Genomic DNA, 143,689 nt, shown 5'->3' on the forward strand with positions numbered 1-143,689 from the left:
TTAACATTTTAACATATACAGACATTACTCCATTTCTACTCAAGCAAACTGAGAGGTTTTGAACAGAACAACTTTGTCAACAACATGTATCTTTAATCTATGTAGTAAATACATTTCTGCTGCTGCTGCTGCTGTAAGCCAAAAGTAAAATAAAATTTGCATTGAATAATATTTTGGATGAGTTTAAGAATATTGTTTGCCAAAATCACACAATGTAACTACACTTGTCTTTTACATGTTGCAGTAATTGAATCTTTTGAGGCAACTGGTTTGCATAAATTTAAGTAACTACAACCTATTTTTCTGTTCCACATACTTGGCTAGCAATGTTCCAGTTAGCTTCCCAGTCTGAACTTCTGGACAATGTCTTGATTCAGTCAAATCTTCTATCCTGTATCTCCTGTACTCTGATATTCTACAGAATTCATTCTGTGAAAGCTTTGCTTGCTGGTCTTCATGCTATGAATGCAGCATCTGGTTTCTCTTACTTTAACCGCCCAACTTGCACCTGATTGGCATGTTAGCCTTTCAGTTCCCTCCCAGTGAGGCGATGCTTCACAAAGCAAACTGTTTGTCAAACTGTTGATCTCCCTCAGAAGATGAGAAGGTGACTGAGTTTTAGACACTAGTAGCAGCTTATACAGCTTTTTACTAGATGGCAGCCCTACAAGTATATATCTTTAAATTATGAATAAATACGTACAATTTCATAATTATTCGATCCAGCGGTTATAGAAGTTTGGTAGTAATGCAATTCAGGGATTGTGGTTCCTTAATGTCAGTGTTTCTGCTACTGGAGTGAGACAGTAAGAAGACAAGGAATAGGGTTAAACGAGGATTTAGAAATAAAATAGTTGATAGTTGTATTTACTGGGTTATGACTAGTTATCAGGACAAAATGAGACCTGAAAAACTGTACGTCCTTATGACCAAGGAGAGAACCAGTCATCTGCTCCAACAATTTATTACCTTTAGGAACCATGTCTGGACACCAGGAGCAGGAACATCACAACATCCTTATATCAGTGATTTCAAACTATTATAATTTTTGATACCATGCAGTAGACGGCAAAGCTGTGCTTGAATGTAAAAGTAAATTCTTCTTCACCGACAGAAAAGTGTAATGTGTTTATTATGAGTAGGATTAACTGAGCTGAAGGAAAACAAAGAAAAAGGAGAAATTAATATTCATTGATACAGAATCAGCAAATATGAACTTATGAAACTATTGAAACCTTCTAGAATCTTATGTTGTGTACGATATTTAAGAAAATAATAGTGAAACAGCACTCATGAATTTCTTTGACTGTTATCTCTAAAATACGTTACTTTTTATGTTGAACACCAGACGTCTCACCTCTTTCCCAGTTTTTCACTTAGTTCCACGACTGCAGTGGATTTTATAGTCAGTGTTTAAAGCAGCACTGACTCTGAACCGATGGAGGAAATTTACGTCAACATGGAGCCTGTTGGACAAACTGCATCTAATCACACAGGTCAGAATAAAGTTAAAGATAAATCTAGTATGTATTTAATTACATTTTGTTCAGGTTTCTGCCTCTGTGTGGCTTTGGGAATCCTGAATGTTTTACTTTTGGCTGAACTCATCGCCATCAGTGAGTCTTGTTCTAGTCATCTTAAAGATGAGTACATTTTATGTTTCTGTAATAGAAATGTCATCGGCTCTTCTGAAATCAAACTGACCAAATAACAAGGGTTTGAAAAGCATAAAGCTCGGTGACTCAAAGTGTTTCAGAGAATCATTACACTGTGTTACATGAGTTTTATTCATTTTCAGCAACGGATGCATTTGCAGCCATTTATGTTAGAATCCCTTTAATATCTCCTCTTTTTCACACTATTCACCCAACAATGTATTGTTCAGTGTTACCTCAGTTTAAATTCTACAACCATAACCAAAATTATGAAACTATTTTGTAAGTCTTATCTTTGATTTCTTTTTCCAGCTCATGACATCACAGCAGATTAGTAACTTTCTGACTGAGCAGAACAGCGACAGCAAGTTTCCCTCCACGAACGCAAACTTCACTGAAAAAACTCCAGGAGACGAAGAGACGTTAAGGTTTGTCAAAACTTTGAAAACATTTGTATCTCATTAAAATGTCTAAAACTTTTCCCCTCTGAATTATAGAATATAACTAATAACTTTCCTTTTGTGGCTAAATGAATATAATGTAAATGAACAACTTTCATTTTAATTTATTAAGTACTGTATCATGTGTGTGCTCTAAAATCAGCAATGTAAAAGAAGCAAAACTTTGTTGTTTTTTTTCTTACAGAACGAACAAACATCAGTTGTTCCTGTTAATTCAGGGGCTGCAGAAGAAGAAGAAAGGAGCAGATACAGTAGAGATTAATGATTAGGATTTGTGTTCAGTGTGATATTATTTATGTATATTTTCCTGGTATTTGCGGAATATTTTCCTTTTAATTTTAAACATTACAGTCGGTGGATGGTGCCTGTAAAAACCCTTTGTCCAGGAGCAGAACTCAATACATTATAATAGTTTAAAACAATTAAAGAAATAAAATAATTATATATTATGACAATTAAGTATAAGTAATCATATAAATAATTATAAACGTATTAATAAATTGAATTAAAAATCATTTTTATATATTTTCCAACTCCATTGAAATTTGTCCCTAGTTTTTGTCGACACCGTCAGAAATGAAAAGAATGTAAAAAAAATCAGGCATTATTGGGGGCACCAGAACTTCTGAGGACCCCATGACCACTTCCTGTTTCTTCCTTTGCTAAGAGGGCTAGTTAGCTCCGGTTAGCTTATGCTATTCTTTAGTTTTTTCTACTTTTTATTCCCAAGTTTTTTGTCACAACCATGATGTGTCAACACCATAACTGACAATTTACAAAACTTTGATGAAATTTTGTGAAATAAAAGCTTAATTTTGGTAAAATGTAAAGATTTCATGGTCCTTCAGAATAAGATCATATAAATTGAGATAGTTTGACATTCCGTCAACTCCGTCAGAGTTTCTGTGACTCTTTCAGTGAAATTGTTGTCAAATCTCACTTAAATGTGCAATTAATTCATTTTAATGTATTTTACATAAATAGCATTACATCACATGTACCAAGTTTTTCATTTTACTCACTAGTTTGTCACCTACAGTTCTGTGTCAACTCCGACAGACGTACTTTTTGTTGTTTTTTTGTTTTAAATAATATTTATTTTGTTTCTTGAGAAGCATTTGTCAGTAAAATGAGTAAAATATCACTAATAGGGTCATTAAAAATTATTTTATATTTATTTTTGTCAGATGGTGATGACAACGTTGTAGGTCAGGTCGATTAAAAATGTAATTTTTTTTTAATGTTGCAACTGGGAGCCTGCACCTTAGCATCTTTACATTTCCAAAACATCATTTGTCATTTTTGCATACTTAAGGTTGAGAAATGAAAAAAAGGGAAAATTAAAACCCATTTTGTCCCTATTCTCAAGAATCACTGACATGAAACCTAAAGATAAAATGGCACTCTGTGTTTTTCTTTCTTGTTAAAACTCTGACATGTTAAACAAAAGTTGGAGGATGGTTGTGTTGAGGATCGGTTCAGCACGAGGGGTTCTGATTGTGTCTTAATGCGACTTTTACTACGAGACTTTATGGAACTCCAGTGGTGTCCAGTAATAAAGAAACAAAAAAAAAGAAGGCAGCAAATGTACATGTTGGTTCCACAGGGACCAACATGTTCTGCTCAGGTTCTGTTCAGGTTCTGTTCAGGTTCTGCTCAGGTTCTGCTCAGGTTCTGTTCAGGTTCTGCTCAGGTTCTGTTCAGGTTCTGCTCAGGTTCTGTTCAGGTTCTGCTCAGGTTCTGTTCAGGTTCTGTTCAGGTTCTGCTCAGGTTCTGCTCAGGTTCTGTTCAGGTTTTGCTCAGGTTCTGTTCAGGTTCTGCTCAGGTTCTGTTCAGGTTCTGTTCAGGTTCTGCTCAGGTTCTGCTCCGGTTCGGTCCAGACTTGCTGCTCTTATGAAACTGTCTAAACGCCTGAAGCTTCCTGGTTATGTAACAAGAATCTGCTGAAACCTGCAGATGTTATGAAGCAGAACCTCCAGGAACATTCCTCACCGGGCCCGGTGTGGGCCCAGACCGGGACTGGACCGGGCCCGGACCGGGTTCTGATGAATCGTATTCAGGTCAGGCAGTGAAACCAGCAGAGGAAGCTGGAGTGTGTTGTTGTTTGGTTACCATGGTGATGAATACATTTAAATTGCTGCACTGTTAAGTACAATGGAAATGACTTTTTTGTAAATTGTCTCAAGATTACCTATTGTAAATTAGTGTTAAATAAATCAACTGAATTGTATTAAGAAAGGTCACAATTTGCCCAACGGACTGGACCGTCGGTATGGACATACCATAGCCTGGTGTCTGAGCAGGTAAAGGTCACGATAATAAGAAGCTGTTGTCAGAAACCGTGATGTTAAGTTTGACTTACGAGGCAATTTTCTAAGAAACTAGTCATAATATCCTGTTCAACATGATTCTCAGTACATTATTATTAAAGTTTTTATTAATGTTTCAGAGCATGTCCACAACCTTTCCCAACCCACCCGCCCCAACACTCCCTCATGAAATAAAATACACAAACAAAATAAAACCACGCAAGAAAAAAAAAAAAAAAAAAAAAAAAAAAACAGGTCAGTGCATTATAAATCAATAAAAGTTTCACAAAAGATTAAATATCCTCGGTGTTAGCAGAAACAACCACAGTAAACAGAAGTAGTCACTCGCTAGTATTTTCCAAACCAATAGGCCAGTAGTACCCTAACTTGTCCCCATGTCACAGGAGAGGAAACAGTTCCAGGATTTTTTGAAGTTCTCCATGTCATCATTTAGTTTGGCCAACATTTGTTCATATGACACTATTTCCAACATTAATTCCAACCAGTCCTTAATATTTGGAGCAATTGGAGATTTCCATAATCTGAGGATTATTCTGGCAGCCGTGACCGTCCCCACCTGCATTACAGTATTTTGGTGTTTTGACATATTAGGCATCACTGTTTGATCCCCCAACAAGCAGAGTCTTGGTGACATAGGTATTCTGACATATGTAGTTGATTCTGGGTTTCTTCTTGTTCCAGAGGAAGTCCTTCACATAAGCCTCATACTGTTTATAAACCTGGGAGGGGATGTCAACTGGCACCATCATGGACACATAATTGAATAAAGGGGCTATCACCATTTTTATTACATTCACCTTTCCCCATAAAGAAAGTCTCAATTTTGTCCATTTATCCAGATTAGTTTTTATCTTCTGAAGAAGCGGTTCCATATTCCAAAGCATTATTTCCTCTAAATTTGGGTGGAGTCGTATACCTAGATATTTCATACCTGAAGGGACCCACCTAAAGTTAAATGGTGTAATATCATTTGAATTACATGTTTGGGATATGGGCATACACTCCGATTTGCTCCAATTAATCTTATATCCTGAAAGTTTTGAATATGATTCAACACCCTGTAATAGGGCTGGAATAGAGACGATTGGATCTGCTATAATAGCTAAGATGTCATCCGCATACATAAGCACCTTGTGCTCTTTCCCTCCTGCATGAGTTCCTTTAATTCCTGGGTTGACTCTTATCGCCGTTGCTAATGGTTCCACAACCAGCGTGAAAAGCAACGGGGATAAGGCACATCCCTGCCTTGTCCCTCTGGAAAGATGAAAAAATTTAGATAGCTGACCATTTGTCATAATTACTGCTTTTGGCTTAGAATATAATATTTCAACCCATTTGCAGAACCTAGACCCGAAACCGAATTTCAGAAGTGTTGTTTTAAGAAACCCCCATTCCACACGGTCAAAGGCTTTCTCAGCATCTAAAGAGAACGCAGCAACAGGGATTGGATTAGAGCGATTCAAATGTATTAGATGAGAAAGCCTTCTCATATTATCGGTTGAAGACCTGTTCTTGATAAAGCCTACTTGGTCTTCATTTATAATATGTGGAAGTACTTTTTCTAATCGCGATGCTAATGTTCGTGTTAATATTTTGCAGTCTACTCCTATGAGACTAATAGGTCTGAAATTAGATGGATCTGACACATCTCTGTCTTTTTTTGGAATAAGTGATATCAGAGCCTCATTGAAAGTATCAGGTAAAAAGCCTGAATCGAAGGCTTCTCTGTATACCTCATGTAGTACTGGGGTTATGGTGTCAATATATTTTCTATAATATTCAACCGGAAAGCCATCCAGGCCTGGCGATTTCCCAGGTTTCATAGACAGGATCGTACCTTTAATTTCTTCCAAAGTGATAGGAGAATCTAGTTGTTCTCTTTGTTCATTGGTAATAGTAGGCAATTTCATTGATGAGAAAAAAGCATTAATTTCTTCTGTGTTAGGTTTATCAGTAGATGTGTAAAGGTTCTTATAAAACTCTTCAAAGATCCTATTTATATCTTTGGTTGCGGTGAATGTCTTACCATCCTTCTTAATTAGTGGGATGTTGTTGGAGTTATCCTGTTGTTTAAGTTGTCTCGCTAATAACCGGCCACTTTTTTCTCCACCTTCATAATATTTAATTTTAAGTCTAAATAAGGCATATTCAGCTTTTTTATTATACAGTTCATGTAACTGATACTTAAGATTGCAAAGTGTTTGATATAGATGATTTGAGTAACTCCGCGCTATTTTCTTCTCTAACAAACGTATTTCTTTTTCCAACATTTTTTCTTTCCCATCGTTTTCTTTTTTAACTTTTGCTGCATACGCAATGAATTTTCCCCGTATGTATGCCTTTGACGCTTCCCATACAGAGGCCATATTATCTGTGGAGCCAATATTTACTTGGAAAAAAAAATTAAGATCCTCTAAAATAGAATTACTAAATGCCTCATTCTGGAGTAGCGTAGTATTAAGTCTCCAACGTCCTTTTCTTTCTTTTTCAACATTGAAGTCTATATGCATCTCAACTATACCATGATCACTTATAATAATTGGTCCTATTTGACAGCCCATTACTGACTCCACTAATTTATTAGATATTAAGAAGAAGTCAATTCTAGAATATATCTTATGACTGTGAGAGTAAAAAGTATATTCTCTCTCACGTGGATTTACCAATCTCCATATATCAACTAGATTCCAGTCTTGAGCTAGCATTTGGATTGCAGCCCTGTCCTTAGGTGAAAGTTTTCCCCTTACCAAACTTTTGTCAATAAATCCATCCATCACCTGGTTGAAATCGCCTCCCATAACAATATGTCCCTCAGTGTTTCCTAATATACTATTAATTTCATGAAAAAAGTCGGGTTCTTCCTGATTTGGTGCGTAAATGTTACAGAGGACAATCCTAATTCCATTCAGCAGGGCTTCCACACATATGAAGCGCCCTTCCTTATCATTATGTTGTTTAAGCATAACAAAACTTATATTCTTATTAACAAGGATCATTACACCATTTCGCTTACTAGAATATGAGCTGTGGTAAACTTCACCCACCCAACCTCTTTTAAACTTAGCAACTTCTTCATCCCCACTTGTATGTGATTCTTGAATGAATGCAATATCAGCGGCTTTGGATTTTAGATAACTCAAAACTTTTTGTCTTTTAATTGGATGCCCACATCCATTAACATTCCACGATATTATGTTGATATATCCCTTAGGCATCTTTTATTCTTTGGTATACTTTGCATGGTTTGAACTGCCACTTATCGAGGTATATACACATCAAAATAGTAACTGATACTGACAACATTCGTAAACTTAAACAAACTGACCTGATATAGAAAAAAGAAAATAAATACAACATAGAACTCAGTAAAGCAGCAAGGAACATGCTGCCGTTTTTAGTCCTTTCCTTAACCCCTCTATCAAACTTGGTCCGTGGGACGCGTTGAAAATCGTCCTTTGGCAACACAACCATCCGAACTCCGACGCATAACCGACCTAAACTTTACATAATGTTTTTGATAAATATACACCTCAAACAATAACACCTGTTTTTCACTTAGCTTGTTGCAGGAACCTTTCAGCCTCTGCATTGTCCCGGAATGTCTTCCGTTCTCCCTTCCAGGTGAAGAAGAGCGTTGCTGGGAACAGCAGCCGGTGTTTCACCTCCATTTCCCGAAGGCGTTTCTTTACAGTGTTGAAAGCTCTCCGTTTCTCCACCAGCTCCTTCGATAGGTCTTCAAAGAAAGATAATTTGCAGCCTTCCCACTCCATCCCACGCTTTTCTTTGGCCATCCGCAGCAGCTTGTCCCGAGCCGATGATCGTAGAAACCGAACCAGGATGGTTCGGGGTGGTTTATTGGCCTCTGGTTTGGGCGCCAGTGAGCGATGGGCCCGCTCCACTTCGAACTCGCTGCCCGTGAGGCCGAACCCCTGAGCAATGATCCTTCCCACATACTCGGGCAGATTTCCTCTCTCTTCCTTGTCTTCTTTCAGTCCCACCATTCTTACATTGTTCCTCCGACTCCGGTTTTCCAAGTCCTCAACTCGCTCCCAGAGAGTCATCAGTTTCTTGTCACATATCTCCACACATTTCTCCATCTGAGCGTTGGTGTCTTCTATGTCGGACACTCGCTGTTCAACTTCGCCCAGCCTGATTAGAATATTTTCCACGGAATCTTTGAGCTCTTTGGTTGTTTCTTTAATCGAGACTACGTCTGCCGCCACAACATGTAGTGTTGTGCTCATTTTCCGTATTTCTTCCATGAGGTTGGACTCCAAATGTTTCTCTTCGGCGCAGCTCGGGTTTGTCAGCAGGTTAGCCGGAGAGCTTTCAGGTGTGGGGCTGGTCCTCGCTGCTAGCTTACTTCTCGTTGCCGCACCTTTGAAAAAATTAGCTTGACATTCCGTCGGTGAGCTATTAAAAATCTGGCCTCTTGTGAAGATTATAGAATTTGGCGTGTCGAACGTATTTCTATCCTGTGAGCTGAGAGGTGTATATTCATAGTAGATGAGAGTAAAATTCGTCAGTTTTCAGGAGCTCCGCTAGCGTGCTGCCATCTTCCTCGGCGGTCCCACGTGACTCTCCTGATTCTCAGTACATAAAGTCTAAAAACAAGCATAAGAATCAGCATAAGGTCATGAGCAGTGGTGGAGAAAGTACTCAAATAATGTACTTAAGTAAAAGTCAAAGTACCACATTAACATTTTACTTAAGTAAAAGTAAAAAAGTACTGGCTTTTAAAAATACTTAAGTATTAAAAGTAAAAGTACTTGCTGAATGGATTACCTAATCACTAATATCATTAAGTGAACCGATTGTATTTAATTTAAATACATTAGAAATGTGCCATTTTAATGAACAATGCCACAGATAAAACATGTTTTTATTGAATTTACTCAGCAACATAGTTTAGACTCAGATATGTGATTCTATGCATCATAATTTCAGGGATGGAAACATCTGGTCTCCTGTCCTAACATAACATTAACTTCACTTTTTTTGCCACTAGTGGCTTTTATTTTGAAAGAAATTCAACAGAAACAGGAGTTTTTACCACAAATAAAAACATTTCACTGAGTTTTTACCAGAAATAATTAGAAATAAAAACCTCTGGCTGTTCAAACTGCTGTCTGCTTCACATTCACTGACATTATCTCGGGTTTTCTTGAGGTTATTATCAGTTTTACTCAATTTATTCAATAAACAACCATAAACTCTGTAGGATGATAAATGGTTTCAGGATTTATTGCAGTTAATAATGTTGTTTTTGAGTTTTAACCAGATATTACTCGAGTTGAAAGTATTTGGTAAAAAGTAACTGAATAATTTAATATTTAAAAATTACATCAACAAATGTACCAAAATTTAAAGTTAAGTGGAAATTTTGGTATTTTAAGGACCGAAATCATAATTTATATAAGTAACAGAAAATAACAAAATCAGGTGAAATAAAATGTTTCCAAATTAATTTGTTTCAATAGAAAACTGATTAAACTTTAGCAGAAACTGCAGGTGTGTGTCTGAGTCTGGTGAAGTTTGTTTGTTTTTCTTTAATAATCAGAATATAAATTATTGATCTAATTTTATTTTACTGTTATTAATTGATTAAATCAGTGTTTTCAACGTGTTGGCCACCAGGTGGCGGCAGAGGGCCTCAGAAAGTTGGATAGAAAACAAAAAATAACAAATTTCATTCAATACATTTTTAAATCATGCACTTTAATTTTGTTTTTAATGAAAGTAATATATTTTGAAATTATTACTATAAAATACACGTTAACGTACTAAATCTGTAAAGTTCCTTTACATATTTATAGATTATAAAAGTTTGTGAACCCTTAGATTGGCAGATTGATTATGAAGAATTTCCTCTCTCTGGTGTTTTTTGGTCCTTTCAGGATCCCGTACTTTGAGACGAGCGCAGCCACCGGAGCGGAGGTGGACAAGACGGTGATCACGCTGCTGGACCTGGTGATGAAGAGGATGGAGCAGTGCGTGGACAAGCCGCCGGCCGACCCCGCCAACGAGAACGGCGCCGCCAAGCTGGGCGAGGGAACGCCCGACCCGAAAAGATGCGCATGTTGGACCCGGAGACGCTGCTCCGTCCTCCGTCCTCCTCACGTCCCCTCCGTCTCTTACTTTCCTCCCTGTCTGTCCTCAGCATGTTACTTTCATCTTTCAGTCATTCCTGTTTGCAGCTCTGACAGTTAACACCCTGCAGCTCCCTCTAGTGGAAACCCGAGGCATCGCAGCCTCCGCCTGTCAGCCTTGAGGAGCAAATTGAACCAGTAGGGGGCGCCGTCATCGCTGTCAGACGCATAATGTGCCTCGGCGAAAACCTGCAGCCTGGGAATTAAACTCTGCACGCTCCTGCTTCACCGTTTGTCAGAACCAGAAATCCAACCTCAGTTCACGGCTTGACCGCAGGAAAAGGTCCAACTTTGGGTCAAATCTGGACTAAAACGAGTTTAATGCCAGGCTGTGAGAATTAAGCTTTTTATCCTGGACCACACTGAGGATTAGTGGGACCACTGTGTTTTAATTATATTCCTTTGTTTCTCTCCGCTCTGTTCCGGACCGGTACCAACCACACATTAGAGAAGCTTTGTTTTAGACATTTACTGAACATGTGCCAAATGTGTTTTGTGTTAACGGGCTTTACTGGGAGTCTGACACAAACATGGAGCGGCTCCAGCAGCGTTTCTCTACATGAAGCTGTTTGTGATGTCTTTTTGTGACCACTTTGTTTTATTTTTTATTAATCAAAGCTTTTTTAGCTAATTTATGGAAGTATTTCAGCTTCAGCCAAAACAAAGTGCCCAGGAAAAACAAAATATTCAGTTTAATTTAAAAATAAATGAAAATAGAAACACAGTTTGACCTGAAATTGTAGGAAAAATGATACAAGGTCAGCTAACCATCACTAAATGTTGAATTGCAAATAGAAAGTGGTCCAGATTAGCTTAGCAGTTAGCTTATGTAGCTGCTAGAATGATGTTAATGTAACAACTACAGCTCAAGATTTTAAGACATTTTAAGTCATATTTCTTGCTTTACTTCTTGCTTTGTGAATATGTTTTTCATACTCGCTAACTTCACTAACATGATAAAAAATTAAGCTAACCTAGCTTAGCCTACAATGTTTTGCTTGTGAAAACGGAAAATAAATTACAGTGGCTCTCAAATCTGTGTTTACAGTAATCATGTTTCTACAGTTAATAGAGATATTTTTCAGCAGTTCATCAAAAACAAGAAAACTTTAATTTTCACAGGCTGTCCACACTTTTAAGATCCAATGCAACTAAACCATCTCTTTGTTTTGATATGTTGTAATAAATATTTTGTTGTATTATTGTGGACATCCACCACAAATGGTCGTCCAAAATTAAACCTCTGTTAACATTTATTTACTTTTTTAAACAGTGGATACAAAAGACTCATTAGCTAATGTAGCATTGATGCTAGCCAGTTAGCTTTCATAACTGCTAGCAGAATGCTAACATATCAACAGTAGCTACTTTTAATTTTGACTAAAAAATAAAGTTTTTAGGTTTTGCTTTATTTTCATTTGGTTTACTTCTGATCAGAACGCACTAGCATGCTAAAGAAAGGCTAACTTAGCATAGCCACCTAGCATTTTTTAGCATGACATAAAATTGACTAGTATTGGCATTGTTTTGTCATCTGTACACTTTATAGCTACAGTCAATTTCCAGCACAAAGGAACCTGAAGTTTAAAGCGAATGAACCTCAGTTAGCATCATTATACCTAATGTAGCTTCAGTGCTACACAGTTAGCTTCAAACATATTGTAATGTATCAACATCAGCTCAAGGTTTTGCATATTTATTTTAAGCAATTCTATGTATATTTTATTATCTTTATCTGCCTCACTAACTTATTTTATTCATAGTCATGCTAGTTTAGCAGAGCCAGCTTTTTTTTTTTTACGCAAACATCAGAACTTGGAGTAAATTAATTAAACCTACATTGTTGATTCGTCATATGGTGTAAAAAATTAAATGTTTTAACTATGGATGTCCATCTCAGCTGATAAAATAATAAATGCTCAGTTAGGCTGCCGTTCCGTTTCGTCTCTTTACCATTTTTTGTTTTTTTTATGCCAGACTTTCTCCAGTACAAACTGTCCTGTAGACGCCGGGTGGTTTGGTATCGACGGATTTTTGTGACAGTTATTTCCTAAATTTATAGAAAATACTTCAAAAAAAGTTTGTAGTTTAGTTAAATGGCTTTGCTACAAAATATTGATGCATTTTTAGCTGATGGTTGAATGAATTTCCAGAGGGACAACTGACCCAGATACATTTAATTAACACTAAATTTTATTTGAATTGCAAACAATAATAATTCTACAGTATTTATTTACTAACGTAGCATTGTTGCTAAGCCGGTAGCCTTCATATCTGCTAGCACAATGCTGACTGGAGTGACTCAAAGTTTTCCCATTTTTCTGTCTCAATGAAATAAATCAGTTTTGGTGCCTAATTTGCCTCATTTGCATCAGAAAAGTTTTCATAACTTCGATCTATCTGCAATTTATATGTTATAAATTTTCCCTGTGGATGATTAAGTTGCTCTGTGTTGATTTTCACCCAACAAGCATTAAACTTTTTTTTTGTTTAAATTACTGACATGTTCTTCTTATAAATTAATTCATATCATTATTTTACCACCACTGTGCTTCATTGTTGGCTTCATTACTACACTTACTAAAAAATATTAGTTTGTTTTATTGTTTTTGGGAGCAATTAGTTTTATTTAGGTGTGACTCGAAGTTTGCTAAAAAAAACACTAACTTGTTGCTGCAGCAGCAATTCTATGGAATACCTCACATGCCAAGATTGGCTCAAATGATCTGTGTTGGAGAATTGAACAATAATCTGCATATTAATAATAAAAATACAGAATAATTTCAGTAAATCAGAAAAACACCAAATGAGCTCCAGACTAACTCTGTTAGCATCTTTTAATGTTTCAGAAAGGAGGAAAAGACGTGGAGATTTAATTCCTTTTAAATCTCCATAAATAATTATATATGTTGCATGACCAGTTGTGGAACCAATGCCTTGTAATCATGAAAATATTTGATACGGTTAGTTTTCTGCATCGCTGCTCTTTGTTTATATTTTTTAACGCTACCTTTAGCTTAACTCTTTATATTTGATTTTGTTTCTGGTTGTTTTCAACACATCTGCCATCTTGAAACCTGAACATTACTTTGCGTTCATGTTGTGCCTGTTGAACCTTCCTGTTTGTGAGGTTTTGTCGGCTGCTGAATGTCTGAATAACAAACCAGAAAGTCCTGAAGTTGGTTTTATTTTTGGAAACGCGTCTGTGTGAGTTTCTCTGATGCCTGCAGTTTGAACTCGTTTGTTTTATCGCTGTGCGTGTCGATGCCTGTATGTTGAGCATGTTGGACACAATGAGAACAACATGAGATGCTTTGTGTTTCTGGTGCCAGAGCTGAAATAAATCGGTTGGTTTTATCCGCACAACTGTTTTGGTTTGTTTTTTTATTTTGTTTTTTACAGATTAGTTTTAAAGTAAATAGTAAAAACAGTTTTTGTGCTTCATTTTATAAAGGAGATAAAGTTGGACTAAAGTCTGTCAGAATCCTCTGAGACCCGTTTCTACATTTAGTTTCTGCAGCGTTGAACTCAAAGGGAAGATTTTTCGTTTCATGTTCTGAGGTAAAATGGATGAGGGTCCAAAGCACAGAAACACTGAACACACCAGTCTCTTCCTGCATAGAACACACAGGCCTGGTTCTGGTCCAGATTCTGATCAACTGATCGTAACACAGCTGGATCAATTGAAGGCTGTTCCCTGATGACTCTGACTTCTGTTCCAGCATCAGACTGATGGCTGCAGTCGGGTCGACATCCTGATCTTTGTCCTCATCAGAATCTCTCTCAGATTCTCATCACACTGTAATCTTACAGCTTCAGGAGCCAGAATCCACCGTTCATCCATCACATCGTCTCTGTTTGGTTCTCCTTCTTCCACCGACTCTGATAACGGTAAAAGTTATTAGAACCAGTGACATTCAGCTCTGGAAGAAATGCAGAGACCTCTACACTGAACCCCTTTGAAAACCTCCTGGCTATTCCACCAAATATTTATTTATGAACTCTGAGTGTTGTTGTTTATAAGTCAACTTGTTTTCTTTGAATTATTTGAGGTCTGAAATCACTGCACCTTTTTCTGTATTTATTACTATTTCTCAGGTTTTGCAAATTAATACTCAGTGTTTGCTTGGAATATCGGAGACATGTCAGTAGTTCATAGAATAAAAGAACAGTGTTCATTTTATTCAAATATATGCTCATAAAATAGTAAAATCAGAGAATCTAATCATTTTAAATTGTCTCTTTAATTTTTTCCAGAGTTGTATTTGTATCATACTTTGTCATTTTTTCACCACCAGAGGGAGACAAACCTCCACTAATGAAGAGATCAGTTGGTTCCAAGTTAAAAAAAAAAGTTTTTCAATTGGAGATGAACAGAACCTGGATCAGCAAAATACCAGCGGATCAAGATTTCTGAGAAGTGTTTATCTCTTCAGATGTCAGCAGAATAACTTTCCTCTGACTCCCAGTCAGTCTGACCAGTCAGACCAGTCTGGGCTCATTTCTCCTCATAACACTTTCAGTTTAAACTAATTTGTTCAGATGTAGCACAGTCTGGATCAACTGTGGTTCTGTTAGGTCTCGGTCTGTTGTTCAGATATTCTTAATCAACACTTTGGATAATTTGAACAAACTGTAAGTTTGCTTTATTTCCTACTTAAACTTTGTCTTCAGGAACTTTCCTGCTCGTTTGGAGAAAATGTCCCTTTATGATTTCGGCTCAAAAATTTATATCTCTGCTATTTGAAGGATTGTAAGATTACCGATGAACAGCTGATATTCTTTAGTTTCTTCTCTGAACAAAAGTCACGACTGTAACTACATTTCTATAAATCCTGGTCAACTTGGTTTTTATTTCCTGGAGTCAAACTTTGGTCTCCACCATTAAAATCAGAAAAAAACAGTTTCATGTTTCTTCCTTTCAAAATAAAATGATGTTATTGTTAAAATATGTTTAATTCAGTCAGATTGTTATGTAGCTAATCTTTGATAGGGCAGATAATCCACTTGTAGAGATCAATAATTAACTAAAATCCTTCCTGTTGTTCAGGTTGAACCAGTGAATGTAAATGTTGCTCCATGTCTCCATCTAGTGGACTGATAGTAGAAGTGCAGCAGCTGATGGCAGCTTCCTCTGCCTCTCTGCTGTCTGACTGCATTCACCTGACACTGAATGCAGTTAGAAAAATGCAGTTTTTATTCATGTCCTAATGAATGAAACCTAAGAACTGATTCTGGTTCTGATCATTTTTGGACATCACTGACATCTTAGGATCATGGAAAAATGCTTCATCGGCATTTAATAATCATTCATCATGCAGGTTATTTTTTCACCACCAGAGGAATAAAAATCAGATGAAGAGTCCAGTTGGTTCACAGTTAAAACAGATTTTGGTTCCAGAACAGCTGAACAGAACCTGTATCACCAGAATAACAGGAACATTATTTGTGTACAAACTGGGAGTTAAAATAAAGGTTCATGTGTTGAGACAACAGTGGAAGTCTAAGTCAATATTACTAGTCTGACCAGTCTGACCAGTTGCAAAAGGACACCAGGAGCTCTGTCCTCTGGGCTCATTTCTCTCATAACACTTTCAGTTTAAACTACCTGTTCAGGTGTGGCACCAGTCTGGTTCTGTTGGGTCTCAGTCTGTTACTCAGATGTTCTTCTTCAACTCTTTGGATCATTTGACTAAACTGTAAGTTTCATTTGTTTCCTAGTTTAATTTCGTCTTCAGAAACTTTCCTGTTTGTTTCTGCTTCCTGATGTTGGGAGAAAATGTTCACTTCTGATTTCAGCTCAAAGTTTAATCTGTTAATGACAGATTATCTACAGGATTATTAAATTAATGATGAACTGGAATTAAACAACATTATGAACAGATGATGGTTGTTTTCTTATGTGAAAAAACAAAACACAGCTTAATTTTTTTCTTTTCCTAAGAAAACTCTGGTTTCCATCTTCTTTTTAGTTCTTCTTTTCAAAATTAAAAATGGTTAAAGATTTTTTTGAAGTGAGATTAATAAATAGATAATCTTTTATGGAGCAGATAATTCACTTTAATACGTTTAATAAATGTGAAATAAAGTTCTTAATAAGTCACTTAGGTGAATGTAAATGTTGCTCCATGTCTCCATCTAGTGGACTGATAGTAGAAGTGCAGGCTGAACCAGTGAATGTAAATGTTGCTCCATGTCTCCATCTAGTGGACTGATAGTAGAAGTGCAGCAGCTGATGGCAGCTTCCTCTGCCTCTCTGCTGTCTGACTGCATTCACCTGACACTGATATGAAGCAGAGAAGAAGAGCCAATCAGAGGAGGAGCAGCTGATCTTTTTCCAGCTCTAATGATGTAAAGGATGATCAGAGTTGATGTGCAGATGAATGATGTGTGTTTCCTCTGCAGGTGAAGCTAGAAAGTGTGTGTGAGCTGATGTGAATTCAGCAGCATGGATCAGTGTGAGGACAGAGAGGAGGGAGTCCCTCCCTCTAAAACCACTCTGTGTGGGGAAGATGAGAGCCAGAGCAAAGGTCAGAGGTGAGGTCACCATCTCTAACTGTCCACAGCCCTTTTCACACAGCGTTCACTATATCAGGCCCAAACAGACGTGGTGATGAAGCTGCTGCTGCTCCTCTTTGCTGCTTCATCCAGACTGAACAGATTCAGTTTTAATCATCATGTTTCTGTCAGGATCCATCAGAGACTCAGACCAGAACCAGAACCCAGCTGTGTGTCCTTTAAGAGCGACAGGTCAAAGGATGAGATCATTGACTTTAAATCTCCTGGATCTCCACCATCAGAGAGGTGAGCTGTTTCTAACTGCTGTAACTGATCTGTTCATATCAATCACATTTTATTTGTATAGCACATTTCAATATCAAGGCATTTCAAAGTTATTTACATCATAACAAACAAAAACACAGAGTCATGCAACATAGAATCAACAATCAAAACATCACATTAAATCAAGTGTCATCATTAAATTAGTAACTGATTACGTTCCATAAGAAACTCTAACCAGGTGGGTTTTAAGTCGAGGTTTAAGGGAGCCCAGTGTTTCAGCTGTTTTACAGTTTTCTTGAAGTTTGTTCCAGATTTGTGGTGCATAGAAGCTGAATGCTGCTTCTCCTCGTTTGAACTTGAGGGGTCTAGATGGTTGGTATGACACCACCAGGGGTCTCATGCAGAAAAGACTGCACAGTTTTCAAACTAAAACTTGAGTACAGAAAAATTTAGAAACGTGTGGCGCACAAAAAAAATCAGATGCAGAAAGCCGCACGTGGCGGCACACCTGTCCTTTATAAATCCTAATTTGCGGGAAATAGAGCAGCTGCTGGTCCACCTGTCGCTACCCATAAATACATCTTAATGTAAATTAGTATAAATACCCGGAAGTCTGCCACGATGTGAAGCAGTAACCATGGCAACGTCCTTGTTTGAAGCAGTGTAAGTATTTATAATTATAATAATTATATATTTTATTTAAAAGGTGCTTTGAGGGGGTGTGCTGTGGTGGCTCAGGGGTTAAGCACAACCCACATATGGAGGCCTCAGTCCTCGACGCGGCTGTCGCAGATTCGATTCACGGCCTGGTGAGCCCTCCCACATGTCCCCCCTCGCCATCCACCTTCCTGCCAACTATGAATCATGTGTATAAGTTGTATCAAATAAAGGCCACTAGAACCAATAAAACCTTTAAAAAAAAGGTGTTTTGAGGGCACATAATGTTACCTCACAAGAATAAAAATACATTTTAAAGAAGAAAAAGAATCCAAATTAAAAATATAAAAAATAAAGAGCAAATGCCTGTCTGAACTGCAAAGCGTTCAGCCGGGATTTAAAGACAGAGTCAGAGGGTCCATCGAGTGGCAATGTGGACTTTTATTCTAAATAGTAGAATCATGTGAAAAAGTTGTAAATTTACAGAATAAAGATGCTTTATGTCCATAAGGCGCATTCACAAAGCAGGCGGCTCGACTGAAGGATGGCTGCAGCTGGACCAGTACCAGTACCGCACAGCTCCTTCTTTAGGTTTTGCTCAGAGATCCAGGATGATCGGATTGATAAGAGATCATATTGATCTGCTGGGAAATGTTGATAATGGTTTATTAGTGTTTAGATTAATCCAGACTCCCTCTGAATCCTTCCATTGATGATGTTCTCCATCAGAGCCAAAGGCTTCTCAGGTAGTGACTCACCTTGATGCAGCTACTGATATACGTGTGATTGCAGACACACCTTGATCACCTTAAAAATAATCAAACCTGTTGATTATTTTTAATCAGCAGGTTTGAGTTAATCTGCTGATCCAACCCCGTTTTCTTCTTTCAGTGGGAATAAAATTACCCCATAGATGCATTTCATGCGCTTCGGCTCACAGACCAATGAGTTACATCTTTTTGAGACAAAAACAGAGGAAAACTACTATTTACATACTAGAGAGGTTTTCACATACTTTTATTTTTATTTTCTTTATTTTGTTTTGTTTTGTTTTATTTTATTTATATTGTGTGCGTGTTAGCTTATTGTCTGAAGATAAATGTGATTCAGTTTAATCGTTTAAACAATAAAATATTCAAATCATGAAAAACATCAGTTTCATGATTCTTGGTCTAATAACAGAATGTAGTCAGATTTCAGTGTATTTAGGTAAATTTTGACACTTTGTGGTTTGATATTGTCCACAGAAAGAGTTTCTGTGGCTGCTGCACATTTTTACGCCAGCCAAAAAGTGTGTGTATATTTATGCAAACCTTGACGCAAAGTTAATTTTTATACATGCCGACTTGTGTGTAAGATATGGAACTGCACATTTTTTGTGCACACTGCATGAGGCCTCAGGTGACATCATAATATAGAGCTGTGTATCATCTGCATAGTTATGGTAGCTGATCTTATTTCCTGTTATAACCTGAGACAGTGGGAGCATATAGATGTTGAATAAAGAGATCCTAGGATCATGTGGATCTGGTTGAGCTTCAGTGTCTCTAACTGACCATCTGGTTCTGAATGAAGCTCCATCAGATCCTCCTTGGATGGTCAGAGTGGAAGCGACTCCTGGTTCTTCTCCATGTCAGAGATCAACACTAACATCACCAAACTTCTCTCAGTCATTTAAACCAACATGTTTGTCTCAGAATCAGATGTTTCTGCTCTTTAAACAAGGCTGGAATTTATTCAGGAGGATCAATGATCAGGAACATGTTGGAGGGTTGGACCGGTTCTGATGGAAATCGTTTATTTAATTTTTATTTTTCCTTTATTCAACAAGGTGAACCCCGTTGAGATATAGATCTCATTTTCAAGAGGTACCCGGGCAGAAGTCTGCAACACACAGCAACGTGGTTACAGAAAAAAAAACTAATACATATGCACAAATGTAAAACGGTAGAAAACAATTTAAAACAGTGACACTGTTCAGTAACATCTAGTTGTCTATTTTTAAGAATCACTTGAAATAAGTCCAGAGAAACCAGTTCTGACATCTTGAGTTCAGACTGGAGCTGATTCCAGGCTGTAGGAGCATCACACTGAAAGCTTTCTTGTAGAATATCAATTAAAAATGTGATTTACTGAGTCAAATGTCTTTGATAAATCAATAAACAGAGCAACACAATGTTTTTTGTTATCAAGAGCCTGAATAAGATCATTAATAACATTTAAAGTGGCAGTAACAGTACTGTTTTTTTCCTAAAACCTGACTGTACATTTTGTAAAACACAATTTGAATCTAAAAAAATCTTCATCTGATCTGAAACTAATCTTTGAAACTTTTTTGCTGTAATACATAGTTTAGAAAATGGTCTGTAATTGTTTAGCTGTGACGATTCTCCACTCTTGAGGCAAAACAAATGCTGATTTCCAGACACTAGGGAATTTATTAGAGATTAGACTTAGAGGTAACACTTTATTTGAAGGGGTGTGCATAAGACTGACATGACACTGTCATAAACATGACATCTATCATGACCATTAAGTCTTTATGACAGTTGTCATGAAGTGTCATTCGGTAAATAATGACACTTTTAATGCAAGGTTGCTCTAAAAGTTGCAGTAAAAGTCCATTAAAAATGCCAAATTTATCTGGCCCTGTCGATTTTTTGGTGTCTATGTTTTTCAATTCTCTGAGAACCTCAGCTGTACAAATAGGGGAAATTAAAAGTGGTGAAGTTACAATCATTATTCAGAAACTGATCATCAGTATTTACATTTGGGCCGAATGAATTTAAATAATCAAATAAAGAGCCTACAGAAATAAAATGCTTGTTAAAATAATTTTAAATTGATAATTTATCAGACACCATTTTACTTTTATTCTAAACAAAATCTGGAAAGTCAGTCAGTGGCGCCTGGTCAGCAGCTGATTTCACTGTTTTCCTAAATTTCTTTGGATCATTTAAATTTTTTGGCATCTCGGCAAGGAAATAGTCTGACTTTGCTTTCCTAATTGATAAGGTACATTTATTCTACAATTTCCTGAAACAGAGCCAGCTCTCCTCAGTTTTGTTTTTTTCTTGCCCAAGTTGCATCTCTTTGTTTTAAGCAAAGCCCCAATAGCTGAGGAAAACCATGGATTATTTCATCCCTTTATCCTAATTTTACATACAGTAGCATGTTTATTTATTAGTCTTAAAAACTCTTCATGGAAATACTTCCAGGCAAGGTCAATGTCATCAAAAAAGAGACCCTATTCCAGTTAAAATGTAACAAGTCATGATCAAAAGCATTTAGGTGTTTTTTGAATCATTTAGGTGTTTTAAATCTCTTTTGGTCAGGATATGTGGCTTCAGTTTTGGTAACTTGAAATTTCTAACTGTATACAGCACAATGTCACTAAGGTCGTTTGCAAAAACTCCTATCCCTGTATATTTATGTGGCGCGTTTGTTATAATTACATCAAGGACTGATGATTTTAGAGGACGATTGTTATTAAGTTGGGTGAGGTAATTCATTAACTGGGTGATATTTAAACAAAATTACAGAGTTTTTAAATTAAGGATGAAACCTAAAACATTTAGTTGATGATCTGTCTGGTTCTGCTGGGTCTCAGCTCTTGATTTTACAATAAGGCAGACCAAAAATCTTTTAAAGCAAAACTCCACAGAAAGTTTTTAATGAGTTTTTTTTATTACCAGGATTCATCAGAGTTTTACACAAGAAGAATCAGAACCCAGTTGTGTGTCCTTTAAAAGCGACAGGTCAATGGATTATTTCATTGACTTTAAATCTGGAGCTCCATCATTAGAGAGGTGAGATGTTTCTATTTGCTCCAACTGTTGAAACTGAACCAGTAAGAACTCAGATGTTCCCAGTTATATTTACAGATGTTTGATCCATTATCTAAAACAGCTGCTCTGTTTTAATGAAAACACCTTCATATCTTCATTTCTGGGTGATGATGATGATGATGTTCTGCTGCTTCCTGGCTCCATGTCAAACTAACAGTGGGACACATTTCCACCACCCACTGGGAAATACCTGGTAAACCAGTCTGGTCCATCAGGCCTTGGTTTCTATGTGCATGGTGAGATCAGTTCAGCAGGAAGAAAAGCTTCATGATGTGGTTGGTGAGATCTGCTGGAACTCAACCAGACTGAGCTGATGTGGACCATCAGAGGTTCTGCTGGTTCTTAGTGGGATCAGCAGGAACATTCAATCTTTACAGCTACTTGGATCACATGGTTCACTGCTCACATCCAGATATCACTTCATGGACTTTTACCTTCTGATTGTCTCTGTGAGGACAGATATAATGTGAGCTCACTGGCTTCCAGGATCTACAGGATCCATTTTAAATCCTCTATAACATCCAGGAGAGGATCCCACATGGACACACCCACATATCTCAGAGCTCCTCCATGTCCACATCACCTCAGATCCAATCATCAGAACCTGATGGATGTCCTGCACTGTCCTGAAGACCTGTGTGGACAGAGTCTTCACTTCCACTGTCCCCAAGCTCTGGGACTCTGTCTCCACCAGCATCAGATCTGCTGACAGTGTGGACAGTTTGAAGTCCAAATTCAGCACCAACTTTTTAAAATGTCTACTGGTGATTCTGGTGTTACTGGTCTTCATCCTTGTAGTTCATCTTCTTCTAACTTCTTTGTATTGTGTTCATGTGATGCTCTGTTTTTCTGCTTTTAATGTGAAACTGTTGGAAATTTCCTCTGTGAATCCTGCTGGATAAATATTTCCCGACTTCCTGATTGTTCCTGGTTCCTCCACAGAGTGGACCAGCAGAGCTCAGAGGTTCCCAGTGGTCTGTCTGCCCAGCAGCATCAAACACAGCTGGACTCCATATTTATGGTCTGTAGATAAAGAACAACTACTTTTCCATGGTTCTGTTCACAGTCGTCTCCATGCTGCACTTTGTAGACCAGAGCACTGTCAGTCTGTCCAACATCCATCTGGTGTTTGGCTCCATGATTTCAGTCTGATGTTTCCTTCATCTATTATTCTGTTCCAGCTGCTGGAGGAAAACATCGTCACTTTTGTGAAGAACGAGCTGAAGAAGATCCAGAAGGTTCTGAGTCCAGATTACCCAGAATGCTCTGAAAGTCAGAGAGAGGATGATGAGGTGTTGGAAGGTGATGAAGAGCAGAGGAGGAGCAGCAGAGAGGCAGTAATGAAGATCACACTGAACTTCCTGAGGAGGATGAAGCAGGAGGAGCTGGCTGACCGTCTGCAGAGCAGTAAGAGGATTTCTACAAAGATTTAACCTGATGGATAAATGACACATTTACTGATTTCTGAAGAAATGGAATCACATTTATGTTAATCTTCTTCAGAAGATATTTTGTTTTTCATTCCTCTTTTTACTTTTTGTGTTATTTTAGAACATCTTGCTGCAGTTTGTCAACAACTTAAATCTGGTCTGAAGAAGAAGTTCCAGTCTGTGTTTGAGGGGATTGCTAAAGCAGGAAGTCCAACCCTTCTGAACCAGATCTACACAGAGCTCTACATCACAGAGGGAGGGACTGGAGAGGTCAATGATGAACATGAGGTCAGACAGATTGAAACAGCATCCAGGAAACCACACAGACCAGAAACAACAATCAGACAAGAAGACATCTTTAAAGTCCCACCTGGAAGAGATCAACCAATCAGAACAGTGATAACAAAGGGAGTGGCTGGCATTGGGAAAACAGTCTTAACACAGAAGTTCACTCTGGACTGGGCTGAAGACAAAGCCCACCAGAACATCCACTTCATATTTCCATTCACCTTCAGAGAGCTGAATGTGCTGAGAGAGAAAAAGTTCAGCTTGGTGGAACTTGTTCATCACTTCTTTACTGAAACCAAAGAAATCAGCAGCTTTGAACACTTCCAGGTTCTGTTCATCTTTGATGGCCTGGATGAGAGCAGACTTCCACTGGACTTCCACAACAAGGAGATCCTGACTGATGCTACAGAGTCCAGCTCATTGGATGTTCTGCTGACAAACCTCATCAGGGGGAAACTGCTTCCCTCTGCTCTACTCTGGATAACCACACGACCTGCAGCAGCCAATCAGATCCCTCCTCAGTGTGTTGGCATGGTGACAGAGGTCAGAGGGTTCACTGACCCAGGGAAGGAGGAGTACTTCAGGAAGAGATTCAGAGATGAACAGCAGGCCAGCAGGATCATATCCCACATGAAGACATCACGAAGCCTCCACATCATGTGCCACATCCAAGTCTTCTGCTGGATCACTGCTACAGTTCTGGAGGATGTGTTGGAGACCAGAGAGGGAGGAGAGCTGCCCAGAACCCTGACTGAGATGTACATCCACTTCCTGGTGGTTCAGACCAAATTCAAGAAAGTTAAGTATGATGGAGGAGCTGAAACAGATCCTCACTGGAGTCCAGAGAGCAGGAAGATGATCGAGTCTCTGGGAAAACTGGCTTTTGATCAGCTGCAGAAAGGAAACCTCATCTTCTATGAATCAGACCTGACAGAGTGTGGCATCGATATCACAGCAGCCTCAGTGTACTCAGGAGTGTTCACACAGATGTTTAGAGAGGAGAGAGGGCTGTACCAGGACAAGGTGTTCTGCTTTGTCCATCTGAGTGTTCAAGAGTTTCTGGCTGCTCTTCATGTTCATATGACTTTCATCAACTATGGTATCAACCTGATGGAAGAAACACAAACATCTAAAAAGTCTTCATTATTTAAACCTAAACCAAAGTCTCTCCATCAGAGTGCTGTTGACCAGGCCTTACAGAGTCCAAATGGACACCTGGACTTGTTCCTCCGTTTCCTCCTGGGACTCTCACTGCAGACCAATCAGAGACTCCTACAAGGTCTGCTGACACAGACAGGAAGTAGCTCACAGACCAATCAGGAAACAGTTCAGTATATCAAAGAGAAGATCAGTGAGAATGTGTCTGCAGAGAAAAGCATCAATCTGTTCCACTGTCTGAATGAACTGAATGATCGCTCTCTAGTGGAGGAGATCCAACAGTCTCTGAGTTCAGAAAGTCTCTCCAAAGATAAACTGTCTCCTGCTCAGTGGTCAGCTCTGGGTTTCATCTTGGTGTCATCAGGAAAAGATCTGGATGTGTTTGACCTGAAGAAATACTCTGCTTCAGAGGAGGCTCTTCTGAGGCTGCTGCCAGTGGTTAAAGCCTCCAACAAAGCTCTGTAAGGTCACACATCATTACTGCTGTTATTTTTTTTGATTCAGTGAAAACTGCTAATGATGTGTTAAGTATTGATTTATATTATTTTATTTCATTTATTGATGCTTCGTCTTCTCAATGTCACCTACTGGTAGAAGACAAGTAGGAAAGTTACAGACTTCCTTCAGCAACTGGCCATGATGTTACATTTTCAAGGAGCAAAACTCCAACAAAACTTGGGTCATTGTGGTATTTAATAGTTTTGTTGCCAGCCTCTTTGTTGTTTTTAGATAAGGTCTTAAAGATGGCGGCCCAACTATAGACTGAACATTTTCACAGCACAACTGGTACAGTGTTGTTGTAAAATAAGACACATATAGATGTTTAAAATAAGACAGATCCTTCAATCTTTCCAAAAAGAAGATTGTTGATTGTAAGTAAAACATTCATTTTGATGAACTTTTTAACACATTTTCCTCCCTGTCTCCTCAGACTGAGTGGCTGTAACCTCTCAGAGAGAAGCTGTGAAGCTCTGTCCTCAGTTCTCAGCTCCCAGTCCTCCAGTCTCAGAGAACTGGACCTGAGTAACAACAACCTGCAGGATTCAGGAGTGAAGCTTCTCTCTGCTGGACTGAAGAGTCCAAACTGCAACCTGGAAACTCTCAGGTAAAATGTTCTCAGTCCTGGAGAAAACAGATGTCTGTCCGCTACGTTGTATCAGATATGAGGCAAATGTTATTTCAATAGTATAATAATAATAATAATTAATTAATAATAGATGTCTTACTGTGAGGTGGGTAACCTTGCGAAGTCTTGACACATAAACATGTTTGGTTTGCCTTTATTGCAGCCTGAATGAACCAAGAACAGAGATATTTAGAAGGTGCTGGTCAGGTTTCCATTGATAGTTTTATTCTGGAGACTTGACATATTGCTGCATCCTGGTGGACACAAGGAGAATCATTACAGATCATTTGTAGATTATTCCTCCCAGCAGTTGTTAGACTTCCTATTCCATTCTACATGTGATTGATGTTGATTTGTGTTACCTGCAGCTCTCAGGTATGGAGGAACCTGCTGTAGGAGCAGAGAAGGTCTGATAGAGGAGGAAGAGGAGAAACGTCTTTAGTCAGTCTGATGGGAAATGTTTAGTTGAAGCTAAATATGTAGTTTTACGATTAAATATTTAGTTTGTAGCCATTTGATTTATAAATAAAGGAATAACATGGTGAATATATAACTTGATATTCTGAATATCCTTTTGTCTCTTATGACATTTAAAGTTATTTCTGTTAATTCTGACTGTGTAACTTTGCAAAGAACAGCCTAATACGATATAGCAGCATTTTTCCCGTGGTGCTGAATGAACCTGGGAAACCAACCCATCTACTGGAACCACAATGACCTGGTAGTCAGAGCAGCAGGGGGCCAAATATAGCTCCATGTGGAACCAAGAGGTTGGAGAAAGAAAATCTGTTCAAACTGTTTCCTATCAGAGTTCAGTTTGTCTCTCTGTCTTCACAAACCAGGAGCATCATGGGCTGGGCGGGGCTTCCACTGATTGGTCTACTGAGAAATTACAAGAAGCTGACTGGCTGATGGACAGGAAGTTAAAAATATAAAGATAAATGACATCATAAAGTAGATATTATTGGCATTGAAGAGGTATGGCTGAGAGCAAATGTAGATTTTAGAATAATAAGAAATGTTTCAGGAAGGACAGGAAGGTATGAACATGAAAACATCTAGAAATGATCGTCTACATTCAGAGAAACAAGTAAAGGAACTGATCTGAAATGTATATAATATTAAATCAAAGGCTTCTTCAAATTCACTGTTATTCAAACCGCAAGAGATCTTTAAAGCAAACAGCCAAAACTATCTACAATAAACCTTTGAATGAATTGAATTTAAATTTAAATATAACAATAGAAAGAAAAATTAATTATTTTACATTAACGAGAGATAAATATAAAAGTTGTATTAGAATCAGTGTGAGCCCCACAGCAGCCTGAATCTGACTACCAACTGCTGCCTGGTTTGTTTCGTCTCTCACTCTTTTATTTAGCCAAGACTCCAGAACCACTTTGTGTCCAGACTTGGGTTTAATAAAACATGATCTGGTCTGGACTGTGTGATGACATAAGGACTGTAACATATTGGGTTCTCATCCTATTCCAAAGAAATGTTTAAAAACATATTTGTAGGACCATTCAATGTTAAGATATCTATGAGTGTAATTTTGCTTGTGGTGGCTTCAGAAAGTTTGTTTTCTATGTGTTTGGTAAAGCCTTTTTCAGTGGCACCTTTAGTGTCAGGTTGGTGTTTTCAGAAGCTCATACATTAAAAGCCACGGTAAATTTCCCTTTGCTCAATTTTCACATGTGCTAATGTTTGGTTTGATGTCCAGAAGCATTTTTTCCTCCTCCATTAGTTTTGCCATAATTATCTTTTCTCAAACAAAATTGAGTTTAGATTGTGGGAGTTTTAGGACAATCTGACTATTGAGCAATTAGATTGTTGTACAAAGTACAACAATCGAAGTAAAACATTCATTTTGATGAACTTTTTAACACATTTTCCTCCCTGTCTCCTCAGACTGAGTATCTGTAACCTCTCAGAGAGAAGCTGTGAAGCTCTGTCCTCAGTTCTCAGCTCCCAGTCCTCCAGTCTCAGAGAACTGGACCTGAGTAACAACAACCTGCAGGATTCAGGAGTGAAGCTTCTCTCTGCTGGACTGGAGAGTCCAAACTGCAACCTGGAGACTCTCAGGTAAAATGTTCTCAATGCTGGTGAATCCAGATTTCTGTCCACTAGCTGCTATCAGAGATACATTATACTACCAAAGGTACAGAGCCTTGCTAAAGTATTCAACGTTCTTGAACTTTTCAACCTTTTGCCGCTTTTCAGTCTGTGTAGCTATACGTCATTCACAACAAACATCTAACACGGTAACTATGTTTTAAGTATTTAACTAACAAATGGCTTATACCGCGATAATTACGTGAAATTAAATTTTGTAATTTAAAAATAATTGTTTATTGCTCCCTGGCATCTCACTTTGATCTCAGAGTCTGACATTTTTCCTATATCAAAAATGTTTTACTTCTTATTTAATGGAAATATTTATGTTGATTAGACTTTGCCCAAAATAATAACCTTTTTCAACCTTTATAGCTCCACTATTGAAAATAAGGCTCTAACATTCACAAATGACAGAAATAAAATCCAGTCCAACATCTGGTTTGAGGTGATTCCTCTGGAACCTGTTGGAGGAAAAATATCCCAACTTCAGAAGATGAGCTTTAACCTAACAGAGCTCTGTGGTTCCTCCTATCAGTATGAGTCAGGGTGAGGAGGCGCCATGTTTGGAAAAGAAGTGGAAGCTGCAAGATCTTCAGAACAAATGGGTCATGATGCTGGGCTACTGATTATCCCTATGTCTGGACACAGGATCAATATAACCAGTTTTAAAGCTAAAATGAACGGTTATATGCCAGACATGGAAAACTGGGATGCACTCCATGCCATGATGTTCAGAATTTAGGTCTCATGGCATCCAATTATTTTTGGTTTTTATCTTTTCTTGAATGTCTGATTCTTCCATTTACCTTCAACTTGTTGCTGATCCGTTCTACATGTGAAAAAATTAGATTTTTATTACACAGGGTACAAAATTAGAGTGTTATTACTATTTCATCTTATTGACAGGTTAATTTATTGACTTTTTTCCTCTCCTATAAATATCTAGTTCAGACCTTGGGCTCTACCTCCATGTTCTCATCATGTGATGAATTGTGTGTCTGCAGCTTATCAGGCTGTTTGGTCTCAGAGGAAGGCTGTGCTTCTCTGGCCTCAGCTCTGACCTTTAACCCCTCCCATCTGAAAGAGTTGGACCTGAGCTACAATCATCCAGGAGACTCAGGAGTGAAGCTGCTGTCGGCTGGACTGAAGGATCCAGACTGGAGACTGGAAGCTCTCAGGTATGGAGGAACCTGCTGCAGGAGCAGAGAAGGTCTGATAGAGGAGGAAGAGGAGAAACGTCTTTAGTCAGTCTGATGGGAAATGTTTAGTTTGAAGATAAATATTTAGTTTGATAATTAAATATTTAGACGCCTCATCTGGAGGCAGAGATCATTACCCAGTTTTCTGGAATATTCTCCTGACTAAGAACGGCTCACAAGGAAAATTAAAGAGTGGGATGGATTTAATAGAGTTTAATAGGGAATCTGACTAAATGAATAAAAGTGAAGTTCAGTTAGATTTCCATGATGATCTACTGATGACAGAAAGGACTTTAAAACAATATTTGATGGAGCTCCAGACCAATCAGCCCCAAGGAGCAAAGATGAGAAGAAAAGTAACTCCATGTTGGTCAGATGGATGTTTAAAAGCTCTGAGAGAAATAAAGATTTTCAACAAAACTCCCAACTTTCAGGATTTAATAAAATATAAAATAAATGTAGTAGTTTGTTCTCCACCAGGGGGCGACATCTGGAAAATGATCAAATGAATGAGAGGAATCAGGAGAGAATTGAAATTCCTTGTTTTCCAGAGGAAATGGAGAATTGCAGTGAATGATGAGGAAAAAGTAGAATTGTTCTCTGTTGACTGTGGTAGAAATTAAAAACAATAATAAGACCTTTTAGAGTTCAGCTCCAAGAAAAGACTGATGTGTTTAGGTTTTCAGTAGTTGGGAAAGCTTTTGGGATTGTTCAATAAAGTTTGGGAAAAATTCCCAACATCTTGGAAAAAGGCAGAGACCCTTCATGTTGGAAAACCAGGGAAATATCCATCTGACCAATCAGATTCCAGATCCACAGCTCTGACGTCACATTCAGGAAAAATAATGGAGTCGTAATAAGAGAAAGATATCACTTTATTTGTAAAGTAGAGGGATGATATCAGCCCATCAGATGGTTTAGAAGAGGGAGAGGAAGCATCATGGACTGCAGAGGTCCTTCACCTGATCCTGGTTGTTGGGACAAGAACTTTGTTCCTGAACTTAAGGGATTTTAATCAGCTCAGACACTAAATACAGTTTGTATTGCAGCACTGAACTCCTGGACACACTGTTGTAAGACTCTCTCCAAAAGGTGTCCGATGCTCCGGTATTCCGAGCCTGTAGCTTCCATAAAGCAATTGTGTCTTTTTTCCAATGGTAAACATTTTAGAAAGGTAGTATCTGTTCGCTCCAAAACGTGGCGTAATCTTGCACACAGATAATTTATTGTGTCTTCAGACATCAGAAAGTTCTGGAGTCACTGTGAATCGGTGAAACCTGGAACTATAACGTCCCACCAGTGTGAGCTTCGGTTAATGGCCCAAACCGTCGGTTCCCGGAGGCGACGAAAACTGATCTAAAAACACAGGAAAACGAAGAAAAAGTTTAAACGACGTTTTTAAACACCGTAGAATGTTTTAGTCACTTAATCATTCATGTATAACTGATATATATATATATATCAGTGACATGGGGTCAGGGTAGGCAACCTCTCGCTAACTGCATGGCTGCCATTATGACAGCATGTTCGTCCTGTCTGTACGCCGGCAATAAAATGGTTAAAAAACGTTTAATATATAGACTGATTCTCCATAATTTCGCTTATGTATATAATGTAGTGTTTTTTGTCACTAACTGTGTGTGTATCGTGTTTTGTGTGCGGAGGAGCGATAAGAAACGGCAGAGAACAGACTGGAGGTGAGGCAAGCAGTTCTCTTGCCTCACCGCTGGGGGCGCTCATGATCCCAGATATTGTGACTGCACAACTGCAGAGTAAGACACGGTGAGCTAGCCATGGAGCTAGCCACACAGTAAATAAATACAGCGATATATTTGTTTTCTTTTCTCCTCCAACGTCAACATGAAAGACTACATTTATACACTTGAACAGTTTTCTAAAGTGGATTTTCAACTGAAGCAGGAGATAATAACTAAAGTTAGACCAACACCGGAGCTGAAGGTTTTACTTCAGGACAGTTTGATTCTCAGACGGAGTAGAAAAGACATGGAGGATAAACTTGGCTTTGGATGAACGGATATTTTTATACAGAATTAGCGGTGCATGGATTTCATTGATACGTAAAGGTAAGACAGCAATACGGGGTTTTTGTTTAGTTTTTAATTAAATGTGCGTTTTGTGGGCTACAGTTAATGTTTAAATAATTCAGTAAAGTAGAAGCGGTAGCTAATCTACCAGAGCAATTATTTATTAACATTAAGCCCAAAACGTACTACAACAACAAACTAAATGTTCTGTGTGCAAAATTCTTGAATGTTTTTTGGTGTTAAATCCTAAAACATGAAGTGGCATTGTTGTCAGTTGCTATGGCAACGAGTCTGCGTAGCTTGGCGACTACAGATCACTTTGCTGTGGATCATAGCACCAAATTAATTCCTACATTTATAAGTTTCACTGAGTTAACGCGGCTATGGATGAATGTAAAAGATTAGTCTTTTTGCCCCCCAGCGTTGTACGCATGCGCGAAATTTCCGTAGGTCCAACAAGATGGATGGTGTCCAGGGGCGGATCTAGCGGGTGGCAGGGGTGGCAGTTGTCACCCCAAACCAGAGCCTCGCCACCCCTGTTGCCACCCCAGCTAGCGACATGAATTCAATAAATAGTTATGGCAAATCGGACATTAAGCGCATGAAACTCTTTTTTCCCGACAACATTGAATGCAACACAATGTAACCTGACACCTACTGCTGAGTGGCGGGAAGCGCGAGAGAAGGACAGAGCGCGAGGCAGCAGCATTGATGGATGTATATGTTACTGGACATTATGTGATTTACCGTAAGTCACACATGATGCGCCATTTCTGTCCATTGAGTCAGAAATATCGGTGGTCAGGAAAATACTACAATCACGCAAAGAATCAGAACAACGGACGCGATGTTTAGCAGTTAATTCAACCATAGATAATGGTAATAAGGGCTTCAGATTTCACAGGTGAGGAAAACTTTTAATTTAAAGAAAACATTGAACAAGTGAGCAGTGGGTCAGTTATGCTAGGCTAACATTGATAACCTTAACATGCTGCGCAGTTCGGAGTGTTTTGGTTCCGTTGGCACTAAAACAGGTCAACCCGCCACCACGTCATCAGCAGAGCAGCTGTTTATTAAATCAGCTGATCAACCGCCGCTGCGCTCAGGCGAAAACTTATTAATAATCCAAATATAGACATCAAGCCTGACGGCATAATGTAACAGACTGGATGTTCTATTTGACTGTTTCTGCTACTTTTTGTGAGGGAAATGTTTGTTTTTTTGGTGCTGATTCCCCTGATCGGTAATCTCTGCTCTATGTGCTCATTGAGCTGTTGTCTGTCGGTCGCCATGGCAACGGGTCCGCGTAAAGCGACACAGAGCGAGAAAAGGCAGAATAAAAGTTGTTGGAGCTATTTTTACTTTATTTCTTTATCCATTTGAATTTTGTTACAAAAAATAGAAATTTAAGAATAAAGTATTATTTACAGAGTTTGTTTGTAGGTTGATAATTGTTGATTTTATTTATTAATTTCTTATTTATTGTCTAAATTCATACAGGAAGTAATGTGGGTCAGTCCACATAGATCAGTGCAGGGGCCTGGAGAAGGACCAGCAGGCATTTGGGTTTGGGGCCGATGGTTTTTAAGAGTGGTAGCATGAGAACAAATGAAGATTTGATATCTGTAATTGTTTTGGTGAAAGAGGAAAATAAATCACCAATAACAATCGATAGGTTTGGACATTGAACCTCGTTTTGCCGTGTCTAGAATCTTGACCCCAGTGCCTCAGTAGTGGCTTGGTGGACCTTTTACTGGATGTTTGGCTTTGCAAACAGTCAGAAGTGGTTCTGTTTGGTTCTTCACCTGTTTATCAGCTTTATTGTACCTTTATTGTGGCGCCACTGCAGAAGCTGCAATTCCTAAAACAAGCGACAAAAACTGAGCGAATCCCCTGAGTTCTAAAAACATGGTGATATTTATAACAGTCAAACTACGGCTCCTACAGCATATTTAAAATAAACCGATTGACCAATATAAGTAGATATTCACCCTTTCTTGTATCTTGACAGAACTAACAGAAACTGAACTGTTTATAGATTTTTATCATGGAGAATTGATCAAACATCAGTTTTCTAATCTTTATTTTAAGTCGTATTTAATAGATATATCCAATAACAAATGATGGAGCTGCTAATATTTTGTGACAGATTTCTCCTTGTCCTGTATAAAATGGTTTTCTGGACACAATGCATGTCAATTGATATGCGTATCAATAATGAATATCAATTATCAGGAGAATGAAAGACGTGAAAATAATTAACTACAGTAAGAAATTGAATTTAAGCCTCGTTGCTACATGGAGCTCATTTTGAAACAATGCAAGTTAAAAACTATATTTCATATTTAATACGAAATATTAAAACAATACATATACAAGACTTTTATTTTGAAGTCTTTTATATTCTTCAAAATAAAAGACTTCCTCTATTCAAATAAATCACTTAAATATATTTCACTTCACCTTTGTAATTATATACAATCATGTTCAGATCAATTAATAATAATCATCATATAAATGATGCTGAACATATAATTGTAAATCAGTCACTTATCATGAAAATAAACTGAACACAACATGAATTTTAATGCTGATATTAAATCAGGTTGAGCTTCCAGAAATGTTTCCTTAGTTTCCTGATGTCCTTTCAGGCTTCAGTGAGTTTCTTCAGGTTGTTACTGAGGGATTTCCTTTCTCCTCTCTGTTGGAGCTTTTCCTGTGTTTGGAGAAATGAGTTGTGCTGAAGCAGCACCAACTGTCCTTCCTACATCCACTGCAGTTTGCAGGCCAGATGTTGGACTGTTTCTGTCTCAGTGGAGGACAATGTGTGTCTGAGGGACATGTAATGTCCATGTTTGCTGCTGAAAGAGACTGATGGTCTGACCCCCCTCCTCCTTTCAGGGTGGAGCCTGCTGGAGGCCGATTCTTGACACCAGGTCTGAGGAAGTGTAAGTGTGTTTTTCATCTGATTCATGACAACAAAGCAGCTCACATTCAACCATCTTCAAACTGTCACATCACTCATTCATCATCAAAGATCAATAAATGATCAATAACTGCAGCTGGATTGTGTTTGTTCTCTCCATCAGATTCCTGTCAACTCACCATCGACACAAACACAGTGAGCAGAAAACTCAAACTGTCTGAAGACAACAGGAAGGTGACATTAGTGAAGGAGCTTCAGTCATATCCTGATCATCCAGACAGATTTGATGTTTATCAGCTGCTGTGTAGAACTGGTCTGACTGGTCGCTGTTACTGGGAGGTCGAGTGGAGAGGAGATGTTTATATATCAGTGAGTTACAGAAGAATCAGGAGGAAAGGAAACAGTACAGACTGTAGGTTTGGATATAATGATCATTCCTGGAGTCTGAGATGCTCTGATGTTGGTTACTCTGTCTGTCACAATAACATAGTAACTCGTCTCTCCTCCTCCGTCTCTAACAGAGTATCAGTGTATGTGGACTGTCCTGCTGGCATTCTGTCCTTCTACAGAGTCTCCTCTGACTCACTGATCCACCTCCACACCTTCAACACCACATTCACTGAACCTCTGATTCCTGGATTTACAGTCTGGTTTGGTTCTTCAGTGTTTCTTTGCTGATTTGAGTCTAAATATTTTCCTCCTGTCAGAGACTCTCTCACTGTTGAACAGATGGTTCATCTCTACAATCTATTTCTTGGTGAAACTTTTCTGATTGAGTCCTTGGAAACTTTTTCTTCTTCCAGTCCTTTAAAGATGGAAGCTGGGATTATTCCAGGATGATTCCAGGATGATTCCAGGATCCTCATGTTTTCCTGTTTGTTTCCAGTCAAAGCTTCACACTGAATATCAAGATGTTGTTTCTCTTATTTTTTCCTCTCATTCATCAGATTTCATTGAAATGTTGATCAGTTTTTCTCAATCACTGAACATTTTCTGTTTCTGTCGGCTCCTATTTTTATAAACTCGTCAGATTTGAATATTAAATCTTTTTTGTTTATTTGCTGCAGTTTTTCTTCATGTGTTTTAGAGAAATAAAAACATTTTTCTTCTTCTGCATTTGGTTCATTTGCTGCTCATTCTGTTCTTTTCATGTTCAAATTTAAATATTTCTGTTAAAAATATTTTTCATCAACTCTGCCTTTCAGAAAGTCCTAGTTAAAGTAAAACATTCCCATCCCATGAAGGTGAGAGGTCAATGCTATGAAGCATAAAGTGATTATCTATCTATCTATCTATCTATCTATCTATCTATCGTCTCGACCCAGGAGGAACATGAAGGTTTAGAAGTTCATTGAAATCTTTTCCATTTTGAAAGAAGCAACATTTGGGGAACTTATGAATTACATTATTATTGGTTATGCTTAAAAAAACTAACCTTAAAATGAGTTATTCCATGGCTGCACAGTGGTGCAGTTGGTAGAGCTGTTGCCTTGCAGCAAGAAGGTTCGATTCCCGGCCCCGGTCTTTCTGCATGGAGTCTCCATGTTCTCCCTGTGCATGGTGGGTTTTCTCCAGGTACTCCGGTTTCCTCCCACAGTCCAGAAACATGACTGTCAGGTTAATTGGCCTCTCTAAATATACATATATGATTTAGAATTTTTTTAAATCAATTGGATATTTATTCTTAATTTAACAAGTTAAACAAGTTTATCTTGTATTTTTGGCCCTGGAAACCCAACAGGACATAGTCTGTCTTGATTTGTTGGCAAAATGTCTGCAAAATTTGAAGAAACTTTTTCTTTTCTTGTTAAAAATAAAAAATCATACGTGTTTCTGAGCCTCTGTTATCTCAGTTGGTAGCGTGTTTGGCGTTGATGCAGAGACTGTTGTGGTTCAATTCCAGGTCTGTCAATAATATGAAGATTCAGCCTTAATTTGTTTTGTTAACTATTTTCATAATTTTCAGTCAAAATTAAGGCTTTATGTTCATAAAAACCATAATTTCTGCTTAAATAAGTTCTTTTTTTTAAATTGATCTACATTTACTCTATGATTGAACCGATTTGAGATTTCGGCCAATATTCATGTTTCTGGTTTTTGCATCATGACAGAGAAAATCAATATCTTATTATCTTGTTCACCTGATCAAACAAACACCAGATGACCGACCCGCTAAACTCTGTCTGGATAAATAATTAATAATTAAATAAACTTTGATAAAAACTAAATCATATTGGCCCAGTTCCACTTATTGATCTTGATGGATTTGGATCCATCATAAAACAGATTTTTTGTTTTTCTCACAGTTTATGAAAGATCAGGCCAAACTCCATTAGTCAAAGATTTAACGTTTATTTTGTACCGAAGTTTGAAAAATAAATACCCAGCATGAGAGAAAACTAAATGTGGCGTTCAGATTTAAAACCTAATGTTTGTGCTCGTTTAAAATGAGAAACTTTGGAAACACGGCAGAAATCAACCTGCTCATGGAGTTAAAGGTCATATTTCTGATTTCCTGTTGTTGCAAACGATGAACGGCTTCCTCGCCCCGTTAAACGTTCAAACAACGTCTTTACACAAACGGCAGAGTTACATTAAAACAGCAGCAAACCCTATAAATATGCAAAAAATTGAACTTTTAAGATGTCCCAGAAAGACTTCAAAACATATAAATAATCTTTGCTGTGATTGAGATGAAAAAAGCCACAATCAAAGATCCCACAGACACTTTCACGACCCGTTGAAGCATCTTAAACACAAATACTGCAGATAAACGTTTTCCTGTACAGAAAATAAAAACCGAGGCGTCTCAGATGAAGGACAGTTTCTTCTTAAAGCTTATTCTACATTTTCTATAAGGAGAAATTAAGTTTTCCTCTAGATCACAACTCCTATAAACATTTTGAGAGAAAAGAGCAGCTGAGTGCAAAATGAAGCGGTTGTAGTTCCTGGTGGCCACCAGCAGAGGGAGCCGAGGGAATTTAACTTCTTAAAATCATGAAAAGAGGAAGAGAGAGTCCTGATCTGAACCTCTTTGTGTTTTCATGTCAGGCAGGAACAACCTGAAAACAAAGTTTGCTACAACCTAGCACCAGATTTCATTTCAATGACAGTTTATAGTGAAGAACTTTCCTGGAAACATGAGATTATTTCCAAGCAGCTAAAAGTGTTTTCTGTTTCTGCTGCTGCAGATCTTCTGGTTTCCTGTCAAATGATCCCATTTCTCCACAGGCAGGTGGCGCTGGAGGGTTAAACGTTAGTCACACTGGTTGGTTGTTCACTTAGCGGCTTCTTCTCTTCATCATCGTCGTCTTCGTCTCCGCTGAGGTCCAACCTCAGGTTGTCCAGAGTCTGACGGATCGTCAGGTTGTCTTTACGTCTGTTAGAAACAGAAAACTTTCTTTAATCCTTCATTTCTAAACTATGTGAAGTTCATTTTCCTCCAGAAAGAAATTTTATTTCAGCCCAAAGTGAAAACATGGAATCTCTCAATCCTCTGTTAGCATTAGCTAAAGGTCATGGAAGGTTAATTGAAAACATTATGGAAGAACCAGGAAGTCGTCTGCAGCCAGAACAGTAGAAGAGCTGATGGGTTTGGACCATCATGATGTTGGAATAATAATAGTGCCGACTGAATACCAACATGAATCAGCAGCGATTTTGGAGGGTAAACTGTCATAATTGCCAGAAAAATACAAAAAATTGTTTTTATACATCTTAAATAAAATTAAACTTATAAAAAATGTTTAATACATCATGCACATGAAACATTAAACAGTCCACAAACTTTTCCCTTCTCTGGTGGGGGGCCGTAGTCAGTTTGTAACAGAAAAAGTGTTACACGTTCATCACTTGTGATTAAAGATCACAGAAATATTACTTTTGGAGAATAAATGTCAGGAAATGCTCATTTACAGCTGTCAGCTTCACATGGCAACAATATGTCCATGTTGTCCACAGATGAAACCAGCATCACCAGTTCAGACTGGTGTCTTCTCCTCTCAGCTCTGAAGCAGGTTGATCTTTTCTTCCTCTGCTCTGATCCTGGACAGCAGACCAGTGGAGGTGGTTAAAGCTCAGTCACACACAGTTTCAGTCCAAATGTCCAACAGGAGACAGACAGTCGTCCCCTGAATGGAGACGTCTCATCGGTTCTCTGGTGTCAAACAAATCAGGATCAACAGAAACTTCAGAGCCTGGAGGTGATGAAGGTTTCCTTCATCTTCCTCATCTTGTTGATCCACTGGAGTCAAAATTCAATAGTTTATCAAGTTTTAGAGGATCTTAAACCAAAAATACCAGAAAAAAACTCCCAACCGTTCCTGAAATATGGAAGACACTGGAGTGTTTTACAGAGTATCATTTAAAGCCGTCAAAACCTTCTTATAGTAGCTGTCCAGCTTTCTGTATGTTGCTGATATTTTGAATTTTTAACGACAAGCACTGTAGCTAATATTAGCTGGTATCCTGCCGGTGGACGCAAATACAGTAAAGTAATAGTCTAATCACAATATATACACAATAATATGTCCATCTTACTTGTGAAATGTCGTTTGTGGAGCCCTCGCATCAATAGTCCGTCGATTCGAACAACAATGTCCCTCAGTGCTGAGGGATCTTCTGCTGTTTTGATTGAGCAAAGTAGGAGGGACGACCCATCCAAGATGGCCGCCGTAATTCCTTCGCCGGAGCAGCCAATGCGGGGTAAAAAAAACATTTGTCCAAGAAGCAGAAGTGTTAACATTTATTGGAGGACCAAACCAAAAATAGAAAAATTTTTTGACAAATAAACATTTTTTAATATACATCTCAATAAATAAATGCACTTTAAAGGCAATTAAGAACTTTACCTAATGTTTTATAAATTTAATTGACCATCTATAATGTCCATATTCATTTTTCCACCTTAGTTCCAACAAATTATAGATTTTAGCCTGCAGTCAGCACGTCGATGCAAAACTTTGACCAAGCGTCACATATGTGCTTCTGAGTAAGTGTAACAATACAAAAATCGTGGTAGCTGCTTGTATTTTCTCTTAAAAAGTTCTATAAGCGCAACCGAGTAGCAAACTGCGTTTAGCTAGCTGCATTAACCAACTCCTGCCCTCGACAGTTAGCAAGCTGTTGTTTTACGTCTTGTGCTTAAACATGCAACAGAGACACGAACTTTTAACTCTTAATAACATGTTTTAAAAATGGATGGCATCATCAAAAAACGATAAATGCAGCTTACCTTACTTTTATGGCTCCAGCTCACTTCGCATTTAGAAAAAATGCCCCGCCGAATTTGAACGCCGTTGGGACGGATCCAGGTCTTGGTAAAATGGTATTCATCCGCGACTTTGCTTTCAACGTCCTTAATCTGGTCAGGTGGTGTTCCTCTTCTTCATTTAATATACAATTTAACTGGGATGGAGAACTTTATAAAGTCTCACATCATATTTAGTCCCTTATCAGATAAAGAGTGGCACTATTTGGATCTCGCATTAATATTGCCAGTGGTGATCAGTTTTTATAAGATCCGGTTACCATTTTAAAACTCAGCTTGTCAAGTTATGTTCACACATTTAAATGTATGTTTCACTGAACTGACCCGTTTAATAAACCGTACTGGTCAGTAGTAAACCAAGGGCAATACACATGAAGAGAGCACAGTTAGCTTTCAGCATTTAGCACTTAGTGACACCGCGCTGTCTCAGAACTGTATAAAACAACCCTTTAAAGTGAATACATAAGAAATAAGCAAACAAGGCTGAATGTATCAGCCACACTATTCAGTCTCTTGAATTAGTAAAGCAGTCAGTTAGCTTTACAAACGTTGCAGGCCTGAAGGGACTCAGTTAGCATTCGTCCTCGGAATAGCAGCTCCAAAGATGGCGGCTCCCAGAACAACTACAAGGAATGGGTTACTCACCCCACCATGGATTACAGTTTTAAACGAACGGTAATAAAACGGCTCCAACTCCAGTCCAACAGTCCTTTCCGGTTCACGAGCGTGGTCCGGTTCTGTGGCTCCAAAAAACGTCCAGGGAAAAGTTCGTAGCTCCAACTGGTTAGTTAAAAAATAAAAGTCCACAGCAGCAAAGATCCAACCTCGTCCATGAACGGCTGCTGACCAACTGCCAGTACGTAGCAGCGGCACGTGCACCTCCAGTCCCGTTCTCACCCATCACAGCCAATCAAATTGCTTAAACTTGATTTTGCCCTTGACTGACCAGTGAGGTGGTAGAGACAAGTAAAAACGATGCATTTACTGGCCGTAGTAAATAACAGTTACTGACGAAACGCTGCATTTACTGCGTGTTTTAAACCAACTGAAAATACTTGTGCGGACTATAATGTTAAGGACTTTTACAGCGGGAAAAACCTCCAATATGTGAGTGTAAAACATTAACCGGGTTAAATAACAGGCGATTATTACTGTTTAAATGCATTGTATTTAAGAACATGTCTAAGGTGTGTAGGAGAAAAGAGCCATATAACCCGAGGCGTTACACTTGCCTTTTCATGGCTGATAGGAAAATCCGTCATAGTGGCGACTGGAACCGGGTTCTGGACCCAGTCTGGACTGGGATCAGGATCTGACCAAACACTGAGCTGAAGTAGGGAAACAGTCCTAGATTTTATGAGAGAATTAAATCTGGTAGATATCTGGAGACATTTAGAACCAGCTGAAATAATCTACTCATGACAATCAAGAACATATTTGACTATTTATTGATTCCAATCGAATTTCTCTCAAATGTAACTGATTGTTGCTATGGTAACGTGCTACTGTCAGATCACGCTCCCTGTAGTTTCATGTATTCTAACAACAGCAAAAGCCGAGATCATCCCACTTCCCAAGCTGGAGATTTAGTTTAATAGTAATAAATAAATAAAGTTTCCTTTAAAGTTAATCACACTAAGTAACATTTAGACCCAACAGTCAAACTTTAATCAAATCAATCAGGTTGTCTGTTGTTTTGTCTCCAGCAAACTTTGCTTTAATTCTACTTTCTTTTTTCTATCTAATCATAAAAACAAAGTCAGGCAGAAAGAGAGTCATGAAACAGGAACAGCAGGTTTCCTGAGAGAAGAGGAAGTTTCCAGCTCATAGATTCATAGAAATAGTTGAAATTATTCCTTATTTCAAAGCATAAAAGTTTTAAAGAATGAAGTCTAAACATTCTGAGTAATTGAATAAGACCTAAAGTGAAATATTTAAATTAATATTGGTTTTGTAAGGACACTCAGTGGGACCCGGAAATTCAACCACACACAGGAGGAAGCAGTGAAAAAACAAGTTTAGTTAATATTCAGACTCTGGTTCAGGAAGAGTTTGTCAAACACAGCACTGAGGAGAGAGGCGAGAAGGCTGGTGATGCTCAGATAACGGAGGGTATCTTTGAAATGTTCATCTCAACTGGCCTGCAGAGCAGCAGACGGGTGGAGCAGAGGAGCTGAGGGTCTGACAACAGGGAGATGCAGGAAACCAGAGGAACAGTGGGAGCAATGAAGATCTGCACCAGGAGATCCAAAACGCAACATCCAGGGACTTTGTAGATAATCTGGCAACGAGGCAGAGACTGAGACGAGTTTAAGGTGGAACAGGTGAGCAATCAGGGTGGCAGGTGAGCTGGATGAGAGCTGAACACAGCATGGACAAGAATCAGAGCAGGTTTACTTAGAAGAAAACTGACTTTGAGGGAAAACCTACAAGTAAAACAAGTAACTGTAACTTTGGCATCAAATCATTAGAGTGATGGATTATTCTTGGTTTCTTTCCAGAACACCGTCTGAAACCCAGATGAAGATTTTAATAAGAGTATTTCATAAGTCATGGTTAAAAGACTAAAATCTTTGCACTGCAGCTTTTTTCTCATGAGGACATTGAGGACATTCTAAGGACAGATGTCCCTTTGGAGCCTCTTCTGTTTCTGCTGGACAGAAACACCAAAGATTTACTGACTAAAGATCAATGTTACATATTGATGCACATTCTGCTGCTAGTACCAAGAAAGACACTAAACTGGATTAAACCTGTTCACATTACACTAAACTGGATTAAACCTGTTCACATTACACTAAACTGGATTAAACCTGTTCACCACCTGCTGCTGAATGGAGGAGAAACTGAAACATGACAAGATGATGGAGCGTCTAACTGAACAACTAGACATGAGCAAAGATCATTAAATATGTAGTTTGGACAATAAATCTTAAATTTGAAAATCAAATGTTAATTTAGAAAATATTTTGTTTGCAAAATAAATGTTTATTTTAAAGTTAAATATGAATTAGTAAATGTTTTATACCAATACTTAGTTTGTATGTATTTCCACATTTTTCTCTGTGTGAAATGATAAATAAACTAAAATATAGATGTAATTTATTTATGATAATCACTACAGTCATCATGGTCTAGACTAAGTAAATCCTCATGAAGATTTTATCAACCTGCCTCTGATTTCACTGCAGAGCTTCTACTTCCTGGTTCTGCTGCTCTGAAAGAAAAAAACTACAACCCAGGTGAGCTGTGACATCATCAGTTATGCAACATCCGTCACATTTTCTTTCAGTTGGAATTACACCGTTGAGGTGCGGCTCTGATCAGGTTGTTGGATCTTTATTTGTTGTTCAAAAATAAAGTTCATATTTCCATCTGGCCAGCAGCGTCTCTGCTGACCTTTGACCTGCTGTGGAAGCAGAAAAGATGGACTTAGTTTTTTACTCACTGCTTCAGCATTTTGGTTCTGGTCAATAAATAATGATTCAATGGAATCTGTGCTGCTGTTGTATTGAACTCATTTTAAGAGCTGCTGAGGAACAAATGATGTTTATTAATGTCCTGATAAATCAAACAGTAGAACCGGTTCTGGTTCTGATAACTTCTGACCATCACTGATATATTTGGATAACATTTCGTCTGGGTTTAATAATCAGACATCAGGCAAGTTGTAGTTCCACCAGCAGAGGGAGACAAATCCCCACCAGTTAGGAATTCAGTTGGTTCAAAGTAAAAACAGGTTCTGGTTCCATTAGATCTGAACAGAACCTGGATCGGCAGAATAACAGCAGTAGATTGTTTGTGATTGGACTGAGAGTCATGAGACGGATTTATGTCTTCAGACGTCAACAGATTCCTCTGACCAGTCAAACCAGTTTGAGCTCATTTCTCCTCCAAATACTTTCAGTTTGTTCTGTTCAGGTGAGGCTCCAGTCTGGTTCTGCTGTGGTTCTGTTGGGTCTCAGTCTGTTGTTCAGATGTTCTTCAAATCTTTGGATCGTTTGAACAAACTGTAAGTTTGATTTGTTTCCTATTGAACTTTGTGAACAGAAACTATTCGACTTGATTCTGCTGTTTGGAGAAAATGTTCACTTTTAAATTCAGCTCAAAGTTTCATCTCCCTGCTGTTTGAAAGCTAATATACAGGATTATTAAATATTTGATCAATTGGAAGAAAAAAACATGAACAGATGATGTTTCTTTATTTCTTTCTCTAAACTGATTCATGATTTTATTTCCAGGAATCAAACTCTGCTCTTAACCATTAACTTCAGTCACAACAATTTCCTGCTGATTCATTTCAAAATGAAATGACTTTATTTTTTTAAATGTATTTGATTCAGTCATATTATTAAATACTTAATAGTTAAAGCAGATAATCCATTTGCAGAGATTAATAATTAACTAAAATCCTTCCTGTTGTTCAGGTTGAACCAGTGAATGTAAATGTTGCTCCATGTCTCCATCTAGTGGACTGATAGTAGAAGTGCAGGTTGAACCAGTGAATGTAAATGTTGCTCCATGTCTCCATCTAGTGGACTGATAGTAGAAGTGCAGCAGCTGATGGCAGCTTCCTCTGCCTCTCTGCTGTCTGACTGCATTCACCTGACACTGATATGAAGCAGAGAAGAAGAGCCAATCAGAGGAGGAGCAGCTGATCTTTTTCCAGCTCTAATGATGTAAAGGATGATCAGAGTTGATGTGCAGATGAATGATGTGTGTTTCCTCTGCAGGTGAAGCTAGAAAGTGTGTGTGAGCTGATGTGAATTCAGCAGCATGGATCAGTGTGAGGACAGAGAGGAGGGAGTCCCTCCCTCTAAAACCACTCTGTGTGGGGAAGATGAGAGCCAGAGCAAAGGTCAGAGGTGAGGTCACCATCTCTAACTGTCCACAGCCCTTTTCACACAGCGTTCACTATATCAGGCCCAAACAGACGTGGTGATGAAGCTGCTGCTGCTCCTCTTTGCTGCTTCATCCAGACTGAACAGATTCAGTTTTAATCATCATGTTTCTGTCAGGATCCGAAAGAGACGCAAACCAGAACCAGAACCAGAACCAGAACCCAGCTGTGTGTCCTTTAAGAGCGACATGTCAAAGAGTGGATTCATTGACTTTAAATCTCCTGGATCTCCACCATCAGAGAGGTGAGCTGTTTCTAACTGCTGTAAACTGAACCAGTAAGTTTCAGATGTTCCCAGTTATATTTACAAAGGTTTGATCCATTATAGCCTGTTATGATCTCAATGTTGATCAACAGGTTTGTTGAGCCACTAGAGGATCATGGGAAATGTAGTTGAACTCTTCTGACAGCAGAACCTTTTAATATAGAAACACTGAAAGTTATTTAACTTTACAGTTAAAATCTATCTGATTTTAACTGTAAATATTTATTCCACAAAGATGGAGGACAGAAATAACTTGTGGTTTTCAGACATAAGGTTTTTATTATCATGTTTCTAGAACATAATGAAACTGGAGTGGTGCCTCAGTGATCAATAGATGAATCAATAAAGTCTTAATCAGCCCTTAGGGGCAGCATGAGGCTGTGGGTGTGTCTGCAGGGGGCAGAGAGGATGGAAGGTGGACAGATTGATTCTCAGCTCTGGGGAAAAAGCTGATCTTTATCCATAAAGTGGTTGTTCACCTTCTGGACCTGCAGCGTTTCCAGACGGTACCAACAGTTTGTGTCCTGGGTGGGTGGATCATCAGCAGCAACACAACTGGCCTTCCTCTGCAGTCGGCCAGTAGATATCAGGTCCAGGTTCGGTAACTGATCCCACGATCCACTGGGCCGTTCTCACCACCCGGGCCGAGTCCTTTTGGTCCTGGGTTGTTGTCGTCCCACCCAGTCCTGCTGAGGCAGAGGATGCTCTTCATCACGGCTCTGTAGACGTTCTGGAGCCGCTGAGCAGGAAGTCCAGCCCTTTGCAACTTCCTGAGGAAGAAGAGTCTTTGTTGGGCCTTCCTCGTCAGAACAGAGGTGTTCAGTGACCAGGTCCGGTCCGAGGTGACCTGGATGTCCAGGAATCTGATGTTGTCTCCCTACACACTCCACCACCTCCACCTGGACTGTAACAGGTGGTGCCCTGTCAGATTTTCCTACCGTAGAGCATCGATCTGCGCTTCCCCTCTCGGTGGGACGGATAGAACAGTGTTTTTCAACCACTGTTCCGCGGCACACTGGTGTGCCGTGAGTGATCGTCAGGTGTGCCGTGGAAATTATTCAATTTCACCTACGGTACCGTATTTTCCGGACTATAAGCTGGTACTTTTTTCCTAAGCTTTGAACCATGCGGATTGTAGCCCAATGCAGCTTTTCTGTGGATTTTTCTTCAACCACCAGGGGGCTCTCTAGCAGGAAGTGAATCTTTACAAGTCAAAATTGTAAATCAAAAGAAGAACGCGCTGATTTTCATTTAGAACAACCACATGCTAGCAGTAGTCACGACAAAGAAATGTTTTCATGTCCGAAAAATACGGTAATTGGTTTTAAAAGATTTTTTGAAAATGAATTATCTGCAAATAATGCCATCTTTGAGTGTCTGCTGTAGCAGAGACTAGCGGCGTAATCATGTAATTTTCTTACCACTAGATGGCAGTAGGTAAGGAGCATTTTACATTAAAACAAGAGAATTAGTGATGCATGAATATTACAGGTAGCGGTGAGAGCATCGTATCTAGCAAGACTGTGATGGAAAAGACAGAGAAGCTCAGCAGGAGTTAGAAAGAACATGAGTCCATTTCCCACAACATGTCTGTGTGAAGTGAGCTTCTCTAGTCTGGCTACTATAAAAACTAAAAACAGAGAGAAACTGAGATGTTGAGGAAGAGCTTTGTCTTTCTTCAATTTCTGCCAGGAAATCAGCTGTTTTCATCCAAACATGCTCAGGTTTCACACCAGGTGGGTAAAATATACAGATATTGACATTTTGTACATGCAACTCTTCATATTGTAACAGTGAATATGAAGTGAAATGTTTCCCAAATATTATTGCTTCTTTCAGAATAAGAATTATTTTCTGTATTCCGGCTATAAGATGCTTGTGGATTAGTTTGTAAAACAGTTTGAAGTTTTCTACAACTTCTTTAAATTTAACACCACAGTGTTGTGGTTCTGTTCAGGGGTATTTTTGAAGTGGATATGTTAAGTGCAATTTCAAATAAGAAATGTAAAATGTGATAAAAATAAATTTTTGTTTTTGATTCCTATTCAAGAGACTTTGATAAGAATGACTAAATATGTAATATAGGCGTCTACAGAGTATCTTTGTTTACATTTTTGGTTGGTGGTGTGCCTCGAGATTTTTTCAATTAAAATAATGTACCTTGGCTCAAAAGAGGTTGAAAACACTGGGATAGAAGACCGTCTGTCATGGGTCCTTTAGGGGTCGAGCTTTACTGGATTTATTTTAATTTAAGGGATCAAGGAAGTATTTAGACGGAAAATTAAATTAATTGAAATGGAGACTTTATTGTGAATCGTTGCTGCTTATAAATTGTTGTTACATGAAGAAACACATTTATATTTCATGAGAGAAATATTTAACAAAGTGCCACAACTTAGTTACTGCGACTGAGATCTACAGGATCCCACATGATCCCACCTTTAGGCAGCACCAACACCTGGAGGTGATCATGAATATAAACTAAATCAGAACTTAATGAGTCTTTTAAAGAGCAGAACTGGTTTTATGTTAGTAGGAAAAACCAGAACAAAAACACTTTAAACTACAACAGAGTATTAAAACCATAATAAGATAAAAATAAAATATAATTTTTTGGAAGAAATGTATAATATTACCAGAATAAAGTTGTAATTTTCTGACTTTATTCTCATATTTTATATATTTTTATGTATTTTCTTAGTGTGTCCATAATACTCCATCCTGTTAAACTGCTTTACCTGATTATTTAAATCCTAAAATGTGACACATCTCTCCTTCCTCTGCAGTCTGGGGTTCATCAGAAACTGATGTTTCTCTGATCTGTGGAGTCAAACCAGATTTAAACTCAACAGATTTCCCTCTCTTCCTCCTCTCTGAGTTGTTTCTTTTCCAGTTGGACTTGTTGTTTCTCCTGCAGCAGTGAGAAACTCTTTGTCTCTCTAAGCGCTGCTGGAAACCTGAACAGATCTGCTGGAAGCTGAGAGTGATCAGATCCTCCTCATGATCTCCATGGATCACCTGATCCTGAATCTCTCTGATTGTTGGTCCGTCTGGAAAATATTCCTTCCACATATTCCTGCCTCTCTGACTGAACCGACTCTCAGCAGCAGGACTGGCAGCCCGTCTAAAGGAGGTCTGGACCCCACAGGTTTCAGAACCGCTGCTTTAACTGAGCCCATCTGTTCAGGACCAACACATCACCACTTCATAGGAAATGTTCACTCCTTCATTCACTACATCTGACCTCACTCTGGATGTTTCTGCAGACCTGGAACATGATTCCAGTTCAGGTTTCAGGTTTTAAATGTTGTTAATAAAGTCAGAAGTTCTCCAGAAGGTTCTGGATCAGCCAGCAGACATCAGAAGGTCATGAAGAAGTGAAGGAGAGAACAATTCAAACCCAGATGGTTCCTGCTGGATCAGGTTCCTCTGATCCTCTGAACACATGATGGGATCAACTTTCTGCTGACTGGATCACTGGGAACTGACTGGTACTGGTTTCTCTTTCAGACTCACTGAAATCCAGAAGATGGAAGATTTGGACCTAAAGCAGGACAGAGCAGAACCTGCAGGATCCGTCTGTCCCTCTATGAGGAGTGACCGGTCCAGAAGAGAACCTCCAGACTTCAGTAATGAACCTGGACCCTCAGACAGGAAGTAAGAAACCAGTTTCTCACTGATTCATGTGACTCCACACAGATTTATTTAATATTAACTTGTTTATCTTCAGCAAATAAATAAAAATAAACTTAATTTTTCTGCCAACTTGAAGCTGAGTAGACATGAGGAATGTCAGCCAATCAGAGGAGTTTTAATGAGGCTTCAGTGAGTCAGAGATGGATGGAAATGATCCATGGAAACAGAAACAACCAGAACTTTAGAGAGCAACAATTCAGAGATAAACCCACTGAGAGAGGAAACTTCTTTACTGGGACCAGTCTATATACTGGGAACACTGGGACCAGTCTATATACTGGGAACACTGGGACCAGTCTATATACTGGGAACACTGGGACCAGTCTATATACTGGGAACACTGGGACCAGTTAATATACTGGGAACACTGGGACCAGTCTATATACTGGGAACACTGGGACCAGTCTATATACTGGGAACACTGGGACCAGTCTATATACTGGGAACACTGGGACCAGTCTATATACTGGGAACACTGGGACCAGTCTATATACTGGGAACACTGGGACCAGTTTATATACTGGGAACACTGGGACCAGTCTATATACTGGGAACACTGGGACCATGTGATCCAGGTTGATGATCCAGAACTTTAAACTTTCTGTTTCTCTGCAGCAGTTTGTGTTCTGGAGCCTCAGGCATAAAGCGTCCGCACAAAAAATGTCTGGTCCCATATTTTATGCAAAAGTCGGCATGTATAAAAATTAACTTTGCGTCAAGGTTTGCATAAATATACACATTTTTTCACTGGCGTGATAATGTGCAGCAGCCAACAAACTTTTTCTGTGGACAATATCAAACCACAAAGAGTCAAAACTCACTAAATACTGAAATCTGACGACATTCAGTTATTTAGACCAAGAAGCATCAAACTCGATGGTTTTCATGATTTTAATATTTTATTGCTTAAACGTGAACGATGAAACTGAACTGCATTTATCCTCAGACAATAAGCTAACACACACACACAAAATAAAGAAAATAAAAGTAAAAGGATGTGAAAACCTCACTAGAACGTAAATAATACTTTTCCTCAGTTTCTGTCTCATAAAGATGTAACTCATCTATGGAGTAATTTCATTCTCACTAAAAAAGAAAACAGGTTGGATCAGCAGATTAACTCCAACCTGCTGATTAGAAATGATCAACAGGTTTGATTATTGAAGGTGATCAGGTGAGGAGACAATCACAGGTCCATCAGTAGCTGCATCAAGGTGAGCAGCTACCTCAGGAGCTTTGGCTCTGATGGAGAACAATGGAAGGATTCAGAGGGAGGATTGATCAGAGATCAGATTCATCTGATGGTTTATTAGTGTTTAGATTAATCCAGACTGATCATCCTGGAGCTCTGAGCAGAACTTAAAGAAGGAGCCGAGTGGTACCGGTACCGGTCCAGCTGCAGCCATCCTTCAGTCGAGCCGCTTTGTGAATGAACCTTATGGACATAAAGCATCTTTATTCTGTAAATGTAAACTTATAAACATGATTTTACTATTTAGAATAAACGTCCACTTTCCCACTCAGAGACTCTCTGTCTGTCTTTAAATCCTGGCTGAACGATCTGCTGCTCAAACTTAGATCTCTTTATTTTATTGTTTTAATTTGAAATATTTTATTTAAGATATATTATTTTTATTTTTTGTGAAGTGACCTCATGTGCCCTGAAAGCACATTTTAAATAAAATATATAATTATTACTATTATAAATAATAATACTGCTACAAACAAGGACGTTGCCATGGTTACTGCTGCACATGGTGGCAGACTTCCTGGTATTTAAATGTATTTAATATGTGTTTAAGGAGGCGACATGCCGACCAGCAGCTGCTTTATTTCCTGCAAATTAGGATTTATAAAGCCAGTTTCTAACTGATTAATTTGACTCTGCAGAGACCAACCAGGATTTAAACTTTGATTTCAGCTTATAAACTGATTCATGGAGACCAAAACATTATTTTAAATCATTTTTTTTTCAGTCGTGATCTTTGAGAAAACAGAACAAACTGGAGGAAAAACTAAATGGTTTCCTTCGTGAAACTCTAGTACAACCACATGCTAGCAGCAGGCACGACAGAGAAATGTTTCAAACTCGTATGATGCAGCTTTTAAGTTGAGGGATGTTGATCTGGCACTATAGGAGGGACATGGAGCCGCTGCATTTAAGCTCAGTGTGAATGAAACCATGGTTCGGCTTTGGACACGGAGGGCTGCGTCCTTAATATATGCAGAATATATGTTGTGTCTCAAAGCTCAGTATTTTAAAATGTTCCACATTCAAAATAAACTTTACAGAAAAAATACACAGAAATATTTTAATGAGAAAATATTTCTGTGTATATATTTCTGAGTCTGATCCATCAGAGACTCAGACCAGAACCAGAACCCAGCTGTGTGTCCTTTAAGAGTGACAGGTCAAAGGGTGAACCCATTACCTTTAAATCTCCTGGATCTCCACCATCAGAGAGGTGAGCTGTTTCTAACTGCTGTAAACTGAACCAGTAAGTTTCAGATGTTCCCAGTTATATTTACAGAGTTTTGATCCATTATCTAAACCAGCTGCTCTGTTCTAATGAAAACACCTTCATATCTTCATCTCTGGTGATGATGATGATGTTCTGCTGCTTCCTGGCTCCATGTCAGACTAACAGTGGGACACATTTCCACCACCCACTGGGAAATACCTGGTAAACCAGTCTGGTCCACCAGGACTTGGTTCCTGTGTGCATTGTGAGATCAGTTCAGCAGGAAGGAAAGCTTCATGATGTGGCAGTTGAGATCTGCTGGAACTCAACCAGACTGAGCTAATGTGGACCATCAGAGGTTCTGCTGGTTCTTAGTGGATCAGCAGGAACATTAAATCTTTACTGCTACTTGGATCATCTGGTTCACTGCTCACGTCCAGATATCACTTCATGGACCTTTACCTTCTGATTGTCTCTGTTGACAGATATAATGTGAGCTCACTGGCTTCCAGGATCTACAGGATCCATTTTAAATCCTCTAGAACACGTGTCAAACTCAAGGCCGGCGGGCCACATGTGGCCCGCCACATACTTTTATGTGGCCCCCCAGGCGTTTTATAGGCCCATGATTGGCCCATGAAAATAGGTTTTGAGCATGAATTGTCTACAAACTACATCTCCCACAATGCATTCCGATTGTTACCAGCCAACATTGCGGTTTCTCGCCACTAGAAAGCAGCCGAGTCACCTCAAGCTGCTTATTAATTTTCCCTGTGAATAAAACTGAGACATTGACAAGCCAACATCAAAAAGCAGGGCCGTGCAGAGACCACTAAAGGGGCAAGTGCTAAAAAAAATGCACATCTAATCGGATTTTAGAACAGAATATTAACAAAGCCACACAGCTTTCAGAGTTTAATAAACAACGATAAATTACAAAATTGTGACGTATACAATCAAAGCTGAAGCAGAAACGATACGTTTAATGTTTTCCATCATCTGACAAGTAGCAAGTCTGCTCCACATTATTCACCAAAAACATTTTTTTAAATTCACCAACAACTGTTGAGCTCCACAGTTGGCCGCCTTATCTCACTGCACATTTTCGTCATAGGTCAATGGCAAAAGGTCAAAGGTAACAAGGTGACGGGCTTATTATGTTATACAAAAAAAACATAAAAAAACAAATAATTTTAGTACGTTATGTGTCAGAAGAGGGCTTAGGAAATAATAATACCAAAAAAAAAATGGACCGACAGGGCACTTGCAGCAAGGAGCAAAAGGGACAGGTGCTCAAGCACCCACTCCCCCCCACACTGTCCTGAAGACCTGTGTGGACAGAGCCTTCTCTTCCACTGACCCCAAGCTCTGGGACTCTGTCTCCACCATCATCAGATCTGCTGACAGGGTGGACCGTTTGAAGTCCAAGTTCAGCACCAACTTTTTAAAATGTCTACTGGTTATTCTGGTGTTACTGGTCTTCGTCCTTGTAGTTCATCTTCCTCTTTCTAACTTCTTTGTATTGTGTTCATGTGACGCTCTGTTTTCTGCTTTTAATGTGACACTCTTAGTTATTTTATTAGTAAATATTGCTGGATGAATATTTCCTGTCTTCCTGATTGTTCCTGGTTCCTCCACAGAGTGGACCAGCGGAGCTCAGAAGTTCCCAGTGACCCATCTGCCCAGCAGCATCAAACACAGCTGGACTCCATATTTATGGTCTGTGCATGAACAACAACTACTTTTCCATGGTTCTATTCACAGTCGTCTCCATGCTGCACTTTGTAGACCACAGGACTGTCAGTCTGTCCAACATCCATCTGGTGTTTGGCTCCATGATTTCAGTCTGATATTTCCTTCATCTATTATTCTGTTCCAGCTGCTGGAGGAAAACATAATAACTTTTGTGAAGAATGAGCTGAAGAAAATCCAGAATATTCTTAGTCCAGATTACCCAGAATGCTCAGAGAGTCAGAAAGAGAATGGTGAGGTGTTGAGAGGTGATGATGAAAAGCAGAGAAGAAGCAGCAGAGAGGCACTGATGAAGATCACACTGAACTTTCTGAGGAGGATGAAGCAGGAGGAGCTGGCTGACTGTCTGCAGAGAAGTAAGAGGATTTCTACAAAGATTTGACCTTATGGATAAATGATACATTTACTGATTTCTGAAGAAATGGAATCACATTTATTTAAATAATCTTCAGAAGGTATTTTTGTTTAATCTCTGATTTTACTATTTCTGTTATTTTAGAAAATCTTACTGCAGTTTGTCAACATCATCTTAAATCTGGTCTGAAGAAGAAGTTCCAGTCTGTGTTTGAGGGGATTGCTAAAGCAGGAAGTCCAACCCTTCTGAACCAGATCTACACAGAGCTCTACATCACAGAGGGAAGGACTGGAGAGATCAATGATGAACATGAGGTCAGACAGATTGAAACAGCATCCAGGAAACCACACAGACCAGAAACAACAATCAAACAAGAAGACATCTTTAAAGTCCCACCTGGAAGAGATCAACCAATCAGAACAGTGATGACAAAGGGAGTGGCTGGCATTGGGAAAACAGTCTTAACACAGAAGTTCACTCTGGACTGGGCTGAAGACAAAGCCCACCAGAACATCCACTTCATATTTCCATTCACCTTCAGAGAGCTGAATGTGTTGAGAGGGAAAAAGTTCAGCTTGGTGAAACTTGTTCATCACTTCTTTACTGAAACCAAAGAAATCAGCAGCTTTGAAAACTTCCAGGTTCTGTTCATCTTTGATGGCTTGGATGAGAGTAGACTTCCTCTGGACTTCCACAACAAGGAGATCCTGACTGATGCTACAGAGTCCAGCTCATTGGATGTTCTGCTGACAAACCTCATCAGGGGAAAACTGCTTCCATCTGCTCTCCTCTGGATAACCACAAGACCTGCAGCAGCCAATCAGATCCCTCCTCACTGTGTTGGCATGGTGACAGAGGTCAGAGGATTCAATGACCCCCAGAAGGAGGAGTACTTCAGGAAGAGATTCAGAGATGAGCAGCAAGCCAGCAGGATCATCTCCCACATGAAGATGTCACGAAGCCTCCACATCATGTGCCACATCCCAGTCTTCTGCTGGATCACTGCTACAGTTCTGGAGGATGTGTTGGAGACCAGAGAGGGAGGAGAGCGGCCCAGAACCCTGACTGAGATGTACATCCACTTCCTGGTGGTTCAGACTAAAGTGAAGAAGGTCAAGTATGATGGAGGAGCTGAAACAGATCCACACTGGAGTCCAGAGAGCAGGAAGATGATAAAGTCTCTGGGAAAACTGGCTTTTGATCAGCTGCTGAAAGGAAACCTGATCTTCTATGAATCAGACTTGACAGAGTGTGGCATCAATATCAGAGCAGCCTCAGTGTACTCAGGAGTGTTCACACAGATCTTTAGAGAGGAGAGAGGGCTTTACCAGGACCAGGACAAGGTGTTCTGCTTCATCCATCTGAGTGTTCAGGAGTTTCTGGCTGCTCTTCATGTTCATCTGACCTTCATCAACTATGGGGTCAATATGATGAAAGAAACACAAACATCTAAAAAGTTTTCATTATTTAATAAACCTAAACCAAAGTCTCTCCATCAGACAGCTGTTGACCAGGCCTTACAGAGTCCAAATGGACACCTGGACTTGTTCCTCCGTTTCCTCCTTGGACTTTCACTGCAGACCAATCAGAGACTCCTACAAGGTCTGATGACACAGACAGGAAGTAGCTCACAGACCAATCAGGAAACGGTTCAGTACATCAAGGAGAAGATCAGTGAGAATATGTCTGCAGAGAAAAGCATCAATCTGTTCCACTGTCTGAATGAACTGAATGATCGTTCTCTAGTGGAGGAGATCCAACAGTCTCTGAGTTCAGGAAATCTCTCCACAGATAAACTGTCTCCTGCTCAGTGGTCAGCTCTGGGTTTCATCTTAGTGTCATCAGGAAAAGATCTGGATGTGTTTGACCTGAAAAAATACTCTGCTTCAGAGGAGGCTCTTCTGAGGCTGCTGCCAGTGGTTAAAGCCTCCAACAAAGCTCTGTAAGGACACAGATTGTTACTGCAGGTATTTTTGATAGGTAGAAATCTGCTAATTATGAGGTAAATATTCATGTTTCAGTTTATATATTAGTGCATTGTCTCTTCAAAGTGTCCCACTGGGGGGAATGCCCAAAAAAGAAACAGACTTTCTTCAGCAGCTGATTATAATGTTATATATTCAAGCAGCAAAACTTCTCCACTTTATGTTAAAATTGAAATTGGATTAATATAGTTAATTGTGTAATTTTCTAATTCTCTTTCCAACCTCCTTGTTGCCTGTAGTTTTGTCATTTAAGGCTGGAGGCCCAACTATAGAATGAACCAATTCACAACAAATACAAAGGTTGTGTAAAATAAGATGCTTCCTTCTCTGTCCAATGGAAACATTATTGAATTGAAAGAACATAAATTTTGAGGAATTGTTTAATAACAGATTTTCCTCCCTGTCTCCTCAGACTGAGTGGCTGTAACCTCTCAGAGAGAAGCTGTGAAGCTCTGTCCTCAGTTCTCAGCTCCCAGTCCTCCAGTCTCAGAGAACTGGACCTGAGTAACAACAACCTGCAGGATTCAGGAGTGAAGCTTCTCTCTGCTGGACTGAAGAGTCCAAACTGCATCCTTGAAACACTCAGGTAAAATGTGACCAATCCTGGTGAAACCAGATTTCTGTACTTTACCTGCTTTCACAGATGATGTAATTATTATTTATCATAACAATAATGTCTGACTGTAACATGGTTAACCTGCTAAATCTCAACACATAATAATGGATAATTTTCATTTCCTCCAGACTGAAAGAACTAAAATGAGAGTTATTAAGAAAAGTGGCGGTCAGGCTTCCACTGATAGTGTTACTCTGTTTACTTGACAGAACAAAGGAGATTGTTCCATACCTTTCCAACCAGCAGTTGTCAGACTTTCCCAACCATTGTTATGGAAATTTAGATTTTTATTATCTACAAAAGGAAGTACATTTTTATTAATATTTCAAAGTATTAACAGTTTAAGCTCCAGTTTTTTGTGTGTTTTCCTCTTGTGAAAAAGTCCAATTCAGACCTTTGGCTTTACCTCAACGCAACGGCGTCAGATTCATTTTTGAGGTATTGGGGTCATGGGGTGTTTCGTCACCTGTTACGCACTTTGAATATCAGGCTCTTGTTCAATTTATATGATGTCACCTGTCAATCAATTCGGTGGGTTTGTTACAATTTGTCCTGAAGTAAACAGTGAACATCCCTTACCTGGTGAACAACGTTTTTGAGTCTACCGTGCGCTGCGGTCATAGAGGTTTGGTGGAAAACAATCAGAAATTTTTTTAAAGTTGTTATTGGGGAACATGCAGAAGGCAGCTTTACACAGAGCATTAGATGACGGAGTGGACTTTATTCCATTTTCAAAACTGGAGTCTGGAAAAATGTAAAAGAGAATAAATGCCTGCAGCCGATTTTAGAGCAGCTGAATACAGATCGACGGTAAGAAAACTGTGATTGTATGAAGGTTTTTACATCATTACATCATTGGTGTGAACACACCAGTTGTCCAACCGGGTTCAGCTCTTCAGTTTGCCAAAACACACACACAAGCACGCACACACACACGCTCATGTGCACGCACACACACAGGCACACATGTTTGCGTGGCTATCTTTGTGGGGACTTTCCATTGACTTCCATTCATTTCTACAACTTAAACCTTACCTTTACCCTTTTCCTAACCCCATCCATCACATACCTAACCCTAACCAAAACCCAATTCACACCTTAGCCCTAAATCTGACCCCAGACCCAAAAACAGGGTTTCCACCTGTGGGGACAAGGCTTCAGTCCCCACAAGAAGCAATTGATCCCTACAACGTAGTATGTGTCAGGAAAATAGTTCCCACAAGTTATTAAAAACAAACGTGCACACACACACACACACACACCCAGACCCAGACACACGCACACACAAAGCTCATAAACCGGAGACCCGCCCGAACGCACATGGTAAAAAGCTCTGCAGGATCCGACCGCTCTTAGAACTACGGAAGGATTCAAACTCCACTCTTCATTTTTACCTTATAGAAAAAGCACCAAGCTTCCAAATTCACTAAATTAAACTGACCAGTCAGATTCAGGCTTTGGGATGATATGTGTGGAACAGATGACCAGTCAGACTGCTGACAATATTTTTATATTAAAAACAAAATGAAAAACACCGTTAACTTTAATCTTATTATTTAATCTTATTGTTATTTAGCAGACAAAAATGAATTTCAACAGAAAACAGAGACCTGAAAACCATCAGTAGCATCGATACTTATGGCTCCTGATGGCTGATTGGCATTTGGAGGAGCAAAGAGGAAAAAACAAACAAATTCACAGAATTATTTTTTTATCTGAGCCAGAATGATGTGCTCTGGGCAAAGTGTGGGTGAGCATTTGGTCCGACCCATAAACGGACATGATGGACCCGATCTTTTTTTTTTCATCCCAACATCATTAGAAAGAAAACATTTTCACAGCTCTATAAATGGTGACAAATACAGAAATCTAATTTAATCATTAGGAAGAATTGGTTCAGACCTGGACTGGATCAGAGTCGAGGCCTTTTTTCAGATGTCAGACCGGTTCCTGATCCCAACCCAACCCGAAGCTGCAGCATGTGGTAAATAAACCTTTGGGTGACGGTTATGATCTGGAGCCTCAGATTTGGTTCTCAGTGCTGGAGGTTTTATCTGTACCTCTGTCTGCATAGAAACACAGAGAGATGTCAGTCAGACTGTCAGAGTTGTGTGCAGTGCAGCCTGTTAAATGCCTGGTGGGACCAGCGGACAAGCAGGGCCGTAAAGTGGGGGGCCAATGGCCCCCTGTTCAGGTGCCTATGCCTCAATGTTCTCATCTTCTCATCATGTGACGAATTGTGTGTCTGCAGCTTATCAGGTTGTTTGGTCTCAAAGAAAGGCTGTGCTTCTCTGGCCTCAGCTCTGACCTTTAAACCCTCCCATCTGAAAGAGTTGGACCTGAGCTACAATCATCCAGGAGACTCAGGAGTGAAGCTGCTGTCGGCTGGATTGAAGGATCCAGACTGGAGACTGGAAGTTCTCAGGTATGGAGGAACCTGTTGCAGGAGCAGAGAAGGTCTGATAGAGGAGGAAGAGGAGAAATGTCTTTAGTCAGTCTGATGGGAAACATTTAGTTTGATAATTAAATATTTAGACGCCTCATCTGGAGGCAGAAATCATTACCCAGTTTTCTGACTAAGAACGGCTCACAAGGAAAATTAAAGAGTGGGATGGATTTAACAGAGTTTAATATGGACTCTGATAAAATAAATAAAAGAGAAGTTCAGTTAGATTTCCATGATGATCTACTGATGACAGAAAGGACTTTAAAACAATATTTGATGGAGCTCCAGACCAATCAGCCCCAAGGAGCAAAGATGAGAAGAAAAGTAACTCCATGTTGGTCAGATGGATGTTTAAAAGTTCTGAGAGAGAAAAATAAAGATTTTTAACAAAACTCACAACTTTCAGGATTTAATAAAATATAAAATAAATGTAGTAGTTTGTTCTCCACCAGGGGGCGACATCTGGAAAATGATCAAATGAATGAGAGGAATCAGGAGAGAATTGAAATTCCTTGTTTTCCAGAGGAAATGGAGAATTGCAGTGAATGATGAGGAAAAAGTAGAATTGTTCTCTGTTGACCGTGGTAGAAATTAAAAACAATAATAAGACCTTTTAGAGTTTAGCTCCAAGAAAAGACTTATGTGTTTAGGTTTTCAGTTTAAACGACGTTTTTAAACACCGTAGAATGTTTTAGTCACTTAATCATTCATGTATAACTGATATATATATCAGTGACATGGGGTCAGGGTAGGCAACCTCTCGCTAACTGCACTGGCTGCCATTATGACAGCATGTTCGTCCTGTCTGTACGCCGGCAATAAAATGGTTAAAAAACGTTTAATATATGGACTGATTTTCCATAATTTCGCTTATGTATATAATGTACAGTGTTTTTGTCACTAACTGTGTGTGTATCGTGTTTTGTGTGCGGAGGAGCGATAAGAAACGGCAGAGAACAGACTGGAGGTGAGGCAGGCAGTTCTCTTGCCTCACCGCTGGGGGCGCTCATGATCCCAGATATTGTGACTGCACAACTGCAGAGTAAGACACAGTGAGCTAGCCATGGAGCTAGCCACACAGTAAATAAGTACAGCGATATATTTGTTTTCTTCTCTCTTCCGACGTCAACATGAAAGACTACATTTCTACACTAACAATTTTCTAAAGTGGATTTTCAATTGAAGCAGGAGATAATAACTAAAGAAAGACCAACACCGGAGCTGAAGGTTTTACTTCAGGACAGTTTGATTCTCAAACGGAGTAGAAAAGACATGGAGGATAAACTTGGCTTTGGATGAACAGATATTTTTGTGCAGAATTAGCGGCGCATGGATTTCATTGATACGTAAATGTAAGACAGCAATAAGATGTTTTTGTTTAGTTTTTTAATTAAATGTGCGTTTTGTGGGCTACAGTTAATGTTTAAATAATTCAGTAAAGTAGAAGCGGTAGCTAATCTACCACAGCAATTATTTATTAATAAAACATTAAGCCTAAAACGTACTACAACAACAAACTAAATGTTCTGATCTGTGTGCAAAATTCTTGAATGTTTTTTGGTGTTAAATCCTAAAACATGAAGTGGCATTGTTGTCAGTTGCTATGGCAACGAGTCTGCGTAGCTTGGCGACTACAGATCACTTTGCTGTGGATCATAGCACCAAATTAATTCCTACATTTATAAGTTTCACTGAGTTAACGCGGCTATGGATGAATGTAAAAGATTAGTCTTTTTGCCCCCAGCGTTGTTTTTTGTTGCTGATTCCCCTGATCGGTAATCTCTGCTCTATGTGCTCGTTGAGCTGTTGTCTGTCGGTTGCCATGGCAACGGGTCCGCGTAAAGCGACACACAGAGCGAGAAAAGGCAGAATAAAAGTTGTTGGAGCTATTTTTACTTTATTTCTTTATCCATTTGAATTTTGTTACTTTATTCTTAAATTTCTATTTTTTGTATTATTTACAGAGTTTGTTTGTAGGTTGATAACTGTTGATTTTATTTATTATTTTCTTATTTATTTTCTAAATTCAGACAGGAAGTAATGTGGGTCAGTCCACATAGATCAGTCCAGGGGCCTGGAGAAGGACCAGCAGGCATTTGGGTTTGGGGCCGATGGTTTTTAAGAGTGGTAGCATGAGAACAAATGAAGGTTTGATGTCTGTAATTGTTTTGGTGAAAGAGGAAAATAAATCACCAAGAACAATCAATAAGTTTGGACATTGAACCTTGTTTTGCCCGTGTCTAGAATCTTGACCCCAGTGCCTCAGTAGTGGCTTGGTGGACCTTTTACTGGATGTTTGGCTTTGCAAACAGTCAGAAGTGGTTCTGTTTGGTTCTTCACCTGTTTATCAGCTTTATTGTACCTTTATTGTGGCGCCACTGCAGAAGCTGCAATTCCTAAAACAAGCGACAAAAACTGAGCGAATCCCCTGAGTTCTAAAAACATGGTGGTATTTATAACAGTCGTCAAACTACGGCTCCTACAGCATATTTAAAATAAACCGATTGACCAATATAAGTAGATATTCACCCTTTCTTGTATCTTGACAGAACTAACAGAAACTAAACTGTTTATAGATTTATATCATGGAGAATTGATCAAACATCAGTTTTCTAATCTTTATTTTAAGTCGTATTTAATAGATATATCCAATAACAAATGATGGAGCTACTAATATTTTTGTGACAGATTTCTCCTTGTCCTGTATAAAATGGTTTTCTGGACACAATGCATGTCAATTGATATGCGTATCAATAATGAATATCAATTATCAGGAGAATGAAAGACGTGAAAATAATTAACTACAGTAAGAAATTGTATTTAAGCCTCGGTGCTACATGGAGCTCATTTTGAAACAATGCAAGTTAAAAACAATATTTCATATTTAATACGAAATATTAAAAACAATACATATATAAGACTTTTATTTTGAAGTCTTTTATATTCTTCAAAATAAAAGACTTCCTCTATTCAAATAAATCACTTAAATATATTTCACTTCACCTTTGTAATTATATACAATCATGTTCAGTTCAATTAATAATAATCATCATGTAAATGATGCTGAACATATAATTGTAAATCAGTCACTTATCATGAAAATAAACTGAACACAACATGGATTTTAATGCTGATATTAAATCAGGTTGAGCTTCCAGAAATGTTTCCTTAGTTTCCTGATGTCCTTTCAGGCTTCAGTGAGTTTCTTCAGGTTGTTACTGAGGGATTTCCTTTCTCCTCTCTGTTGGAGCTTTTCCTGTGTTTGGAGAAATGAGTTGTGCTGCAGCAGCACCAACTGTCCTTCCTACATCCACTGCAGTTTGCAGGCCAGATGTTGGACTGTTCCTGTCTCAGTGGAGGACAATGTGTGTCTGAGAGACATGTAATGTCCATGTTTGCTGCTGAAAGAGACTGATGGTCTGACCCCCCTCCTCCTTTCAGGGTGGAGCCTGCTGGAGGCCGATTCTTGACACCAGGTCTGAGGAAGTGTAAGTGTGTTTTTCATCTGATTCATGACAACAAAGCAGCTCACATTCAACCATCTTCAAACTGTCACATCACTCATTCATCATCAAAGATCAATAAATGATCAATAACTGCAGCTGGATTGTGTTTGTTCTCTCCATCAGATTCCTGTCAACTCACCATCGACACAAACACAGTGAGCAGAAAACTCAAACTGTCTGAAGACAACAGGAAGGTGACATGTGAGGAGGAGCTTCAGTCATATCCTGATCATCCAGACAGATTTGATTACTGGTATCAGCTGCTGTGTAGAACTGGTCTGACTGGTCGCTGTTACTGGGAGGTCGAGTGGAGAGGAATAGTTTATATATCAGTGAGTTACAGAAGAATCAGGAGGAAAGGAGACAGTAGAGACTGTTTGTTTGGATATAATGATCATTCCTGGAGTCTGAGATGCTCTGATGATGGTTACTCTGTCTGGCACAATAACATAGAAACTCGTCTCTCCTCCTCCTCCGTCTCTAACAGAGTATCAGTGTATGTGGACTGTCCTGCTGGCATTCTGTCCTTCTACAGAGTCTCCTCTGACTCACTGATCCTCCTCCACACCTTCAACACCACATTCACTGAACCTCTGATTCCTGGATTTACAGTCTGGTGGTTCAGTTCTGGTTCTTCAGTGTTTCTTTGCTGATTTGAGTCTAAATATTTTCCTCCTGTCAGAGAAACTCTCTCACTGTTGAACAGATAGTTCATCTCTACAATCTATTTCTTGGTGAAACTTTTCTGATTGAGTCCTTGGAAACTTTTTCTTCTTCCAGTCCTTTAAAGATGGAAGCTGGGATTATTCCAGGATTATTCCAGGATGATTCCAGGATCCTCATGTTTTCCTGTTTGTTTCCAGTCAAAGCTTCACACTGAATATCAAGATGTTGTTTCTTTTATTTTTTCCTCTCATTCATCAGATTTAATTGAAATGTTGATCAGTTTTTCTCACTGAACATTTTCTGTTTCTGTCGGCTCCTATTTTTATAAACTCGTCAGATTTTAACATTAAATATTTTTGTTTATTTTCTGCAGTTTTTCTTCATGTGTTTTAGAGAAATAAAAACATTTTTCTTCTTCTGCATTTGGTTCATTTGATGCTCATTCTGTTCTTCTGTTCAAATTTAAATATTTGCATTTATAATATTTTTCATCAACTCTGCCTTTCAGAAAGTCCTAGTTAAAGTAAAACATTCCCATCCCATGAAGGTGAAAGATGAAAAAATATAATCTACAACATTGGGTCATTTAAATACAGGTTTGTCTCACCAAATTGAGGTTTGAAGAAATACACCAGGTTGGTGTAGCGCGTTAGCATTAGCTCCTGTTAAGTACCATGTTATTGTAGTGCTTTAGCATTAGTTTAAGATAAATGCCTTAGTGTAGCGTTTTAGTGTTAGCTACTGCTAAATACCATGTTGGTATAGCGCAGTGGTTCCCAAACATTTTCTGTTCCCCCCCTGTCCCTTTCCCTTGGGGGTGGAGGATCAACTTTTTTAGGGACAAAATGAATGGTAGCTGAACACAGACAACAACATTGATAGCCTACAGGCTACTTGTTAAGCTTAAGGTGCTGTATTGATATTAGCTAGCTGGTCATCTTTTAGCTAACTTTACCTTCATCCAACAGCTTCACTCAAGTCAGTCGGTTAGTTTGGGGGAAAAACTGTGAAAAATTGTTTGCGATTTGCTGGTTTGCTGCCATGATTCTAACACACCAGTTTTGCTCTGCACAGCAGCATCAGGTCTTCTTCACAGGTCTAAATCCAGCGCGAGTGTTGTAGCGCTCATGTTGCATTTAAAGGCGGCTTGGAAAAACAGGTTACCACATGTTGACAACGTAACTGCTGATAAAAGTGACAGAGGACACAGATATGGGAAGTGTGGAAGCCCCTACTGTCTCAAATCTACATAGGAATAACAGAGAGTTGGCCATTCTACGGTAAAAACCCAGCGCATACAGTGTTCCTGTTTTTCTTCATCCAGACGGCTTCCTGCACTCCCCTTGTAATGGCACGGTGCCCCCTCTAGGGGGCGCGCCCACAGTTTGGGAACCTCTGGTATAGCGCTTTACAGCTAGCTACTGATAAATACTGAGTTTTTGTGCTAGAGTTAAGTAGTGCTAAATGCAAAGTTGTTGTAGCAGTTTGGCAATAGTTTCTAATAAGTACTATGTTGAAATTGTGCGCTAGTGTTTTCTTGCGCTAAATATCAGGTTAACGTAGGGCTATACAGAAAGCTACTGATAAATACTGAGTTGGTGTAGCACTTTTGCATTAGTTGCTAAGATGTGCTATGTTGGTATTGTGTGCTAGTGTATGCTAGTGCTAAATGCCATGTTGGTATAGCACTTTAGAGCTAGCTTCTGATAAATACTGAGTTGGTATAGCGTTTGGTATTAGTTGCTAATAAAGTACTATGTTGGTATTGTGCGCTAGCGTTAGCTAGCGGTAAATACCAGTTTGTGTTGGGCATTAGCGTTAGCTAGTGATAAATACGGAGTTGGTCTAGCGATTTGGCATTAGTTGCTAATATGTGCTATGTTGGTCTTGTGTGCTAGTGTTCGCTAGTGCTAAATACCATGTTGGTATAGCGCTTTACATCTAGCTACTGCTAAATACTGAGTTGGTAACACTTTTAGATTAGTTCCTTATATGTGCTATATTAGTATTGTGTGCTAGCTTATGCTAGTGGTTTTCTCCCTCCGATTAAACCTGCAGTCACTAAAACGTCATAACTAACTGCAGTACATTTCTTTAAAATGTCTGTAAAACAATAAATAAACTAAAACCATGCTTACCACTGTGTCAGGGTCTCTGATTCAGTACGAAGAGCTGCAGCGTTGTGGCCTCCATGAGGGGCCGGCTGCCAAGGACCAGGTCCCGGATGTGGTGGTCGTCCGTCAGGACTTTGGTCCATCAGGAAGCCTTACACCAGCCTTCTTGGTTGGCCTCAACCAGGCGACTGGTGCTGGGCCACTGGGCCGGGCCCCCGATGGCCCATCAGCCACCTCTTCACACTCTCCACTCCAGGTGTGACGCCGGGATTCTTGGGAGTAGCCCCACAGTCATCCCCAGAACAGAACCAGAACCAGCCTTTTTACCAGGGATCCAGACGGTCTCAAACTGGTTTTTCCCATCTTTGGCTCCATCTTGGTCTGATCTGACAAATTGTGTCCAGGCTGGTTTGAGACTTTATGGATTTAGTCCAAATGACCACAACATAACTGTATGCCTATGTAAGATATTGTATTAGTAATTTCTTTCTGCAGGTCTATTTTGTTATAGAAAAGTTTATAGGGATAAGCTTTTTAGTTATCTAGCTTTGCTAGCAAAGACTGAATCTATCAGTCTAACGACTAACGACTGAATCTAGACCCTGAATCTATCAGGGTCATCAACAACAGCCTAATGTCTGTATGATAAAAATACTGAATCGATAGATAAGAACAGTTTCTCCTCACCTGGCTGTCTCCTCCCGCTCAGTAGTTCTTCAGAGAAAGGCAGACGCAGAGGCCTGTCAGTGTCTGTTGTATTTCATTACCTCTCTGCTTAAACCGCGACTCCGAGCTGAAGCAGAAACGATACTTCAACGTTTTCCATCATCTGACAAGCAGCAAGTCTACTCCACTTTATTCACCAAAAACGTTTTTTTTTTATTCACCAAAAACTGTTCTGTAATCTGGAACGTTCGCTATGTTGAGCTCCAGTTAGCCGCCTCATCTCAATGCGCGAGAGGCAACTGCGTCATGCGTCACGGGAAAAGGTCAAAGGTAACAAGGTGACCAGAGGGCTTATTATGTTGTACAAAAAAAGCTAAGAATTTTAGCACGTTTTTCTGTGTCAGAAGAGGGCTTAGGAAATAATAATACAAAATAAAAAATAAAAAAATTGACCAAAAGGGCAGTTTGGGGCACCGTCACCCCATCTTGCTCCAAAACAAACCAAAATGGTCTAGTTCGTTAGTGCTCCGTTTGTGCAGGTTTGTGCAGTTAAAACTATTGTTTGTGCAGCTTTCCTTTCTGAGATATTAAAAGTTATAATTTTGGCCGATGACGTCACCGTCACCCCATCTAAACTGATCTAAAAAAATGGGAAAACGAAGAAAAATTTTAAACAACGTTTTTAAACACCGTAGAATGTTTTAGTCACTTAATCATTCATGTATAACTGATATATATATCAGTGATGTCACCGTCACCCCATCTTGCTCCAAAACAAACCGAAGTGGGCTACTTCATTTAAATTCTTCAGATTTTCAGCTGTTGTACAATGTGCACCTTCTTTTGTTTTGAACTTCCATAAAGATTTAGAACAAGAAGAAATTTGTCTCATTTCAAGAAATGTTTTAAGATATCAATGTTTTCTCATGAATATAGAATAATTGCATCCTGCCAATAAAAGACATGCAGCCGTGAAACGGGTAAAAATAAAAAAAATCCATAGCTAATATGCTAGTTGCTTGAGCAAAGTTTTTGCAGAGTAAACCGGAAGTGCATCACTGGTTCATCAAAGTTCATCCAAGTAATGTACTTAATATTTAGTAAATATATTTTAAATGCAACAATTTTCGTTTCATCCTGATTGACATAAAATGTGTACGGGCTTCAAGGACTTAAAATTTTTGCGAACTTCGACATAGTTCTCACACAACGTCAACTGGAATTGGCTCCACCCACTGTAGTGAACCCCCTCCCCCACCCTTGATCTTGTTTTGGCGGCACAGCAAGTGTAATTTCAACCTCTCGTTAAAATTATTGTAGCAATCTCAGAGAAATCGTTTTGAATAAATATTTTGGAATTTTTCAAACCCTCCGATTTTGATTTGCAGCCTCTTGCATCATCCTTCAGCCAATTGCATCATCCTGCAGCCAATTGCATCATCCTGCAGCCTCTTGCATCATCCTGCAGCCAATTGCATCATCCTGCAGCCAATTGCATCATCCTGCAGCCAATTGCATCATCCTGCAGCCAATTGCATCATCCTGCAGCCAATTGCATCATCCTGCAGCCTCTTGCATCATCCTGCAGCCAATTGCATCATCCTTCAGCCAATTGCATCATCCTGCAGCCAATTGCATCATCCTGCAGCCTCTTGCATCATCCTGCAGCCAATTGCATCATCCTGCAGCCAATTGCATCATCCTGCAGCCTCTTGCATCATCCTGCAGCCAATTGCATCATCCTTCAGCCAATTGCATCATCCTGCAGCCAATTGCATCATCCTGCAGCCAATTGCATCATCCTGCAGCCAATTGCATCATCCTGCAGCCACTTGCATTGACCTGCACCACCCACTTTTACTCATTTTCTTTTTTTTTGCCAAATTTGTCCGGGGGTTTTCAGTCCAAGTTTAGAGTAAACTACAAAAGGCTGGATTTGCCTCAAAAATGAACTTTTGATGTTACAAAAAAAAATACCAATCTTTGCTTTAATCAACCTATAGAACACTTCTCATCATTTAACATATTTTGTTTGAGATGGACAGTTTGACACAGTTTGCTTTGTGATGCACCGCCTCACTGGGAGGGAACTGAAAGGCTAACGTTGATCATTTCTAAGCTTATCAATTACAAGAGGTGATCTGTCTACTGATGAACATTAGTGAACAGATAGTATGTGAATTTGTGTAACAAACATTGAAAGAAAAGAAATTATATTGATATGCAGTGAAGACCATTTGCTGATTTAAACTATTTAAACATTCCTTGATTTCCATGCTTAACTCATTCCTCTAAAAACATATAAGTTTTGTGTCCCTTCCTCTAGTGAGGGGTACAGTCGTGCTACTGGGACTGCAGCGGCTGACACTGGGGCAGACGGAGCTGCTGAAGCAGCAGGGGGAGAGGTGGCTGCAGGAGCTTGCTCTCCCTGCACCGCTACAGCATTCCGTGTGCTTGGAATTACTTTATTTTCTTCCGTCTCTATAATTAAGTTTTTAGATTCATTTAACCATAATTTAGCACACCTCAGCTCATTCTCCTTTTTAGATTTTTTTTATTCCCATTTTTCTTTCTACACTACTCTCCAAAATTCCCACAATTATTTGCCATTGATCGATTTTTAGCTTTCCATCTATTTTGTATTTCTTTCTCCATTTTTTCATGTGTACAGTGCTACCAGGAAACCTGGACAGCATGTACTTTTCATCCCCATCGGGACCCTCAGCAAGTGAGGAATTACAAGAATGTTTAATTCCCATATTTAAAACACTTGCAATTTCAGCTTGAAAATATTATTTATTTGAATTTATTTAAATTTGGTCCAGGTTCGTTGACTCCTAGGGAGTCCTATGAACTGGAGATCTTTTCAGTGGGCCAGCAATTAAAATACCTTGTTGTGGTATTCCCCGCTTCGACTCTTTCGAGTGGGAGAATCTTGCCTATTGCATCCACAAGAGGTTTGCTGCTTAATTCCACTGTTTTATATGAGGTAAAATACAGAGCGGTATTTAAACCTCCAATCACTCTCACACTACTCTTTCATGCACACACACACACACACACACACACACACACATCAAAGCAGCAGTAGCAAACCAGCAATACCAGCACAGTAATGACTCTACGATTTAGCGCAACATTATCTGTTTTTGCCTTGTCAGAAAACTCAGCACCAGTCATTTTATTTACCCATCAAAAAATCAAAACCACACAGCAATGACAAGCTTCCTATCCGCCTGAGGACTTACCCTTAAGGGGTCTCCCAAAAACAGGAGGCTCCAAGAGCCTTTCCTTTGTTTAGTTGAAACGACGTCAACAGGGACTTCAACCCAAAAGCATTTAGTTGAATCAAGTGCCAATGTCAACTGGGACTCCAACCCTCAATTTAGTAGCATTTAGTTGAATCAAGTGTCAATGTCAACTGGGACTCCAACCCTCAATTTAGTAGCATTTAGTTGAATCAAGTGCCAATGTCAACTGGGACTCCAACCCTCAATTTAGTAGCATTTAGTTGCAACTGGGATTCCAAACCTCAATTCTTAGCATTTTAGTTGCAACTGGGACTCCAACCCTTTATTTATGTCGACTTTATTTTAGTATCATTCGTTTGAAACATTTTAAAATTCACTTACGTTTCTGTAGTTGTCGCACTGTCCGGTTGGATCTCGTCATTCCGCCGTTGGCAGACAAAGTCGGACCTATGTCGCTGGCCCAGCGAAGAATTTACTTCCTGGGTCTTTCTTTCCAGGTCCAAATGACTTCTGGCCATGCATGGATTCAGCGCGTCTTCCTCTGCCTGACAGTGGTCGATGTGAGAGATCCCGGGTTTCGGCACCAAAATGATAGGTATTTTCCTAGAACCTACATAAAAGAACCACAGACAACGTATATGAATTTCATGACAAAGCTTTTGCATGCAAAAGAGAAGACTCTATCAACTGCTCCTCTGAGCCGTTCACAGAGCGTTCTGAAGATCTTTGGGTAGAGCTTGCCTTTTATTTTCAAACTTCAAAGAGGGAGGATAGGCAAGATAGACAGCAGAGGAAAAACAGCAAAGGTCGTAAAACATTTTACCTAAACACAGCAAAGGTCGTAAAACATTTTACCTAAACAACTAGCAACCCAGTTCCAGATGCGATATCTGATTTACGGCCTGAGCCCGGTTGAAATCTCGGTCAAACTGTTTCACCTGAAGATGAACAGGCAGCTGTGACCCCCAGGTCAGTTAATACACACACTAAAGAAGAGAACATTTTAAACTGACTAACATTAGACTGAATATGAACTAAAGTAACAACAAAATGATAATACCAAAAAATCTCTAACAACGACTCCCAGTTTGAACACAAACACTCTGCTGCTGTTATTCTGCTGATCCAGGTTCTGTTCAGCTCCAATGTAACCAGAACCTGTTTAATATGGAACCAACTGGACTCTTCATTAATGGGCTTTTGTCTTTATCTGGTGGTGAAACTATAAAATACATAATGTCTGTTTATTAAACCCAGATTAAGTATTTTGTTCTTAATGATCCAGAAATGTTAGTGAAGGTAAAAAGTGATCAGAACCAGAACCAGTTCTAAGGTTTCATTAATCAGGATATGGATAAAATATAATTTGTTCCTCAGCAGCTCATGAGCTCAGATTACATTTCACCATTATTTATTCACCAGAACCAGAAACAGTGAAAGACTAAGTTAATTTTTTCTGCTGCCAGGTCAAAGGTCAGCAGCTTCAAGAAGCTGATTATCAGCTGGAAACCTGAATCTTGACCTATTTGGTCCCTATAACACTAAATAATTTAGTTTAAACTGATTAATTTCTGGTTTCTTTGTCATCGAAAATAATATAAATCCATAAAAGAAGAATCTACTTCAAATACAAAATAAATTTAAAAAATATGAAAAATCAACCAAAGCCACAAACTAAACATTCGTCCTTGTTTCCTGCTGCAGTAACTGGTGAGAATATAAATAGAAACAGAAAATAATCAGAAACTCAAACTAAACTGTAGTTCTTAACATCACCACATTACTGCAGCTAAAACCACACGTTGTTATAATATAGATTATTAATAAAGCTCCTATATAACCATTGATCATCATGTCAGTGAGGTGAGCAGAGTGAGGACAGTCTCTGGTTAAACCAGGATCAGCTGAGCAGGTTCTGCTGATCCAGGTTGAAACCCTGATTTCATTTCAATCATCAACCTGAATCTAAAGTCAGATCAGCAGCAGAGAGGTGGCAGCTTGTTCCAGACTCATTATTTACACATGATGCAGCTGTTTTCCAGCTGTTCTCCACAGCTGGAGGGAGGGAGGGGGATGTTTGGAGGAGAGAACCTGAACCTCCAGGTTTTACAGCTGGATTCTGACCTCAGCAGCTGGAACAACGACACAGATGAAACCAGAGACTCCTGGAAAATGGATGTTTGGATCTGATCAGGTCTGCAGATTCACTGACTGGGATTTATTCAGAAAATGTCTCAGAGCTGAGAAGAGCTGAGCTTCTTCAGACTGAATGCTGGGAAACCTTCACTCCTCCCATTCAGTGATGTTCAGGTTCTGAACTCTAAAAACTAAAATCAGTTGGAAACATCAGGAATTTGGTCCATTAAAGTGTTAATAATAAAATCAAACCCTTCTGCTGTTAGTTGAGTAAAGTCTGTTTCCACTAAGAACTGTGAGCGTTTCCTCCAGTCTGTGTTCGGCTTTAATCTCCTGCAGGAAACCAAACCTCCACGTCTCGACTGGAGTCGCCGTGGCAACGCCTTTCAAACATCAGGACAGTGGGTTGAGACCGGATGAGAGCCGATGAGTTGTTTTTATTTAGTGGCAGAGCTGCATTCATCCATTCATCATCCCAGTTTTCCTGCCATGCAGATTAATCTCCACTAATCTGATGCTTGGAGACCAAAATGTCACAAACTGGGATTAAGAGAGTTGAGATGTTGAAATCTGTCACATTTAGAAAAGAAGCTTCATGATGCTGTGATTTGTTCATCTGAACAACTTTTTAAAAATATTTACTCTTTATAACAAATCAAACTGATCAGATTTATTATTCTGAAGCAACAACCATCAGTTTAATTTATCAATCATGTTATTGGCAAACTAATATAAAGTAAACTGATGTATGGAAGAACAAACATGCCTCAGTCAAGATAATCACCATATCATATTTATAACCACATTAGCTAACAAAGCTAACATCTTGTGTTCCACATATGTAAAGATTATAACCTTTAGATTAAAATGTGTAGAAAATTATAAACTTATGTCCAGTTTTATTTGCTACAGCAGAGTTTTAGGGCCACACTAAGGAAAAATATAAAATAAAATTACAAAATAAGTCTGTCTGTGTGGTGGAAAATGATCCTAAGTTCCCATCAGCTGATCATGTTATATTGATGTTGTGAACTCTGACCTGAAGAACCTGTTTGGGTTAAACACACACCAGGTTGGAAGTTGTTTTCCTGCAGCTGAAGGGAACCAGACTGTCTCTGCATGTTCTGGATCCTGGATATAAAACCTACATGTTGACTCTGCCTGTTGGAGCTTTTCATCCTGAACTGATTCATTATTGGTCGTCTTACAAGCTCTCTGCATTGGGCACAAGATACAAATAAACCTGATGGAGTGATTTCATCTAACAGAAATGAATGTTTTCCTCAACAGTTTGGTGCCGACCTGGACACTCGGCTCCAGCCTGAAACCTGGATTAGGATTAAAGAGACGAGGGCTGCTGGTCGGCTCCACGGCTCCAGAGCTGAGATCAACAAACTCAATCCACTGATATCTGCTGAGACTCAGTCAGGTCATAAATTAACTTACTAATTATAAAATAGTGAACGATCCTAATGACCTTTTTCCCTGAGGATTGAGATTGACCAGATTAATAGAGATTACAAGAGAACGAAAAATAAGTAGGAAAGTAAGAGAAGAAGAGAAGACAGATCTTTGAAAAAGTGTAAGATTATTTTCTTGAAGATTCCTGCAGGGTGTCTGTCAAAGAAATTGATACTTATAGAGATTTTTTAGTTTTTCTTGGAAACCTGAATAAAAAACATTTACTAGAGTTTTTAATTCAGGGAACCAAACCTTTAGAGAATCTAAAGACTTGATGAGAAATAAAAACCTGTTGGAGGATGAAGAGGCAGAGCGACCACAAAGCTGGTTGGTTGGATTCTGTGGAGACGTTTGCAGTCTAAAGAGGAAATCCCACCTATTCAGCAGAAACGGGTCTGAGTGGTTCCTGGGTCTTTTCTCCTCCTCAGGGTGAATCGATTCACTATATAATAATGAAACATGGAGAAGAAAGTTTGCATGATGTGAATGAAAGGATGAAAAGTGTCATTTCTCCTGTTCGTTGAAGCTGATCGTTTAGAAAGGAAGAGAAAGATAATTAGAAGCAGAGGAAGTGAACTGAGGCAAAGAAATGAGAAACGAAGAGTCGAGTTGATCCTGAGAAACGAGGAAAGTTTGGAAAGTTGAATGAAAGAGAAAAAGAAGAGAAAGAGAAAAATGATGAACAAATGGAAATGCTTCTAATTCTGGACATAAATCTTTAGTCGATAAATTACAGGCCTTAATATGTTTTAGTGAGTTTGAAAAAGCATATGGTTTTATTTTGAAAAGGAGGATAATAAGTGACTAAAACAATAATGCAGAAGGAAAAATAAGATGTTTATTTTTATATAAACAATAAAAACAACAAAACAAACCCTAATCGATTTCTATCTGCTTCTTCTTCTCTCCTCTGTCTGAGCCTCACTGTGGTGCATCTGACCTCTGACCTCAACTCCTCAGCCCTGTCCTCCATGGATCAGATGACGTCCCTCTCTCACCACCAGCTGATCAAATGATCCAGTGGATCCAGTGGATCAACAAGATGAGGAAGATGAAGGAAACCTTCATCACCTCCAGGCTCTGAAGTTTCTGTTGATCCTGATTTATTTGACACCAGAGAACCGATGAGACGTCTCCATTCAGGGGACGACTGTCTGTCTCCTGTTGGACATTTGGACTGAAACTGTGTGTGACTGAGCTTTAACCACCTCCACTGGTCTGCTGTCCAGGATCAGAGCAGAGGAAGAAAAGATCAACCTGCTTCAGAGCTGAGAGGAGAAGACACCAGTCTGAACTGGTGATGCTGGTTTCATCTGTGGACAACATGGACATATTGTTGCCATGTGAAGCTGGACAACATGGACATATTGTTGCCATGTGAAGCTGGACAACATGGACATATTGTTGCCATGTGAAGCTGGACAACATGGACATATTGTTGCCATGTGAAGCTGGACAACATGGACATATTGTTGCCATGTGAAGCTGACAGCTTTAAATGAGCATCTGCTGACATTTATTCTCCAAAAGTAATATTTCTCTGTGATCTTCAATCCAACATGCTGTCAGTGAGCTTTACTCAGTCAGTTGGTTTTTACTCAGTGCCTGAGTGGGGCAGACAAAATGAGCCACAGCTGGATAATCTGGGGACAATTAAAGGCTCCCCAAAATGTCCCATGTTGTCCCCAGATGCCAAAATGTAACCAGTTAGAGTTAACGACGTCTCATTGGAGACGAGGCTGAATTGATGTCTCTGACTTGATGACATTAGTCTGGTTTCTCCTCTTCACCAGCCACTGCTTCAGTGAGTTTTGCTGTGTGATGATGGTTGAAGCTGTTGGGCCTTTATTTTGAAAGGGTTCCTGTGTGGCTCAGACAGCGATGCTCTGTCTTTAATGGCTCAGTTAGGATTTGAACACATTTTACACAATGTTGGCACTTTTGACAAAGGTTGATGTAGTTAGTAAATCAGATGCTACTTGTCCTTTTGTTGCTGTAGATCTAGTAAAACTAGATCTTGTCTCCTCTTCACATATTGTTCATCTTGGCAGTCATCAAATAAACAGGTATTTTTATGTTTTAAATGTTTTTTAACATAGATATGTATTTTAAAAAGACAAATGTAATAATTTCCTGCTATCAGGTTCCAGGTGTTTTCTCAGCAAACGTCAGCATGTGAACATAAAGAGTCTCTATTAAATCTAATCTATTAAATATCATGTTGCTTTTAATTAAATTCAGTTTGCTGAGCAGGTGAAGATAAAGACGAGTTATGTTGTGGTCATTTGGACTAAATCCATAAAGTCTCAAACCAGCCTGGACACAATTTGTCAGATCAGACCAAGACGGAGCCAAAGAGGAAAAACCAGTTTGAGACCGTCTGGATCCCTGGTGAAAAGGCTGGTTCTGGTTCTGTTCTGGGGATGACTGTGGGGCTACTGGAGATAATGGTCCAGAGGAACTTTAGATCAAACCAGGAACATTATGGATCACCCTGACCATCCTCTTCATCAGACGGCCTTAGAGAAACAGTGTCTTCTGTCAGAGGCTCCTTGAAATGTGCTGCGACACAGACCACTACGGGAGACTTTTCCTGCCCACAACCATCACCACCTACAATAAGTCTTTGAAGAGCCTTGAATAATATGTGTTACATTTAATTTCCCCTTGGGATCAATATGTTTGAATCTGAATCAAGTGTTAAAGTCGTCCTGATTGTAGTTCCGTATTCTCACTTTTATGCTTTTTATCTCTGTGTTTATATTCTTGTTCAAACTGAAGTTGCTGCTCTGACAGCTGCATTTCTTTACCATGGTACGATGAGCTATACTTTCATTAAACTATCAGTTTTTATGACACTTTTATGTCCCTGTTTATTTAAAGGGTCCAAAGTAAAGAGTGATCCCTTCGACCCAAATCATGGAGTCCAGGACTTGAATCTTTTTAAAAATCTTTGTTCACCAATTAAAAATCCCACATAAGATCCTTGCAATGTAATTTCTTCCCACTGAACACGTAGTATTTCCTGTCTGTGTCCTCAGTTTCCCAGCATGCCCTGCTGGAGTGGTGGATGTTAATGAGGGGGCGGAGTCTGTCCTCCTGAGCTGCCGATACTCTGATCATTTGCCTGAAGAGCCGTACTGATGTGGAACCGCAGCGATCTCACTCCTAAATCTGTCCACCTGAGGAGAGAAGACAACGATGAGCTCAAAGGCCAGAACCAGAACTTTACAGGCCGAAGGGTTCGGTGAATGCGTATATGCAACTGGGGGGTTCTGTACCTCAAAAAAGGTTAAGAACCACTACCTTGGAGTTATGGCACATTTAGAGTCTCTGCATCCTGTGCTGGTTAACTGATGGGAGAATAGTGGAGGAGGCGGGCAGCTGAAGAACAAATTATCAGAGATGGGGATGAGTTTAACTACTACAATTAAAAGCTGGAGAGAAGCCTGGCTATAATTTTGCTTCAGTAGCAAATACATGGAAAACAGTTGATCTCCAGCTTTTTTTATTATTGCTTGGGTTCATTAAATGAAGCTAATAAATTAAAATTATATCATCATTCTATTTTAACCCAATTATTATCTCCAATAAAGAGCACAACAGGAAATACAGTCAATATTCTATTAATAAAACTTTTAATTTAATATTTTGTGGGAAGAAAATGCTTGGAATATTTAGGAAACCTTGTTTTTTTTTCACTGCACCTGCTTAGAGAAAATAACCTAATGTCAGTTTATTAAAGCAGCTTTTGGGCCAGATATGATTAATGCTACAGAGAAAACGATGGGAAAAAATCAGGTGTATCAGCAACAAAGTGACAGACTGAGGGAAGCATGCAGACTCACATAAAAAGGTGAAAGATCATAAAAAATTAAACTGTACAATTAGGGCAAATTTATTGCAAAATAAAACTACTGTACAGATAGTGAAAATAGAATACCCAGGTTAAAATAGGTGTGAAAGAGAGCAGAATAGTTTGAGAAATTTACAAAATTTGAACATATATTTCAGACAATTTCAAATAAATTAATAAAAATGTGGAAAAGAAAAACCGAGTTGTAGAGCCGATCCTTCTTCTTGGAAGAAGCAGCACACTCTTGTGTGCACTTTGGATATGTCTCTCGCTTTCTTTTGTCCCAACAACAAACGAGGTGTTTCTACAACAAGATGCAGCTGATTACCTCACAAAAGCTGAAATAAAATCTGAACTATGACTCCAAATATCTATTAGGAACTGAAACAGAGGCTTCATGTAGGCGGAGCAGAAAGAGGAAGTTCAAACCGTCTCTTCTAACCAAACAGAGATTTAAAGAGGAACAGCAAAAGCAAATGAGGTGGATTAGCAGTTCTTGGTGTCATCCAGGACATGATACTGGAAAACATTGACTGATATTTATAGCCAGAAGGCTGTAAATCCAACAGCAAATAGATCAGAGAGAAAAAACTAATCGAGAAATCACTCAGGGTCAACTTGATCACCGACTGACACTGAACAAGGAGAACAGACAGCTGAGGAACCCGACGCTGGAACACAGACTGCTGCTGGAGGAAAAACAAGGGAATCATACTCAAAGTAAGAGAATAAAGTTTCTGCAGGAGAGAAACTGACTTCCTGTTTTAACTTTCAGTCTGCTGGGTTTTCAGCTTCACTTTGAGACAAAATGGCTTCCAGCTTAGAGGAGGATCTCTGCTGTCCGGTCTGTCAGGACATCTTTACGGATCCGGTTCTTCTGTCATGTAGCCACAGCTTCTGTAATGAGTGTCTGAGGAACTGGTGGAGAGAGAAACCAGCAAGAGAGTGTCCACTTTGTAAGAGGAGATCTTCTAGAGATGATCCTCCCTGTAATCTGGCTCTGAAGAATCTGTGTGAGTCTTTGTTACAGCAGAGAAACCAAAAAGCTTCAGAGGGTCTCTGCTCTCTGCACTCTGAGAAACTCAAACTCTTCTGTCTGGACCATCAGCAGCCAGTTTGTCTCGTCTGCAGAGATTCAGAAAAACACACCGACCACAGATTCAGACCCATCGATGAAGCTGCTCGGCCCCACAGGAAGAAGCTTCAGGAAACTCTGGAGCCTTTAAAGGAGAAGCTGGAGCTCAGGAAGAAAGTTCAGGAGGAGTTTGATCAGACAGCAGAACACCTGAAGGTCCAGGCCCGACACACAGAGAGGCAGATTAGGGAGCAGTTTAAGCAGCTTCATCAGTTTCTAGCAGAGGAAGAGGAGGCCAGGCTGGCTGCACTGAGGGAGGAAGAGGAGCAGAAGAGAGGGATGATGAAGGAGAAGATGGAGGCTCTGAGCAGAGAGATAGCAGCTCTTTCAGACACAGTCAGAGCCACAGAGGAGGAGCTGAGAGCTGCAGACGTCTCATTCCTGCACAACTACAAGGCTGCAGTGGAAAGAGTCCAGCGCTGCCCCCTGCTGGAGGATCCACAGCTGCCCTCAGGAGCTCTGATAGACCAGGCCAAACATCTGGGCAACCTGGCCTTCAACATCTGGAGCCACATGGAGACCATGGTGACCTACACTCCTCTGGTTCTGGACCCAAACACGGCTGGTCCACACCTCCATCTGTCTGAAGATCTGACCAGTTTGACTAGAAGTGGGAAACAGCAGCTTCCTGATAGTCCAGAGAGGTTTGGCTACTGTTCTGTTGTGAGTTCTGAAGGTTTTAACTCTGGGAATCACAGCTGGGATGTTGATGTTGGAGACAGTATATCCTGGGATCTTGGTGTGATAGAAGAGTTTGTTCAGAGGAAGGGAAGGATAAAGTATGGATTGTTGAACATAGAGTTCAATGGATGTAAATACTCAGCAGAATCTCCTCCAGCTCCTTCCATTTTTCTCTCAGTCCAGAAGAATCTCCAGAGGATCAGAGTGAATCTGGACTGGGACAGAGGAAAACTGTCCTTCTCTGATCTGGACACTAACACACACATACACACCTTCACACACACCTTCACTAAGAAGATGTTTCCATTCTTCTACACTAATAAAACAGTAAAGATCCAACCAATAAAGATCTCCGTGATCAGACAGCAGCTGGTGATCTCAACATGAAGAACAAAATAATCATTATTGATCAGATGATTGGTAAGTTTATGATTGACTCTGTAGCTTGCTGCATTAGAAATTTTATTTCTATTACTTTGACAATCAAATGTTTTTAATCAAGAAACTGAAGATAATCTCCAGTTTCCTGATTAAAACCATTTGTTTTTGTAAAAACAAGGATTTTTTATCTATAGAAGTTTTCAACATCACCATCTGAACAAACATTGAAAAAATTATGTCATTTTGGTTTAAGCATTATTGTTTGTACAAATGAGCTGCTTCCAATCCAAACCTCAATGTTTTTTTTGTATTTTTCTTTTTCATTATGGAAGAATTTCATGCAAACGAATATATCAGCTACTTCATGGGAACAGATGACCATTCTTCATGAATGTATCCTGTTAATCCAAAACAGCAAAATAAAATAAAACAGAGTTATGTTATCATTAATGACTTTGCTCCATCCATCCATCCATCCATCCATCCATCCATCCATCCATCCATCCATCCATCCATCCATCCATCCATCCATCCATCTTTTCCAGGTTCCATATTTAAAATCTTCCACAAATTCATGGTTAACTTGTACTCTTATTCACTCAGATTTGTTTTCTTTTGGCCAAACAGTTGACATAAATCAGGATTTCTGTACATAGAGAAAAAAAATAAACAAATGTCAAATGTTTGGTATCACAAAACTAACCTCACCATAAATGAAACAGATAAAAGCTACTGATAGCTTGTAGGTCACATACAGCTGGGGTTGCCACCCGTCCCTTAAAATACGGAATCGTCCTGTATTTGGCTGTTAAATATTGTTTCCCTGCTATATATATATATATATATATATATATATATATATATATATATATATATATATATATATATATATATATATATATATATATATATATATGTCATGTTTCAGACTTGATCTTCCATAATGTATTCCAGCTTATCTATGTATATAGATCTCTCTCTCTCTCTCTCTCTCTCTCTCTCTATATATATATATATATATATATATATATGCAAATTTCTATTTTTGTGTGTTCTTCAAAATTCTGTATGGTGTATGGCATTTGTGGCATAGGTTTATTAAAATGTGTTGTTCTAATAGAGTCAGTTGATCTGGACATTAATGTATTTTATCATGCTCTTCATCAATAACTTCACTTAAAGTTACTGTGTTTAAAAATAAATGTACTGCATTTGAAAGCAATTTTATTATAGCATTTTGCAAATACAGTCTTGATTGACAAAATCCATGACACAAAAAAGATATTAAATTTAAAGCTTTTTGAGATAAAAAAACACTTCCAATTAGTTATATTAAAATCAAGTTGTGCTTATTTTGTTATTATAGACTTTACTTTGTACATCCGCATCAACATTAAAAACACTCAAAAAGAAATGTGTACAATACCATGTTTTAAGTTTTTAAGACTTTTGGTCATATTTACTGAACAAAATCTACAAACCATTGTGTTGTAAATTTCAAGACTTAATACAGGCACGATACCTGACTGATGCAGTGACTCAATGAGCCTCACTTAGTCTTTTACAGAACTTGACAAAAATGTGTCAGTAAACAGCCCAACAGAAGCTTACATAACTACTATATTACAACCATAGCATTTATTTCAGTGAATGGCCAAAAACAATATTACACATAAAACTTCATAAAATGGTCAAAAAAAGAAAATAAATTAATACTTTGTAATACAAAAAAGTAACATAAAGAAAGGACTTGTTCGCTGTCTGAAGGAAGTGGCACTAGGGGGACAGCAACATGAGAGGATTTACTTGCAGGTTCCCAGGTATCATCCCAGATTTTTCCGCTAGAAAAGAACAACAATCAAATCAGGATGTGGATTTTATGTGCTGTAAAGTTCACAAATCTCTTTCTAAGATGTATACCTGACTTTAAAAGAAGGTAATGTAGCCAATGTATTTTCTATGCCTACATCCACCCAAATGCCAGCTAGTACTTACATCTTGTTTTGTCCCAAAGATACAATATTATCTTGACTTAAGTGGTAAACGATAAACTGACTGCACAGTAATTATTACCACTACACAAACAATGAAATTATCTTGTAGTGCTTCAGTTTCTTAGAAAAGTCTAACAATCAAAACAGGAAAAAGTGACAGCTTCAGATTTATTTAATTTCCAGCTTATATGAATTATAAAAAGCACAGTGTTAAATAATAAGTGTTGAATCACCTTTAAAAAGTCCAAATATCAAAATCAGCATTCCTTTGCTGATAAGCGGCCTAATTATGATATTTTGAGTTCTATCTCTATATTTCTATGTTTCTGCGCAAATGCTGACTTTTTTGTATGAATTTGTTTCACCCAAAGATGTTGTGACTTATGTGGTATACATACTACTTATTCATGTTGTGATGCCCGTTTTTGTCCTCATAAAAAAATAAAGACAAATATATATTTTGTCTTTGTCTGATCTTTGGGGGGAGACAGATGACAGACTGGGAGGAGAGGCAGCTGGAGAGGTGCTTCTGGGTCTTTTCTTCTTCTGAAAAGACTGAGAGGATGGGACAACAGGAGGAGAAACAGGAACCAGATCAAGCAGCACTATCACAGTATCTTCCTGGTTCTCTGGTATCATCATTGGATGCTCCTCAGTAAGCATCCCAGGCTGCTCCTGACCTATGGTCTCTGTGTTCAAAGATCAGGTTCTCAGCTCTTTACTTCTCTTCATCTGGCTTGCAACAGCAATAAATAACATAGACAGGAGGAAAGAAATGTGCCTGTACTGATGGAAGTTCGTTTTTAATTCAAGTAAATGACCTAGCTGCAATCAGTGTATTCAGACAGGGTTCATAAACAAAACTTTAAAGATCATCACAGCCTAGGGGCACTGATGTTTTTAGCAACCCTCCAATTTTACAAAGTGGCAACAACAAGCATGACTATGAAAACTATTATGTGATTCTATCATGGCTAATTAAACGTATTAAGAACAGGTACAATGTACAGGTACAATTAGCCTCCAAGAGGCTAATTTAGCTAGCTTCCACCGCAAATGTTACAAACATGTCTTCAACCATTTGCATCACAGTCCTACTGCCATTAAGTCCTAAAACTACCATCAGTAACTTTATAACGTGACACTTTTGAGTTATTTTTGGTTTTAGAGTACAAACACATTTTGACAGATGCAGGTTTCTACTCACCGGAGTGTAAGTGTCGCATATGATGGCGTCAGCTTATTCTTCTTCTTGGGTTTTTGCGGGATCTGTCCTTATTTTTATTATTTCAATCAAAAATATTACAACGTTTACAGAACTGTTTGGCATGCAATCACAAAAGAAAATACATCTTAATTTTTTTCTTAAATTCCTTTGAAGTAAATCATTCATATCATACTCAAAAATAGTTGGTAAATTTTAAAAAAAGGCTTTTAAATCAAGTTACAACCACAACAAAAACCCTCCGGTTTTATACTTTACTAAGTTATTTTTAAATACCGAATTATGACCGATGCGTCTGACATGTATTTGTAGTAAATATTCTTAATATCCTGTTCAAACTAGCACATAAATTGTAAATAAAGGCTTTTGAAAAAAGCTAAAAAAAATAAATAAAGGTTCTATCGGCGACAAGCTGCTGTAATCACCCATACGAATGGTTGATAACAACCTACTGAGCCTCATAGCAGGCAGAGCAGGGACCAACTGAGGCCATTCAATGGGGTTGATAAACACTGATAATGGCCATTCTATGGGATGATAACCAGTGGTGGGAAGTAACGAAGTACAAGTACTTCGTTACTGTACTTAAGTACAATTTTCGTTTATCTGTACTTTACTTAAGTATATTTAATAATGGGTACTTTCTACTTTTACTCCACTAAATTTTACAGTAAGTATCTGTACTTTCTACTTCACTACATTTCTACTTCACTGCATTTCTCTTCTTGGAGTGATGCATGGAGCTGGTGTGGTGGTGGGATTCCCATCTGATGTTTTTGGATCTTCAAGCAGTTGAGTTGGATGTTAGCAGACTAGCTTCTCCACCTCACTTCACAACCTGCTGCCTTTTGTCTTCAGGTTTTCTCTTGCAAAAAAAGGTGGACTTCTGGGAAGCATCCAATTTATGGACTGGAATTTAATAGACCGAGCCTGGAGTCTCACAGAGAAGGGAGGTCCCACTGGATACCACCAGGAGGTCTTGGTTTTTCCCACACCTCATGAAGGAGCTTCAGCAGAGTGGGATTCATTGGAGTCAGGCATAATATGCTCGGAGTCCTGGAACGTGGGAATCTCGTGCTGAACAGAGGATTCGAACGCTGCTGATGGAGGTAAGACCAGATTTGTATCCAGGAGTGTAGAGGATGAAGCATCAGCCATGGAGCAGGGTCTCGTGGTGGTTTGTCCATCTGTAGTCTCTGAGGTTGGAGCAGATGAGCTACATGCTAGTTGATTAGCTTCTTGCTGTCTTCTCTTTTGAGGCCTTTCTCTTTTAATGCGAACCATTTTTTTCTGTCAGAGCAATTGGTTCTTCCTCTACCAAATGCAACAAGAAGAATGACAGGGCCTCCAAAAATATTTAAAGCAGAAAAACAGAAATCCCACCCCTTTATCTCTATTGGCTCATTCAAACATAAACTAACAAAAGTGGGCTGGGTCACCATTTGATTTATGAGAAAGTTTCAGAATTATGTCTGTTTTTATATGATAAGAACTTATATTTTACATGATGCAAGAGAGAGGAGCGGGCTGCCCTGACATGTTCCTTTATTTAAGAGAAAGTTCCAGAAGGTTCCAGAATCCTGTCTGTTTAATTTTATATGATGCAACAGAGAAAGTTCCAGAATGTTTTATATGATGCAAGAGAGAAAGTTCCAGAATGTTTTATATGATGCAAGAAAGGAGAAAGTTCCAGAATGTTTTATATGATGCAAGAGAGGAAAAAGTTCCAACCTGAAGTCAGCATTAAAATCCTGAGTCTAGTTGAGTAGAAGTCATAAAATGTTACATCTTAGCTTTATCAAGTCATTTGGTCAAATGCGCAAATTATTAAAAGACATTTTTTAGATTAAAATGTTTTTTAAAAGGTGTTGTTTGCTGGAGCAAATATCCAAACCCCTCTAACCTCCTGTGGCCTGGAGGGGGCGCACTGACCCTTTGTGGCTTTTACAAGGGTTTTATATGTGTGGTTCTGGGATCTGATGGTCTGGCAGGAAAAAATCCCTGTTTCTCCATGTAACGATCCTCCTTAGCATTATGCTAAGACCACAGGAGGGCTAACAGGGAGAAACCTCCAGTAGAAGCAGAAAATGAATGAGAAAAAGTACCAGTGTGAGCTAAACTGTCAACGGTTCTTGAGAAAGTAAATTTGCTAAAAATTTGGGAGGCCTGAGCAAGTGAAAAACATCTGTGCCAGATTGCAGAGGTCACCAGAGTGCATGCTGGGATCTCCTGAGCTGCTCTCAGCTCTGGAAACGAGTCGTTGACGACACACTTCCCAAGATTCGTGTCCAGGTTGAACCAAGGATGAGCTTCATGAAGGATTTTGTTCAAGGTGAAGAAGATCCTGCATGTTTTTAATCCATATGTTGTTCAGTTGGACGCGCTCACATGCACATGACTCCTCTTCACATCCTGTCATTTGCAACAAGCAGCCAGTTTGATGCTGCATTAAAGGGACATTGAGTCACATTGTTTGGGGGGATTTGTATCGATGATATTTGGGTGATTGAGACGAGAAAAAACACAGTTAGTTGTTGAAATAATGAATGATTGAGCAACAGCCTGTGGCTTTAATATAATAATCAGCTGACAGCAGGTTGGATCGTTGCTGTTTCTCCTTTAACTGGACAACCATCAACAGTCCAATCAGGCTTAGACAGCAAATAAGGTGAACAATTATTTTAGGACACTTATTGTGAAAAAGTGATTTCTTCAGAATATGCTTGAGCTTTTATTGTTTTTCTACTTGTAGACCAAAGATGCTGTTGCCATGACGCCTGCTGTCCTGCCATGTCTCTCAGTTGTCCTCCAGGACGATGACAGGCTTCTACAATGTCTCTGCTATGTTTTGCTTTTCTGCTTGTCAAAAATCTAAACTTTCATCTGTTTTTAACTTGTGCTTTTCTTATTATCCCCAGGATTCAGACGCCATGGCGACTTCATCCTGGTTCATGTGGGGTCACTGACTGTTATGTTAAGTTTATCATTTTGTTCAGATAAAATGTTGAATCATGTGAACTTAAAGTCTTTTGTTGTGGTTACTTAACTTATTAAGGCAACTGGTTTCCTAGATTCTGCTAAGTAAACTGTTCATGTAAGATGGACTAACTTGATGTAGTCGAGTTAAGAAGAGGATCATTTACTTGATATTTCTAAGTTGAAACAAATTCACTAAACTAAGTTAAATTAACTCGACACAATTAAGTTCACACAACAAGGTGTTAAGTAAACTGAACAAGAATATGTTAAGGAAACTAAACATAAGAATAGTAGTTAAACTTACTCACATTTTTCAGTGCAATCCACAATTTTTAAGTAAAGTCAACTTGTCAAGGTTTACAGTGCATAGAGATGAATGAATAGAACAGATCCCAGTTTCTATAAGCAGGTCAAACCAGTAACAAACTGTATTACATGGAAAATGTCTCATTAAGTTTCATCAGTGATGATAATACCAAAAATCCCTATCAATCAGCATCAAATCAACCAACCAGCTGCACTGTAAAACATTTGAAGGTGATTTAACTTGAAAATAAAAATCCACCTGCTGCCTTGAAAATGTAATTTAAGTCAACAAGAAATTAGTTTTGGTTTTAACTCAAGTTCATGAAGTTGATTCAACAACTAGAGACAAGTTGTCTAAACATTGTTTTTTAAGTTCATTAATCTTGAATTTTCAGTTTTAACTTAAAGCTGCAATTTAAACCAAATAATTATTTCACAATATGTAATAAAAAACTGTCGTCACCTGGTGAAAGAGCAAACATTTCTCTATTGTTTCACTCAAAATATCAAGTTAAAATAAGTTTATTTTACTTTAGATTCATTTAAATTCTTGTTTGAAGTCGAATAAATAAAATGTCTGATGTGATGATGAATTTTATTAAACATGACAATGAATTGAGCTCAGAAACATTTAGTGTGAACAGAACATTTTCCTCCACTTTCATTAGAACAAACATTCAGTTTTTCTCTCACAAACTCACATTTAGAGTCTAAAACTCTGTTTGGCCTGAAGAGCAGGAGACAGACCCAGAACTAAATGTGACTAAATAATTAATATACGCAACAAAAAATAATAAAATCATCCCAAATGAAACTAAATATTAAGTGTGGAGTTAATCATTAACAAGCTGTAGATTTATGGAGCCTCATTGGTAAAAATACACAAGACAAAAATAACAGCAATATTTTTTATATATGTTCATTTTTCAAAGTCATAATTTCACCATGTTATTCATTTATTTATAAATGTCAAAGTTACAAACTAAATGTTTAATTCAAAGGTAGATATTTAGTCTGGATAATAAATATTTTAAAATTTAATGTTTTGTTTGTAAACTGAACACATTGCTGGGATTCATTTTGCTCACATTCAATAAAATCACATTTTTTAATACATCAGTTCACTGGTTCACATCTGATGACAGGCTGATAAAATTCACAGTTTAGAGTTAAAATTCAAAAGTTTATCAAGTTTTAAAGAGGAACTTAAACCAAAAATAGAAAAAACTCCCAACGGTTCCTGAAATCTGGAAACACTGGAGTGTTTTACAGTGTATCAACTAAATAAAAACAAGATTAGTGGCTTTTATTTAGGTTTTATTAAACGGCCATGTTGAACATTTTACACCCTTCTCAGTAATCACTTCTTTCTTTTACATGAAAACCATGAAAACCTTCTTATAGCAGCTGTCCAGATTTTACATGTTGTTGATATTTTGAATCTTTAAGCTTCAAATCTTTGAGCTCAGCCTCGTCTTTAGCTGAATCCATCAGATTCACTAACATCACTTCCAATCATAAGAAACATTGTTGTAAAATTAAAAGATGACACTTTGTCTGTTCCCTCAGAATAAACTCTGGACTCAGTGCAGAATCAAACCAAATGTTATTAGTGCAGCACATTTCAGCAGCAAGGCTTTTCAAAGAGCTTTACATGTTTGAACACAAAGTCATGCAGCTCAGAACCAACAATCAGAAACATCACATTAAGTCTAATTAATTATGTTTCAACTCTAAACAGGTGGGTTTTAGTCCACATTTAAAGGCTCTCAGTGTTTCAGCTGTTTTACAGTTTTCTGGAAGTTTGTTCCAGATCTGTGGTGCATAGAAGCTGAATGCTGCTTCTCCTCGTTTGGTTCTGGTTCTGGGGATGCAGAGCAGAACCAGAACCAGAACCTGAGGGGTCAATCTAATCATTCAGTTCACAACTGAAGTTTATCATCAGGATTCTGTAAATTAAATATTTTCATAGTATATTTCAATCATTCTGTTTATACGGTTTAGGCTCCTGAAAAGGAGAAATTACTTGTTAGAGGAAAATATTAATATTTATGATTGATTTGAGTTCATTAATATTTTACTTAATCTGACTATTTGATACTTTTTAACACATACAGAAGATTTGCATTGATCATCTATAAGCTTTGGTAATGGAGCTTATCAGCAACTAGAAGTGTATTTGTTAGTGAACGTTGGTGAACAGGCAGCATCATTAGGACCAAGGAGCAAAAGCTGCAGATCATTTTAAAGGTAACAAAACAATTCAGCATGTTGGAGCAACTCTTGGAGCTGGTTGTACAATGTAAACACTTTCAACTTTAGGGAAAACTGAAAAATGACCTCAGATCTGGAAAACAAACTTTAACTGAGATGTTACTGAAGCTTGATGTTCAGTTGATCCAAATCTAAAGCTGGTCTGCAGGGACGACTTTAGGGTTTGTTTGTTTCCACTAGATCCAGACCAGAACCTGGAGAACATCTACGCTGGAAGCAGAGCCACAAGCTAGAAAAAGATCCAGGTTTCTATCCAACCTGAACACAGGAAGTCCTTTCTTCTTCTGCTGCAGCTGAGAAGGTCCTGCTGCAGAACTGAAGCCACACAGTTCCTCCTCCACAGCAGAACAGAGGAGGTTCTGGAGGAGACCAGGGTCCACATCTGGACTCAGAGTTCTCCTGAGCTTCAGCAGAGCTGCTGGCTTTGGTTCTGATCCGCCTCTGTTCTGGTGTCTGATCTTCAGAGACGATCTGAACCGACCCATCAGAACTCAGTGGAGGAGGAGGAGGAGGAGGAGGAGGAGGAGGAGGAGGAGGAGGAGGAGGAGGAGGAGGAGGAGGAGGAGGAGCCGTGATTCATCTCTCTGCTGTGGAGACCTGAGGGAGTCTGACAGAGAAACGTTGATTATATGAAACAGCAGCTTGGAATTACAATAACACTGTTATTACTATCACTGTTATTACAATAATAATGATATTAATGATAATAGTTTCATCAGTTGTTCCAAGTGTGAAAGTAGGTAAACATCTTTCCTTCAGTATTTTTAAAACTATCGTTTCTCCAGCGTTGATGTTGAGGGTCAAGTGTTTGGTTGGAGACATCAGAACGTGAGACGGCGACAACGGCAGCCTCTCCTCTTCAGGCTCGGACTCAACATAAAGGTCATAAATGTCTCTGCTCAGGTTCATGGGACTGGAGGAAAACATTCATGTGGATCAACGTTCAGCTTGGAGGCAACAGGAACCAAACAGCTGAAATGAAAAGTTTATGCTTGCAGAATAAAGAGTCGACCCAATTAACTGGAGGAAATAAATTTGGTTAGACAAACCTTTAAGCAGAACTCCTTTAAAAACTTTCGTTTCCAGGATCCAACCACAGATAGATGTTGGAGGAATCTGTGGAATGGTCGGTCATCACACACGTCTTCTGGGACTGAGCACAAATAAAGACCTTCTGGAGGAAATGAAGCAGGACATTGAGGACATTCTAAGGACAGATGTCCCCATGGAGCCTCTTCTGTTTCTGCTGGACAGAAACACCAAAGATTTACTGACTAAAGATCAATGTTACATATTGATGCACATTCTGCTGCTAGTAGCAAGAAAGACAATTACACTAAACTGGATTAAACCTGTTCACATTACACTAAACTGGATTAAACCTGTTCACATTACACTAAACTGGATTAAACCTGTTCACATTACACTAAACTGGATTAAACCTGTTCACATTACACTAAACTGGATTAAACCTGTTCACATTACACTAAACTGGATTAAACCTGTTCACATTACACTAAACTGGATTAAACCTGTTCACATTACACTAAACTGGATTAAACCTGTTCACATTACACTAAACTGGATTAAACCTGTTCACCACCTGCTGCTGAATGGAGGAGAAACTGAAACATGACAAGATGATGGAGCGTCTGACTGAACAACTAGACTTGAGCAAAGATCATTAAATATGTAGTTTGGACAATAAATCTTAAATTTGAAAATCAAATGTTAATTTAGAAAATATTTTGTTTGCAAAATAAATGTTTATTTTAAAGTTAAATATGAATTAGTAAATGTTTTATACCAATACTTAGTTTGTATGTATTTCCACATTTTTCTCTGTGTGAAATGATAAACTAAAATATAGATGTAATTTATTTATGATAATCACTACAGTCATCATGGTCTAGACTAAGTAAATCCTCATGAAGATTTTATCAACCTGCCTCTGATTTCACTGCAGACCTTCTACTTCCTGGTTCTGCTGCTCTGAAAGAAAAAAACTACAACCCAGGTGAGCTGTGACGTCATCAGTTATGCAACATCCGTCACATTTTCTTTCAGTTGGAATTACACCGTTGAGGTGCGGCTCTGATCAGGTTGTTGGATCTTTATTTGTTGTTCAAAAATAAAGTTCATATTTCCATCTGGCCAGCAGCGTCTCTGCTGACCTTTGACCTGCTGTGGAAGCAGAAAAGATGGACTTAGTTTTTTACTCACTGCTTCAGCATTTTGGTTCTGGTCAATAAATAATGATTCAATGTAATCTGTGATGCTGTTGTATTGAACTCATTTTAAGAGCTGCTGAGGAACAAATGATCTTTATTCATGTCCTGATAAATCAAACAGTAGAACCGGTTCTGGTTCTGATAACTTCTGACCATCACCGACATATTTGGATAACATTTCGTCTGGGTTTAATAATCAGACATCAGGCAAGTTGTAGTTCCACCAGCAGAGGGAGACAAATCCCCACCAGTTAGGAGTTCAGTTGGTTCAAAGTTAAAACAGGTTCTGGTTCCATTAGATCTGAACAGAACCTGGATCGGCAGAATAACAGCAGTAGATTGTGATTGGACTGAGAGTCATGAGACGGATTTATGTCTTCAGACGTCAACAGATAAACTTTCCTCTGAGTCTCAGTCAGTCTGACCAGTCAAACCAGTTTGAGCTCATTTCTCCTCAAAACACTTTCAGTTTGTTCTGTTCAGGTGAGGCTCCAGTCTGGTTCTGCTGTGGTTCTGTTGGGTCTCAGTCTGTTGTTCAGATGTTCTTCTTCAACTCTTTGGATCGTTTGAACAAACTGTAAGTTTGATTTGTTTCCTATTGAACTTTGTGAACAGAAACTATTTGACTTGATTCTGCTGTTTGGAGAAAATGTTCACTTTTAAATTCAGCTCAAAGTTTCATCTCCCTGCTGTTTGAAAGCTAATATACAGGATTATTAAATATTTGATCAATTGGAAGAAAAAACATGAACAGATGATGTTTCTTTATTTATTTCTCTAAACAAACTGATTCATGATTTTATTTCCAGGAATCAAACTCTGATCTTAACCATTAACTTCAAACACAACAATTTCCTGCTGATTTGTTTCTAAATGAAATTAGTTTATTCTTAAATTGTCTTTGATTGAGTCAGATTATTAAATAGTCAATAAAGCAGATAATCCACTTGTGGAGATTAACAATTAACTAAAATCCTTCCTGTTGTTCAGGTTGAACCAGTGAATGTAAATGTTGCTCCATGTCTCCATCTAGTGGACTGATAGTAGAAGTGCAGCAGCTGATGGCAGCTTCCTCTGCCTCTCTGCTGTCTGACTGCATTCACCTGACACTGATATGAAGCAGAGAAGAAGAGCCAATCAGAGGAGGAGCAGCTGATCTTTTTCCAGCACTAATGATGTAAAGGATGATCAGAGTTGATGTGCAGATGAATGATGTGTGTTTCCTCTGCAGGTGAAGCTAGAAAGTGTGTGTGAGCTGATGTGAATTCAGCAGCATGGATCAGTGTGAGGACAGAGAGGAGGGAGTCCCTCCCTCTAAAACCACTCTGTGTGGGGAAGATGAGAGCCAGAGCAAAGGTCAGAGGTGAGGTCACCATCTCTAACTGTCCACAGCCCTTTTCACACAGCGTTCACTATATCAGGCCAAAACAGACGTGGTGATGAAGCTGCTGCTGCTCCTCTTTGCTGCTTCATCCAGACTGAACAGATTCAGTTTTAATCATCATGTTTCTGTCAGGATCCATCAGAGACTCAGACCAGAACCAGAACCAGAACCAGAACCAGAACCCAGCTGTGTGTCCTTTAAGAGCGACAGGTCAAAGGATGAACCCATTAACTTTAAATCTCCTGGATCTCCACCATCAGAGAGGTGAGCTGTTTCTAACTGCTGTAAACTGAACCAGTAAGTTTCAGATGTTCCCAGTTATATTTACAAAGGTTTGATCCATTATAGCCTGTTATGATCTCAATGACGGAAAATTAAATTAATTGAAATGGAGACTTTATTGTGAATCATTGCTGCTTATAAATTGTTGTTACATGAAGAAACACATTTATATTTCATGAGAGAAATATTTAACAAAGTGCCACAACTTAGTTACTGCGACTGAGATCTACAGGATCCCACATGATCCCACCTTTAGGCAGCACCAACACCTGGAGGTGATCATGAATATGAACTAAATCAGAACTTAATGAGTCTTTTAAAGAGCAGAACTGGTTTTATCTTAGTAGGAAAAACCAGAACAAAAGCACTTTAACCTACGACAGAGTATTAAAACCATAAGATAAAAAATAAAATATATTTTTTAGAAGAAATGTATAATATTACCAGAATAAAGTTGTAATTTTCTGACTTTATTCTCATATTTTATATATTTTTATGTATTTTCTTAGTGTGTCCATAATACTCCATCCTGTTAAACTGCTTTACCTGATTATTTAAATCCTAAAATGTGACACATCTCTCCTTCCTCTGCAGTCTGGGGTTCATCAGAAACTGATGTTTCTCTGATCTGTGGAGTCAAACCAGATTTAAACTCAACAGATTTCCCTCTCTTCCTCCTCTCTGAGTTGTTTCTTTTCCAGTTGGACTTGTTGTTTCTCCTGCAGCAGTGAGAAACTCTTTGTCTCTCTAAGCGCTGCTGGAAACCTGAACAGATCTGCTGGAAGCTGAGAGTGATCAGATCCTCCTCATGATCTCCATGGATCACCTGATCCTGAATCTCTCTGATTGTTGGTCCGTCTGGAAAATATTCCTTCCACATATTCCTGCCTCTCTGACTGAACCGACTCTCAGCAGGAGGACTGGCAGCCCGTCTAAAGGAGGTCTGGACCCCACAGGTTTCAGAACCGCTGCTTTAACTGAGCCCATCTGTTCAGGACCAACACATCACCACTTCATAGGAAATGTTCACTCCTTCATTCACTACATCTGACCTCACTCTGGATGTTTCTGCAGACCTGGAACATGATTCCAGTTCAGGTTTCAGGTTTTAAATGTTGTTAATAAAGTCAGAAGTTCTCCAGAAGGTTCTGGATCAGCCAGCAGACATCAGAAGGTCATGAAGAAGTGAAGGAGAGAACAATTCAAACCCAGATGGTTCCTGCTGGATCAGGTTCCTCTGATCCTCTGAACACATGATGGGATCAACTTTCTGCTGACTGGATCACTGGGAACTGACTGGTACTGGTTTCTCTTTCAGACTCACTGAAATCCAGAAGATGGAAGATTTGGACCTAAAGCAGGACAGAGCAGAACCTGCAGGATCCGTCTGTCCCTCTATGAGGAGTGACCGGTCCAACGATGAACCTCCAGACTTCAGTAATGAACCTGGACCCTCAGACAGGAAGTAAGAAACCAGTTTCTCACTGATTCATGTGACTCCACACAGATTTATTTAATATTAACTTGTTTATCTTCAGCAAATAAATAAAAAGAAACTTAATTTTTCTGCCAACTTGAAGCTGAGTAGACATGAGGAATGTCAGCCAATCAGAGGAGTTTTAATGAGGCTTCAGTGAGTCAGAGATGGATGGAAATGATCCATGGAAACAGAAACAACCAGAACTTTAGAGAGCAACAATTCAGAGATAAACCCACTGAGAGAGGAAACTTCTTTACTGGGACCAGTCTATATACTGGGAACACTGGGACCAGTCTATATACTGGGAACACTGGGACCAGTTAATATACTGGGAACACTGGGACCAGTTTATATACTGGGAACACTGGGACCAGTTAATATACTGGGAACACTGGGACCAGTTTATATACTGGGAACACTGGGACCAGTTTATATACTGGGAACACTGGGACCAGTCTATATACTGGGAACACTGGGATCAGTCTATATACTGGGAACACTGGGACCAGTTTATATGTTGGGAACTCTGGGACCAGTTTATATACTGGGAACACTGGGACCAGTCTATATACTGGGAACACTGGGACCAGTCTATATACTGGGAACACTGGGACCATGTGATCCAGGTTGATGATCCAGAACTTTAAACTTTCTGTTTCTCTGCAGCAGTTTGTGTTCTGGAGCCTCAGGCATAAAGCGTCCGCACAAAAAATGTGCGGTACCATATTTTACGCAAACGTCGGCATGTATAAAAATTAACTTTGCGTCAAGGTTTGCATAAATATATGCACACATTTTTGCTGGCGTGAAAATGTGCAGCAGCCAACAAACTTTTTCTGTGGACAATATCAAACCACAAAGAGTCAAAACTCACTAAATACTGAAATCTGACGACATTCAGTTATTTAGACCAAGAAGCATCAAACTCGATGGTTTTCATGATTTTAATATTTTATTGCTTAAACGTAAACGATGAAACTGAACTGCATTTATCCTCAGACAATAAGCTAACAGACACACACACACACACACACACGGACACAAAATAAAGAAAATAAGAGTGAAAGTATATGAAAACCTCACTAGAACGTAAATAATACTTTTCCTCAGTTTCTGTCTCATAAAGATGTAACTCATCTATGGAGTAATTTCATTCTCACTAAAAAAGAAAACAGGTTGGATCAGCAGATTAACTCCAACCTGCTGATTAGAAATGATCAACAGGTTTGATTATTGAAGGTGATCAGGTGTGGAGACAATCACAGGTCCATCAGTAGCTGCATCAAGGTGAGCAGCTACCTGAGGAGCTTTGGTTCTGATGGAGAACAATGGAAGGATTCAGAGGGAGGATTGATCAGAGATCAGATTGATCTGATGGTTTATTAGTGTTTAGATTAATCCAGACTGATCATCCTGGATCTCTGAGCAGAACTTAAAGAAGGAGCCGAGCGGTACCGGTACCGGTCCAGCTGCAGCCATCCTTCAGTCGAGCCGCTTTGTGAATGAACCTTATGGACATAAAGCATCTTTATTCTGAACTTTTGTGCCGAACTTTTCTAAATTTTTCTGTTCTCCAAGTTTTAGTGTCAAAACTGTGCAGTCTTTTCTGCATGAGGCCCCAGATCTTCTTCAGTGTTTTTATGTCAGAGTTTCTCAGTAATTGATCTGAATAACGTTTTGTGTTTCAGAGATCAGAACCTCAGACTGAGAGCAGAACCTGCAGGATCCGTCTGTCCCTCTATGAAGAGTGACTGGTCCAGAGGAAACCCTCCAGACTTCAGTACTGAACCAGAACCATCAGAGTAAGAAACCAGTTTCTAAGTTATTCATGTGACTCTGCAGAGACCAACCAGGATTTAAACTTTTATTTCAGCTTAGAAACTGATTCATGGAGATCAAATCATCATTTTAAATCATTTAGTTATTTTTTCAGTTGTGATCTTTGAGAAAACAGAACAAACTGGAGGAAAAACTAAATAGTTTCCTTTGTGTCTTTATGAATCTCTAGAACAACCACATGCTAGCAGCAGGCACGACAGAGAAATGTTTCAAACTCGTATGATGCAGCTTTTAAGTTGAGGGATGTCGATCTGGCACTATAGGAGGGAAATGGAGCCGCTGCACTTAAGCTCGGCGTGAACGAAACCATGATTCGGCTTTGGACACCGAGGGCTGCGTCCTTAATATATGCAGCAGACTTAATATGTCTCAAAGCTCAGTATTTTAAAATGTTCCACATTCAAAATCAATTTTACAGAAAAAATACACAGAAATATTTTAATGAGAAAATATTTCTGTGTATATATTTTTGAGTCTCTGATCCATCAGAGACTCAGACCAGAACCAGAACCCAGCTGTGTGTCCTTTAAGAGTGACAGGTCAAAGGGTGAACCCATTACCTTTAAATCTCCTGTATCTCCACCATCAGAGAGGTGAGCAAATTTCAAACTGCTGTAAACTGAACCAGTAAGTTTCAGATGTTCCCAGTTATATTTACAGATGTTTGATCCATTATCTAAATCAGCTGCTCTGTTCTAATGAAAACACCTTCATATCTTCATCTCTGGTGATGATGATGTTCTGCTGCTTCCTGGCTCCATGTCAGACTAACAGTGGGACACATTTCCACCACCCACTGGGAAATACCTGGTAAACCAGTCTGGTCCACCAGGACTTGGTTCCTGTGTGCATTGTGAGATCAGTTCAGCAGGAAGGAAAGCTTCATGATGTGGTTGGTGAGATCTGCTGGACCTCAACCAGACTGAGCTGATGTGGACCATCAGAGGTTCTGCTGGTTCTTAGTGGGATCAGCAGGAACATGAAATCTTTACAGCTACTTGGATCATCTGGTTCACTGCTCACATCCAGATATCACTTCATGGACCTTTACCTTCTGATTGTCTCTGTGTGGACAGATATAATGTGATCTCATTGGCTTCCAGGATCTACAGGATCCATTTTAAATCCTCTATAACGTACAGGAGGGGATCCCACATGGACACACCCACATATCTCAGACCTCCTCCATGTCCAAATCACCTCAGGTCCAGTCATTAGAACCTGATGGATGCCCCACACTGTCCTGAAGACCTGTGTGGACAGAGCCTTCACTTCCACTGTCCCCAAGCTCTGGGACTCTGTCTCCACCAGCATCAGATCTGCTGACAGTGTGGACAGTTTGAAGTCCAAGTTCAGCATCAACTGCTTAAAATGTCTACTGGTGATTCTGGTGTTACTGGTCTTCATCCTTGTAGTTCATCTTCCTCTTTCTAACTTCTTTGTATTGTGTTCATGTGATGCTCTGTTTTCTGCTTTTAATGTGACACCTTTAGTTATTCAGTTCTTCAACACTGAGTGGCGAAGAAGATCCAAGATGGCGCCGGTGTGTGTGGCTGCTCGTCTCTCTTTCTCACATTTGCTTATGTTTGTACTGACACAGGTGTTTCTGACCTGTGTCATCTATGGAACTGAGTCTCTGCTGGTGTACGATCACAACACACAACTAGACCTCCAACCATTGGTCCAGGATATGGAGTTATTCGATGCTGCTGGCCAACAATCCTTGCCCCCGCTTCTGTCGGAGATTCCCAGCCACCTGTTCCTGCGCTGCTTTCACGGCGGAGACGTCATTGTCGTTGCGGTAGACGAAGCGGCCGGATGGTGAAGCTGAAGTTTTATCTGACGCACTGTTCTCCTTTTACCCTATCGTCGCATGGATCGTTTCTGGGCTCTCGGCGTTTCTTGGATCCCGTTGATGTCTGCTTGGTGCCAGTGGTCGGCGTTGAAGCACCTCTACACCGCCGCCCTTGCCGGCTCAACATGCGCCGATGGTGTCTCCAAAACCTGAGACCGCTGTGCCGGGTTTCCCGACCTGTCGAAGCCCATGATCCAGTTCCTGTCAGGATTGGCCTGGTAAACGCCAGGTCGCTTGCGAATAAAACTTTTATTCTTCAGGACTTTTTTAGTCACCAAAACCTGGATTTTCTGCTTTTGACTGAGACGTTGCTGAGTGTTGGTGAGTCCAGTGCTCTAGCTGAGCTTTTACCAGCGGATTGTTCTTATTTTAATTCACCACGGGCTTCAGGGAGAGGGGGAGGCACAGCGACTGTTTACGAACAGGACTACCGATGTAAGCAGTGTTTTCTACAGACGTCTTTCCCCAGCTTTGAGTTTACGTCATTTGAAATGAGACACGTAAACCCAGTTTTCTGTGCTGTCGTCTACCGGCCCCCCAAATATAATAAGGATTTTATAATTGACTTCTCTGTCTTTTTATCTGGGATTATAACTAACTATGAACATGTTCTTATTGTTGGAGACTTAAATATACACGTGTGTTGTCCTGATAAGCCTCTGGTAAAGGACTTTTTAAGCCTTCTGGACTCTTTTAACCTGGTACAGGCCGTATCCGGTCCTACACATGAGCACGGACTCACACTGGACCTGGTTATTTCCTGCGGTCTGCCTGTGACTAACCTGGAAATCTGTGACTGTTCTCGGATCACCTGCCTGTTTTATTCACTGTTAGTTTAACACTTACTGCAGTTAAAAGTCGCGCTGCTGTTTGGCGCTGTCGGATTATTAACCCTTCCACTGCCACTCAGTTCTCTACTGCTTTTCTTCAGCTCTGTGGATCATCTGACTTCCTCCACTCTGATACAGAAGAGCTCTGGTCCTGGTTCTGTTCTTCCTGTCAAACCATCCTGGACTCGGTTGCTCCATTAAAAACCAGGCAGCCAAGGATTAAACCTGAGCCTTGGTTTAATGACAGAACTCGTGCTGCAAGGAAGGAATGTCTCTGTGTTGAACGAAGGTGGAAAAAGGATAAACTGCAGGTTACTTTTCAGATTTTAAGACTGTTGGCGTCTCTACCAGAGCACGGTTAAAGAGGCTAAAAGGGAATATTTGGCAAATATCATTTCCTCAAACAGCCATAACCCACGTGTTTTATTTAACACCATTGACTCTGTGCTTAATATTCCACAGAATGCCTGTTTGGAAGCTTCTCCTGACATGTGTGCTAATTTTCTGTGTTTCTTTATTGAAAAGGTTGGTAGTACCAGGGCTCTTATCACAGCTCCTGACTCTGACCCCTCAGTTTCGGTCCCTTGCTCTGCTGCTTTCAATCAGTTTGAGCCTGTGACTGTCTCACTTTTAGAGGACGTGGTTGGCTGCATTAAGCCATCAGGTTCCCCCCGTGATCCTGTCCCTCCACGATTTTTTAAAGATATTTTATCTAGCATAGGGCAGCCTGTTCTTGCAATTATAAATAGCAGTCTGTCGTCAGGTGTGGTGCCCTCTAGTTTTAAACATGCAGTAGTGCAGCCACTGCTTAAAAAACCTGGCCTTGATCCGACTGTTCTGGCTAATTATCAGCCTATTTCTAAGCTGCCTTTTCTTTCTAAGGTTTCAGAAAAACTTGTGTACTGTCAGCTGACAGTTTTTAGATGACAATGGCATTCTGGAGGTTTTCCAGTCAGGTTTTAAAACTCTTCATAGCACAGAATCTGCTTTAATAAGAGTTTTTAATGACATCCTTCTTGCATGTGATTCTGGTAACCATGTTGTTCTGATTTTACTTGACCTAACTGCTGCCTTTGATACAGTAGACCACGACATTTTAATATTGCGATTACACCACGTTGTAGGTATTGATGGCACTGTTCTTAAACGGTTTAGGTATTACCTGGAGGAGAGAACAATTTCAGTGAAAATTAGTGACTCTGAATCATCTGCTGCTTCAATGCCCTATGGTGTCCCGCAGGGCTCAATTCTGGGCCTCTGCTTTTCTCTCTTTATTTACTGCCTCTGGGTTCTATCCTCAGGAAACATGGGGTTTTATTTCATTGTTATGCTGATGACTGTCAGATTTATTTGCCCCTGAAGCAGAAGGATGTATATTCAATCACACATCTCCTGGCATGTCTAGGTGATATTAAAGCTTGGTTGGCCTTGAACGTTTTAAATTTTAATGGAAACAAAACAGAGGTGATGGTGTTTGGACCCAGTGGCTCCTGTGAGTCCTCCTCTGTTGACCTGGGACCCTTGGAGGTACATTTTAAACCTGTTATTACAGATCTTGGTTTTAAGGTGGACAGTGATTTTAAATTGGACAATCAAATCAGAGCCGTGGTTAATTCCAGCTTTTATCATTTAAGGCGATTGACGTCAGTGAAATCTGTTCTTTCTAGGCAGAATGTTGAAACAGTGATCCACGCTTTTATTTCCACTCGATTGGATTACTGTAATGCCCTTTATCTGGGAGTCAGTCAGTCGCTGCTCTCACGTCTGCAGCTAGTACAGAATACTGCTGCACGACTTTTAACAGGAACTCGAAAGAGGGAGCATGTGACCCCTGTCCTGGCCTCACTTCACTGGCTGCCTGTATATTTTAGGATTCATTTTAAAATTCTTATGTTTGTTTTTAAATCATTGCATAATCTTGCCCCGGCTGACCTCTCTGAGCTTCTTAACCCCTACATACCCTATCGGTCTCTCAGGTCAGCAGATCAGCTGGTCTTGGAGGTACCAAGATCCAGGAGGAAGCTCAGAGGGGACAGGGCTTTCTCTTTATTTATTTTTTTATTATGTTGTGTTTTACTGTACAGCACTTTGTATCAGCTGTGGTTGTTTTAAAGTGCTTTATAAATAAAATTGGATTGGATTGGATTGGAAACCACCACCATCATCATCTTCCTCATCCTCTCAGAGAGCAACCAGAACAAACTGGGAAAGCCTTTCATGTGGACTGGAAACTGGGAGTGAAGCTCTGCTGGTTGGCTCTGCAGATGCTGCAGAACCGGTTCTGCTGGGTCCAGATCAGCTCTGGGGAAAGGTGAGGCCCTTCAGTTCCTCAGAGTTTCACACCTGCTGAATCTGGTTCCTGTTCCTATAAATCACTGCCTCCACCTGTGGATCAGACGACCTGTTGGCTTCTTTCCTTCTCTGTCAGTCAGATGGTCTCTGATCTCTGCATGCGAAGCGAGACGATACGACGTCTTTTTCTCCCTGACAGCTGCTCTACTAGAGACGTTAATAGAGAGGAACCAGCAGACCTCCTGACATACACATAATAAAATAAACTCAAAAAGGGCTCTAGGGGCATCAAGGATAAAGGGGCTTCAGAGTTTTTCACCTCAGAACGGCAGAGATGAATCTGCTAGAACCAGTTAGAGCAGAATCAGGTCTGAACTCCTCCCAGTAACTCCTCCTCCTCCGTCGCAGGTAAAGCTGGTTTATTCCCAGAAGCAGCTCTCCTGAGTCTCATTCGGTCTGAAGGCCACTGGAGAGTTTCTTCTTCTGATTCTACAACAAACTGTAAGTTTGCTTTGTTTCCTACTTGAACTTTGTCTTCAGGAACTTTCCTGCTTGTTTCTCTCTGATGTTTGGAGAAAATGTTCACTTCTGATTTCAGATCAAAGTTTTAATCTCTGCTGGTTGAAGGTTAATCTACAGGATTGTAGAACCTCAAGGACTTTGGCACAATGTAGAATTATAAAACTGGGTTTATTCTGGTGCTGACAACCCGTGAGAACTGCTCACATTAGAAAACGACAACAAAATTCTACATCAGGACAAATTCATGTACTTTATATTTAACGGTTAACACAGAAAATAAGCATAAACTAAACAGACCTGGTGAGCTGATGTCCAGGAGGGGCTAAATAATCCTTATTGGTTGATTTCTCTCCTCTTTTATCGTTTCTCTTGCATATTTCTTATATTTATCTTCAGTTTTCACTTTTCTTTCAGGTGCATTTTGCAGACAGTATGTATCTTATAGTTTGTATGGAACTTAAGTGTGAACAAATGTGTCTTTTAACGACTCATATTGAACTTAAATATGATCAAATGTAGCTGATATAATTTACAAATGGGTAGTACAGAAGATGTAATGTATAAAACTGTTACAAGGATTATTAATGTCTGAATCTGAATTAATAGATTATTAGACTCTAACATCATGTTTGCAGTTTGTTTTCTGTTAACTTTGCTGTGAACCTGAAACTTTTCTATTTGTTGAAACTAAATCACCACCATCTGTGTTTCTGCAGCTCCTTCTGTCTTTCCAGTTAAACTGGAATCTCTTCATTCCTTCAGCCTTTAGTTTCTGTTTGTTCTCAAACATTTCCTCTGTTATGGAGGAATGTTTCTGCCATAATCCAAGAGCACACATTTTCAGTCTGAAAACAGGATGTCATGTCCTTTCATCTCAAAACTTTTAATACTTTTGCTACAGTTTTATTTTGAAAGCAGGACTTCATGGCTTTCTTTTCAAAACGTGTAATGCTTGTTCTCAAAGCTTTTCTTCACGCTCACACTTAGTCTCTGTTCGCTTTTGGAAATGCCTTTAGGCACAGTCGCCTGGCAACCTCTCAGCCAATAGAATGGAAGTGTTTTACTGGGTGCGTTTGTTTCCTTCTAGCGTGCTGAGGTAGAGGAAGTGATTTTAATACCTCTGTTGAAGTCAATTCGATGTCTCTTTTTGTTTATTTTTGTTAACCCAGTTGATGTTTCCTTCTAGATTGGCTTGCTACAGTTCCAGTTGTTTCATTTACTGCTTTGTTTTAGTTTTGCTCTGTGTGGTTTTACTTTCTTAGCTTTTACAGAGGAGGACGTTGCATCTCAGTCCTCTGAGTAATTTTAATATGCGAAATAAGATGCTTTTCCCGGGATATAAGCTGTTTTAAGGGATGAGCTGAGTAGAATTATTTTTTATTTGTCATGTTCAACAGGATTTTGAGTGAATTTAATTGTTTTTGGGATCACTTCTATGTTTTTATCTTTTCCCCCCAAATAATCTGAGTAATTATTAACAGAATTGGTGAAATATTTCCCTGGCCCAACATAATTGTCAGTTTTAGCCTTACCTTTCACTTTCACTTTATTTTGATAAACTATGAACATTACACACAGAAAACAAAAACAAAGTCCTACTTTACAAACCCATAAGCTACTAAAAAAGGAATGGGCTTGAGTGGGCTTAAGCCAAGGCTGATGCTTGCCTACCCTGTTCATGAAACCAGCAACCTACAGTTTTAAAGGGTTTCTTCTGTCCATATACGTACATAAATACACATACATTACTTTCATACATGGTAACACAATACACAACACTACAAGGTTCTTTTAAAGTTCACCAAGAAAGGACACTTTTACATTAAAATATTTTGTTCTTTTGTCCTTGGGATGATACATTTTACCATGCCCCTTGTTATGGTTGTTTGTTCCCTGTATGATGTCCATCAGCTGACACTGAAATCAAACAGAAAAGAAGAGTCTACAAGTGAAGAAGCAGCTGAAGCAGCAACCCAAAGCTAATTGAGGCAGCTAATGCCATCTAAATATTAAATTAAAATGAGAATAAGAACCTCAGATTTGCAGCTGATGTTCAGGTGAATCCTAACATTTCTGTCTGTGTTTCATCTGCAGGTGAAGGCAGTGTGGGTTGATGTGGATTCAGCAGCATGGATCAGGATCAGGATGTGAATAAGAGTGTTCCTCTGCTCAGAGAGCAGAAGAAACGGAGCAGAGGTCAAAGGTGAGACCAGCGTCTCTTGACTGCCTGAGCTCAGCTCTGATATCACTGCATCTTCAGCGTTTCTGTTGTTTTTGTTACGTTACAGTGCAGAAGATCAGTCCACACAACATCCATGCTGCAGTCCCATCCACACATGTCTGACTTGGTGTTGCTCACTCTGGTACGCTTTTGTTTTTTTTCCATTTCATGAACATCCACTATTTATCTGTAGAGGCTAAACCAAGGCTTTAAGCTCCTGAGGTGGTACACCAGGGTAAAGCTGATGTGCTACATTACTTATCCACTGAATTAAAATCAGAGCCCTTGTTCTGTCAGATCAGCATATGCTTAGCACAAACTGACGGCTATATCTATGCACATGCGCAGGCATGCATACTCACTGCATGAATGCTAATCCGATAGAACACCGTCCTTGATTTCAGTGCAAGTAATCCATTTATTTTCCATGATTCTTGGCAATAATCATCATATTTTCTTTTAAGAGTCATTCCTCCAACATGTTGACAACAGCACAGCTTTCAGCATTCATTGTCTTCAGCATTCAATGCAGCGGTCAAAACTGTTTCTCCCTTCCGGGTGGAACACACCTGTCATCATCAATAAAGGTTCCTACCAAAACAGGATCTGAAGTAACACCATCATTCATATCCTGTGAATGTATCAAACTCATATGTGGCCACAGTGCAGTTCTAGCCTCTTGGTCACTCCAAGAAGCTAGCCATAATGGAAACATTATGCCAAAACCGATTTATTATCTTGTACTTGAACATGGTGTCAAGACTTTTCATTTTGATAAAACTTTCATTGAAATTAATACTTGATTTTGAGGAATGGACCAAATTTTAACCAAATGATGAACTTTTACTGTTTAAAAAAAAGCAGTAGCTGTTTTGCAAATGTTATTAGTGATGTAAGAATTGTACCAAAGAGTGAGAAAAACTCTGAAACTAAAAATCCTCAGCCTGCAGAATATTTTCACATTAAGTTGCAAAAGATTAACAAACTAACTCATTTTTAAGTCATTTTGGAAGGAGCACTGAAGCTGATCATGGGATAATTTCTCATATATTTACTGCTTTAGTACAATAATTATCATTTTACATAAGCTTCATTTTTAAAGCGTTTTAGTATTGGTTCTATAGTTCACTTAAAATGACACTTTGCTATATTTTGTCTTGAGCTGTAAAATAACTGCGAACTTCTTCCTGTTTTTTCCGTCTGTATTGTCCCACCAACTTGAGCTCACAGTTCTGAAGCATTGCTTCATATCACAGTGGCTGATCTGCTCATGCAGTGAGAATGATCTGAGTCCATATATCTGTGTGAACAATCAATATTCTGAGGCATGTGTATTTAAATGTCATACATTCTTGCTAAGTACATTTCGGGCACACACTTAACTCTGACAGCTCTTGCTCCAACAGACACCAGTCAGATTTGAGATGTCTGCTTGGCTCTGAAAGCTGTTTGAGAGCAGAAACAACAATGCTGTTTTTTCAGAACAACATTGTGCTCAGACAGTGTCCAGAGCAGGAAGCTATAGGTTCTGACCAAACCTGAGATTGATTCATAATCAAACAGATTAATGGGAGGAGGGCACCATGGGGAGACCACATACAAAATGTTACTCTCTATTAAATTTATTGCATTGACATATATTTTTAACGTGTTATTATGACTACTGTAACTGTGATAGTTTTTCGCTAAATGGTGATGTTGTAAACCTGAAAATATTTTCCTTTTAGTTCTTGTACTCTGTGAAACAAGTCCACCTGCTGCTTTGAAAATGCAATTAAAATCAACATGAAAATTATTTTAAAGTTGATTAAGTTGATTTAACAACAAGAGTTAAGTTGTCTAAACATTGGTTTTTAAGTGAATAATCTTGAATTATGAGTTTTATCTTACTGCTCTAATTTAAACCAAATTATTTCACAATATACAAGAAAAAACCTCCCTCACCTAGTTAAACAGCAATCATTTCTCTATTAATTTACTCACAATGTCAAATTAAAATAACTACTTATTTTAATATAGAATAATGTAAATTTTTGTTTCAAATTAAATTAACACATTTTCTGATCTAATAATGAATTTTATTAATCATCACCTTTTTACTCTTGCAGCTGAAGGAGGAGCAGCTTATCGTGCTCTCTTCAGTCCTTACTGATAACTTTGCTTGTGAATTATTTTTAAGGTCACAATTTTTATGGTTTTATTCACATTATCGACATCATAACTGGATTACTTCAAAACTAAAGACCAGGAGATTTTCTCACTTTTATTTTTACCTCACTTTTCTTCACCTCCAAGTTGAACTAGGGCAAAATGCCCCCGTCCGACCCCAAGGACATTAGCAGTATTCTACAACGACTTCAGTTTTTAGAAACAAAGATTCAACGGCTGGAGGTAAACTTTGAGATCAACGGTACCAAGTTGCTCAACAGTTCCTCCTACCTCTGTTTCCTGCCCAACCTTTTCTTAGGCAAGTTGAAGTTTAGCAATAAGGCTTTATCTTCTCCGCTCTCCTATCAGTTCCCCTTTTCCCCTGACCTTTCACCTACCATCTACCTTCAACACAACATCAGTGACCTTTAATTACAGTTACAACATTTTACACCTTTTCAAGTTCAATGTCAAAATCACATTTATAACCTTTTAGTTTATCTGATTCAACATTCATTTATAATGTTATAATAACCATAACTTATTAGTTACTCTTATTATAATCATAATGTGAGTTATTACAGACATTTCTGAAAAGAACCCAATAATAATCCATTATTCTAATTATCTGATATCATGTTACAGTTTCTTGTTTCACCTTTAAGTACTTCCACAAGTGTAAGAGTAAGTGTAAATATTCTTATAATCAAATCAACATCAACCACTGGTTAAACCAATATTAATTATTGGCATAATTATAAGTCATTATTTTAAGTATTTTACTCTGGGTTTTGTCCAATCTCTCAAAACGTTTAGATTTTATTCTTTAAAAACCTTTAATGCTTTAAAATAAGGAATGGTCTGAACTATTTTTAGCCTGATGCAAGATAGAAACTTCCTCTTTTCTTCAGGAAACCAGCTTTTCCTGTTTCATGACTCTCTTTCTGCCTGACTTTGATTTTTTATGATTAAATAGAAAAAAGTATAATTAAAGCAAAGTTTGCAGGACACAATAACAACACACACAACCAGATTCATTTTATTACAGTCTGACTCTACTGTTGGGTCTTGATGTCACCTGTGTAATTAATTTTAAGGTAATTTTATTTATTATTACTATTAAACTAAAATCTCCAGCATGGGGAAGTGGAATGAGCTCGACTTTTCTAGACAACTTATGTCTCAGCACGATCTAGAGAAACTCATCCATGCGTTTATCTTTAGCAGCATTGATTACTGCAGCAGCGTCTTCACAGGTCTGACTAATAAATCAAACAGCTGCAGCTGATCCAGAATGCTGCTGCTCACGTTCTCACTAAAACCAGGAAGATAGAGACATAACACCAGTTTTAAAGTCCCTACACTGGCTCCCAGTAGCTCAGAGAATAGACTTTAAAATACTGATGTTAGTTTATAAATCACTGAACGGTTTAGCACCACAATACATTAAAGATCTGTTATTGCTGTACCAACCGTCTAGACCCCTCAGATCTTCTGGTTCTGGTTCTGCTCTGCATCCCCAGAACCAAACGAGGAGAAGCAGCATTCAGTTTCTATGCACCACAGATTTGGAACAAACTTCCAGAAAACTGTAAAACAGCTGAAACACTGGGTGCCTTTAAATCTCAACTTAAAACCCACCTGTTTAGAGTTGCTTATGGCTAAATTAGGGTTAGAGTGCGGGTTTTGATGTCTTCCATGTTTTTATGTCTTTAATGTTTTTAATTTCTTTTTATTTCTTTTCTACGTTTTAATGATGTAAAGCCCCCCGGAAAACGTCCCAGTTAAACGAAGTTTAACTAAAGTTCTACAGGGTTTAGAGTCCCAGTTGACGGAGTTTCAACTAAAAACCTAGAGGTTGGAGTCCTTGTCAAACGGTGTTTTTGACTAAAGTCCCTGAGGGTTAGAATCCCAGTAAAAAGACGTTTAACTGAAGACCTAAAGGGGTTTTAATGTTTTTATCTTTTCTTTATTTTTAATTTTTTAAATTTTTTAAAACCACACTGCTCTTCCTGAATCCGAGGTTCGACTATCCGACGGACCCTCCTGTCCAGGACCCCTGAATAGACCTTACCAGGGAGGCTTAAGAGTGTGATCCCCCTGTAATTGGAGCACACCCTGCGGTCCCCCTTTTTAAACAGGGGGACCACCACCCCAGTCTGCCAGTCCAGGGGAACTGCCCCCGATGTCCATGCGATATTGCAGAGTCGCGTAAGCCAACACAACCCCGCAACATCCAGAGCCTTAAGGAACTCCGGGCGGATCTCATCCACCCCCGGGGCCCTGTCACCGAGGAGCCTTTTGACCACCTCGGCGACCTCGTCCCCAGAGATTGGAGAGCCCAACCCAGAGTCCCCATGCTCAGCTTCCTCAACAGAAGGCATGGTGGTGGGATTGAGGAGGTCTTCGAAGTATTCCGCCCACCGGCCCCCGAGTTGAGGTCAGCATCGCACCATCCCCACTATAAACAGTGTTGCTGCTCCGCTTCTCCCTCCTGAGACGCCGGATGGTGGACCAGAATCGCCTCGAAGCCGTACGGAAGTCTGTCTCCATGGCCTCTCCAAACTCCTCCCACGCCCGAGTTTTTGCCTCAGCGACAACCCGAGCTGCATGCCGTTTCGCCCACCGGTACCCATCAGCTGCTTCTGGAGTCCCACAGGCCAAAAAGGCCCGGTAGGACTCCTTCTTCAGCTTGACAACATCCCTCATCGAAGGTGTCCACCAACGGGTTCGAGGGTTGCTGCCTCGACAGGCACCAACAACCTTGCGGCCGCAGCTCCGATAGGCTGCCTCGGCAATGGAGGTACGGAACATGGTCCACTCAGACTCAATGTCCCCCACCTCCCCCGGAACGTGTTCGAAGTTCTGCCGGAGATGAGAGTTGAAGCTCCGTCTCACAGGGGACTCCACCAGACGTTCCCAGCAGACCCTCACTACACGTTTGGGCCTGCCAGGTCTGACCAGCTTCCTCCCCCACCACCGGAGCCAACTCGTCACCAGGTAGTAGTCAGTGGACAGCTCCGCACCTCTCTTCACCCGAGTGTCCAAGACATACGGCCGCAAATCCGATGAGACGATGACAAAGTCAATCATCAAACTGCGGCCTAAGGGTAGAGTGCCTTCTCCGGGTCAGGGGGGTCGTCCTGCCTCAAGTGGAGGAGTTTAAGTATCTGGGGATCTTGTTCACGAATGAGGGAAGAAGGGAGCGGGAGATCGACAGGCGTATTGGGGCAGCGTCTACTGTGAAGCGGGCGCTGTACCGGTCCGTCGTGGTGAAGAGAGAGCTGAGCCAAAAAGCGAAGCTCTCGATTTACCGGTCGATCTACGTTCCCACCCTCATCTATGGTCATGAGCTTTGGGTCATGACCGAAAGAACAAGATCACGGATACAAGCGGCCGAAATGGGCTTCCTCCGCAGGGTGGCTGGGCTCTCCCTTAGAGATAAGGTGAGAAGCTCGGTCATCCGGGAGGGACTCAGAGTAGAGCTGCTGCTCCTCCACGTCGAGAGGAGCCAGTTGAGGCTCGGGCATCTGGTAAGGATGCCTCCTGGACGCCTCCCTGGTGAGGTGTTCCGGGCATGTCCCACTGGGAGGAGGCCTTGGGGAAGACCCAGGACACGCTGGAGGGATTACGTCTCTCGGCTGGCCTGGGAACGCCTTGGGATTCCCCCGGAGGAGCTGGAAAAAGTGGCTGAGGAGAGGGAAGTCTGGTCCTCCCTTCTGAAGCTGCTGCCCCCACGACCCGACCCCGGATAAGCGGAAGAAAATGGATGGATGGATTGATTTAGCGTAAAACACACAAGAGTCAGATCAATATAACGCATTTCCATCTCAGGATACAAAACATGCTGCTAAACATTCTGTGAAATAGTTCTCACTCCTGTCTTTTTCTTATTTTGGATTTTTAAGTGCTAACCTAAAAACTCTAGTTTATTCAACTTTTGAAGGTTTGACAAAATTAATAAAAAAGTTAGCACAACTTACTAATGTAAGTTTGTTTTTAACAAACTCACATTTAGGTTCAAAATCTAAAACTCATTAAATTTATTTGACTTAAATAGTAGAAGATAGTAGACACAACTAAATACAGCTCAAATGTTTTACAGTGTATATGTTTTTCCAGTGGCACACAGAAACGAGACTCACCTGAACCTCAACCCTTACCTGAGACCTTCTCTGAGGAAGAACTTCAACTTGGATCAGGATCCACATCAGTTAGTAAACCTGAATCAGTACCAGATGCAGAAGTCTGAACCTCCATCTGAGACCTTATCAGGAAGTGAACTTGGATCAGCGCTGGCACCAGAACCTAACATTCTGTTGGGATTTGAACCTGAATCTGAACCTTTCCCACATCCTCAGACCATCTCTGAACCTTCAGAGGGTCATGAACCTCAAAATCATTCCTCTACTAATCAAAAGTAAGTTTAACAAAATTTATGGAGAATCTTGCTTTAAGTCTGCTGCTTACTTTAAAACTTGTTGCACCACCAATTAAGGTCTTCCACTCATACACAAATGATGCATATGCACAAAAGAAGTTTCAGTTTTCAGAATCATAATGCCTTCGTTTTCACGTACAGAAGCAACATGAAATTTAATTTCAGTATAGCTCATCCAAAGAAAAGACAAGCAGCATAAGTCATGGGAAGACGGGTGCCTGAAACTGCAGTCATTGTGAGCAAAACCACCCTTTCATTAGATTAGAAATATAAAAACACAATGTTGGAGGAGGTAAAAAAAAACATATCTCACACTTTGTCCCTATAATGCAAAGGACAATAAAACCATCTGCACATAAAGCAACATAATAGACAAAATAAGGATGGGGGGTTAGCGAAGATATTTGAGATATGAGAACTGCATAAAAAAGGGTGTTTATGTAGTTTGTATGTATGCATGTGTTTGTTTCTAAGTAAGTCTGTGAACACTGTGCCAGATCGGAGCAAGTGTTTGAGAATTGATGGAGCTTTTATCAACCAGCCTCAGTAGAGCTCTGATTCCGGACCACAAATGTACAGGGAAAGGGAATGGTAGTGGCAGCAGAGTACCTTGTTCACATAGGAATTTGAGGTAGCAGCCATTCAATGCAGACCCAGGGGAGCCAGGTTCTGATAACGATTGTTTTAGATCAGGCCAACTCAGTTAATTTTCCCTACGCCTTACGGTCTCTCTGGTACAACTCGATAGCAAAATCCAAAAAGGCAAATATGTGGTCAGACCTGCCAAGCCGACCAAGTAACTTCTTTAATGTCAATTACATAGACATTGAAGAAGCTGCACCAGTGAGTTCTACTGGTTGCAGTTGGCCTGCAACTCTCAACAAGAATTGCATCCAGTTTGCGGTTCTGGTTGCTGAGCATTCACCACTTGGCTCATCCCCTCATAGCCAAACAGCCTCACAATGGCCAGAACAGCTGCTGAGGTTTTCCAAATTTCACAATATGCTTGGTAACTTGGCTGCTCCAAAAAGCAGCAATCTCGTTATCAAAAATCCAGTTTTGTACTTGTCTTAAACAACATCCTTGACCAACATGGACAGACACACAGTCTTCCACTTCCCCTAGGAGTCAATGGTGTGCCCAGGCACAAATGTCCCATCGGGGCAAGAGGGCTCCACTTTGAAAGTAAATATGTTGGGCCTCAACTGAGTCCCACACTGAGGGCAGCACACATAACAAAAATGCTAAAAAGAAATTACTTAACATGAATCAATCATTTTCATTTCTTTGCAGTGTTCAAATTCACACAACTGAAACTGTGACTTCTGTGGATCGTCAACAACTCTTAGACAAGCTAGGAAATAAAAATGCTGTAAGTCAAATTTCATGAATGTTCATGCCAAGTGTTTGGACAGATAGGCATCAAATTTACTTCAGCCTATAGAAACATTTCTCCTTTCCTTTTGGAGAGGATAACACTGACATGACTCTTAAGTTTGTTCTGACATTTGTTAAGTTTGTTCTGACAACATTGTTATTTGTTCCCTTCAAATGACTGAATTCAGGTCTTTCAATCACTTCCAATGCCACAGGTGTATAAGACTTGGCGACATCTTCTGAAAATTTTGGAAAGTACTGGTCACTCTCTAAAGCTCAGTGATTCCCAGCATGGTACCATTATGGAAACCCATTTGTGCAATAAGTTGTGGAGTACTTATTACTTTAGAGCAGTGGTTCCAAACTTTTTCTAGGCCCCCATCCCCCTATGGCTTACAAATAGCTGTCTGGTTGAATGATGTGTGTGAGCGAAGGGGGTGGGGAGTGGATTCTTAGAGACTCCCTGTTGTACTCAGCCCCGGCTCCAGACGAACAAGGGGGGAAATCAACTTTTTGGGGGGCAAAATGAATCGTAGCTGAACATAGAAAACAACACCAGTAGCCTGTGAAAAGTTCTTTGCGTTTTGCTGGTTTGCTGCCATGATCCTATCACACCTGCATAGCTCTGCACAGCAGCAGTAGGTCTCCTTCACTGCTGCAAAGGTGTGAACCCAGCGCAAGCGTTGAAGCGTTCATGTTGCGTTTAAAGGCGGCTCGGAAAAACAGGTTACCACATGTTAACAACGGATTAAACAGTTTTAACTACTGATAAAAGTGACAGAGGACACAGATATGGGAAGTGTGGAAGCCCCTACTCTATCAAATTGACAGAGGAATAAGAGAGTTGGCCATTCTAAGGTTAAAACCCAGCGCATACAGCATTCATGTTTTTTTTTCTTCTTTTTTTTCATCCAGATGGCTTCGTGCGCCTCCCCTGCAGTGGCACGGTGCCCCCCATCCCCTCCCTAGAGGGCGTGCCCCACAGTTTGGGAGCCTCTGCTTTAGACCAACATTTAGCTTTATACTTTTGATGTCAGAGGAAGACCTAGAGAAACTTCTAGGTCTTGCAGCTGCATAAACGTCTGTTTCTCTAGGTCTTCAAAATTAGAACAAATTTAGAAATTTAGAAAGTACTATCTTCTTAACAACCCAGAATAAGAATCAAACACAGACATTCAACATCTAGCTTTATATTGTACAAATTGATAAGCTTAGATTAATGCAATAAACTTAGTCAAAAAATGTCTCCAAAAATCCCAGAACATAGTCAACGAAAGAGAGGGACAGAGGTAGCCAGTTTTCTGCAAGCTCCTAGAAGACTGATAGATGTCAAACTTACTTCAAATTAAAAAACTGAACATTTCTCCTTTCCTGTTAGTGGAGAAAAATCCAACAGAACTCTAAATCTGATTACTTTTAGTATTGCCAAAATTGTCTTCTGATCCTTTCAAATAATTTAGTTCAGGTGTTGTAATCATTTCCACTGCCACAAGTCAGATGTTTAATTTAATTTACTTTTTCCACGTAGGGAAAATTCACTTGTCAATATAATAAAATGTAAATGACTGCCACACACAATAGAATAAAACACAAGTTCAAAATATGAAAATAAATAAAAACACAAAAGCCATTCTTCAATAGTTTCAGTTTCCAGGTTGGTATCATAATCAGATCCCATCTGTGAAATTAGTTTGGTCAAGAAATTCTCTCATCACTAAACATTCCACAGTCAACAACTCAGTCATGAAGTTATGAGCTACATAAATCTCAGAGCATGGTCAACAGTCACAGAGGTAGTCAATATCCTGCAGAGTGATGGTGCCATACCTTCAAACTTCACATGGGCTTCAAATTAGCTTGGAAACAATATATAGAGAACTTAATGAAATAGATTTCTATGACCGAGCAGCTGCATAAACTTGAACAAGTTCTCATGTGTACATCTCCTACTTTCTGTTAACTACTAGATAAGATTCATTTTATTCCCAGGGGTGAAAGTAGGGGGGTATGGTCAGGTACTGCGTAGTCCTAAAAGATTTAGCAGTACCTGCAAGAGAGAGGAGCGGCTGTAAAGAATCAACGGGTTCACTGTGCAGCCATGACTGATTAGTTTTTCAAGAACAATCTAAAACATGACTTAATCAGTTAATAAATAGCTTTTTTCCCATTTCATATTGTTTCTTAACTGTTCTTTGCTAGAGCAGCAGTGCAACATGTCGATCGCGGAAGGTTTTGAGTTGATCTTGGCATGAGGTGACAAACTGAACGCCGCCAGGACGGCGAGTAAAAAGGTGTGAGTGGTTTAGAGTTGATCACCTGTTCAGTTATTTTACCTTTGTTTACCTTTGCTGTGACGCATCACAGCTGCTGTAGTTTCTGAACTTTCAATAAACGACAAACTTGGACTAATTATCTCGTTCTTTGTGAGTATACATCATTTCCAACAAACATCAAACACGGTAAATATATTTTAAGTATTTAACAAACAAATGGTTTCTACTGCCATAATTATATGAAATTAAATTGTCTAATTTAAAAAAAAAGTTTAATGCTCTCTGACATCTTGCTTTGAGCTCAGAGTGTGAGAGAGTTTTCCTTTATCAAACTTTTTTTTTGCTTCTTATTTAGTGGAAATATTGATGTTGATGAGACTTTCTCCAAAATAATAACCTTTTTCAACCTTTATAGATCCACTGTTGAAAATGAGGCTCTAACATTCACAAAAGACAGTGAAATAAAATCCAGTCCAACATCTGGTTTGAGGTGATTCCTCTGGAACCTGTTGGAGGAAAAATATCCCAACTGTGTGTGTATACATATATATACAGAGGAATAAGCAGGGGTGAAAGTAGTTTAAAATTCTTGGAGGTGCTATGACAAAAGTGCGTGTGTGTGTGGGGGGGGGGGTGTGCGCGTGTGTGTGTGTGTATATATATATATATATATATATATATATATATATATATATATATATATATATATGTATACATATAAATTCCAAGAATTTTAAACTACTTTCACCCCTGCTTATTTTCCTCTTTATAGGAGTGGCTTCTGGGAAAGTTGGAGGATCTGGGCAGCCAGGAGCTGAAATACTTCCACTGGTTCCTCCAGAACGTTGATGAGTCTCTGGATGGTTTTAAACCAATCAAAAAGTGTCGACTGGAGAATGCAGACCGATGTGACACAGTAGATCTGATGGTGCAAATGTACAGCAGCAACACCAGAGACGTCACCGAGAAGATTTTGATCAAGATAGAACGGATCCGAGGTCTGTCTACTAAGCAAACTATAGAACATTTTATCCAGTGATTTATTGTTTATTAACTGAACATCTATTGACTTCCAGTAGGAAATGTTGAGTCTCCAGTTTTTCAGCAGGAAGAACAAAACTCTCCAGTTTCTCCAGCAGGTGAGTGTTGAATATGCTGCTTGAAACGTCTTAATTACAATAATAATCCAAATATGTTCAAGAAAACTGGAGTCATGTTTAGAGAGCAGTCAACATATGGCAAGTTTATTTATGTAGCACATTTCTGTAACAATTCAAAGTATTTTCTGTGATAAAAACATTAAAAACATTTCAGTGTCAAACTAAATGTGATAAAAAGTTGGAATATAAATTACAATTAATGATGTTTCAGATACTAATCAAAATAAACTCTAACCAGGTGGATATTTAGCCTTGATTTAAAGGATCTGAGTGTTTCAGCTGTTTTCTAGTTTTCTGGAAGTTTATTGCAGATTTGTGGTGCATAGAAGCTGAATGCTGCTTCTCCATGTTCTGGTTCTGAATGCAGACCAGAACCAGACCCAGAACCAGAACCACTTCCTGAACAAATACAACAGAAAACCTTTATAGCCGTTTAGTGTATGTTGCAATATTTGGTGAAAACTGCATGAATCCATATTCTACAAACAATTATTTGTTTAATATCATAACAATCCAATTATTCAGGCTAGTCTTGTTCATGTTTGCACATTTCCTTCCCTGCATAGTTTGATGTTTGTCTTGTCATTCTTTCTGCAGAGGAGAAGCTCATTAAGATGTTCAATGACTTTGTCAAAGTTTCAAAAAACAACCAAGACAACCTGAACCAACTCTTGGATGTCCTTGTAAAGAAGAAACTGCTGATGGAGTCTGAGAGAACAGCAGTGCTTGAGAACCACACCACTGTAAACAGAGCCTCATGCATTGTAGAAATTATAATGGAAAAAGGAGAAGAATTCCGAAAGGAGACCATCAACCATCTGCAAACCATAGAACCACCATTGAACCCCCTTCTGTCTGCTGAAAATGGTGAGTTCATCTTTTTCTACTGTTTTCTGTTGTAAGCTCATGAAATATTAATACTTGAACGTCCAAACAATTAAGTGGCTTGAGAATTTTCTCCTAAACTGAAAGTTAATTTCCATTCATGTTTGTTCAAAGGCTTCTTCAACTTATGAATAAGCAAAATAGCAAAGGAGGTGTATGCTACTAAAGGCTTTAGGTTTTACTCTCAGAAATTACAAATATAGACCTAATATTTTCTCTTTTTTAAATTTCAGTCAATGCTGACTAGTAGTTACTAATTATGACATTAAAATTGTATAATAATCTGTTTCTTCTGCTGTTTCTTTCACTGTGAGTTAAAGCAAACAGAAGAGCTGAATGTCTGCTCCCTGTTTTAAAACAAAATAACATGGAAACTGAACTGCTAACTGCTCTGTGTCAGAGATAATACTTAATATTTTACAATGGGGCTGAACTGATAGAGAATGATTTTTTAACATTCACTGTAAAGACACTCTTCTTTCTACAGACTGTGAACTTCTCAGGATCAGAGCTAATTTTGCAGAGCTGATTTCATCACAAACCCTTAACCAGCTCATAGATGTGCTCCAAGCAGACGGTGTGTTCAGTTATTCAGAGAAACATAAAATGCTTGTGGAGAATCAAACCATAGCAGATAGAGCAAGAAACTTCATTGACTGTGTGAGGGAAAAAGGAGATGAAGCCTGGGAGAAGATGTTGGACCATCTAGCTGATGCAGATCGAACACTTTTCTGTGACTTGAGTTTATCTTCTGCCATAATCACCCAGAGAGGTAAGGCCACACATTTCTGTAATGATGAGTTAAATGATATTTTATCTTTAAAGGATCAGAAGGACATTTTGTACCATTCATGAACAAGTAAACCAGTATGGGATTGCAGTTAGAAACTATGGTGTAGAAATAGAGGACAGTAGAAGAGGTAGGTAAGTTCAGGGAAGGAGATGCTTCTCTGAAGAGCTGCATGTCAAAGTGTTTCTTAAAGACAGGAATGGCCCGGTTCTGATGGAACTCAGTAGGACATTTCACCATCATGAAGCGAGACATGAAGAGTCTGGTCTGTCTTAGTGATTCTGTAAGCACTGCTAACTGAGTAGAGTGACCAGGTTCTGATATCAGCCTCAGAGAGAGCATTCAGGTAAATGGGAAAAGAACTGCTTTCTGCCATGAAACTGAAAATGCTTCTAAGAATTTTTCTAATAAATCAGATAACTGGACATCAGTGTTGTAGCACTCGAGATCGGTCTTGGTCTCGATACCATTTTTTGATGGTCTCGTCTCGGACTCGACCGCATTTGGTTTCGGTCTTGTCTCGGTCTCGGGCGCTGAGGACTCGGCATTTTATTTCAAGACCGGTCGAGACCGCAGCTGTGAAAATATCACTAAACGTACAGCATACTGTCCAGTTTATTTGTTAACATCTTTGTTTTCAGTGGATGCAAAACACACCGATAAAAATCCAACCAATAAGGTGACTTGCCAATTACGTGTTGATGTTTCTCCCCTCCCCCCCACCTTTCACTCGCACGCGGTGCTCCAAGACATGCGCAGTGGTTTTCTCTCAGCAGCAGAAGATCTGATAGTCAGTAATAGAATAGCGCTGCATAAATCATAAGAAATCCGATGGCCACAGCTAACTCAGCAGCGCTTCGCTTTCACAGACAGTGGGGACTACGTCTAACTTTTTTCATCACTTAGAAAAGTTTCTTAAAGAAAGGTAAGCTCAGTTGACGTGATGTTAGCAAAGCTAGCTGTATAGAGACACATAAGCATTGTGATGAAAAAAGTCACTGATTGCTCTGAATTATTGTAGGGAGAGAGTTGACTGACTTGTCACACATATGAGACAACGCTGTGTCCAAAAGTCTGCAATGTAGTGATGCGACATTCAGGAGCAGTACGATTCTTCTGCATGGGTCTTTACTTATTGGATAGGACTGGAGTGTCACTGAGAGCCTATCAGATTACCATACGCTGTCAGAATAGCATACATCAGAGGTTCCCAAAATGTGGGGCGCGCCCCCTAGAAGGGGCACCGTGCCATTGCAGGGGGGACACGGGAAGCCGTCTGGATGAAAAAGAAAAACAAAAAAAGAAACATGAACCCTGTATGCGCTGGGTTTTTAACTTAGAACAGCCAAGTCCCTGTTATTTCTCTGTCAATTTGATACAGTGGGGCGGAGGGGTCCCGGAGAAAAAGTTTGGGAACCAGTGATGTAAGGGAAATGACGTGAAAGAAGCACAAAATTTCCAACCTAAAAATAAAGAAACATTGTTCTAAAAACATTTGTACTTTCAGTTCTACTCTGTGGTGGAAATTAACGCAAATATTCTATGAAAACATAAAAAACAGCATTTTTCTTGTATCTTTGTTTAAAAACATTAATAGGTTCTTGATCAATTTAGCCAGCATTATTAAGGAGTAAGGAGATCAAGGGTTCAAGAGAGATGGAAAAAAAGAATCCCAAAGCCTTGCGGGAGAAACCGTTTATTTTGATGAAACCAAATATGACGACCCCCCCCCCTCAAAAACACATTGTTCAACCACACAGCTATTTGTAGGGGTGAGGGGTTGGGGGGGTGTTTGGAAACCACTGGAGGGGCACAGGACAAAAAGTTTGGGAACTACTGCCATACAAGTATCTACTTCTTGCTTGTTGCTCCTTGGTCAGTGTTCATAGTTGAGCATTAGGGCATTGCCTCAATTGCTATGTTTAATGGTGCAGACAGTGGTGGTTTCTGACATGAGCAACATGGATAAACACCCAGGGCGTTATCTTTTTAGGGATGGCACAAAACCACCGCAGACAAAACTGTATTGCACAGAGATGGAAGCAAAGCAGAACAAAGAGTTGGTTAAATTTAATATTGATTAAATTTATTAAGTATTTAATATCTATGTGTTTTTATGGGAATATGGATCTTTCAGATCAATTTGAGAAGTAATTTTGATGATATTTTACATTTTATTGTGTCATGTAGTGCGGGGCACTGGTCTTGGTCTTGACTTGGTCTTGGTCTTGACTTGGTCTCGGACCCTAAAAGTCTTGGTCTTGTCTCGGTCTCGATACACTCTGGTCTTGGTCTTGTCTTGGTCTCGGTTTAGGTGGTCTTGAACACAACACTGCTGGACATTTAACACATCTTCATCACAGGGTTCAGATGGTTCTAATATTCCTTATCTGTGGAGTTTAAATGTATCTATTTAAAAACGAATAGTAAAATTTGTTGGTCAAAGTCTTAACTGAATCTATTAGTGTGATAACTTTATTCAAACGTGTTATTTAGAAACATAATAGGTCATGTTTCTATTTCACAGTTGATAAACTGCGAATAAACTCACAAGACCACATGTCTGTTCTTTTTCCCTTACAGTGATGATAAAACTGAAGTCTGCACTGAAGAATAAGTTCCAGTCTGTGTTTGAGGGGATTGCTAAAGCAGGAAGTCCAACCCTTCTGAACCAGATCTACACAGAGCTCTACATCACAGAGGGAGGGACTGGAGAGGTCAATGATGAACATGAGGTCAGACAGATTGAAACAGCATCCAGGAAACCACACAGACCAGAAACAACAATCAGACAAGAAGACATCTTTGAAGTCCCACCTGGAAGAGATCAACCAATCAGAACAGTGATGACAAAGGGAGTGGCTGGCATTGGGAAAACAGTCTTAACACAGAAGTTCACTCTGGACTGGGCTGAAGACAAAGCCTACCAGAACATCCACTTCATATTTCCATTCACCTTCAGAGAGCTGAATGTGCTGAGAGAGAACAGGTTCAGCTTGGTGGAACTTGTTCATCACTTCTTTACTGAAACCAAAGAAATCTGCAGCTTTGAACACTTCCAGGTTATGTTCATCTTTGATAGCCTGGATGAGAGTAGACTTTCACTGGACTTCCACAACAATGAGATCCTGACTGATGCTACAGAGTCCAGCTCAGTGGATGTTCTGGTGACAAACCTCATCAGGGGGAAACTGCTTCCTTCTGCTCTCCTCTGGATAACCACACGACCTGCAGCAGCCAATCAGATCCATCCTGAGTGTGTTGATGTGGTGACAGAGGTCAGAGGGTTCACTGACCCACAGAAGGAGGAGTACTTCAGGAAAAGATTCAGAGATGAGAAGCAGGCCGGCAGGATCATCTCCCACATAAAGACTTCACGAAGCCTCCACATCATGTGCCACATCCCAGTCTTCTGCTGGATCACTGCTACAGTTCTGGAGAAAGTGTTGGAGAACAGAGAGGGAGGAGAGCTGCCCAGAACCCTGACAGAGATGTACATCCACTTCCTGGTGGTTCAGACCAAAGTGAAGAAGGTCAAGTATGATGGAGGAGCTGAAACAGATCCACACTGGAGTTCAGAGAGCAGGAACATGATCAAGTCTCTGGGAAAACTGGCTTTTGATCAGCTGCAGAAAGGAAACCTGATCTTCTATGAATCAGACCTGACAGAGTGTGGCATCGATATCAGAGCAGCCTCAGTGTACTCAGGAGTGTTCACACAGATCTTTAGAGAGGAGAGAGGGCTGTACCAGGACCAGAACAAGGTGTTCTGCTTTGTCCATCTGAGTGTTCATGAGTTTCTGGCTGCTCTTCATGTTCATCTGACCTTCATCAACTATGGGGTCAACCTGATGGAAGAAACACAAACATCTAAAAAGTCTTCATTATTTAAACCTAAACTAAAGTCTCTCCATCAGAGAGCTGTTGACCAGGCCTTACAGAGTCCAAATGGACACCTGGACTTGTTCCTCCGTTTCCTCCTGGGACTTGCACTGCAGACCAATCAGAGACTCCTACAAGGTCTGCTGACACAGACAGGAAGTAGATCACAGATCAATCAGGAAACAGTTCAGTACCTCAAGAAGAAGATCAGTGAGAATGTGTCTGCAGAGAAAAGCATCAATCTGTTCCACTGTCTGAATGAACTGAATGATCGTTCTCTAGTGGAGGAGATCCAACAGTCTCTGAGTTCAGAAAGTCTCTCCACAGATAAACTGTCTCCTGCTCAGTGGTCAGCTCTGGTCTTCATCTTGGTGTCATCAGGAAAAGATCTGGATGTGTTTGACCTGAAGAAATACTCTGCTTCAGAGGAGGCTCTTCTGAGGCTGCTGCCAGTGGTTAAAGCCTCCAACAAAGCTCTGTAAGGACACACATTGTTGCTGCAGTTATTTTTGATAGGAAGAAATCAGCTAATTATGAGGTAAATATTCATGTTTCAGTTTATATATTGTTGCTTTTTCTCTTCAAAGTGTCCCACGGGGGGATGCACAAAAAAGAAAAACAGACTTCCTTCAGCAGCTGAACATAATGTTACATATTCAAGCAGCAAAACCCCTCCACTTTATGTTAATATTTAAACTGGATTATTGTAGTTAATTGTGTAATTTTATAATTCTCTTTCCAACATCCTTGTTGCCTGTAGTTCTGTCATTTAAGGCTGGAGGCCAAACTATAGAATGAACCAGTTCACAACAAATACAAAGGTTGTGTAAAATATAATGGTTCATTCTCTGTCCAATAAAAACATTGTTGATTTGAAAGAACATAAATTCTGATGAATTGTTTAATAACAGATTTTCCTCCCTGTCTCCTCAGACTGAGTGGCTGTAACCTCTCAGAGAGAAGCTGTGAAGCTCTGTCCTCAGTTCTCAGCTCCCAGTCCTCCAGTCTCAGAGAACTGGACCTGAGTAACAACAACCTGCAGGATTCAGGAGTGAAGCTTCTCTCTGCTGGACTGAAGAGTCCAAACTGCAACCTGGAGACTCTCAGGTAAAATGTGACCAATCCTGGTGAAACCAGATTACATGCTTTTAAAGATGATATAATTATCTTGCTATAACAATCGATGTCTGACTGTGACATGGTTAACCTGCTAAATCTCAACAAATAATAATGGCTAATTTTCATTCCCTCCTTGCTGACAGAACCAAGAACAGAGGTGTTTAGAAAGGCAGTGGTCAGACTTCATTGATAGTGTAACTCTGGATACTTGCCAGATTGCTGCATCCTCAGCCCACAAATGAGCATATTTGCAGATCCTTCCTCCCAGAAGTTGTTAGACTTTCTAACAAGAACTGCTCCCAATAGGGCTGCACTGATTGCAGTTTTCTGGCTGATCTCAGATTACCGATCTTTTAAAAAGCCTAACTTACTGATTCCGATTTTGGCTGATACCATGTTTTTGTCTGAAATTTTGCTCAATACATTAAGAAAGTTACTGAATTGGCAGCAATGGGGTGACTGTTGTTAACTGTAAATGTGCAGACATGAGCTGGTCGACCGGTTTGTCTGTTAAACTTTTCTCACAGGAGAAAAGAAAAGCACAGTTGTTGATTATTAGACTTTTGCCAAAGTTGATAACATTGGTGGAAAAGATCAGCTTCACATGTAAAAATCGGCCGACTACCGATCATCTAAAGTTAAGGAAATCGGCACCGATAAATCAGTGCATCCTACCTCTCAACAAACTCATTAATTATATACATTCTGGCTGTTACATGGTGTCTTTTTACATTTCTTTTAAATAATCTATTGCTGTTTCTACATACAAATATACACATTTTATAGATGATTATAAATTCCCTACTCAGCTGCACATTTCTTTGAAACTGATCAGGCTGTTTTTATTAAATATATAGCATTATTATTATTCCTCTGTTGTAAATGTGTCACTACTCTGCAGTCTCCTATTAATATTTATTTTTACCTTTTCTTGAACATCTGATTCTTCCATTGAAACTTGTTCCTGGTAAACCTGAACTCCCTGCTGTGGATCAATGAAGGATGTTTCTATTCTGATCCGTTCTACATGTGACAAATGTTGATTTTTATTACACAGAGAACTACATGAGATTGTTTTTACTATTTCATCTGATTGACAGTTTGAGAATCTGTGTATGGTTCGTTTTCTGGTTTTTTAGTTTCAAAATAAAATTGGAAAATCAAAACAAGCATGAGTTTTTTTTTTGTTTTTTTCTTTTTTAAAACAAAATTAGAAAAATGGCAATTGCAAGAAGAACAAATAAAACGACCTGTTAATTTCACTTGTCATTATTTAATTATTGACATGCGGTCCAACCCGGAAGTTCTCTCTGTCCGGCTTACACAGGGGTCGTATCACACACATGCAGGCCGCAGGGAGACAAGCTTGTTTGTTTCAGGATATATAAACTGTAGTATTTTCTGCCAGCTGGAAGTCAGTTGAAATAATGAGAAACAAATAAAATTGGACATCTGGTCACTGAGCAAAATGGTTAGCCTGAGTTTTTAGTTTAGATTTTTATTTTGGAAGGCCAGAGCACCGATGAGTGGCTTTCCACTGCAACCATACCCATCTCGTCTCTGGACCAGCAAGATGGCCACTAGTGATGGGCAAATGAAGCTTCATGAAGCAATGAAACTTTCCAGCCCTTTGCTTTGCAAAAAGGTTCATTACTCGATGCTTCATTAGTGACATCTGCTGGTGAAATTATAACAGTCTTGTCACTCAGTAGGATCATATTTTCCAAAACTACTAAATGCAATATTGTCACAAAATTTTCATCAAACTCATATTTAGTAACAAGAGAATCAATGAAACCATATTTAATAGTCATATGTTTTAATTATTAAAATGATTTGTAGTTAACCTCTTATCCCCTAAGGGGGTATAAATACATTTCCGCCTGACAAAAACACACAAAAGTAAATCACTTATAGCCTCACAGCTATTAGATCTAATAAGAAACTTTTGGTACCTCTGTAAAGGTAAGATGTCATAGAATGGTTTTCTGGTGTCAGCACCATTGTAGCTTTGACCCTGCCTGAAATATTAGGGACAAAATACAAAATATTTTGCTTTTTTTTAACCTCGCCAAAATTTTCTTTGAAATAAACATTGAAAACACTACCAAAATAGTATTTGTAGCACAAAAAAGTAGTACAGACTTTTAAATCTAAATGTTGTGTAAAAGTATACCAAATTTGGACTCAATCAGATGAATCATATTTATTTTAGAATGGTATTAGTGAGAAATTTCTTAGGCGGAGAGGCCATTTTGGCACATTTATCCAAAATGTCACCAAACTGTGCCAAATGTGTTTTTTACATCAATACTGGGGGTTTGTTAAAATTAAATAGCTTATTACCATCTAATGACACTTTCTACATATAATATAACCATTGGTCATGACATTTACCCCATTTATATGCAAAATGTACCATTATGCACAGTGTAATATGTATAATAATGATGATGTGAAAGCTCTTTCTTTGACTCCAAATAGAAAACTTTTATTGAAACAAGATAAAACAGTCAAAAATACTTTTTGAATAATTTAAAAGAGCAAATAAACAATTTTGAAAATCCACCACCACCATCACCACCAAAAAAATGGACATCTTACCTCAAAGAAGGTGAAGAATCATGAGAGGTGGGGGAGGTGGGGGGAGGTTCAGCGTCACCTGAGCTTGATGGTTCGGCTTCCACTTGACTATAAATAAAAATAAAGTATTTGAAGAATTAGAGGTTTATTACAAAGTAATGAACCAAAGTAAACATGAAATCCTTACTAGTAAAATAAAACATATTTTAGTAAAACATAAATAAACAAATAACCACGTGGTTTTACTTCCTGCCGTTATTACAAGCATATAATCACTGAAATAAATAAATAAATAGAACCAAAACATCAAATATTTTGTGTGAAATTGCGGCGGAAAACTTACACATCACCGAGATCAAGTCTGTCTGCTGTGTCCGGCTCTTCCTCTTCCTCCTCGTCCAAATCCCACCAGCTATCAGAAGAATCTTCCAGCTCAAAATCGCTCCGAAATAGTTCTTCCAGCGCCTCCACATCGGACATTTTCCTCCGCGCCATTGAGAGAATTTTTCCAAGATTTAGCTCCACTCATAGCAAATCGAAAAACCGTTGTTATTCAAAAGCCTTCAAAAGCCTCTAAATCGTCCAGTTTCTGCTGCTATGATCGATTTATCATAAATAAATCAAAACTGAACTCACGGAACCGAGATAACTCCACGTGCTCAGACTCCCGTATACCACACCTACTTACGCATGGAGAGCGCACGAATTACGCATTCATTTAGATGGGGTTCCGGAAAATAAGTCATGATTTTGCGTAGCCGACATCTTGTGCCATACTCTGAGAGTCTTTCCACTCTCACGTGAAGCCATAAAATGGCCGTGATGATCAGCTGATCGGGTGTTTTCCAGGTAGTTGCGTCATCGCCCGAGGACCTTTAAATCTCATCAGCTGTTTTTAAATAGCTCTAAAATCTTAACATTTTGGGCAAAACCTTTATGCAGAATAGTTTTTGAAAGATTAAAGCCTCTTTTAGCGGATAAAAAAAAAATTTAAAGGCACGCGGAGCCTTTGTTTACAGAGCGAGCTGAGGTCACGTGGCAGCTGTGCCCACCCGTGGGCAACTCGGGCTTAACAATCTAGTCCTGGTATATGTTGAACGTCAGTGGTTGTGTTGGGTTTTCTTTTATGTCAGACTGATTTGACAATAAAGACATTTGATGTTTTAGTGTCTTAGGAGTGCAGTGCCTTTTGGGGCGTTCACTTTTTCTTGGATTTCTAATTGGCTCTGATCCCTTATATTTGGCTACATGTTGAATTTTAGTTCTGCAAGACAATTAAATCTGTTTCTGCTGTGATATAGTTTTGCTGATCAAACTACAAATAATAGTGAAACTTTCCAGAAGGTGAGAAAATGGGAGGTGGAGGGTTAATTATTGTTATCTAAGAAGAATTTTATTGTGAGCGATCATCTCAAAGTATTCCCAGATGTCAGAGATTTTCCTCTTGCTGGCTCCATTTCAGACAACCAATCAAGTTTATTTGTGTAGCACATTTCAGCAACAATGCAGTTCAGAGATTTACTTCATAAAATCACAAAAATATAAAGTCATAAAAAAAATCACCATAATCTACTTGACAACAGCAGTAACAAACATTACATTTTGATGGGTGCAAATATTCTCCTCTGATGCGAGACCAAATAGACAACCCATGATGCAGCACGGCTCATTGAGCTTTTATTTTGAAAACCGACATGCAAAATGAAGCAGTCACGTGAGCCAGGTAATGCGAGGCCTCGTTTGTTGCCAGTCACGTGGTTTTCAACAATAGACACAAGCCTCGAAGGGGGGCTTCATGGGACACGCCTCCTTTTTACTGGGTACAAGCCTCGAAGCCTGGATTCAGATGCCCATCACCAATGGCCACCTTTGCACTGCGCCTTCAGCAGCGATACAGAGGTAAGCGCACTATTAATTTGTCACAAAAAGTTGTTTAAAGATGTTTTTAGGGTAGAAAGTAGCCCTTATAGCTTCATTTACGCACTTAGTTATGTGCAGTTTGAAATATACTTCTGTGTTTTCGGAGCAGCGTAGCTCCGCTAACGGCTCCAGGCTCAGCGAGCAGGTGGAGTGTGTTTACCCCGCTAACCAAGGTCTTGGCAGGTCACCTTGTCGTTTTCTGGTGCTTGATATCTGATCGTAGCGTCTCAAAGTGTGACATGAAGAGTTTAATGTGTTTGCATATATACTGTTTGATACATGTGTCAAAATATAATATTTCTCTCTGGAGATTTCGATATTTCTGAATATGTTGGTATCTTCTAAACATTGACATCATCCAATACCAGTTACTAATATCCTCTGATCTTTTTGTAGTTTGTAAATTCATATTTGTGTGTGTGAAATATATTATTCCCTTCAATTGGCTTCTTATGTGCAGTGTGAACTTTTTTTTAATATACATTTTTATTGTTTCATACAGGCGGCTCTTAGGAGGAGAGGCTTCAGCTCCATGTTTGGATGCAGCTTCCCAGAATCTGCCAGTGATCCTCTTCCTCCTCCTGACATCGTCTTCTTCACTGTCTCCTTATCTTTTATGTATACATAAATTATAGGAATATTTTTTCATGATTCCCCGAACATTGGCTGAATATCTGCATATGTTATTGTAATAAATAAATTTTTTTATGAAAATGTTTTGTCCTTGTTTATTTTGTAAGATTTGAGTTTAAAGCTGTGACTACATACAGGTTGATACAAATTAAATATTAAATAATTATTTTAATGTTTCCAGGGCTTAAAGTAAAAAAAAACTTTTTTGAAACTTAAAGTGGTGATAGAAATTAACTATACCGTTGCTATTGCCACAGTTTAATAAACAGTGTCTTTGAATAGTGCAAACAATTGCTTCTAACAATTCAATTAACAAGCTAAACACTCAAACTTAAATAAGACTTCAGGACATTTCAACTCAAAACAAAATGTAAAATGTCTGTGCCCTACAGTTTAAAAGTTGTAAAGTTGCCTTACAGGCAAAAATCCCTGTTACCAACTAAATGAATAAGTTACACAAAGCTGGCTTAATCAAATCCTAATGAGTCAAATTGAAAGTCCCTAAGTGGACTCATCAACCTCATGACGTTAACACTGACATGAAAAATAATATTGAAGAAATAAATATATCAAGGGCTGCACAGCGGCGTAGTTGGTGGAGCTGTTGCCTTGCAGCAAGAAGGTTCTGGGTTCGATTCCCGGCCCCAGTCTGTCTGCATGGAGTTTGCATGTTCTCCCTGTGTTTCCTCCCACAGTCCAAAAACATGACTGTCAGGTTAATTGGCCTCTCCAAATTGTCCCTAGGTGTGAGTGTGTGTGTGCATGGTTGTGTGTCCTGTGTGTCTCTGTGTTGCCCTGCGACAGACTGGTGACCTGTCCAGGTGACCCCACCTCTCGCCTGGAACGTTAGCTGGAGAGGCACCAGCACCTCCCGACCCCACTAAGGGACAAGGGTGTTAAGAAAATGGATGGATGGATCGATATATAAATATATCAAATCTAATTAAAAACAAATAAGTGATCAGTTCTTTACTGTTATGGTCTGTAAGATATATTTATTCTCAGTACTAGATGTGGTCTTAAACCTATGGCACTTCAACAATATTATTTTACCTTCAAGAAATAGTGTTTGTTTATTCTTGCTCTGTATTAAGTATTGCTCAAAAGGTCTTGCCATACCAGTTTATTCCTCCGTATTTACTTTAGTTTCTTAGTTTATTCTTGCATTTTGTTCTTCATTCATTTCCATTTAGTTTCCTTTGATTAGTTTTATCCTCTCTTGGTTTATTGCTATGTCCACTTTAGTTTCTTTCCTGTTGCTACATTTATTTTATCGTTTATTGACCATCAGTAATCTTCACTCATCACCTGCTGCGACGCCTTATCGTCATGTGTTTCACATCATGTGTTTATTTTTCATTGTTCAGCATCGGATTCTCTGTTTTTATGCCATGATTCACATCTAGTTCGTCGCTCCGTTTTATGTCCCGCTTTTCCTGTTTCAGAGTTTTGCGCAATATGCGCTCGTTTTTTTTTAATCCCCTAAGGTTTACGGCGGTCGGGAAACGTATCGATGGGGAAAAGGCAGACTGGCATTTACATTTTAAAACAAAGGAAACAATTTTGGTATTCTGATTATTGAAATTTAAAAGTGGTGTGTTGTTCTATCACCCCCGTTTCATACCGGACCACTTGCAGCACCAGTGTTAACGCTATAAAATGAACGCTCTCTATCATAGTATCACCATGGAGGGATTTTTTTTATTTAAATGGGTTCATTTTTCAGAGTGATACAAAGTCAGGGTATCGTGATTTTAGCAATTACATGTTCATAAGAGCGATTTTTTGTTGTCCTCCCATGGAAGTGGGCAGCATCCAGACGGACATAAAACACCTTTTAATATAAGTTGCTGCTTTGACATGATCACAGAACTGGCAAAACATATGTACAAAAATACCAGACAAAGTGAATCACAGCAACATTATAAGCCGGTGTAACGCTGAACTGATGCGGTGAAGCTACTAGTAGCAGGAAACCGAAGCTGCGACAAGGAGCTACAAACACTGAAGAGAAGAAGAAGAAGAGCTGCCATCGATACAGTTGCAGCCAGGCATGATTCAATGTTACACAATACAGCTTTAGCAAGTTGCTCAAAGTCTAAACTGGTATTGTTGTGATTGTAAGGTGTAAAGTTTACCTTCGACCAAACGCCCCCCAAAAGAATCCCAGCGACCCCCTTTTGTAAAAATGCCTGCCAACTTCCCGCTTGTTCTCTTTCCTTTGCCCAGCGCCACTTGTTTTTAATTCCTTTCTCAAGTAAACGTGTTTCTTTACCGGGTCAGACAAACTCCATCTTCTTTCATATCGCATTTGATTTAACCGCTGAACCGAATGCATGCGCTTCTTTTCTACAGACCGTTTTACAGTCATTGGTCAAGAACACGGGAGCTAGAATTCTGATTGGCAGACATCTTTGTCTATTATCTACAGTTTAGTTGTGGCGGGCTGTTTGGTCCAATGCTCGCTTTGCTTGAAAAGCCGGAAGTCTGGCCCTCAGATGGAGCTCTTTAAACCCGGAGACTACAGTTTGGTTGAGGCGGACCGTTTGGTCAAAAGCCGGAAATCCGGCCCCCGGCCGGAGTTCTTTAAGCCCTGTGGTTCTTGTTTATAATGCTAAAAAATAATGGAAAGAAACAACTCAAAAGTTGTTCATTATGTTTAGTCAGTTGCAGTGACGTGCGGTGAGGTTCATAGCTGGTGAGGCACCGACTTAATTATAATCAGATTTACAAATCTAGATCCCTGGCATGTTATTGTTTACATAAGGAAATTTTGCGCATGCGTACAATGCTGGAGGGCAAAAAGACTATTCTTTAACATGTGATGCTTAGGCGCGCCGCCGCAGAATAATTCCGTTATCTCAATCAAACTTAGACATAAAGATATTATTAATTTTGTGCTGTGCTTAACACCAAAGGGAGAAACCGTTAAAGTACAACTCAAAACCGAGTTGTACTTTGCTCTCTGTATCAGCGCAGCTTCTGTATGTCTAGGTCGCTGTTACCGTCTCTTACTCTGCAGTTGTGGAGTCACAATGTCTGAGATCATGAGCGCCCCCAGCGGTGATGCATGAGAACTGCCTGCCTCACCTCGAATCTGTTCTCTGCCATTTCTGATCGCTCCTCAGCACACGAATCACGTTACACACACAGTTGGTGACAATAAAAACACAGTACATAAGCTAAATTATGGAAAATCTTTTCATACATTAAATGTTTTTAACCATTTTATTGGCGATGTACAGACAGGAGGAGCATGCTCTCATAGGGTGTGTTCACACTGCAGCCTGAAGTGACCCAATTCCGATATTTTTTTACGTAATTCAGCCTGTATCCGATCTTTTCATGGCAGTGTGAACAGCACAGGTCGGATTCTTTTTCAAATGTGACCCATATCCGATACGTATCCGATTCAAATGCGACCTAAAGTCCAGGCCTTCATCCAAACTGAACGTCACTGATTCTCAACAAATGTCACTATTACGTGCAAGTGGGAAGAAAAACAACAACAATGACGGTCTATATGAGGATTAAGTTCTGCTGTGTGAACGGGCAAATGACCTGAAAGTGTCCCACATGCGCAGTAGAGGGTGCAATAGCGTCAGCGTTCTCAGTGTTCTGCCAACCGCCATAAAAAGAAGAAGTGCTCAGTGTTTGCGGAAGTAAACATGGAGGCTAACGGTGGAGCTTAGCTTATATATTTGAAGTTGTTGTCCGGCCGGAGCAGCATATTAACAACACATACATTTAGTGGCAGTGTGAACGGCCCCGGCAAAAAAATCGGAATTGCCAAAAAATTGGAATTGGGTCACTTCAGGCTGCAGTGTGAACGCACCCATAGAGTGGCAACTGGTGCAGTTAGCGAGAGGTTGCTCAATCCCAGGTGAGACTCAGCTCACTGCTGCCTCACCGGCTTCACTTCTGAGCATTTGAATGGGAAAATGCGAAAATTCAGCGATTTTGAATAAAAATAACATCAGATTTGGTTAAATTAAATGAAAAATAGGTACTTTATAGTACAAACCACAGGGTGAAAATATCTTTATAAATGATTTATTATATATTATTTTTCCATCACCTGCCTCCCCTCACCGCACGTCACTGGTCAGTTGTGTCTAATAAGTTATAATAAATAGGACACGCTGGAGGGACTATGTCTCTTAGCTGGCATGGGAACGCCTTGGGATTCCCCCGGAGGAAAAGGAAGAAGTGGCTGGGAGAATGAAGTCTGGGCCTCCCTTCTGAAGCTGCTGCCCACATGACCCGACCCGGATAAGAGGAAGAAAATAAATGGATGGATAAATAGTCTCATGAAGGGGACAAAGGTTTTAATTTCTAATTGGACAAAGTCTGAATTCTGAGATTAAAGACAGAATGATAACCATTTTTCTTTCCCAAATCCTCTTCTGTAGGCAAACATTTATTTAGTTAAGCTTTTAATAATCTGGCACATTATTTCAAACATTTCCTACCTGGCAAAGATCTTTTTCTACCAGGTATCTATTTCCAGTTATTTGCCTGAAATAGATACTATCTATTAGTATATTGTATGTATTGTATATACAATTCTTTGTATGTACAATACAATATATTGTTTTTTTATTTTGTGTATATAATACAATATATTGTATATTTATTTTAGATATTGTAAATTTTGGATAACCTTTTCTGCATGCTTGTTCATGACATACTGGATTATAATTGCTATGCTAATGCTATTCAGAAAGTAAAAACTTGAGCGTCTTTTTAAACCAGAGCAGATTAAAGGTTGGTAAAAAAAATAAAAATAGACAGACTAGCCCTTTAGATATTTACTGAATGGGAAGATGCATTTAGCAGCCATTGGCTCCATATACAAAACAAAGTTGGAGATAAAGGCTGTCTGTGTGAAGGTATCATGATCAAATTAATTACATGCCGCTTTGGGCGAGTGTAGAAAAACAAAGTGTGCGGGACAGAGAGGACTATGCAGGGAGACATGCTTGTTCATTTCAGGCTGTGTACTGTAGTATTTTCTGCCAGCTGCAAGTGACCAATGTCCGGTATTATTTGTTTCTCACAGGAGAATTAGTTCAACTGACTTCCGGCTAGCAGTAAATACTACAGTTTATATAGCCTGAAATGAACAAGCTTGTCTCCCTGCAGCCTGCATAATGTGTGTGATACGACCCCTGTGTTGCCGGACAGAGAGAACTTCCGGGTCAGACCGATTGTCAAAAATGAAATAATGACAAGTGAAATTAACAGGTCGTTTTATTTTTTCTTTTTGCAATCACCGTTTTTCTAATTTCATTTTAAAAACGAAAAAACAAACAAAAAAAAAAACATATGGATGTTTTGTTTTTCCAGTTTTATTTTGAAACAAAAAAAGACAAAAAACAAACCATACACTGATTGTTAGGCTACAGTTTATAAAATTATTCCTCTCCTGTAAATGTCCAGTTCAGACCTTGGGCTCTACCTCCATGTTCTCATCATGTGATGAATTGTGTGTCTGCAGCTTATCAGGCTGTTTGGTCTCAGAGGAAGGCTGTGCTTCTCTGGCCTCAGCTCTGACCTTTAACCCCTCCCATCTGAAAGAGTTGGACCTGAGCTACAATCATCCAGGAGACTCAGGAGTGAAGCTGCTGTCGGCTGGACTGAAGGATCCAGACTGGAGACTGGAAGCTCTCAGGTATGGAGGAACCTGCTGCAGGAGCAGAGAAGGTCTGATAGAGGAGGAAGAGGAGAAACGTCTTTAGTCAGTCTGATGGGAAATGTTTAGTTTGAAGATTAATATTTAGTTTGATAATTAAATATTTAGACGCCTCATCTGGAGGCAGAGATCATTACCCAGTTTTCTGGAATATTCTCCTGACTAAGAACGGCTCACAAGGAAAATTAAAGAGTGGGATGGATTTAATAGAGTTTAATAGGGAATCTGACTAAATGAATAAAAGTGAAGTTCAGTTAGATTTCCATGATGATCTACTGATGACAGAAAGGACTTTAAAACAATATTTGATGGAGCTCCAGACCAATCAGCCCCAAGGAGCAAAGATGAGAAGAAAAGTAACTCCATGTTGGTCAGATGGATGTTTAAAAGCTCTGAGAGAGAAATAAAGATTTTCAACAAAACTCCCAACTTTCAGGATTTAATAAAATATAAAATAAATGTAGTAGTTTGTTCTCCACCAGGGGGCGACATCTGGAAAATGATCAAATGAATGAGAGGAATCAGGAGAGAATTGAAATTCCTTGTTTTCCAGAGGAAATGGAGAATTGCAGTGAATGAAGAGGAAAAAGTAGAATTGTTCTCTGTTATTTATTAATAAAACATTAAGCCTAAAACGTACTACAACAACAAACTAAATGTTCTGTTTGCAAAATTCTTGAATGTTTTTGGTGTTAAATCCTAAAACATGAAGTGGCATTGTTGTCAGTTGCTATGGCAACTCATGGGCAGCTGAAGGAGGAACAGCTTATCCTGCTCTCTCCCGTCCTTACTGATAACTTTGCTTGTGAATTATTTTTAAAGTCACAATTTTTATGGTTTTATTCACATTATCGACATCATAACTGGATTACTTCAAACCTAAAGACCAGGAGATTTTCTCACTTTTATTTTTACCTCACTTTTCTTCACCTCCAAGTTGAACTAGGGCAAAATGCCCCCGTCCGACCCCAAGGACATTAGCAGTATTCTACAACGACGACAGTTTTTAGAAACAAAGATTCAACGGCTGGAGGTGAACTTTGAGATCAACGCTACCTGTGGATATGAAACAACTCTTCCTCAAACCAGCGGAGAGGTCGTACACCCCGCACCAAGCAGCTCACCCTGGATCGCTCAGGGAGCCAAGCCAAAACAAAAGTCTCACACTGCAGATCCTGTAAGACGACTAACGTGGAGAACCCCTCACCTGGATGAATCAGCGTGGCCGGCTCTGAGCCGAAACCCACCTTCAACCTCAACACCTGCTCCGCCAAAGAATAGCAAACAAGCAGCTGGAACCAAAACGACTACACCGACCCCGCTCACAAGGACAAAGTGACCAGCCCGAGCCTCAAAACATCCTGACTCCGTGGGAATCCCACTGAAAAACAGATTTTCTGCACTTCAGCACGAGCCTCTGAGTGAAAATCCACCTTCAAACATCAACAATGAGGCTAAACCAACGCATCCACCGCACAAAGCTCCGAAGGACAAAGTGACCACCAGGAAAACGAAAGGTATGCCAAGAGTGCTTATTGTTGGAGATGAGGCTGTAAAATCCGGCTTCTATTTAAAGCGGAACTCACAAACACACACAAGGGGGTTTCTTCTCAGGCATCAGGTAAAATATGTTACACCAGTTAAATTGTCAACAAAAATAAATAGTCAAACTACTCAGAATGAAATTTTGTTTGATTTTTAGCCACCATGATTTATTACAAAAAACCACAAACTAAGGAAATACCCTTTATCTTGAGTGAATCAGTAACCAAAAATTACTTAAAACAAGTTTAGGATAGATTTAATTCACTCCGTTCATGTCAGTAAAGAAACCCAAATAGATAAATGCAAAACTCACGATCCTTATTACTGCAAATATTGTCCGTAAAAGAGTTCCATATCCTGGCAGCCTTTCGCCCTTTTACTCCAAAGTCCCAATCCAAAACGAAAAATCCAACACGTCGAAAAAACCCTCCCCAAAAAATTAGAAAAAGGAGTGGTACCACCCAAAAATCCCCCAAAAAGAAACGTAAAGTCCAGATCTCACCGGGAATGTCTTTCTTTTCCTCCCCGGTAGCGTCTTCTCGATCCGCCGGCGTCCTCTAGCCAATTGGCGTCCTCTCGCACCTGGCGGCGTTTCTTGGGTGCGAGCTCCAATCCAGCTCCTAAAGCGCTCGATCCGCGGCGCTTGGGCGAACCTTGATTGCTGTTTTATCTCATTCCTTCGATTTGTAACTTATTCTAAACATTCAATCAATTCAAGTCTCCCGCTGCACGGACCTGACGGTGAGCGTCTTCCTCTCTGATTGCGCCGCCCCGCGCCGACGCACACGCCCCTTTTTATACATTAACGTCAGCCACACCTAAACCCAATATGACCTGCCCAAAAATCAGCTTTAGAAATGGAAATACGGAATATTTTTTCAACGAAATAACAACTGTTATACAACCCATATAATACATTTACCTTTCAATGTATTTTATCCAGGAAAAACAAACAAACAGTGGTTATGTTACAAGGCAGTACATGGAATCAGTCATGTTTGCAATCCCAGGAAAACCAGAGTGGTTTCTTTTCTTGGTGACACTGGATCTGATTTGACTCGCAAAGTGCTCTCTCTAACCACTGATCAGCCAAACATGGAGACTTTAGTTGTGCATGTTGGAGCCAACGATCTGGCAAAGCAAAAATCAGAGATTCTGAAAAAGGACTTTAATATTCTTCTGGACACTATGGGAAAATTAAAAATGAAGTTATTTCTCAGTGGTTCAATTCCATCGCCTCAATGGGGAGATGAAAAACATTCCAGGCTGCTTATGATAAACAAATGGCTGATTAAAACCTGCTCTGCCAGCTCAGTGACCTTCATCGATAACCTCTGGATCTACTGGCAGCGCTTTCACCTCTTTGGAAGAGGAGGACGCAATCTTAACCAACGTGGAATAAGGCTGCTCACTGCAAACATTTTTCATTTTATCAACAAGAACAACAATGTGACCATCGCTGCAGAAGAACAGGCTCAAGGATGTCTGACTAGGATGGAGCCCTCCGCATATCAAGAACAAACTATTCCAATACAAACTGATAAAACATCGGCTGTGAACAGAATGACTGGTTCCCCTCCTCCTTCCCCCATCCCACATCTTTCCTCCCTACCTTCTCCTTCCCCCCTCCCTCTCTGCTCCTACACTCACTCACAAGATCAGAGTTTCTCAGGAAGTGAATCACTAAAGAGAGTCGGGCTGCACCTGAGCCGCCTGAAAATGCTGGTGGAGAATTCAGGTCAGAGAGAAAGACGGACGGACTCTTTCTCCTCCCAGCTGGATAGGATGGATCAACAGGTTCGCCTCGGCACGACTCTCACTTCATCTAAGCCACCTGCCTCTGACCTCCCTGAAGATCCAGCACTCCGCATTTCTGAGGTCTGAGACCGGGGTCCAGATATTATCCTTACACCCGTCTTCCTCCAGAATGTGTCTGGCCCCCCAACATTGCATAGCAGGACAATACCTGTCCGGATCACTACAAGAACAGCTACAAAGAACAGAAATACAAAAAACAGTGGTCTTAATTCAAACCTCAGACTGATCCCCTGTCTAAAGGAACCTCAGACTGAAGAGCTTTCAGCCTCCGAGTCACTTAAATTGGCTCTTTTAAATACCAGATCTCTCTGTGCTAAAGCTCTATTAATTAATGATTTCATCACTGAGCATAATATTGATGTTTTATTTCTGACAGAAACATGGCTGAATGACAGTAATGAAGCAATCGTACTAATTGAATCAACACCTCCTACGTACAACTTTTTAAGTGAAAATAGAAAACACAAAAAAGGCGGAGACGTGGCTTCAATATTTAAGAATACCATAAACTGTAGTAAAATCTCTTTGGGTAATTTTATGTCTTTTGAATATCTTGGAATCGAGGTAAAAGGCCACAAACGAACTTTGACACTAACTCTATACAAAACTCCAACATATGTGGAAAATTTCTTTGCGGACTTGAATGAGCTTCTATCTCTCATATGTATTGATTATTATTAATAATTGTCGGTGATTTCAACATTCATGTTGACAACCTGAAGACCGAGGGGCTAAAAAGCTCTGTAATATATTAGAGAGTTTTGGTTTAACACAACATGTCAAACAAGCAACACACACTCAGGGACACACACTGGACCTGGTTATCAGTCAGGGTGTGAATATTTCCAATGTCTCTGTAACTGATGTCGCCTGTCGGATCATTTTGCTGTTTTCTTTGACAGTTCTTTATCCGTTAACCCACTTGGACAAAAAGCTACTATCACAAAACGTACTTTCACAGAAAACACAGCAGAAACATTTAATCAAATCTGCTCTTCTTCCTCACTCTTAAGTTATAGTGACGTAGATAAGTTGGTGGATGATTTTCAGTGCAAACTTTCAGATATCATTGATTACATTACCTCCATTAAAGTGAATTTTGTGACTGGTAGGAAGAAATCTCCATGGAGAAATGCACAAGTAGTTCAATCTGCAAGACAACTCTGCCGTAGGGCCGAACGGAAATGGCGTAAAGGTCAACTGCACATTTATTGTGACATCAACAAGGAAAGACTACGTAACTATCACTCAACACTAAAACATGTAAGAGAGGCTTTCTTTGCAGATGTCATAAACAAAAACATTAACAACGCTCGAGCTTTATTTGCTACTGTTGACAGGCTCACAAACCCTCCAATGACGTTGCCACCTGAACTTCAATCTATTGCCGCCTGCAACAAGTTTTCTAGTTTCTTTTCAGAGAAAATTCAAAAGATCAGAGGATTAATCTGCTCATCCACTCCAAAGACAGTACCAATGCTGGGCCCAAACAAAACAAATGCAGGAAAAATGACCCAATTTCTACTACTAAATTATAAAACCCTAGAAGACATAAGTCAATTAAGCTCCAGTTCCTGCTGTCTGGATGTCCTACCCACACATTTCTTTAAGAAAGTTGTTGCTAATGATCTGATCCAAATAGTAACTCATCGCTCTCTTCAGGTGTTTTTTCCCCCCAGGCCTTGAAAACAGCAGTTATCAAACCACTGATAAAAAAGAACCATCTGGACAAATCACTCCTGCAGAATTACAGGCTGACCTCTGACCTCCCATTCATCAGCAAAATTATTGAAAAAGCAGTTTTTAAACAATTAAATATCTTCCTAACAATAACAAACTGCTTTGACTCCTTCCAGTCTGGTTTTCGTGCTCACCACAGCACGGAGACGGCCTAGTCAAAGTGTTCAATGACATCCATATAAATACAGACTGTGGGAGAACCACAGTGCTGGTTCTGTTGGACCTCAGTGTTGATCAGGACATTTTACTGAATCGACTGGAGAGTTGGGTCGGACTCTCCGGTCCAGTGCTCAACTGGTTTGAATCTTACATAAAGAACAGGGATTTCTTTGTTTCAATCGGAAACTTTTCATCAGAGAGGTCAAAGGTCACATGTGGGGTACCCCAAGGTTCAATCCTAGGACCCCTTCTTTTCAATATTTATATGCTCCCACTGGCTCAGGTTATAACAGGACATAGGATCAGATACCACAATTATGCGGATGATACACAGCTCTACATCACGATGTCACCAGGTGACCTTTGACCCCATCCAGTCACTGAATAGATGCTTAGAACAGATCAATGTGTGGATGAGCCAAAACTTTCTCCAGCTGAACAGAAACAAAACTGAAGTTATTATCTTTGGACCTAAAGAGGAGCGAACCAGAATCAATGCACAGCTGGTTTTTATTAAAACTAATAGCCCGAAACCTGGGAGTAGTGATGACCTCTGACCTGAACCTTCAGAGCCACATTAAGACAGTCACAAAGTCGGCCTTCTATCACCTGAAGAACATCTCCAGGATTAGAGGACTGATGTCTCAGCGCGATATAGAGAAACTCATCCATGCGTTTATCTTTAGCCGCATTGATTACTGCAACAGCGTCTTCACAGGTCTGACTAACAAATCAATCAAACAGCTGCAGCTGATCCAGAAGCTGCTGCTGTTCTGACTAAAACCAGGAAGATAGAGACATAACACCAGTTTTAAAGTCCCTCCTCTGGCTCCCTGTAGCTCAGAGAATAGACTTTAAAATACTGATGTTAGTTTATAAATCACTGAACGGTTTAGCACCACAATACATTAAAGATCTGTTATTGCTGTACCAACCGTCTGGACCCCTCAGATCTTCTGGTTCTGGTTCTGCTCTGCATCCAGAACCAGAACCAAACGAGGAGAAGCAGCATTCAGCTTCTATGCACCACAGATCTGGAACAAACTTCCAGAAAACTGTAAAACAGCTGAAACACTGAGAGCCTTTAAATCTCAACTTAAAACCAGCTGGTTAGAGTTGCTTATGGCTAAATTAGGGTTAGAGTGGGTTTTGATGTCTTCCATGTTTTTATGTCTTTAATGTTTTTAAACTGATTATTTCTGTTTTTATTTTAATTATGTAAAGCACTTTGAAATGCCTTGCTGCTGAAATGTGCTATACAAATAAAATTTGATTGATTGATTTCAGGGTGGAGCCTGCTGGAGGCCGATTCTTGACACCAGGTCTGAGGAAGTGTAAGTGTGTTTTTCATCTGATTCATGACAACAAAGCAGCTCACATTCAACCATCTTCAAACTGTCACATCACTCATTCATCATCAAAGATCAATAAATGATCAATAACTGCAGCTGGATTGTGTTTGTTCTCTCCATCAGATTCCTGTCAACTCACCATCGACACAAACACAGTGAGCAGAAAACTCAAACTGTCTGAAGACAACAGGAAGGTGACATGGGAGGAGGAGCTTCAGTCATATCCTGATCATCCAGACAGATTTGATGAACCTCAGCTGCTGTGTAGAACTGGTCTGACTGGTCGCTGTTACTGGGAGGTCGAGTGGAGAGGAGATGTTGATATATCAGTGAGTTACAGAAGAATCAGGAGGAAAGGAGACAGTAGAGACTGTTGGTTTGGATATAATGATCATTCCTGGAGTCTGAGCTGCTCTGATGATGATGGTTACTCTGTCTGTCACAATAACATAGAAACTCGTCTCTCCTCCTCCTCCGTCTCTAACAGAGTATCAGTGTATGTGGACTGTCCTGCTGGCATTCTGTCCTTCTACAGAGTCTCCTCTGACTCACTGATCCTCCTCCACACCTTCAACACCACATTCACTGAACCTCTGATTCCTGGATTTGGGTTCAGTTCTGGTTCTTCAGTGTTTCTTTGCTGATTTGAGTCTAAATATTTTCCTCCTGTCAGAGAAACTCTCTCACTGTTGAACAGATGGTTCATCTCTACAATCTATTTCTTGGTGAAACTTTTCTGATTGAGTCCTTGGAAACTTTTTCTTCTTCCAGTCCTTTAAAGATGGAAGCTGGGATTATTCCAGGATGATTCCAGGATGATTCCAGGATCCTCATGTTTTCCTGTTTGTTTCCAGTCAAAGCTTCACACTGAATATCAAGATGTTGTTTCTCTTATTTTTTCCTCTCATTCATCAGATTTCATTGAAATGTTGATCAGTTTTTCTCACTGAACATTTTCTGTTTCTGTCGGCTCCTATTTTTATAAACTCGTCAGATTTGAATATTAAATCTTTTTTGTTTATTTGCTGCAGTTTTTCTTCATGTGTTTTAGAGAAATAAAAACATTTTTCTTCTTCTGCATTTGGTTCATTTGCTGCTCATTCTGTTCTTTTCATGTTCAAATTTAAATATTTCTGTTAAAAATATTTTTCATCAACTCTGCCTTTCAGAAAGTCCTAGTTAAAGTAAAACATTCCCATCCCATGAAGGTGAAAGATGAAAAAATATAATCTACAACATTGGGTCATTTAAATACAGGTTTGTCTCACCAAATTAGTTTCCAGCAGTTAATTGTTTATTGTAAAATTAAAAGATGACACTTTGTCTATTCCCTCAGAATAAACTCTGGACTCTCAGTGCAGAATTAGTAGTTTGAACAAATTCAGGCATTTATAGCTGCAGAGTGTAACTTTTATTAAAAATATGTTTTTTACATATTTGTGAAAAATGTTACCGTGTCATGACTGTATGGCATAAGACAGACGAAATGTGAACAGATCAAACTCCTCCATGAGCTGCTATTGAGGTGTGAAGAAATACACCAGGTTGGTGTAGCGCGTTAGCATTAGCTCCTGTTAAGTACCATGTTATTGTAGTGCTTTAGCATTAGTTTCAGATAAATGCATTAGTGTAGCGTTTTAGTGTTAGCTACTGCTAAATACCATGTTTGAGCAGCATGTTAGCATTTGTTTCCGCTAAATATAATAAGTACTATGTTGGTATTGTGCTGTAGCACTAGCTAGTGCCAAATACCATGTTGGTGTAGCGTTTTACAGCTAGCTACTGATTAATACTGAATTGGTTGTAGCGCAGCACTGTAGCTAATATTAGCTGGTATCCTGCCGGTGGACGCAAATACAGTAAAGTAATAGTCTAATCACAATATATACACAATAATATGTCCATCTTACTTGTGAAATGTCGTTTGTGGAGCCCTCGCATCAATAGTCCGTCGATTCGAACAACAATGTCCCTCAGTGCTGAGGGATCTTCTGCTGTTTTGATTGAGCAAATTAAGAGGGATGACCCATCCAAGATGGCCGCCGTAATTCCTTCGCCGGAGCAGCCAATGCGGGGTAAGAAACAATTGTCCAAGAAGCAGAAGTGTTGACATTTATTGGAGGACCAAACCAAAAACAGAAATAAATTTGACAAAGAGAAACAATTTTTTACATACATCTCAAATAAATGCACTTTAAAGGCAATTAAGAACTTTACCTAATGTTTTATAAATTTAATTGACCATCTATAATGTCCATATTCATTTTCCACCTTAGTTCCAACAAAGTATAGATTTTAGCACATTTACAGTTTATCATTTTAAAAAATTTGTTTTTCCCCCTTACTTGAAGATTCATCTATTACTCTTAAATATTTTATCATTTTTTTTCAAAAAAACTTTTCCAGGTGTTGCTTTACCTGTGCATTTCTCCTTTATTATGCAAATAAGGCGGGCAGTGACATTTTTCTACTTTAAGACGAGACAAAATATTGGGTTAATGAAAAGACAAGGTTTTAAAACAATTTAAAGGAACCACCACTGACTAAATGGGGGCTGCATATCGATAGTGAAAAAAATATTCAAGCTCTTATCAATTAACTTGTTACTCAATATAACAATAAACTCAATAAAATAAATATATGAAAAAACAAAACAAAAAGTATTTTAACATTTAAGATAATCAGTAACAGCAGTGTGGGGCAAGGACACATGAAACAAAGGACACGGCTAATTACTGACAGGGAACACGACTAATTAATGATGGACAGCCTTTCCCGAAGCCGCTAACTCACCTGCAGTCAGCACGTCGATGCAAAACTTTGACCAAGCGTCACATATGTGCTTCTGAGTAAGTGTAACAATACAAAAATCGTGGTAGCTGCTTGTATTTTCTCTTAAAAAGTTCTATAAGCGCAACCGAGTAGCAAACTGCGTTTAGCTAGCTGCATTAACCAACTCCTGCCCTCGACAGTTAGCAAGCTGTTGTTTTACGTCTTGTGCTTAAACATGCAACAGAGACACGAACTTTTAGCTCTTAATAACATGTTTTAAAAATGGATGGCATCATCAAAAAACGATAAATGCAGCTTACCTTACTTTTATGGCTCCAGCTCACTTCGCATTTAGAAAAAATGCCCCGCCGAATTTGAACACCGTTGGGACGGATCCAGGTCTTGGTAAAATTGTATTCATCCGCGACTTTGCTTTCAACGTCCTTAATCTGGTCAGGTGGTGTTCCTCTTCTTCATTTAATATACAATTTAACTGGGATGGAGAACTTTATAAAGTCTCACATCATATTTAGTTCCTTATCAGATAAAGAGTGGCACTATTTGGATCTCGCATTAATATTGCCAGTGGTGATCAGTTTTTATAAGATCCGGTTACCATTTTAAAACTCAGCTTGTCAAGTTATGTTCACACATTTAAATTTATGTTTCACTGAACTGACCCGTTTAATAAACCGTACTGGTCAGTAGTAAACCAAGGGCAATACACATGAAGAGAGCACAGTTAGCTTTCAGCATTTAGCACTTAGTGCAACCGCGCTGTCTCAGAACTGTATAAAACAACCCTTTAAAGTGAATACATAAGAAATAAGCAAACAAGGCTGAATGTATCAGCCACACTATTCAGTCTCTTGAATTAGTAAAGCAGTCAGTTAGCTTTACAAACGTTGCAGGCCTGAAGGGACTCAGTTAGCATTCGTCCTCGGAATAGCAGCTCCAAAGATGGCGGCTCCCAGAACAACTACAAGGAATGGGTTACTCACCCCACCATGGATTACAGTTTTAAACGAACGGTAATAAAACGGCTCCAACTCCAGTCCAACAGTCCTTTCCGGTTCACGAGCGTGGTCCGGTTCTGTGGCTCCAAAAAACGTCCAGGGAAAAGTTCGTAGCTCCAACTGGTTAGTTAAAAAATAAAAGTCCACAGCAGCAAAGATCCAACCTCGTCCATGAACGGCTGCTGACCAACTGCCAGTACGTAGCAGCGGCACGTGCACCTCCAGTCCCGTTCTCACCCATCACAGCCAATCAAATTGCTTAAACTTGATTTTGCCCTTGACTGACCAGTGAGGTGGTAGAGACAAGTAAAAACGATGCATTTACTGGCCGTAGTAAATAACAGTTACTGACGAAACGCTGCATTTACTGCGTGTTTTAAACCAACTGAAAATACTTGTGCGGACTATAATGTTAAGGACTTTTACAGCGGGAAAAACCTCCAATATGTGAGTGTAAAACATTAACCAGGTTAAATAACAGGCGATTATTACTGTTTAAATGCATCGTATTTAAGAACATGTCTAAGGTGTGTAGGAGAAAAGAGCCATATAACCCGAGGCGTTACACTTGCCTTTTCATGGCTGATAGGAAAATCCGTCATAGTGGCGACTGGAACCGGGTTCTGGACCCAGTCTGGACTGGGATCAGGATCTGACCAAACACTGAGCTGAAGTAGGGAAACAGTCCCAGATTTTATGAGAGAATTAAATCTGGTAGATATCTGGAGACATTTAGAACCAGCTGAAATAATCTACTCATGACAATCAAGAACATATTTGACTATTTATTGATTCCAATCGAATTTCTCTCAAATGTAACTGATTGTTGCTATGGTAACGTGCTACTGTCAGATCACGCTCCCTGTAGTTTCATGTATTCTAACAACAGCAAAAGCCGAGATCATCCCACTTCCCAAGCTGGAGATTTAGTTTAATAGTAATAAATAAATAAAGTTTCCTTTAAAGTTAATCACACTAAGTAACATTTAGACCCAACAGTCAAACTTTAATCAAATCAATCAGGTTGTCTGTTGTTTTGTCTCCTGCAAACTTTGCTTTAATTCTACTTTCTTTTTTCTATCTAATCATAAAAACAAAGTCAGGCTGAAAGAGAGTCATGAAACAGGAACAGCAGGTTTCCTGAGAGAAGAGGAAGTTTCCAGCTCATAGATTCATAGAAATAGTTGAAATTATTCCTTATTTCAAAGCATAAAAGTGTTAAAGAATGAAGTCTAAACATTCTGAGTAATTGAATAAGACCTAAAGTGAAATATTTAAATTAATATTGGTTTTGTAAGGACACTCAGTGGGACCCGGAAATTCAACCACACACAGGAGGAAGCAGTGAAAAAACAAGTTTAGTTAATATTCAGACTCTGGTTCAGGAAGAGTTTGTCAAACACAGCACTGAGGAGAGAGGCGAGAAGGCTGGTGATGCTCAGATAACGGAGGGTATCTTTGAAATATTCATCTCAACTGGCCTGCAGAGCAGCAGACGGGTGGAGCAGAGGAGCTGAGGGTCTGACAACAGGGAGATGCAGGAAACCAGAGGAACAGTGGGAGCAATGAAGATCTGCACCAGGAGATCCAAAACGCAACATCCAGGGACTTTGTAGATAATCTGGCAACGAGGCAGAGACTGAGACGAGTTTAAGGTGGAACAGGTGAGCAATCAGGGTGGCAGGTGAGCTGGATGAGAGCTGAACACAGCATGGACAAGAATCAGAGCAGGTTTACTTAGAAGAAAACTGACTTTGAGGGAAAACCTACAAGTAAAACAAGTAACTGTAACTTTGGCATCAAATCATTAGAGTGATGGATTATTCTTGGTTTCTTTCCAGAACACCGTCTGAAACCCAGATGAAGATTTTAATAAGAGTATTTCATAAGTCATGGTTAAAAGACTAAAATCTTTGCACTGCAGCTTTTTTCTAAACAAACCAAGGAAGTAAAGCTGTTGGGCAAACAATGTTATCTACAATTTATCAGGTGAAGCTCGTTAAGAACAGGCGACTCATTTTGTTGGTTTCCTTCAAGCTAGTGGAAACATTTACATGAGTCATTTACTGGGGGGAAGTGAACTTTTCACTTTTACTGATAGCAGTTTAAATAATATTAGGAACTATTGATACTTGAGTAGATTGACTTTGTATAAAGAAATAGACTTCAGTGATTGGAAACATGAGATTCTTAGACTTCTGCAACATATCAGCAAATGTTTATGCAAATCTGAGCATAAACATTGATCAGCATTTTCTGTATGTGAGTTTTTACATCATTAGTTTTTTATATTAATAAGCAAAATCAGCATTTGATCTGAAGGTTGTTTATGTATCCATATTAAATCAAATGCCTTCCCAAAGCCATCTAAAGTCCTGTGGAGCTGGATGTGATGGTTCCTGTTTCTGCAGAGGTCACCAGAGTGCATGCTGGGATCTCCTGAGCTGCTTTCAGCTCTGGAAACGAGTCGTTGACGACACACTTCCCAAGATTCGTGTCCAGGTTGAACCAAGGATGAGCTTCATGAAGGATTTTGTTCAAGGTGAAGAAGATCCTGCATGTTTTTAATCCATATGTTGTTCAGTTGGACGCGCTCACATGCACATGACTCCTCTTCACATCCTGTCATTTGCAACAAGCAGCCAGTTTGATGCTGCATTAAAGGGACATTGAGTCACATTGTTTGGGGGGATTTGTATCGATGATATTTGGGTGATTGAGACGAGAAAAAACACAGTTAGTTGTTGAAATAATGAATGATTGAGCAACAGCCTGTGGCTTTAATATAATAATCAGCTGACAGCAGGTTGGATCGTTGCTGTTTCTCCTTTAACTGGACAACCATCAACAGTCCAATCAGGCTTAGACAACAAATAAGGTGAACAATTATTTTAG

At 39.4% G+C, this 143,689-nt stretch overlaps 7 protein-coding genes and 4 long non-coding RNA genes across 18 annotated transcripts in view; 9 read left to right on the plus strand and 2 right to left on the minus strand.

Moving 5' to 3' along the window:
• The first annotated feature begins 12,846 nt into the window (after positions 1 to 12,846).
• On the plus strand, positions 12,847 to 35,289 carry LOC145554230 (NLR family CARD domain-containing protein 3-like). Its single transcript, XM_081613723.1, has 11 exons — positions 12,847 to 15,230; positions 17,001 to 17,132; positions 17,286 to 17,399; positions 22,826 to 22,904; positions 23,065 to 23,290; positions 23,435 to 25,220; positions 25,691 to 25,864; positions 27,797 to 27,970; positions 29,008 to 29,181; positions 34,149 to 34,195; positions 34,337 to 35,289. Exons 2-11 carry the CDS (start codon positions 17,044 to 17,046, stop codon positions 34,849 to 34,851), a joined length of 3,378 nt encoding a protein of 1,125 aa, XP_081469849.1. The 5' UTR covers positions 12,847 to 15,230; positions 17,001 to 17,043; the 3' UTR covers positions 34,852 to 35,289.
• Positions 35,290 to 37,412: 2,123 nt separating this feature from the next.
• Positions 37,413 to 39,853, minus strand: LOC145554234 (uncharacterized). Its single transcript, XR_014090266.1, has 3 exons — positions 39,407 to 39,853; positions 38,713 to 38,853; positions 37,413 to 37,552 (listed from the first exon to the last, which is right to left on the minus strand). It is a non-coding gene; the product is annotated as an uncharacterized LOC145554234 (long non-coding RNA).
• Positions 39,854 to 39,864: 11 nt separating this feature from the next.
• Positions 39,865 to 84,009, plus strand: LOC145554231 (uncharacterized). Of its 3 annotated transcripts, XR_014090260.1 has the most exons (5): positions 39,865 to 40,549; positions 41,590 to 41,766; positions 83,193 to 83,323; positions 83,744 to 83,825; positions 83,910 to 84,009. It is a non-coding gene; the product is annotated as an uncharacterized LOC145554231 (long non-coding RNA). The 3 variants fall into 3 exon arrangements; XR_014090259.1 differs by having other exon boundaries at positions 83,193 to 83,825; XR_014090261.1 differs by lacking the exon at positions 83,744 to 83,825.
• LOC145554229 (uncharacterized) lies at positions 43,053 to 49,516 on the plus strand. Its single transcript, XM_081613722.1, has 4 exons — positions 43,053 to 43,454; positions 44,176 to 44,307; positions 44,461 to 44,586; positions 48,118 to 49,516. Exons 2-4 carry the CDS (start codon positions 44,219 to 44,221, stop codon positions 48,266 to 48,268), a joined length of 366 nt encoding a protein of 121 aa, XP_081469848.1. The 5' UTR covers positions 43,053 to 43,454; positions 44,176 to 44,218; the 3' UTR covers positions 48,269 to 49,516.
• Positions 52,715 to 55,595, plus strand: LOC108166069 (NLR family CARD domain-containing protein 3-like). 2 transcript variants are annotated; one of them, XM_081613718.1, is made up of 3 exons: positions 52,715 to 52,873; positions 53,017 to 54,814; positions 55,270 to 55,595. In XM_081613718.1, the coding sequence occupies exons 1-3, from the start codon at positions 52,807 to 52,809 to the stop codon at positions 55,445 to 55,447; spliced, it is 2,043 nt and encodes a 680-aa protein (XP_081469844.1). In that variant the 5' UTR covers positions 52,715 to 52,806; the 3' UTR covers positions 55,448 to 55,595. The 2 variants fall into 2 exon arrangements, with proteins under 2 accessions (XP_081469844.1, XP_081469845.1); XM_081613719.1 differs by having other exon boundaries at positions 53,032 to 54,814.
• On the plus strand, positions 59,255 to 62,339 carry LOC145554228 (stonustoxin subunit beta-like). The gene is made up of 3 exons (XM_081613721.1): positions 59,255 to 59,271; positions 61,361 to 61,407; positions 61,549 to 62,339. Coding segments are annotated over exons 1-3 (579 nt in total). The 5' UTR covers positions 59,255 to 59,269; the 3' UTR covers positions 62,079 to 62,339.
• Positions 76,118 to 77,778, plus strand: LOC145554309 (nuclear factor 7, brain-like). Its single transcript, XM_081613864.1, has one exon. It carries the CDS (start codon positions 76,384 to 76,386, stop codon positions 77,776 to 77,778), a length of 1,395 nt encoding a protein of 464 aa, XP_081469990.1. The 5' UTR covers positions 76,118 to 76,383.
• Positions 84,010 to 88,620: 4,611 nt separating the features above from the next.
• Positions 88,621 to 97,028, plus strand: LOC145554250 (uncharacterized). 3 transcript variants are annotated; one of them, XM_081613782.1, is made up of 5 exons: positions 88,621 to 89,358; positions 90,013 to 90,144; positions 90,298 to 90,429; positions 91,766 to 91,912; positions 93,616 to 97,028. In XM_081613782.1, the coding sequence occupies exons 2-5, from the start codon at positions 90,056 to 90,058 to the stop codon at positions 93,731 to 93,733; spliced, it is 486 nt and encodes a 161-aa protein (XP_081469908.1). In that variant the 5' UTR covers positions 88,621 to 89,358; positions 90,013 to 90,055; the 3' UTR covers positions 93,734 to 97,028. The 3 variants fall into 3 exon arrangements, 2 of the variants coding, with proteins under 2 accessions (XP_081469908.1, XP_081469909.1); XM_081613783.1 differs by lacking the exon at positions 90,298 to 90,429 and having other exon boundaries at positions 88,626 to 89,358; XR_014090282.1 differs by lacking the exons at positions 88,621 to 89,358; positions 90,013 to 90,144; positions 90,298 to 90,429 and adding an exon at positions 90,872 to 91,388.
• Positions 97,029 to 112,325: 15,297 nt separating this feature from the next.
• Positions 112,326 to 138,086, plus strand: LOC103460963 (NLR family CARD domain-containing protein 3-like). Its single transcript, XM_081613913.1, has 8 exons — positions 112,326 to 112,334; positions 112,498 to 112,723; positions 113,483 to 113,752; positions 117,144 to 118,920; positions 119,376 to 119,549; positions 130,198 to 130,371; positions 136,942 to 136,988; positions 137,130 to 138,086. The coding sequence occupies exons 1-8, from the start codon at positions 112,326 to 112,328 to the stop codon at positions 137,648 to 137,650; spliced, it is 3,198 nt and encodes a 1,065-aa protein (XP_081470039.1). The 3' UTR covers positions 137,651 to 138,086.
• LOC145554133 (uncharacterized) lies at positions 121,447 to 122,896 on the minus strand. Its single transcript, XR_014090174.1, has 3 exons — positions 122,488 to 122,896; positions 122,166 to 122,252; positions 121,447 to 121,582 (listed from the first exon to the last, which is right to left on the minus strand). It is a non-coding gene; the product is annotated as an uncharacterized LOC145554133 (long non-coding RNA).
• Positions 138,087 to 139,812: 1,726 nt separating the features above from the next.
• Positions 139,813 to 143,689, plus strand: part of LOC145554132 (uncharacterized) — a 4,209-nt gene continuing 332 nt past the window's right edge. The window contains exons 1-3 of one of the 3 annotated variants that reach the window (XR_014090173.1): positions 139,813 to 141,241; positions 142,282 to 142,458; positions 143,158 to 143,336. This is a non-coding gene — a long non-coding RNA (uncharacterized LOC145554132). The remainder of the gene's footprint in view (positions 141,242 to 142,281; positions 142,459 to 143,157; positions 143,337 to 143,689) is intronic. The other 2 variants (XR_014090171.1, XR_014090172.1) reach the window with 2 other exon arrangements.

The sequence above is a fragment of the Poecilia reticulata genome, chromosome 12 (genome assembly GCF_904066995.2).
Source record: "Poecilia reticulata chromosome 12, P_reticulata-male-v2, whole genome shotgun sequence".
NCBI lineage: Eukaryota > Metazoa > Chordata > Actinopteri > Cyprinodontiformes > Poeciliidae > Poecilia > Poecilia reticulata.

What these genes read in the sequence shown, in the direction of transcription:
- LOC145554230 (XM_081613723.1), top strand. Translation starts at nt 17,044, where the DNA reads ATGGATCAGTGTGAGGACAGAGAGGAGGGAGTCCCTCCCTCTAAAACC. An exon ending in GGCTGACCGTCTGCAGAGCA is followed by an intron (nt 23,291 to 23,434) that starts GTAAGAGGATTT and finishes GTGTTATTTTAG; the next exon opens with AACATCTTGCTGCAGTTTGT. An exon ending in AAAGCCTCCAACAAAGCTCT is followed by an intron (nt 25,221 to 25,690) that starts GTAAGGTCACAC and finishes CTGTCTCCTCAG; the next exon opens with ACTGAGTGGCTGTAACCTCT.
- LOC145554229 (XM_081613722.1), top strand. Translation starts at nt 44,219, where the DNA reads ATGGATCAGTGTGAGGACAGAGAGGAGGGAGTCCCTCCCTCTAAAACC. An exon ending in AGCCAGAGCAAAGGTCAGAG is followed by an intron (nt 44,308 to 44,460) that starts GTGAGGTCACCA and finishes TGTTTCTGTCAG; the next exon opens with GATCCGAAAGAGACGCAAAC. An exon ending in GGATCTCCACCATCAGAGAG is followed by an intron (nt 44,587 to 48,117) that starts GTGAGCTGTTTC and finishes TTTCTCTTTCAG; the next exon opens with ACTCACTGAAATCCAGAAGA.
- LOC108166069 (XM_081613718.1), top strand. Translation starts at nt 52,807, where the DNA reads ATGAAGATCACACTGAACTTTCTGAGGAGGATGAAGCAGGAGGAGCTG. An exon ending in GGCTGACTGTCTGCAGAGAA is followed by an intron (nt 52,874 to 53,016) that starts GTAAGAGGATTT and finishes CTGTTATTTTAG; the next exon opens with AAAATCTTACTGCAGTTTGT. An exon ending in AAAGCCTCCAACAAAGCTCT is followed by an intron (nt 54,815 to 55,269) that starts GTAAGGACACAG and finishes CTGTCTCCTCAG; the next exon opens with ACTGAGTGGCTGTAACCTCT.
- LOC145554228 (XM_081613721.1), top strand. An exon ending in GACACCAGGTCTGAGGAAGT is followed by an intron (nt 61,408 to 61,548) that starts GTAAGTGTGTTT and finishes TCTCTCCATCAG; the next exon opens with ATTCCTGTCAACTCACCATC.
- LOC145554309 (XM_081613864.1), top strand. Translation starts at nt 76,384, where the DNA reads ATGGCTTCCAGCTTAGAGGAGGATCTCTGCTGTCCGGTCTGTCAGGAC.
- LOC145554250 (XM_081613782.1), top strand. Translation starts at nt 90,056, where the DNA reads ATGGATCAGTGTGAGGACAGAGAGGAGGGAGTCCCTCCCTCTAAAACC. An exon ending in GGATCTCCACCATCAGAGAG is followed by an intron (nt 90,430 to 91,765) that starts GTGAGCTGTTTC and finishes TTTCTCTTTCAG; the next exon opens with ACTCACTGAAATCCAGAAGA. An exon ending in CCTGGACCCTCAGACAGGAA is followed by an intron (nt 91,913 to 93,615) that starts GTAAGAAACCAG and finishes TTTGTGTTTCAG; the next exon opens with AGATCAGAACCTCAGACTGA.
- LOC103460963 (XM_081613913.1), top strand. An exon ending in CAAGATAGAACGGATCCGAG is followed by an intron (nt 112,724 to 113,482) that starts GTCTGTCTACTA and finishes TTCTTTCTGCAG; the next exon opens with AGGAGAAGCTCATTAAGATG. An exon ending in TGCAACCTGGAGACTCTCAG is followed by an intron (nt 119,550 to 130,197) that starts GTAAAATGTGAC and finishes GTGTGTCTGCAG; the next exon opens with CTTATCAGGCTGTTTGGTCT.